Consider the following 144,179-nt stretch of genomic DNA (forward strand, 5'->3'; position numbering starts at 1 on the left):
AGAACTGATCAAAAAATCATGAGCTCAAAAAAAAACATATAATTAAAAATATAGCATTTACTTTGCTGGAGTTTTAAAGACTCTTTTTACCTTTTCTTTCCCTGGGTTTGAGACCGGTCTCCTACTGAGCCTTTAGGCTTCTTTTATTTATATTTCAATGTAAGCCTTGACTGAGATCTGGAAGGATCTAACAGGTTTTAACAGAAACTCTGTGTCTAAGGCATTTTAGCCATCTCATCCAGACAGGTTGGATGTTAAAATTATGAGACCTTATTTTTCATTACTTTTGAGACTGAAGCTACTTTGCTAAGTTACCCTTCAGGGCTGTCGGGAGGGGGAGTCCAGAGAAGGAACCTTTGGGGTCCACCCGAGAGTAGCCCAGGCCGAGAACCCCCCAGTTGTTCCAACCCTTCCTCCACCTCCGCCACAAACACACAACAGAACCAGATACAGACGGGCGCCAATCTCTGATCCACCAATTGAACCCCATCTGCGCCCTTACCGACGGAGACTACCAGGCGTCCCTGGCTCTCCTTCCACCCTTAGGGCGTCCCCCAGGGCTGCAACCTGTGGCCCCCCAGGCACGTCTGCCGGCCACTGTTCGGCCACTCTCACGAGTCACCGAACGGCTGCCTCCGAAACCGAAAGCGCGCTCACAGAACCAGACCAACTAACAAAACACAAGACAAAGACAGACAACTTCGGGGTACCCCTTCTTACCTCCAAGGTCGACTCCGCGGATGAGGGGGGGCCATCTTATCCCGGGCGAGCCCCCAAATGTAAGGCCCCCAAAAAGGAAACCCCAACTCTGTCCCATGGATGGACGGCAACCCCAATCAACCGCAGGAGGCGTCACTTGATGCAAACCGCAAGAGGTGTTTATTCCAGCGCGCTGGGACCCAACTCGAGGAGTCGAGTCCCTAGCAGAAAATCTTGTAGGTTTATAAAGGCAGAAACCACACATCGGGAGGGGTCACACATGAAAGGGAAAAAGGGGGACAAAGCTGCCAGGAAGTTTCAAAGGGGGTCTGGGTTTGCTGACAACATGTTTCACAATGTTTTACAACAGGCTGTAGATTCTGGTCAATAGTTTCTGGTAATCCTACTGTTCGAGCACTATCTGGCTATCAGGCTCAATTTACTCTTTTACTCTCTGTTTGGGAACAGAGAACAGCTTTAAGGGCTTTGTTCCCATTACTGGGAGGGAAACCTTAGGGAGTTGAGATAAAACAGACAGCTTAAAAAAATGTCCATTCTTTCAATACCAAAACCTCAAAGTTACGTATAAAATATGGCACGGTGTTTGCATATAATCTACATAATCCTGTATACTTTAAATCATCTCTAGATTATTTATAATACCTAATACAATGTAAATGTTATGAAAATAATTTTTACATTGTATTGTTTAGGAAACAATGACAAGAAAATATGTATGTATTCAGTACAGATGCATTTTTTTTTCCCAAATATTTTTGATCTGTGGTTGGGTGAACCTGTTGATGTGAGACCTGTAGATAAAGGTGCTGATTGTGGAGAAAGGAATTTCATGCTGTTTCTCTCCTCAAGGAATTTATGATCCAATGGTGAGAGGCAATTCTGATGAGGTGAGTGCCATTGTAGATGTGCAAGCACCATAGCTGTGAGCAAGTTATGGGACTCTATGGGATAACATTCTCAAACATGGTTAGAAGCATCTGAGGTGGGCGTTGGTGTAGAACAGGATTTTGCCATGTAGAAAAAGCTGGTTAAATTTTTTAAAAAATTTTTTATTTGTTATTTTTAGTTATACATGACAGTGGAACATATTTTGATATATCATACATACATGGAGTATAACTTCCCATTTTTGTTTGTACATGATGTCGAGTTATATTGGTTGTGTATTCATAAATGAACATAGGAAAATTATGCCCCATTCATTCTACTGTTTTTCCCATTCCCATCCCCCCTTCTGTCTCTTCATTTCCCCCTGTCCAATCCACTGAGCTTCTATTCTTCCCCACAACCCTCACTTATTGTGAGTTAGCATCCACATATCAGAGAGAACATTCTGCCTTTGGTTTTTTGGGATTGGATTATTTCACTTAGCACAAAAGCCTCCAATTCTATCCATTTACCAGCAAATGCCATAATTTCATTCTTCTTTATGGCTGAGTAATATTCCATTGTGTATATAAACCACATTTTCTTTATCCACTCATTTGTTGAAGGGCACCTAGGTTGGTTCCATAGCTTAGCTATTGTGAACTGAGCTGCTATAAACATTGATGTGGGTGCCTCACTATAGTATGCCGATTTAAAATCCTTTGGGTATATAACAAGGAGTGGGACCACTGGGTCCAATGGTGATTCCATTCCAAGTTTTCTGAGGAATCTCCATACTGCTTTCCTGAGTGGTTGCACCAATTTGCAGTAGATGCTTGAAAATTTCATCTTTCTGCATTTGATTCATATTAAAACAATTGCATTAACACCAAGCAATAATGAAATTAAGCCAAGCATGAAAGAAGTCAGCTTTGGGGAGCAAATGTTTGGGTTTGAATTTAAAAAACGTAACTCTGGAGGTTACTAAACTTGTTCAAGATTTAGTTACTAGGTATATCACTGCCACAGTACTAAGGAATGTGGAAAGCACTTGGTAAGGATGATTTTGCAGACTGATAAAAATTTCCCAAAATTGCCTTTCTCTTCTATCCCTTTTCTTCCTTTGATAGAAAACAAAGGGGAGTCACAGGCCACCTTTCCATTTGGCTCCCTGGAAAATAAAACACTCCTCACACTACAGATTCTCAGGTTAAAGACCTATCTAAATGATCAAAGTATTTTAAAGAATTTTAAAAATAATTTAGTCAATGATGTAGCTATTTTCTGCAGTAATGCAAAATGCCCAGATGGTTATAGAATTGAAATTTGGAATGTTGGGAAAGAGGTAAAAAGCACTGTAACAAAAATCCTCAGATTGAAGCTTTACCTCTAGGAGGAAAATGGTGCTTCTCTGACAATCTGAGAAGCAATTCGGGTCCACTTCTACCTCCAGTTTAATCTGCTTTTCCCCACTAATATCAAGGATGCAGAGAAAACCTAGCTCAGAAGTCACAGGAGACTAGATATCCAAAACTGCAGTCCATCAAAGCACATGATACTATGAAGATGACTGTCTAATTTGGAGCTTAAATGGGGGCACCTGCGAGGTCCCTTGGCACTCTGTACACAACAGTTAGATACTTTACTCCCTCCTAGAGACTCCATGTTGCTGTTTGTTTTTCAAACTTCCCTTAACTTGGATGTCTTGTGTTTTTGTTTTTCAAAGCTCGGTTGTGTGTTCCACATGAGAAGCATCCAAACTTGGCACGTCTTTGTCTCGCTAGGGTGTATTTACTATGTTTTACAGCATGCTTGCTGTGGTGTTACTTTGCTTCATGTGTGGTTGTGGTCGAGCACAGCAAGACTGCCTATTTTATTTTGAGTTTTCTCTGGAACTGTTTTTTGCCTTTTCAGGAGAAATTAACACATAAGCCAGCCAGGCAGATGACTGGTTCCCTAGTGAAAGGAGCTCAGAATCTCCTCTGGGAATGAGCAGAGCAACCTCTGTCTCTCTCAGAATCAATCAGACACTGGCACATAATGTGAATTGTAGTCAACTGTTATCAGACAGGTAAGATGGAAGGACTTTATAATGTAGTGTGAAGTTGCAGTTTTGACCTTCTACCTGGAATCATGGAAATGTCCTGCCATCCACTTAACTATGTGTTTTATCATAAATTAACCTATTGTAGACAGATTCAGAATAACCCTCTCCTAACCCTCACCAGCATTCCCTGAATGAAGGTCCCTCACTGTGTGGCCATTAATGAGCTAGACAGCACCCAAGGATCCTAACTGTACCAAGGGCCAGGTGAGGAATGGGAAAGCAGAAATACTTCTCCCCAGGACCCACCTCTAAGAACTCTATTTCTCATGGATTATGTGGACAGTTTACTGAAATGCCTATTTTCTTTTTCATTGAAATAAGGACTCAGGTGTTTATGAAAAAGAAAATTTTCCAAGGAGAAATTTTAAGATTTTATATGTAAAAAATGATGTAATTTCAGTCTTTTTAGAAACTTATTAATTCTGAGACATGTAAATATTTTCTGGCTATAGGGGAGAGCTCATAGAAACATTTTATGTGATATTTTCTTGTTTATGAATGAGAATCAGATATAGAATAAATCAAACAATAATTAACAAATTGGGAAATTATATTGCCACTCTATCTCAAATTAATGATTTGTTTAAATTGTGGTGTTATCATCTTTAGGAAGTACAGTCATTCCTGGTATTTTTAGGGGATTGATTCCAAATCTGCCCTTGGATACCAAAATCTGCAGATGGCATAATGTTTGCATGTAACCTATGCAATCCTCCTATATACATTAAATCATCTCTATATACTTGTAATATGAAATATATTGTTAATGCAATGTAAATAGTTGTTATGCTATATTTTTAGGGAATAATAACAATGAAAAAGTTTGTTATATGTTTGGTATAGACACAATATTTTTTGCAAATATTTTTGATCTGTCTTCAGTTGGTTGAATCCATTAATGTAGGACCCAGGGCTATAGAGAGCCTACCTGTGTTAGTTTGCTAAGGCTCCCATAACAAAGTGCCACAGATCCAGTGATTTAAACAACAAAAATTCATTTTCTCACAATTCTGGTGAATGAAAGTTTATGATCAAGGTGACAATAGAGTTAGTTTTTTCTGAAGCCTCTTTTGGGCTACATTATTGGTTACTATAGTTTCCCTGTCTTCATATTGTCTTCCTTCTGTCCTTACCTGTGTGCTGATCTCTTCTTATAAGAATACAAATAATACTGGATTAGAGTCCACCATAATGACCTCATTTAAATTAATTCCCTCTTTAAAGATTCTGTCTCCAGATAGAATCCCATTGTGAGGTTACAACTTCACTGTGTATATGTTTTTGGGTACCATCCAGACCCAAACAGGAGGTATTGGTAAACAAAATACATTTTCAATTATATCAACTTATAGAATTGTAGTATATGCTGGGCGATGTGATAATTGTTTTAAGTATATTAATTCATATACAGAGAGTTTGACTTAATGTTTTTAACTTTATGATGGGTAAAAGTGAATCATTTTCAGTGGAAACTGAGCTAGTGATGTCCGATGCAATAATCTCAATGCCAAGTAACAACAGTGAACCATAGCTCCCAGGAAGCCCCCCAGTTCTGAGGGGAAACAACCCCATTCTCATAGCTTAGCACAGAATACCATGTTTGGGAGGTTAGGTGTACTAAATGTGCTTTCAACTTACATATGATATTTTCAGCTTATAGTAGGTTTATTAGGATGTAACTTCATCATAAGTCAAGGAGCATATACAGTTCTTACGATGACCTAAAAAGCTAGATTATTAGAATCTCCATTTATTATTTATTTTTGTGGTACTGGGAATGGAACTCAGGGTGGCATGCATGCTAGGCAAGTGCTCTACGACCAAGCGACATCCCCAGCCCCAGAAATGGTATTAGAAGCATGTGTGAGTCAGTTTTTCATCCCTGTGACAATATACCTGAGAAAAACAAAGGAGGAAAGATTTACTTTGTCAAGTTTTGTTTTGTTTGGGGGATTGAACAACCAAGAGGTGCTTCACAACCATGCTGCATTCCCAGTTCTTTTTATTTTGAGACGGAGTCTTGCTAAGTTGTTGAACATCTCACTGAGCTGCTGGCTAGTTGCAATCCTCCTGCATCAGCCTCCTGAGTCACTGGGATTACAGGGATGTGCTATCTTGACCCAATGGAAAGATTTATTCTGTCTCAGGGCTTCAGATGTTTCAGTCCATGGTCAGCTGACTCCATTGTTTCGGGGCCTGAGGTGAGGCAGATCATTATGGCAAAAGTGCATGTGGAGCAAAGCTGCTCACCTTGAAGCAAACAGGAAGAGAGAGAGAGAGAGAGAGAGAGAGAGAGAGAGAGAGAGAGAGAGAGAGAGAGAGAGAGAGAGAAAGTAAACCCTTCCAATGTACACCCTCAGTAACCTACTTTCTCTAACCAGGCCCCTCCTCTTACATTTCTGCTACTTCCCAATAATGCCAACAGATAATGCATTCATCAGTTGATTAATCCACTGATGAGGTTAGAGTCCTCATGACCCAATCACTTCCCCAAAGCTCCACTTCTGAACATTGGTGCATTGGGGACCAAATCTTGAACACAGGAGCCTTTGGGGGACAGACCATGACAAAGCAGAAAATATAAGAAATGGTCTTAACACAGAATGTCTACTTCATTTTCCTAAGGTTCTTCAGGGATATTTAGTTAGTCTTGTATTGCCCACATTTCTTCATTCAGTTATCTCTCATATTTACTGAGCACCTAACATCTTTCAGGTACTGTAGGATCATCTATTTTCTGTAGAAAGTCTGATTTCCAAGGTAAAATTGTTGTGCTTAAATCCTCAAATCACTTCACTATAATAAACCAGTAAATGAATGCTCAGAGAAAGACACATTTCAATTTCAAGATCACCAGCCTCAAGAACTTTAAGATCTAATCTTCATTGTCCATGGAGATGAGAAATTCTGTTTTGCAGCGTAATCCAGATTACTAGAGAAATGAGTTCCACAGGCAAAGGAAAGTTACTTGCTAGGTTCTGTCTTAATCTCTCAGAATATCCCCCAGGAGCTATCCAGTTCTCTTAATTTTTGTCTCTATAGTCACTAAACAAATCACTCATCATTTTTTTCAAGTAGCCTTTCTAATGGAAAATAAAACTGGCAAACCAGTTGGCATAAGAATTGAGTCTTCTTGGCAGTGGTGCTTCTTACACTGAGCTAATAGCCAGCATTCCAATGTACAAATTCATATTTCTTGAGTGTGATTTGTTAGTCCCAAGATCTGCTCAAACTTAAAAGGAAGTAACTTCATCAGCCTAGAGTTCTTCTGCGGCCAGAAATGAGCCCGTCCAACTTGAAGTGGGCATCCTTTTCATGTCTGTCTTTGGTGCAGAGAGTAGGTGCTAAGTAGTGGATGTGAATGTCCGTCACCAACCTATATCTGGAAGTGGTTGGTATTGCAGGTGTATCTGAGGAAGATCTAGCTAGAGCAGCTCTAGAAACAAACCAGGATGGATGCCATACTCGGAAATCCAGCGCAGGTAAGGAGAGTGTGTGTTGGAGCTACTGAGAGGTATGTGCATGTGGGGAGTGGGCAAGAGGGTGAGGAATGATTGGAAATTTGGGAAAGGGAGTTTCATTCCCAAAAGTCCCAATCCAGGAATTGGTTCAGAAAAGTAGCCCGGGGAAGGGAAAAAAAAAAAAAAAAAAACTTTCTCAAATAATCAAGGGATGGGTGAGAGGCCCTGCAGGCCAGGGTCAATCAAAGGTTTGCTGTTTCCACTCTGTATCACTTTCTACTCTGCACAAGATTCTGTTTTATCTTGAAAATTCTATCATAAATTAAATCCATTCTTATACCTTCTGTAAGTCTGGCTACGAGGTTAAGAAACAGACAATTATTGAGGGCCACTGCTGTGTTCGTAAACTACAGTTTATGTTAATTCTCTTTCATCATTGCTCAGTATTGGCAGAAGTAACCACTCACTAATAACCTCAGAAAGTTCGAAAATGTCTCCATAGCTGCTGAATAACCATAACCAAATCTATTGCCATATCAATCAAGGGACAATCCCAGGATGAATGAAGTTAAAATTCTCTTTCTGATTCTCTCCTTCCTACATTTCATATTTTTGCTTTATTATACCACTGTTGCATGCCAGCATTCTGAACTAGAATGTACCCTGCCATCCACATGCCACATCTTGGTCTACACAGGGCACCTCTCATCCCACTTTCACTGCCACCAAGATGGGGAATGTGCTCTTAATTCACTTGAGCAGTGTTAGTCTTGGCCCTAGTATAAAATTGGATGTTATAGAATGTATACAGTTCTTCCCCTCACCTAACTAAACTTAACTGCATACACCTCAGGTAGAAATACTGCCTATCTTAGTTCCTTCTTAATCTTGGTCTGTCTGAGTTTGCTAAATTAAATTAAGTAGATTTGGATGAGCACTGTTAGAAATTTGGCAACAGTGTCTCTCAAAATTAATTCCAAATATCATTCCCAGGTTTAGATTCCAAAGTCATGCCTCAGGGTCCCCTGTTCTCAGTCACTGTGTCCTCCACTCTGCTCTGCTCACTGCCTCCTTAAGAAGACCTTCTCAATGTGCCCCCAGGTTTTTTTTTTCTTGAGCCATCATTTCGTGGCGGGTCCACCATTTGTGTGGGGCTCTATTGACCTTGGGGTTCTGGTTGTTCAGCTTTAAGCCTTCATCTATGTCTAACTTGTATGATTCCTTTGATACATGTTTACTAGGTTGTGAGATATGAAGGCTCATTTTACCCTCAAAAGAAGCTTAATTCCTCATCTACTCCTTCAAATTAGCATCACGACCAAATCTTATCATTATTTATCTGTCTTAGATGACGACTCCATCTATCCCCATTTTAAATCTCTATAGTTTACTTCCAACTATGAGAAACACAATCTTCATCTTGTCTTTTTGAAAGTATTCATTCTAATCAGTTTTTCTCACTAAATTTCTATTTCCTCTCTAAAAGAGACCCTTAAATATCATTTTCAGAACAGGGAGACTGTCAACACCAGCCAAACTCATGGAAGCAACTCCACTCTTTGTCCCAGGTTTTGCTGGATGACTCATCTCTGGGGAAACTATGAGGTGTCCTTTTCTAGAATTCTATACCTCCACTATTTAATATCAGAAAAACTATTTTACTGTAAACACAACAGATATGGTTTCCATTAAGGGAAGAGTCAGTAACTGACATATCTAAAGTATCAATTACTCCCTAAGATTAATATTGGGAAGAGCCCACAGTCTCGATTTTGAAAGTGACATTGTTGTTCACAAAACACCACTGTGCCTCAGTAAGATATTTTTTAAATATACCATGTTAGCTGTAGCTTAGATAATTTGTACAATTTAAATCATCATACTGTAATTCAGGAAAAGTAGAAAGTTATTTTAGAATAGAATGAATCTGTAGATTAGGTCTCTAGCACATGATGATGATATCATTTGGAAATTAACTCATTAAGTGAAATAGGACTTTTATTCTCCCATAAGCATACTCTGTATTTGTAAGTTTATTTTCTTTTTTATAGAAAATATTTCTATAGTTTCATATGATTTTGTATTTATTTTAATGAAAGAAAATTCTGTATTGACATATTATTTTATTAAGAAAGATTAGGGCGTGCATATTCTGATGGGTCAACATATCCAGCTGGCTAATCAGAAATGATTTTATGTCCATCAGAGTCGGCTGTAACAAGTATTCATGTCAAAGGGCAGCCATGAGCATTATTGCAAGCACACTATTTATCAGAGAAAATGCATAGTATGCAAATGCCTTCTGATGATAAATTACATGAATACTTTTTCTATTTCTCCTTCAAAATCTTATAGTTGCTGGTAATACAAACAGAATAATCCTTATTTCTACTGGAAAAATGATTTCCTATCTTGGTTTAAGATTTGACTTTTCTTCTCAGAGAATAGAATAGTACAAACAAAATCAGTTTTAGCTGAAGATAAAGATACATGATCTGTTGAAGCTCAGACACTATGGAGAGTCTAACTCCACTGTTTCTCCTCCTTTATGTGTGGTCTGAGGTAGAGGTTGCAGTTTTTTTTTTTTTCATATAGTTATTCTAGTTTTTCCAGTTGTCTCAATCTAAATTTTTCTCAAACTAATTTAAAATTTGTTCTTTATAACAAAAAATAAAAAACCTTTTTTTTTTTAATTTAAGTTCTTGATTGTAGAAAATCAACTGATTCTGTATGCATTGTTCTAGTTCCCAACTCTCTAATCCAGCTCATCCATTTGTGGAATATCTACAATAATGATGATGTCACATTATCTTAATTAGTTACCTTTCTGTAAGTTAAGTCTTAAACTATAGAATGTAAGTCCTTCAACTTGTTGTGTGATCATATTGTAAATTTCTGCAAAAATGCCTTAGTCTTTTGATAAAAATTGTGTTTAATCTACAGATTGATTTGGAAAACTGCCATCTTAACATTATATCTGCTGATCCATGAACATTCTATATTTCTTCTTTGTTTGGAACTCTTTTTTAGTTCTTTCAGCAATATTTACAGTTTTCAATGTAGAGGTCTTGAGTGTCTTCATATATTCTGAAACATTTAGTATATGTGTAGTCTCGGTTTAAAAATATTTTTAGTTGCTTTCTGAAAGTACACAAAAATAAAATTAACTCTCTGTTATATTGACCTTATGCCAGTGACCATTATAAATTTGCGTGCTAGTTAGAATAGCTTTAAAATGTAGATTCTGTAAGAATTTCCAAATTAATAGTCATGACATCTGAAGATAAACATGGTTTTACATTTTTCTTTTCAATTTTGTATTATTTTAATTTATTTCCTTGGCACAAGGGTGGGTTTCTCAGTCTTGGCACTAGTGTCATTTTGAACCTGTCCCAAAGTTTGCATAATATTTATTATTATTATTATTATTATTATTATTTTAGTTTTACAGACTGCATTTTGATTCATCATACACAAATGGAATACAATTTTTCGTTTCTAGGGTTGTGCAGAATGTAGATTCATACCATTCGTGTAATCATATATGTACATAGGGTAATGATGCCTGTCTCATTCCACCATCTTTCATACCCCCTTCCTTCCTTCTTATTTTCCTCTAAAGTTCCTCCATTCTTCTCTTACCCCCTACCCCCCACACCCATTATGTATCATCATCCACTCATCAGGGAAAACATTCAGCCTCTGGTTTTTTGGGATTGGCTTATTTCACTTAGCATGATATTCTCCAATTTCATCCATTTATCTTGCAGAACGTTTAACAGTATCCCTAGCTTCTAACCAGCATATGAAAGTAGAATCTACTTCCTCCCAGAATCTTGAAAATCAAAGGTGTGTTCAGGTTGTGCAGTGTGTCTTCCAGGGCAACGCTGTTCTGTGGAGAACAAAAGCCTTGTGAAAATGGACATCCTTTGCCACTAAGTATAATGTAGGGTTTGTTTGCTTTTATTGGACTCGGAAAGTTTAATTCTACCCCTGGTTTGGTGAGGGGGGTGTGTGTGTGTGTGTGTGTGTGTGTGTGTGTGTGTGTGTATTGGATATTTTACAGTGTTTTTATTATGTGTGTAGTAGATCATATGATTTTTCTCCTATATTCTGTTAATAAGGTAAATGGCATTAATTTATTTTTTAATTTTGGCCAACCCTGTATTTTACTTGGTCAGGGTGTATTATGCTTTTTATATTTTGCTCAATTTATGTTGAAACTGTTTTATTTATTTTTACACACACACACACACACACATATATATATATATTTTTTTCTTTTGTGGTGCTGAGGATTTAACCCAGGGACTTGTGCATGTGAGACAAGCATTCTACCAACTAAATTATATCCCCAGTCCACACTAATATTCTTGAGAAGTGTTGGCTATAATTTTCTTCATTTGCAATATTTCTGTGAAGTTTCAATATTAAAGTATGGTAGGAAACAGTCCAACTTTCAATATAAATCTCTATTTTCTGAAAGAATTTGTGTAAAATTGGTATTATTATTTTCTTAAATGTGTAAGAGAATTGAAACATGATTTTTTGTGTATAGGAAGATTTCTTATTATGAGTTCAATTTCTTAAATACATACAAGGTTATTAAGATTTTCTATGTCTACTTTTGTTAATTTTGGTAACTTTTCCTGTGAATTTGTTTATGTCATATAAATGATTCAATTCTTAGACTAGTTCTTGGTTAGATTTGTCTCAATCTAATTTTGGCACATCTTTCATATAAATATATATTTATATATAGTTTCAAAATTTTAAATTTACTGTTAAAATTAACTATACCCAACTAGAATAAGACCCTGGTTCTCTATTCCTTATAAGGTGGTGAGTAAATAAGTGGTTTAAAGAAGGAAAACAAGTAAGTTTAGAAAACTCAGGATTGTATCTGTGGGAATAAGATACATGTCACGCAAGCTCCTAAGTGTGGTTCAAGCCTAAAATCAGTTTCATATGAAGGATTAAGACAGTGTTATGTACTTTCAGAGCACATCAGACAGTAGAAACTAGTGAAGTCTTCAGGAGAGAGAGACATCAGTCAGCTGGACATAAAGAACAGAGGAAAAATAGCATGAGCTTAGGAGACTGAAGAGGAAACATGGAGGAACATGGACATGAACAGGATTTAAGACACAGCAGCATGGCCAGTACGATGGAACCATCGGAGTTTAGGAACAGGAATTGTGGTTACATAAGGGAAGGAGTCTTGGGGAAAGTTTCTAAAGGTCCAGAAATGCCAGAATTAGAAAGTTAAGATTTTCTTCTCTAGGCAAACAGTTTTTAGTCTTTTCAACTGTTCTTCCTTTTTCAACTCCTTACTTTCTTTCCCTTAGTTTTTTCCAAATAATCAGAGCAGAGCCCTTTCTTCAAATTGAATAGTACATGGGTGAGTAGTATTGAAATTGGATGAATTAGAGAGAGATGCTTCATCAAAATGTGCACTGTGGAGAGGAAACCTGAAATCCAGCCACCACGTGATGGCCCCTTATATAGGTTCCTGAGAGGCACCTCTCAGGTTCCTTCCTTAAATCTAGATTTAAGATTGCAATGTTAGGTAAGGGGGAGTCAATCAATTTTTTTTTCTTTCTCTTTTTTAGAGGCGGAATGTCACTGTGTTGCCCAGGTTGGCCAGGAATCCTGGATTTAAGTGACCCTCCTGTCTCAGCCTCCTGTGTGGCTACGACTATAGGCATGTGCCACTGTTCCAGGGCAGTCAATGGATTTTTTAGCTGGGAAGGCAAGCCTTCCCCTAGCTATAAGTTTTGAGAAAGTTATTTAGCATCTCCAGGGCTCATTTTCTCCTAGGTAACATAGAGGTAATAATACCTTCCAGAGAGGTTATAATAGTTAGAAACAAAGTACTGGGCATAGCATCTGGTCTACAGGTGTTCAAATAAATGTAATTGCAAAGTTAGTGATTGTGACCATGATAATGAAAATAGAAGGTGTTACTAGGTACCAAGTTCCAAATTCCTGAATTCATTATGAGACCTATATTTGGATTCTTTGTGGGTTGGATTCTTTGTGGACTCCAAAGTCAGGTTCAGAAGGCCCCTCAGATTCTGAGGCCACTGTGAGGAGTTCACACCTCCCTGACTCTGGCTGGCCCCACGTTCCTAGGCAAAGGTACTCAGAACAGCCCCCGTGCGGTGGCTCTGGTTCCCCTGCATGCCTCCACTCAGAAGAGCCACTCTGATGTGAAGTGTGGACACCTCTGGTCAGAACAAGGCACCCCCTTCTCCCCACATAACTGCAGGACAACCCTAAGTGCTTCCTCCTTCAGAGGGATCCCTGCAGTGGCATTCTCCTGTTTCAGCTCTGGAGCTCGAAGGAGAGCAAGTGATTATGTTGTTTTCCATGGAGACACCCCAGGTGTCGCTTTATGAATAAAATACATCTAAATTGTGTCATTGCTATGGCAAGTTTTCTGTGTATATTCACCCTTTTTGAAAAGACGGATTTATTCACCATTCACTTGTTTATTCACTGATGCAGTATATATGTACACTGTTCAGTGTGTTACAAGCACTGTATTAGGTAGGCACTGGAAATAACTGATGGACCAGCCTGCCACTAAATATTATGTAAGTGGTAGTGATATGTATATATGTATATATTTGTATATATATATGTGTACACACACACATACACTCAAAGGGCATTTAATGTAGGAAGTCAGAGTCAACTGCTAAATGTGTTTGTATCTTTCCAGGCTGACTTATGTGACTCTGCCAACACCATCTGCTCTACAGCAGAAAGACTAGTTAATAGGCAAAGGTGGCTGCCAGTTTAGGTTTCAGCGTACTCTCCTAGTTCCCGCCAGGATGACCTGGCGTGACCACCCTTTCTAGGTAAAGAGGATTCTCTCTCCTTTTGACAATAAATCCTCAACCTGAGGAAAGAGCGGTCACATCAATCCAGCTGACTTTAAATCACAGGAGGGTGGAATTTTTATGACTTAGTACTACCAAGCAAACACCAGTGTGCTGATTGCTCAGAAGGGGTGAATTCAGGTTAGTTTGGTTTGAGATCTGATTGTTTGTAACCTGTGTTTCAATACCACTGATGTGAGGAGGAATGATCCCTTCTGAAATACTGACAAATGTTAATTTTCCCTGATATTTTGAGATGCAATAAAACACGATGGCTAATCCCTAGGACGGGTGTGCTGGCAAGGGTGAAAGTAGGAGTCAGCTGAGAAGAAAGGAGAATCAAATGTACTGAGCACAAGCTTTCCATTCCTACAAAATGAGAACTTGAAATAAAAATTAATTTTTGTTTAGGAAATAATTTTCAAGTCTCCTTACACACTTGATATTGTAGAGTGAGAGTTGTGATTGCCAATCTTGTTTGGGGATTTAGTTTGAAATGAAAGTAGCTGAAGCAGGCAATTTTGGCAAATTGCTTAATAAAGCAGCAAATAGAAGATTATTGTTAAGAAATCTGGAAAGTAAAAAATGCTGAAAAGACTCATTTATCATATTTGTACTCATTTTTAATATTTATAATAAGGTATGTCTTTTTATACCTTCATTGAAAATAATAATTGAAATTATTGGTACATAAAATTTAGTCTACTGTGCTTTGACAATTAACACTGGATGAATAATACTTTATTAGATTAATATTTTAATGTCATTAAATATATTTTAAAGCATTTTAAAATTATTTGTGCTTTATTGTAAAATTAACCCATGTTAATTGCAGAAAACTTGGAAAATAAAGTTAAAAAAGAAAATTAAAAAAGATAATCCTGACAAACTAGAGATAATTACTCTTAAAATATCCCCAAATCATAGCAAATGTTTTATCTATAAAAGCTTCCTTCTCTTTATCTTTAAAATGGAAAATAATAATAGTATCTACTTTATAGAGCTTTATATTTCATATAAACTATTTCTAACAATGTCTTATGTATCATAAGGACATATTTATAATTTTATACTAATTTTAAACAAAACAACATCAACTTATACAAATCACTCTGTAACCTGCTTTTGTTCATTAAACAGTATTATCAAAGATCATTTTCAATGTTAACAAACATAAATCCATAATATAATTTGAGTAACTGTCTAAGTATTCCTCTCCATGATTATACCATATTTGTAAGACAGACTATAGACATGATTTTTAAAATTACATCATATGCATATAATTTATTTAACACTTTATATTGTGAACTTCATGTTTGTTATGACTCAGTTGCCTAAGGAAAATGAGACCATGTTAACAGTAAAAAATTATATTTCTCTGACTGTCTCCAGTTTCTCTTGCTGAACCTTAGACTCTCATTCAAGATTCTTTCTCTCATTTCTTGGAGTTCCTGAAATTCATCTGTTTATTAAATTAACAAATATCTAGCACATACCATGCATCAGGCAGTGGACCGGGGATGCAATAATGAGAAAAAATAGACTTCAGCTGTGTTCTCTTGGCATTTCCAATCTTAAGGGGAAAACCAGACCTTAATCAAATAATCACCAGATAAACACAGACTGTGTTAAGTGTCAGAAAGAAGAAGTTGAGTGCTAGTAGAAAGCTGACCAGGATTTGACCTTTGCTGGGCCTCTGGGACCTCTCTGAGGATGTCTCCTAGATCTGGGGAAGCTTTCAGGAGAAAGAGGGTTGTCCCTTGTGGGAGGGACAGAAAGAACAAAAGCTTCTTGTAGGAGGGAACATTGTGCCTGAGAAGCCAGAGTGTGCACACCTGTGCAGAACAAGTGCAAAGTCAAGCTGGCAGCATACTGTGCGTGTTTTAAAATGTAACTTTATTGTTATTCAGGTGTGGTGAGGTCAGCCAATCAAGAAATAATTGTCAGGACTGGGATTGTAGCACAGTAGCAGAGTGCTTGCCTAGCTTATGTGAGGTCCTGGGTTTGATCCTCAGCACCATGTATAAATAAAATAAATGTTGTCCATCTAAACTACAAAAACAATTTTAAAAAAGAAATAATTGTTCTTGAGAAGGTACTTTGTTATGCTCACCTCCCAAGAGGAGGTGGCATACCGCAGCCATGGGGACCACATGGAGAAGCACCAGTCAGGAGGCAGAGGGATTGAGGGGGGAAATGCAGGCAGACTTTGCTATGATTTCCATGGGACAAAAAGGGGAGAGGCAGAGTAAACTAATTTAGGATTGATTAGTTTGAATAACTTCTCTGGGGCACAAGAGCTGCCCCTGGTTTCCTCGTACCTGGCCCTGGGGTGATTAGGCAGGGGTCCTGAGTGTTAGAGTTCAGTTGAGGAGGTAGTTGGAGTATGGATCCAAAGAGCTGTTTTCATTTAAAAGGCACACTCCCAGGCTGATTGTTTGCTTTTCTAGGAATCAGCTAGCTCTAAGAGGAGCAGTCGGGTGAGCAAGGCCCCAAGATGTCCAAGCACAAAAAACACAGAATAAAAGGACATAATTTAAACAGTGTGCCTGAAGATCATGAAGCAGACCAGAGTGGCAAGGGAAAAAGATGATAAGGAAGAAAATATTTCTCAATGTCATTGAGAAACCATAGGAAGAAAGAATGGCATTTCTGAAGTCTCTGAGATACTTCAGTACAAATAGACCTTTCCAATTTTTGTAGACCCTTTTCCCCTTGGACACAAACATGCAGCTGGGTTGGAGATCAAATCTGGGTGGCAGAAAGATCTACATGCAGAAGAATCCCCTCAACTGAAACACTGATATTGGGCTGGACCTGAACGTAAGTCCCTTCCTGGTAAATTTTTTTTCTTACATTCCTTGGTAAAATAAACTCCAGAGCAGTGGTTTTCAACTGGAAGCAACTTTGCCACCCAAGGGCCATTTGGCAATGTCTGGAGAAATTTTGGATTGTCACAACTTAGTGGAGGGTGCTACTGTCATCTAGTAGGTGGAGACCAGGGATGCTGCTAATTATTCTACAATGCTTAGACTGTCCTGTACAGGGAAACATGAAATCCAGAATGTCATTAGTGCTGAGGTTGGGAAATACTTCTCTAAATACCCATATCCTGGAAATGAAAGGGGCCAAGATTTAAGCCATGACCTTCACAAAAGAATTTTTCAATAATGATGCTATGTGAACATTATTTGTATCCTTTTTTCAGTCTCAAGAAATGTCTTATTTTTCTTCTCCCTACTTTTTCTCTGCATTTCTATTTCTGAGGAAGGAGGACTGGGGAACTTATGTGGAAAGAGTTACTTAGTCTCTTATCTCCCAGTACAATTCCAAAGCCCTTTCTAGCACAGTCTTTTGGGTGTCATATTTATTTCTTAAGTGTTGGGGGCTGTGCCATGTTGATCACATCGGCAGCAAGGAGGTTAATTGACATACGCACACTCAGGTGATTTTATCGTCCACACACACAATGTATGCACATGTGTTCTCGAGCACTAATTGCCTGCTCAGAGCGTCTTGCCTAATCTTTGTGTAAGAGGCGTGGCCCTGCTCTCCACCTCCTGGAGGTGATATAAGCGTAGGCGGAGCGAGACAGAGACACGGACAGCAGCCATTAGCAGAAAAGCAGTAGAAGAAGACACATGCGCGGCAGCAGCTAGAAGAAAGAAGAACATAGCAACTAGTAGGGACACACAGCAGCTAGCAAAAGAAATGGCAAGAAGAAAGAAAAGCGGCAGAAGGCAGATCGCAGAACGGAGAACTGAGATGCATCACTAGGGCACCTTAGGTAGACACACCCTTAGTTCACAGGATGCAGGACGCACCAGGAAGCAGCAGAACTTAAGTGAGGCGTAGCAAGTCTCTCTTCCTCTAAGCAAAGCCTGTCCTTCTCTCAAAGTCTCTCAAGCAAAGTCTCTCTCTCTCTCCTCTCAAAGCAAGTAAGCCTCATTTCCTCTGTCCTCTATGAACAAACAAGAAAGCAGCGCACTAAAGAGAAAGATAGAAGTACCTCAGTTTCCAGTCCACCACCCATAAGACCCGTGCAAGTTGTTGCTGCAAGTGGTGACAAATATCCACAGATTTTGGAACCGCAAAGAGCCAGCGACTTTAAGTCTCATAATTATTACTTTATGAGATCAACTAGTCTTTAATAACTGACTACCATGTGCTCGACATGTGTCTAACCTCTGGAAATCCAGCACAGTGTATGGTACATGTGTGCTCTGTCCCATAGTGTGTACATTAGCCTGTTTACTTCTCTCCTTAGCCCTGTAGTGGAGAGATTAATACCAAACTTACACAGGAGCAAGCAGAGGGTTGGAAGGTTAAGTCATGCCCAGGACATATGGCTAGTATGCAAGTGGACCTGGATTCTAACCCAGGCACATGGTCTAATTCCAGTGCCAGTATCCTTCTTGTGGGACTTCTTAACTCCCTATGGATGGAAGTTAGGAAGCATGACTCTCTGGTCCCCTTAAAAATCTGTGCTTCTATTGACTCTTAATTTGAGAAACTCCATTAAACTTACTCTCAGCATCCTCCCAAATCAGTAGGAAAGTCCAGGTTGAAGGCAAGAAAATGAATCAGGGGGATAATGAGCCCTCATAATGGCTTGACACCTGATACTCCAGAAAAGCCTGGCTTTTGAAAACACTGACTCTATTCATTTGACATCTTTGCTGAGGTGCTATAAACAGCAGAGATCAGTTACAAATATGACATTGTTGGGGGACATTTCTTGATATTGCTCAAGTTCTGTTAAATGTATCCTCATTGAACCTGAGATTATCTGTGAACTTCAAAAAAAATGGAAAGGCTCATCACGAGTAGGCCGATTCCTGTTCTCAAGAGACTTTCCTAACCCTCAGATGCCAGCCCCCTCCTTAACTCCCAGAGGAGCTATTGTACTTTCCACACTGCCAACAGTTTTTTAAAAATGTTTTAGCCTTTTATATTCTTTTAATTATTTTGTTCTGTCATGCTCTTATTCCTTTAGAAAATAAAACATGAGTTATCTAGCTAAATAATCTTTAGTAAATACATAGAAGCCTACCCATGGACTCTGCCCAACAGACCTCACAGAATTTCTAAACAGGATAGTTGCTGATGAGCTTTGCCTGCTGAAACCAGTTTGCAAAGCCTGGAAAAAGTGCCTATTTCTTCAAATGTATACACACCACTACAAAGGCCCAAGGATCATGAATAATCAGGGAAATGTGATGCCATGGGAACAATAAAAACAACAAAAATCACCAGTAACTGATCCTAAAGAAATGGAAATCTACAAACTCTCCGTCCAAGAACTCAAAATAATTATCTTAAAGAAACTCATTATTTATAAGAAAACACAAATGTACAATAAAATAAAACCAGGAAAAATCATGTATTATTTTCCTTGTTTTCTAGTTTGGCAAAGAGATAGAAACTGTTAAAAGGAACCAAACCAAACAGAAATTCTGGAGCTGAAGAACACAAGGACTAAACTAAAAAATTCCCATAGAGAATTTCAACAGCAAATTCAATCAAGCAGGGAAAAAAAAAAAAAAAAAAACTCAGTGAGCTCAAAGACAGGTCATCTGAAATTACCCAGTCTGGGACACAAATAGGAAGGAAAAAAAAAGAATAAAAAAGTGATAAAATGTTATGGGACATCATCATGCATTGTAGTAATTCCAGAAGGAATAGAGAACAAAAAGGAGCTGAAGGCTCTTTGAAGAAATAATGAGAGAAAACGTCCCAAAATTGGAGAGGGAAATTAACATCCAGGTCTAGGATGCCCGAAGAACTCCAGACAGATAACAAGATCTTTACCAAGACACAGTATAACCAAATTCCAAAAGATAAATACCAAAGGAGAATTTTTAAAGCAGGAAGAGAAAAATGACTAGTCATGTTCAAGGGAACATCATAAAACCATCAGCGAATTCCTCAGCATGAATCCTACAGGTTAGGAGAGAATGAGCTGTTTATTGAGAGAAACAAACAAACAAACAAACAAACAAAAAATCCCCTGCCAACCAAGAATACTAAATTTGGAACTTGGGTTGTGGCTGAGTAGTAGAGTGCTCACCTACTGTGCATGAGGCCCTGGTTCAATCTCAGCACCACATAAAAATAAAACAGAGACTGGCCTTATAAGAAATGTTAAAGTACCCAGAAGGTAAAGGTGGCTGCTGCTATTCCAGAATCTTGGTGAGTGCTGCATACACACTCTATATCAAAGCTATCTATAAACTGGGGCCTATCTGGCATGGCAAGAGTGCTTAGAACCCAGACAACCAATTTAGTTGCTAGTACAATGTGAACCCCATTGACCATGAGGAGATACAACACATGGGCACTGTGAGATGCTGATATGAATTTCATATCTACTCCTCCATGCAGAAAAGAGTGATCAAGATCCTCTAGACAGTGCTGGATGCCACTGACCAGATGTGACAGCCAGTAAGCAGCACTATGGGGGTCTGCCTGTCCTTGATAAAACAGAAATTTCTGCTGAATATGATGGGACCCAGGTAAAGATCTGAAGATGCTCCTGTGATGTCCCACCACCTTCAGGGTAACTCAACCATCTTTCTAACAGCAACATCGATTAAGATTAGAGATATGCAGACCTCACTGATGGCCAGCTACTTTTCTATGAGAGTCTCAAGACACTATTTCCAGAGCTCTGCCCTCATAGAATGAAAAAAATAATTCTCCAGATCCAGGAGGGGAAATATGTATTGATTTCAGCCCTTGGCAACAGACTTCTGGGCACTGCCAGGCATCTAGATGGGTTCTATGAAGAAGCTATCATGGGGCTGAATCGGCCAAGCTAGTATTCTCACATCTGTGAATTAGACAAGAACTTGAAGTCCATCAGGTCCATGCAGTTACTGGGAGATGACAACACCCATGTCATCTGTGGCTGCTCGGAGTAAGGTCAAACAAGAAGTGAAGGTGAGTGGGCAGGAAGGAAGGAATGCCTTCCTCATCTATCCATTTCTCTGTACCTCTCCCCTGCACAGGCCACACTGACTACATCTGTAGGCATGTTAAGTTGTATCTGCAGATGGGGACTGATGGTTCATTTTCATTTTAACCATTTAATCTCCTACTCCCATTCTTTTTATAGAATCTAGTTAGAATAGCACCTCTGAGACTGGGGAGTTGGGGAAATGTTGATCCAAGTGTACAGAGTTTGAGGTGTACAGTATGAATAAATTCTATAGATCTAGATACAACACAGCAACTATAGTTAATAATACCATATTGTATACACAGGATTTGCTAAGACAGTGGATGTTAAATAATCTCACCACCAAAGTGGGGGGAGGAACTACGTGAGGTGATATTAATAGGATAATATCACAGTATATACATATATCAAAATATGTATTTTTATATTCACAATTGAATATAAAAATGTTCACCATCATTAGTGATTGGGGAAATGCACATCAAAACTACACTAAGATTTCATCTTACACCGTCAGGATGGCAGTCATCAAGAATATAAACAATAATAAAAGCTGGAAAGGATGTGGAGAAAAAGGAACTCTTTTACACTGTTGCTGGAATTGTAAATTTGTACAACCTTTATGGAAATCCGTATGGAGGTTCTTCAAAAGACTAGGCATAGAGAACCACCATATAACCAGCTATATCACTCCTGGGCATTTATCCTAAAGAATTAAAGTCATCATACAATAGTGATACATGCATGCCCATGTTTATAGCAGCACAATTCACAATAGCCAGACTATGGAACCAGTCTAGGTGTCCATCAATGGATGAATGAATAAAGAAAATGTGGTATATATACAAATGGAGTTTTATTCAGTCATAAAGAAAAGTGAAATTATGTTATTTACAGGAAAATGGATGGAACTTGAGACCATTATGTTAAGTGAAATAAGCCAAACTCAGAAGGTCAAGAGTTATAAACAAAAGAGGAAAAAGGAAAAGAAATGGGGAGATCAGTAGAGGAAAGGGACCAGGGAGTGGGAAGATCGGAGGGAGGGGGAAGTGTTGGGAATGAAATTGGCCAAATTGTATTGTTATGTTTGTGCATGTATGACTATATAACAACAAATCCTATTATTCTGTACAACTATAATGCAGCAAGAAAAGGTAGAAAGAAAAAAATCACAATTGACATCTTAAATATGTACTATTTTTTTTTTTTTTTAGTTACACCCTCAATGAAGCTGGAGGAAAAATCAGACTCCAAAAATGAGATTCACAAAACAAGTTGCTGAACAGTACATAAACAATAATTTCAAATGTGTTATAAAAATACTTTTTATATTCATAAAGTACGCCTGGAATGAAATGCTGGTTAGCATAAGGAAGAAGGGTGAGAGTTCGGAGCGCTGCATGATGTAGGAGACAAACGTTCGCTTTACAGTGGTTTGAAGACCTCGTCTGCTTTCTCGGGTAGAATCCTCCAGGTGACAAGATGCCATTTAGGAGGCTCATGCTTGTATGCAATCTAAGACACTATGATCTTTTATTTGTTAAAGGTTGTACTGGTCACAGACACTCATAATAAAATAAATTATTAGCCCTTCATGAAACTCTCTTACACACCAGCTAGCTACAGTTTTCAGAATCTACCTCCTATGGAAGAATGAAGCACCGCTTCCAGGGAACTCATGTATTTCTCTTGTTAGGTTGATGCTCAACTAGTTGGTACATTTGTGTTGACCCCTGGCCAGGCCGATTTTCCTGTGAACTGTTACAATGCTCTCTGGGCAAAGATGGCTTGTATGGTTGGCATCTTGTTACCACCCAACAAAGATGAGATAAGTTGTTTGGTGACTGGTCACAGTTGAGAACAGAATCAGCACATCTTTATCATGTTGGGCTTGCCAGGCAGAGCCCTTTGGCACAACAAATGTACTGACCGGTGAGAAAGGCTCCAGCTCACACCATTCACTCCACACCCCCAACTACCTCTCTTCTTCTCTTCCGACTGTTTTTTCCATGACCATACTGCAGTCTCTGCTGAAATTTAAGAGACTTAAAATCAAGGACACCTGTTGTATTTGGAAACGACTGTGTTGTCTGTGTTATAGTGTCCATTGAGCCTGACAGCTGCACATACGAAGGCCAGTCAGGGTTCACTTCAATAGAAGTGTCTTTTCTGCTTGGATGAAAAATGCCAACAGAACTATAGATCCTGGGCTGTTGCTGTGGGCTCATGTGTTTTTGCAGAAAGAACATTTTCTTATCTGCTTCTCTAGACACACACACACATAATAGGACTAGCAATTAATGTAAAAAGTCAAAGTGGGAGGTCATAAAAATAGTGTGTTTAAAATGAAAAATTTTATTTTGTCTTAAAACATAGAGGTTTGTTTGTTTTCCGACCATGTAGACCAAAGCTTGATTTGGATGTGAACACACCATTTGGAGTTCTGTTGTTGCCTCTTTTGAATGGATGCCACTTCTAATATATAATTTGCAATTTCCAGGTTTCTTTAAAGTGGAATTAGAACTCCAGGATGGTTATGAAACAAACTGAGAGTAGCTTCCATCTATATTTTTACAATCGTTTCCCAGAAAGAGAGAACTCACCCATATGTAATTCTAGGGTAATGTTTTAGTGACTTGTTTCCTAATACTAATACTCCTTAGTAGTCATAGAAAAAAGAACTCTCTTTTCACTGTATTTCATTGACTTACATAATTTGCAATTAAATACCTATAACCAATATAACAAGGGCAACTGGCATTGACTGGTTTAGGGATAAAGTCCCACACATCCCTAGGTAGTGAGCATTCCACCTGAAGGCAGCTGGAGACAGGTGTCTATGAGAGCAGCACCCAGCAGCTCCTGAGTGTATCTGTTACCATGTCTTATTTAACTCCAAGAGGTGATGGGTATGGGTTGACGCATGGAATGTCTGCTGTTGACTCACTCTTTCAGGGGTTTTCAGTGCATTTTAAACAGCATAACCCTTGATTAATCTTACACTGAAGAATGGGACCTACACCAAAGTGGAGATGTTTTGGAGGAACTGTGTTCATCCCCTCTATGCCCCTGAGGTGACTCTTGAAAAACATCTAGAATTCCAGGATGTAGGGTCATGTAAAGCACTATATACAACCCATGAAGAATCCAGTGCTTTTACATTAAAATGATAAACTGATATCTAAAGAGATTGTGATCAGAACTCAAGTTTTCTGGTTCCTAAGCTTGAACTTCGCTACATTTTCCATCTTTTATTTCCCACATGACTTGTGGCTGCCTCTCACAGGGTCTTGTCATCTGATTAACTCTGGGTGGCAGCCCAGAGGCACTACTAAGGCTCATCTCCTTGACATCAGTCCCAACACCTGGTCTGGAGGTTGGTAAGAAACACAGCAGCACAGCTCAGCATGACCTTCACTCTATCTCACTCAACTTGCTGCCAGCAACCAACCCAGGTGAACCAGGTATGGGTGAGAGGAGCAGGCATGACTTTTTCTTTCTGATCTTTACCAAGACTTACTTTTCAACACTCTGTGGGCCTAAGATGTATTTTCATTGCTAAATTCCTAGTCCCTGATTTTGCTGTCGGATGCTCCCAGGGGAGGTAGTGCCTGAGCCTGGCTTGGTTAGGAAAAGGCGGGTAGCAAGATCAAGGGGTATCGTAGGCACAGGCTTGAGCAAACATGATGTTATAGAAGCAAAAGAAAAGAACGGGCCAGAATCATGAAGGGTCTTCTAGCCAAGCTGAGGAGTTTGGATGCTGTCCTGAAGGCAGTGGAAAGTTATTAAGGGATTGCAAGCAGTGGAATGAAATGACCAGGTTGTGATTTAGATGGGTCACCTTGTCAACGCTAAGAAATGAGTGGGGGGAGGGGATTGAAGGCAAGGAGACCAGATAGGAGGCTGTGAGCATAATTTAGGACCTGAACTAAGGCAGCGACAATTCAGATAGAGGAGAGGAGCTAGATTTCAAAGTATTAAGCATGCTTGTACTTAGAATACTGTCCAGAGCTAACTGACTACAAGATGAAAGTGGCCCAAAAAGCTCAAAAGAGAGTGTAGATTTTACACATGATCAAGCTTCAGATTCAGTTCCCAGGAATATTCCAGAGCTCCTAATTTTCCTATCAGGGCTGCCAGTATTGCTGCATAGGCTGTGTGCTAGAAAATTCCAGGCAATGCTGTGACTATAAATTAGAATGTGTTTGGAGCCTCTCTGAGTTGTACAAGGCTACAACCTTTCTCCCTACATTGGGAAAACAAAAATTCCTGGGGATAGTTTACAGAGCTTCTTCAGAAATGTTATGAGAGTTATATGAGCCCTAGGATCCAGTGTAAGACTGAAGTAGTTCTTGCTCCACACAGGTGCTGAGAGGGATAGGAAAAGAGGGCAGGTGGCAAGGGGTTTAAGGGCAGCTGGGGAAGACCCACAAGGAGGTCATGCATCAAAGCAGACTGAGGAAGAACCTCCATCATTGTGGTATAGCTTGGGAATGCCAGAAATTAGTCTCACCAGGAACACCTCACCAAGGTACCCAGCATAGGGATTCAGGTTACAGACTGAAGAGCAAACTGGAAGAACCTCTAGAGTGGCCAGCCCCCTTAACAATCTGCACCCACAAACCAAGAGCATTTGTCTTCTATTCTCTGTTTGGAAAGGCCGAGATGCATGTTCCTTTACTTCACATTAGCCAGTAAAGATGGCTTGTCTTCTGGAAGTAGACTGTTCACAATTCACAGTGTGTCTTAAATACACAAAGTTAATGAATATGTGACTCAGCCCTTTGCTTTACACAGTAGATTTATTTTTGAGAAGTTGTGCAATACAAACAAACCAAATTTTATTTTTAAATTCTTTTCATCATTATGATATTCTAAAACTGTGCAATAATGGTAGTTTGCAAAAAAAAAAAAAAATTCAATCATTATATGCCTGATGGAATCCAGTATAATGTAGCATTTTAGCACAAAGTGGAAGTCACTAAGAGTACAGTTTCAAGTGAAAATGCAGAGGTAGATCCTAGTATTAGTGCCAAGCACATCTATGTTCCTAGCAGAGAGTAGATACTTGTCTGATGTGCTCCTAACAAATATATGAAGTAGGTGTTGTTATCTTTGTCATATAGAAAAGAACATAGATGCTTAAAAAATTAGTGGACCTAAGTACTCAAGATAACAGAGCTAATAAATAGTGTGACTAGGACATTTATTGAGATGTTTTGATTCTTTCCACCTCATGATAGCTATTTGTAAAAACATTGTTCTGCATAATTCTGACTTAAAAAATTGTTCTTGTGAAGAAGAAAACCATGTCCTAATTTATATTTTGTAAGTAAAAAATAATGTCAGGGGAGATTTTCCTAAAGTAGGAATCTCATTTTACAAATGTGTGAAACACTCGCTTCCGCTTATTTTGAAGATGGAATGATTTAACACATGAAGCATAAATATATAGCTGAGAGTCATAAATAGCAAAAAGTTTGAAAAAAAAGCAAACTCCAAAACCCCCACAAAATTTAGACATTTTATCTTCCTTTTTTGTCCTATTGTTATTGCTTCTCTCATATTTAGCTAGCATTATATAACATCTGTTTTTTTTCTGTTTCCAGACTGAAAATTTCATTCTCTAAAGTTGTTGTTCTAGTTTGTTTGTTTTACATGAAAAACTTATTAAGTAGAAGTTGGCAGAAGCAGAACAAATACCCTAAAAAATAACAAATTTTGCAAATGATAGATAGAGGGAGGCAAGATGCGCTGGGGTTCTGAGCTTTTTCTATGCAAAAACTAAAGCAGACATCCCACAACAGTGGGAGAAAGCTGGATTCAGACCACATACCCAAGTGTCAACTCTGCCCATCTACAGTTGCTTGGATGACCCTGTCTCTCCCACCTGCACGAGGACCTCTTGAGCTAAAGTCAACTCAAATCATCACATCGTCCCATGGTGATCCCCACAGTTTCCACTGGAGATCATGTTCCTTGATTCCCGTCCTAAATCATTGCCTAGCTTTGCACACCTGATGTGCTTTCTCTCCTGATCTTTTTTTAGGAGAGAGAACAGAAGCTCAAGGATAAGGTGCTGGCTACAGAAAAGAGATTTTGTTTCCATCAGAATCAAAGATAAGCATAAATCAAAAGTAAGAATAGTTCCTTTACCACCAGGGTCCTTTCAGAAAATCAAACAGAACACATTGTTCTAATTGTACCAGCAAACACTGCTCAGGAGAAATTGTATAAAGCAATGCACTGTCTTAATCTGATCGACCTGGTCTTTAGTTGGTGAAAGTGTCCCTTGGTGGATGCAGGGCAGCGAATCTCAGCATCCTGGCCTTGGGTGGCATTTTCCAAGAGTTGCAGAGACCTCAGCCTTATCTTTGGTTAAATTTCATTCATTCAATCTGCCCAGAGTCAGAGGTCTTTTTCTTGTAGTTAATGCACCTAAATATCAAATTTTAAAATGAAAAATGAGTTTTCTGATCATTCTAGTTGTTAAAACAAGATCCAATAAGATGTAAATATGTACATGCATGCATGAAATTTTGGTGAAGGTGGCAATGTATTTTCCAACAAGCAAACTGCAAATTCACAATGGTGTTTACTGAAGCACGCTATATTTAGAAAAGTCAAGTCTAATGGAGCTTGGCTTTGAGAGCTGTTTGATCCTCCCTTTCATCACTATGTGGTGGAGAGGACTCTGGCGAGCCCTCCACAGGGAGAAATCACCACCAGGGCTTCCACTGCACGAACCTCCACTCCTGTGACCAAACATAGCCTTGCCACTTCAGGAAGGTTTGCATAAAAGGGATTGATTTTCATTTGATTCTGCAAATGGACTCACTGAACTAGCCTGACAGATAGGAAGAGAAAGAAGAGGAAAATTCTAAAGCCGCCCTGGCCAGCTTCCAGGGGCTTCAGGCGGATGGCACAACTGGATTAATCTGCTTCTTTAAACCTGAAGACACTCTAAAGGTTCAAGGCCAGAAACTCAGGATTTATGTGATAGTTTGAAATTCTGAAACTTTTTCTGGTAAAACAAACAAAACAACAAAGACAACAAAAAATTCCCCAAAGCTATTATACTTGAATTCTTCTGCATTTAAAATTTTTTTAAATTGCAGAAATAGTGGTCCTTTACCTTTATTTAGAAAACATTTTAAAAATTGCAAAAGCACACAACTTTCTCTAAGAAAGAATTCTCTCACATCTGTTGTTGCTGTAGGATTAAAATATTCATGCCACAAAGATATCCTTCTTTGAAATAAAATAAACTGAACTTGATCTAAAATCATTGTTATTTACTTGCTAATTGTTTACCATGGGCTCACATTAATCTGTTTAGTTATGAGGATACATATCAATAACACATATTCAGTGAATTCTGGATCCTCACAATATAGCAGGGGAAACACAAATTTATGACTATATAATGATGTACATCCTCATTTTCAAACAGGCTGTGAGTATTATAAAAGGTACTGGCAAGATGTTGTGAAAATAAGAAGTAGCAACCAATTTGGCCTAGGGTGGGGCAGAAGTTGGTTAAGGCTTCACATGGATATTAACATCTAAGCTGGGCTTTAAAGAGAACTAGTCAATAAAATTTGCAATTCAGACTAGGACTGAGTGGGCCTATGACAGACCAACTGGATTTGCTGATGGATTGGCAATGAAGTGAGAACGAGAGAGGTCAACGTTTATACAAAGGTTTTAGAACTGAGAGTCTGGAAGGATAAGTTGAAACATGTTTGGGGATGAGATAAAGAGTTCAAATTGAGACACCTCAGTAGAGTCAAGAATCTGAGTTTACAAGAGAGGTTAGAATGGAGATATTCATCTGAAATCATGGATATATAAATATTATACTGAGAGTCATGAGATGATGTGAAATCACAATGTGAGTATGTGTATGTGGAGATGAAAAATAGACCACAGTCTGAGGAGAAATGAACACATTCAAGAGGCTGAGAAGGAACAATTAATGAGGCAGGAAGAACACCCACTATAGTTTCCTGGAAGCCAAATGAAGACAGCTATAACCAAAGATGAGAGAATGGTTAGCCCTGTGGAATCCTACTGAAAAGAGCAGAGAACTGACCTTTGTGTTTAACAATGTGCCCCTTGTTGTTAAATCCAAGGGCTCATTTGATAACTCTCACAGGAGCACTGATAACACAGGTGGAGAGATGAGGGTAAAGCTTGATAGGGGTAAATCACAACAGTCCCTGCTGCACAGCCACGTTCCCCACCTAGTCTCTATCTGCCCCTCATCTGGTCCTTCTGGTTACTATCTTGCTGTGTTTTCATTTCTCTCTTCATATCAGTTTGGGACTTGATGCTTGGGACCATCTCTATGATTATAGCTCTGATTCCTTTAAATAATGACACTTTGGGCCAACATGAACTTCAAATCCCTCACACACAAAGTTCTGTCAGTTCTCTCTAATCCTGTCTGTATCTTCATGGTTTGTTTCTACTGGGTTTATCCTGGCTTTAGAGCGGACCAGACACAGGTGTCAAAGAACTTACCATAGATCAGACTGTTTGCACAACTTATCCAGAACACAGACCCTACCCAGTTTCTTTCTTCCCTTTAGCCTGGACTGTTTAATTTTCCCTGAGGCATATTTACCAACCTGGTGGTAACAATGGGGTCTACCCTCCCAAGAGACTGATACCTTTTCTGTATTGAGCTGGCCACAGCACCAGGATTCTCTCAGCGGTCATATGGCCTCCATGAAGAGCTCTATCACCCTAGTAGTCTATCTTCCTCTGAATTCCTTTGAAACTATACACCTCCTGTCTATTCCAAAAATAAAAAATATCATTCCATACAAACACTTCCATTAAGATATTGTTACCAAGAACAGCTCTAATCTTAATCTTTATTTAATTTGCATCACTATATGCCAGATTATATTAAAGCTAGGAACACATGGATGATAGAAGGTCAGGAGGGTCCAAGAAATGTTTGTCATACAAAGGAACATAATACACAGTTTTTCTCAGGAGAGTATGCTGGCCCTTACGTTTGTTATGGCTCCTTTCAATACCAAGATGGAGTTATCTGTACTGACAGCATGATGTTGGTAGATCCTAGGATCCAATTATCCTTGAAAAATAAGGGAACCATAGAAATAAGAAAGTTCGTGAATAATGATTGCTAAAGGATATTATCCAGGAAAAAACTTAAACTAATTTCTCTTTGTTTAAATTCTTTAGTACAAATACTTTATGAAGGCTTCTAGGAAATAACACAATAGTATCTTAGAATGACCATAGAGAAGGTAAAAATATCCTTGTAGTTTTACTTAACTTCCTATCAGTATAACAAAATGCCTGAGGTAATCAACCTATAAAGAGAAAAGAATTATTTCAATTCACAGTTTGAGGTTTCAGTTCATGATTGGTTGGTTCTGATGCTTTGGTTTTATAGTTAACACATCAGGGTGGGGTTGCACGGTAGAGCAAAACTGCTCATCTCATGGCTGGAAGTGAAAAAGACAAAGAAAGGAAAGAAACTGGGTCTCATAATGCCCTTCAAGGGTCCAACCTCAATGACTCAAAGAACTCCTATTAGGCTCTACCTCTTAAAGTTTCCACTACCTCCCTCTAGTGCCAGGCCAGAGACCAAGCCGTTACCACATGGACCTTCAGGGGATACTTTGCATTTATGAATCATGGTGGTCTCAGTTTAGTGCCTTACACTTTCTTCTTGCATATGCATAATTACATCGATAACAATCACTTAAGTTTTGCAACAAACGACATTTTCTAGCTTTACTGTCATTTTCTATAGCCCATACGAAAAACAGATATGCTGCAGGAATTTCTATCATAGAACTATGTACTGTTGAGTCAATTGAGGAACAATTTCAGCAATTTAAGTTTGGTTATTCACGTTCCTACTGATTACTCCTTTTGTGGACAAGGAAGTAGCCAGATATTAAAGAGAGAATGAAAATTATCAACTATTCAACTCTTTACCAAAATGTTCCAATATATCTTTGGCCAAGTATCTAAAAACCTTATGAAATCAGTTAAATCTTCATACAAGAATTAATTTTAAAAGCAACATAGAGTTCACTTTCTTTACAAATGACCGGACTATGTTTTAATCTCATAGTTAAACATGATTTTGATTTTTCTGTTCTCCAAGAAATTTGACAAATGAGAAAAGAAGGCACCCTTATCACCGATAGTGTCAAATATTTGTGACCTCGTCCCTCTCTTGTTCTCAATTTTACCATCTTTAAAGTGAGTGAATTAAACTAAATGTCCTATAGAGTCATTTTTTTTTATTGTAAACAAATGGGATACATGTTGTTTCTCTGTACATGGCATAAAGGCATACCATTTGTGTAATCATAAATTTACACAGAGTAATGTTGTTTGATTCATTCTGTTATTTTTTCCCTTCCCCCCACCCCTCCCACCCCTCTTTACCCTCTATACAGTACTTCCTTCCTCCATACTTGCCCCCCTCCCTAACCCTAACTCTAACCCTAACACTAACCCTTCCCTCCCCCCCGTTATGTGTCATCCTCCACTTATTAGCGATATCATTCGTCCTTTGGCTTTTTGAAATTGGCTTATCTCACTTAGCATGATATTCTCCAATTTCAACCATTTGCCTGCAAATGCCATAATTTTATCATTCTTTAAGGCTGAGTAATATTCCATTGTATATATAGACCACAGTTTCTTTATCCACTCATCAATTGAAGGGCATCTAGGTTGGTTCCACAGTCTGGCTATTGTGAATTGAGCAGCTATGAACATTGATGTGGCTGTATCTCTGTAGTATGCTGATTTTAAGTCCTTTGGGTATAGGCCAAGGAGTGGGATAGCTGGGTCAAATGGAGGGTCCATTCCAAGTTTTCTAAGGAATCTCCACACTGCTTTCCAGAGTGGCTGCACTAATTTGCAGCCCCACCAGCAATGTATGAGTGTACCTTTCTCCCCACATCCTCGCCAACACATGTTGTTGCTCGTATTCTTGATAATCGCCATTCTAATTGGGGTGAGATGGAATCTTAGGGTGGTTTTGATTTGCATTTCTCTTATTACTAGAGATGTTGAACATTTTTCCATATGTTTGTTGATTGCTTGTAGATCTTCTGTGAAGTGTCTATTCATTTCCTTAGCCCATTTGTCGACTGGATTATTTGAATTCTTGGAGTAAAGTTTTTTGAGTTCTTTATAGATTCTGGAGATTAGTGCTCTATCAGAAGTATGATTGGCAAAGATATTCTCCCATTCTGTAGGCTCTTTCTTCGCATTGCTGATAGTTTCCTTTGCTGAGAGAAAGCTTTTTAGTTTGAATCTATCCCAGTGGTTGATTCTAGCTTTTATTTCTTGTGCTATGGGAGTCCTGTTAAGGAAGTCTCATCCTAGACCAACAAGGTGAAGATTTGGACCTACTTTTTCTTCTATAATCTGCAGGGTCTCTGGTCTGATTCCGAGGTCCTTAATCCATTTGGAGTTTAGTTTTGTGCAGGGTGAGAGATATGGATTTAGTTTCATTCTGTTGCATATGGATTTCCAATTCTCCCAGCACCATTTGTTGAAGAGGCTATCTTTTCTCCATTGCATACTTTTGGCACCTTTGTCTAGTATGAGAAAATTGTATTTATTTGGGTTTGTGTCCGTGTCCTCTATTCTGTACCATTGATCTACCTTTCTATTTTGATACCAATACCATGCCGTTTTTGTTACTATTGCTTTGTAGTAGAGTTGAAGATCTGGTATTGCAATACCCCCTGTTTCACTCTTCCTGCTAAGGATTGCTTTAGCTATTCTGGGTTTCTTATTCTTCCAGATGAATTTCATAATTGTTTGCTCTATTTCTGTAAGGTATGTCATTGGGATTTTAATTGGAATTGCATTGAATTTGTATAGCACTTTAGGTAGTATGGCCATTTTGACAATATTAATTCTTCCTATCCAAGAACATGGAAGATCTTTCCATCTTCTAAGGTGTTCTTTAATTTCTTTCTTTAGTGTTGTATAGTTCTCATTGTAGAGGTCTTTCACCTCTTTTGTGAGATTGATTCCCAAGTATTTTATTTTTTTCGAGGCTATTGTGAATGGGATAGTTTTCCTAATTTCTCTTTCTGAAGATTTATCAATTATATATAAAAATGCGTTGGATTTATGGGCATTGATCTTGTAACCTGCTACTTTACTGAATTCACTTATGAGTTCTAAGAGTTTTCTGGTGGAATTTCCAGGTTCCTCTAAATATATAATCATGTCATCAGCGAACAGGGATAGTTTGAGTTCTTCTTTTCCAATTCGTATCCCTTTAATTTCTTTGGTTTGTCTAATTGCTCTGGCTAGAGTCTCAAGAACGATGTTGAATAGAAGTGGTGAAAGAGGGCATCCCTGCCTTGTTCCAGTTTTTAGGGGGAATGCTTTCAGTTTTTCACCATTTAGAATGATATTAGCCATGGGTTTAGCATAAATGGCCTTTACAATGTTAAGGAATGTTCCCACTATCCCTATTTTTTCTAGTGTTTTGAGCATGAAGGGGTGCTGTATTTTATCAAATGCTTTTTCTGCATCTATTGAAATAATCATGTGATTCTTGACTTTAAGTCTATTGATATGGTGAATTACGTTTATTGATTTCCTGATGTTGAACCAACCTTGCATCCCTGGGATGAAACCCACTTGATCATGGTGCACTATCTTTTTAATATGTTTTTGTATGCGATTTGCTAAAATTTTGTTGAGAATTTTTGCGTCAATGTTCATTAAGGATATTGGTCTGAAATTTTCTTTCCTTGATGGGTCTCTGTCTGGTTTAGGTATCAGTGTGATATTGGCTTCATAGAATGAGTTTGGGAGGGTTCCCTCCTCTTCTATTTTATGGAATACTTTGAGAAGTATTGGAATGAGCTCTTCTTTAAAGGCTTTGTAGAACTCGGCTGAGAACCCATCTGGTCCCGGACTTTTCTTTGTTGGTAGGCTTTTGATGACTTCTTCTATTTCAGTACTTGAAATTGGTCTATTTAAATTGTTTACGTCCTCCTCGTTCAGTTTAGGTAATTCATATGTCTCTAGAAACCTGTTGATGTCTTCGAAATTTTCTATTTTGTTGGAGTATAGATTTTCGAAATAGCTTCCAATTATGTTTTGTATTTCAATCCTGTCTGTTGTGATATTTCCTTGTTCATTCCGAATTTTAGTGATTTGGGTTTTCTCTCGTCTTCTCTTTGTTAGTGTGGCTAAAGGTTTATCAATTTTGTTTATTTTTTCGAAGAACCAACTATTTATTTTGTCAATTTTTTGTATTGTTTCTTTTGTTTCAATTTCATTGATTTCAGCTCTGAGTTTAACTATTTCCTGTCTTCTACTACTTTTGGTGCTGTTCTGTTCTTCTTTTTCTAGGGCTTTGAGCTGTAGTGTTAGGTCGTTTATTTGTTGAGTTTTACTTCTTTTATTAAATGCGCTCCATGAAATAAATTTCCCTCTAAGTACTGCTTTCATAGTGTCCCAGAGATTTTGATATGATGTTTCTTTGTTCTCATTTACCTCTAAGAATTTTTTAATTTCCTTCCTAATATCTTCTGTTATCCATTCATCATATAATAGCATATTGTTTAATCTCCAGATGTTGGAATAGTTTCTGTGTTTTACTCTTTCATTTATTTCTAACTTCAATCCATTATGATCTGATGGAATACATGGTAGTGTCTCTATCTTCTTGTATTTGCTAACATTAGCTTTGTGGCATAATATATGGTCTATTTTAGAGAAGGATCCATGTGCTGCTGAGAAGAAAGTGTATTCGCTCTTGGTTGGATGGTATATTCTATAAATGTCCGTTAAGTCTAAATTATTGATTGTGTTATTGAGATCTATGGTTTCTTTGTTCAATTTTTGTCTGGAAGATCTGTCCAGTGGTGAGAGAGGCGTGTTAAAATCACCTAGTATTATTGTGTTATGGTCTATTTGGTTTCTGAAATTGAGAAGGATTTGTTTGACATACATGGATGAGCCACTGTTTGGGGCATAGATGTTTATGATTGTTATATCTTCCTGATTTATGCTTCCCTTAAGCAGTATGAAATGACCTTCTTTATCCCTTCTGACTAACTTTGGCTTGAAGTCCACATTATCTGAAATGAGGATGGATACTCCAGCTTTTTTGCTGAGTCCATGTGCATGGTATGTTTTTCCCCATCCTTTCACCTTTAGTCTATGGGTATCTTTTTCTGTGAGGTGAGTCTCTTGCAGGCAACATATTGTTGGATCTTTCTTTTTAATCCAATCTGCCAGTCTATGTCTTTTGATTGATGAATTCAGGTCATTAACATTCAGGGTTATTATAGAGATATGATTTGGTTTCCCGGTCATTTGGTTCATTTTTTATTTATTTGTTTGACACAACTTGTTTCCTCCTTTATTTGACAATTCCTTTAGGATAATTCCTCCCTTTGCTGATTTGCTTCTTTGTTTTTCATCTCTTCCTCATGGAATATTTTGCTGAGAATGTTCTGTAATGCTGGCTTTCTTTTTGTAAATTCTTTTAGCTTTTGTTTATCATGGAAGGATTTTATTTCATCGTCAAATTTGAAGGTAAGTTTTGCTGGGTATAAGATTCTTGGTTGGCATCCATTTTCTTTCAGGGCTTGAAAAATGTTGTTCCAGGCCCTTCTAGCTTTTAGGGTCTGGATTGAAAAATCCGCTGATATCTGTATTGGTTTCCCCCTGAATGTAATTTGGTTCTTTTCTCTCACAGCCTTTAAAATTCTGTCTTTATTTTGTATGTTAGGTATTTTCATTATAATGTGCCTTGGTGTGGGTCTGTTGTAATTTTGTGTATTTGGAGTCCTATAAGCCTCTTGAACTTGATTTTCCATTTCATTCTTCAGATTTGGGAAATTTTCTGATATTATTTCATTGAATAAATTGTTCATTCCTTTGGCTTGTTTCTCTAGGCCTTCCTCAATCCCAATAATTCTTAAATTTGGCCTTTTCATGATATCCCATAGTTCTTGTAGATTCTGTTCATGATTTCTTACCATCTTCTCTGTTTGTTCAACTTTGTTTTCAAGGTTAAATATTTTGTCTTCAATGTTTGAGGTTCTGTCTTCCAGGTGTTCTATCCTATTGGATATGCTTTCTATGGAGTTCTTAATTTGGTTTATTGTTTCCTTCATGTCAAGGATTTCTGTTTGTTTTTTTTTTCAATATCTCTAACTCTCTATTGAAATGATCTTTTGCTTCCTGTATTTGCTCTTTTAGCTGTCAATTGGTGCGATCATTCAATGCTTGCATTTGCTCTTTCATCTCATCGTTTGCTTCTCTGATCATTTTAATTATGTACATTCTGAACTCCTTTTCTGTCATTTCTTCTGCCATGCTGTCATTGGGTTTTATTGATGTAACATCTAGATTTGTTTGCAGCATTTTCTTTCCTTGTTTTCTCATATTGTTCAGGTATCAGTGGACCGCTGAGATATTGCAGATTTCCTCTATTGACTTACAATGTCCCTGAAGATTTCTATATATATCCCCTCTTAGCCTTCAGTAGGCTGAAGTCTTGTAGGAAGTTGATAATGCGGTGCTCCACAAGGAAGCTGCTTCTCTAGGAGTGGTGGCCTGCTAGTGGGCAGAGGTGCCTCCACTTGTTGACCAATGGTCATCCAAAGGGGACCTAGGCTGCGGGCTGAGGCAAGGCCTGTTTGGGCCTGAGTCTCTGGTTTTACCGTCCTTGTGGGGAAACCTCACCTGGCAGGGAAGACTCACCCGGTGGGGAGGTCTCGCTGGTCAGTTCCCTCCTAGAGGTTCCCCTCAATTTACAGCTACCGCCTGGGCTGGGCTGCCTTCCTCTGCAAAGTTCCCAGGGGCCCGGCCCTACCTCCTGGGCCTGGGAGCCTCACCCTTCGCAGATGAATCTCCTTAGGCTGCCCCTCCTCAGAGAATCTGCCCGCAGGCCTGGAACCTTCGCTCTGCCCTAAGCCTGTCTCTGTGCGGCTCTTCCACCAAGAAGCCTCCTAGATCCTGGGACCCTGCTCTGCACCTAATCACCTGGCTATGCGGCCCCTCCTCTGAGCAGCCACCTGGGGCCCCGTACAATCGCTCTGAGACCCAGAGACCCGCCACACGCCTTTCCTCCAGACAGCCGCCCAGTATTCCGGTGCGGTCACTAGGAGTCTAAGAAACTCACTGCGTGCCTCCACCTCCCACCAACCACCTGTAGCCCTGGGCAATCAATCACTCCGAGTCGAAGTGACCCTCCCCGTTCCTCCTCCTTCTCCAGATAACCCCCTGGGGGTTCAGGAGCGGTCGCTCTGAGTGGCTCTGAATCCACGTGACCCGCTGCATGGGTCCTCTGGGCAGCCGCCCGGAGCTCTGGTGCGGCCACTCAAGAACAAGTGACCCACCAAGCTTCTCCTCCAGGCAGCCCCCCTGTGTTCAGGAGCTGTCACTTTAAGTCCAAACAACTCACCACTCGCCTTCTCCTCTGAGCAGCCGCTTGGAGCGCTAATGCAGTCACTGCGAGTCCAAACGACCCGCTGCACTCCTCCTCCTCCTCCTCCTAGTCCTCCGGGCAGGCCCTGGTGTTCAGAAGTGGTCTGAGTCCAAACAGCTCGCCACGCAGCCCCTCCTCTGGCAATCGCCTGCAGCTCTGGTGCAGTCACTCCGAATCCAAGCGGCCGCGCTCCTCTTCCTCCTCTTCGTCCTCAGGGCAGGCCCCGGTGTTCAGAAGCGTCGTTCTGAGTCCAAACAGCTCGCCACAGAGCTTCTCCTCTGGCAACCGCCTGTAGCTCTGGTGCTGTCACTCCGAATCCACGCGGCCACGTTCCTTCTCCTCCTCCTCAGGGCAGGCCCCGGTGTCCTGAGTCCACACAGCTCTCCTCGCCACTCCTCCCCTGGGCAGCCGCCGGAGCCCCAGTGGTTGCTCCGAGTCCCAGCGCTGTGCCGAGTGGCCTCCTTTTCGGCGCTCCCAGTTGTCCGCGTTCACTGCTCCAGCGGGGGGAGGGGCGTCTTGCCGGCAGCTCTACTTCACAAAGTTTCCTGCATTCCGGGACCACCGTCCCATCCGGACGCCTTCCCAATGGGTGAGAGTCACCCGGCTGCTTTGAGTTGGTCCCAAGTGTCTCAATATCTCCTCTTTTGAATTCTGAGTCCTGGAGCTACATGAAATGCAGCCACCCTCTTGGCCGCCATCTTGAAACCTCTCATCATTGGATCTTTTGCAGAGTCCCAGAAAAGCCTAGAAAACTTTAGCTGCCCACTTCCAATAACAGCAAGGAATAGTGTTTGGAGAAGTCAGGGGAAAGGACTTCTGGAGCTCCTAGAACTGGTTGCCAAACTGTCGGGACTGGATGTCGGGCAGCAGGCGGGCGGAAGATGGTGGCTGCTGCCCAGGACTCTTTTGCTGACTGGACTGCACAAAATCAGTCTGCTTGCTTCCTCTTGGCTTCATCACCACTTCCCCAAAGCCTATATTTTTACAAAGCTTTATGTTTGCAAGCCAACAGCAGAGGCTTCGAAAGAACCAGTGCTCAGAGTCACCCCAAAAGGTGGCTCGCCCACCATGCCCACTCCTCACTATGTTCCCTTCTCTGCCTCTGCCAAGCCAGAGGGAAAAGGCTAGGTCTCTCCCACAGCTTCCTCCAGAGGCTGTTCTCTAGAGTCATTTTTTTTTCTTATGGATTTCAACTCATTCTCCAGCAGGAAAACCACAACCCCATTTCTTTTCCCCACAGTCTACAAAAGATAAAAGTTTTGGCTGAATAATCTTTGTTTCTAAATAAATACCTGGAATTAGAAGTAAACTCTACCGGGTTTCTTATATCTCTTTGGAGTATCTTTGAGCGACTGTTATGAAAATGTTACTAGAAGTTTCCAAAAGGACCTGAACTCATTCCCAGGATGCCCACTGTCACAAGACCAGCATTAGAAGCTGTAACAGGTAACAACAGCAGCACGTTCACTGAGTGCTGGGCGCTGTTTTAAGCCAATCACATTATTACCTCCTTTAATCCTCACCAGACCCCAGTAGCTATCACTTTCCTGTTTTACAGGGTTACTTCATGTCTCATGAAGAAGGTTCTACACTGTCCACACCGGATGCAGGGGAGATCATGCTTAATCTCTCCACAGTGCCATTGCCTGAGCAACCAAGTAATCAGCATGCTCTTCATCATGCCAGTTGCAGTGGGGACTGAAAAAAGCACGACTCTACTAACTGAGAAGACATATCCATTCACAGCAAAAGGTCATGTGTGTATACAAGAGGTATAAACCCTTTGCTCAGGAGCTGGGAAATCCAGTACTTTCCTGCCCTTCACTTCCTCTACACATAACAGATATGCACGGAAACAGGAGTTCACTTCAGCCGTTTTACATAAATTAAATTAGATTGCATACCACAAAATAAGGGATGGAAAATACATTTAATTGATTAAAACACTTGATTACCATACCAAAGTCAACTAGGTAAACAAATCATTTTATAGAGGCAAAGCAGCAAATAACAAACAGGAATTTGGGAAGATCAGGGCTTTGGCTAGGAAATAAAAAACTGTCTGGGTTTGCAGATAATAAGATGGTGGTGCCCAGATACAGGTTTCTTGTGATTGATTAGTTGAATTGATGTCATTGGTATTTATTAAAGAGTTTCCACAGAAACAATGTCTAAGGTGCATGACTAATTCCAATTGGACTTACTTCAAACATAGAACAGGAAGTGAGGCCACACAAGGAAAGTTAGAGGCCAAAATATTTATCTAACCCCTGAAGCTGAGTCATCTTGAGTTCAAGTGCATTTGATTTATGTAAATTCAACCACTGGGGCAAAAGGCGAAAGGGGAAACACAACTTTGTAAATTGTTATTTTGCAAAGTGTTCTTTACTGAATAAATGTGCACTTACGTATTATATATTATACATAATTTTGTGCAGACACATATTACACAGGATTGTATACTCAAAAGCCTGAAATCAGATCTTTGGGAAATTTGAGGGGTTTCCAAAAGCAATTTTGGCCTTTCTATCTTTTTATTTTAAGTTGTGTCTCAGAAGTCGAACCACTGAGCAGCCTGTGACCCCATCATGAATTAAAATGACCCTTTGGAGAGCAAGAAGGCCCAATGGAGGTATGTCTCCTGCTCCCAATACTACTACAAATGTGATTGTTATTAAACTAGGCTCTCTCCCTGTCTGATCCTGATATTCACTAGGAATAGAGAAAGAAGAGAAGGGAGAGCAGTTCAGGGGTGTTTGGATTGGTCTGTTGGGCCTTATACGTGTTGTACTGAGGTTGCTTTAGTCACACTAAGGCAACAGGGAGACAAACAAGTGAGAAGACCTTTCAACTAGGGAAATATATTCCAAAGTGTTATGAGCTGTCATATCAAAGTGTGTTGTGTTGAGTTAGCATGGAGAAAAATGGTTTTCTCATCCATGAGTTTATTTCCCTAACTGCTATAGACATACAGAGATAGTCAGGACAATCCTCTGCACCTATTTCTATTTTTAGAGCCTGTGTGGATGATAAATATACAGAGACCAACTCGTGTCTTATGGAAGGGAGCATATGCTTGCAGGGACTAAAATAGTAGCACATTAAAATCAGGCAGGTGTTTAACTGGGGAATGCAAAAGCACCTTCTCAAAAGAGTCTCTGGAGGTTTTTATTTAAATGTTTTCAGCAAAATAAACTGTTACTAGGAAAACATGTTGTCATAAATATAAGAAGGGGCTGCTGGTCTGAAATGTATCTGGCTGATTTCTCCTTCCTTTATAATCCCACTAAGCCTCAATGCTCAGCAGCAATAGTCAGATCTCCTTGCATCCTTGGTCACCCAGGGCTGCTGGCAGGATAAGGTCAGAGTTCTCAGCTCAAAGTAAACCATCTTTCTTGATTAACAACCCCTAACCTTTTAAAGACTAAAAGGTTCTTTTAGTAAAGCAGGTGCTGGGAGCCTTGTACCTGCTATATGCCCTGATCTACAGACAGTGAAGAATTTTGTTGGAGGCAGTGACTGGTTTAATGAAGGAAAATAGCATACTCTGAAGAGGCCCATTCTGACTCTTTAACTGCTGAGTTGAATTATTTAAAAAAAAAAGTCATTATTTAGGATGTATTAATTCTGAATTTGCACTATTTGATAATGATGTATTTAGCATTTGCTTTATTTTAAACAGCATTTTGCTAAGCGAATTTAGAAGTTAAACAAGATAATGAGGTACTTTTTGCTAACTTCTGAGTTGGCTTCCCTAGCAGCTAAGGACATGCAGCTAAAGACTTCAAATGTGACTACAAACAATGTCTTAATAACACTTATAGATCATAACACTTTGATGCATTATTTATAAATCATTCTTAGTTATTCAGTTAAGAACTCTCCCTAAATAATTTTGCTAGCTTTTCTCTAGTTATCCAAAAGTAACAATTAAGCTATTTAATTATTGACTCAATAATGGAGACAAAAGAGTATTTTCTGAGTTCCTACTGTTCAGTCATTTGAGAGGTAACAAAGATGTATAGTATGCCTACTGTGAGCCAGTAAACAAATGAGGCAAAAAATAAAAGTAAGAAGAAAAAAAACCCTCTGCCTGTGTAAAGCTTATAAAGTCCTAGATATTGGAATGAAAACAATTTACAAGTCAGATATTATCCCTGCTTGCATGGAGTTTAAATTCTGATGTGAAAGATGAGCAATAAACCAGGACCCAAGTTTTTATAAGAAAATTGGTGGACAGTGTAATGCATATGGTGATGGCATGTGACAAGGTCATTCTGAGTCCCACTTAGATACGGTGGAAAGGGCAGATCCCAAGATGAAGTGATGATTAAAACATGAAAGATGAAGAACTGGATATTTAATTAACATAAAGTTATAAGAGCACAGAAAATGTTATGGAACCCTCAACACCAAATTTGTATATGTGGGAAGATAAGGTTGAACAAAGGGATGGTTATACTCTTAAATTCTCATTCAATAGCTCAGAGTCATTTGAATTGTTCAGCAAATATGTTTTTCTCTTAGGATAGAAAAAAAATTATTTTCATGTTCTTATTCTGTATGATAGAAAAGGTCAGATTGTTTTCTCAAAAGTTGCTCTAATTTGCATCTTAGGTCTTGAGTTGGGAGCAGATTTGAAGGTATGATTTGAAGCAAGGGAAGAAACGAGATGTTAAATAATTTATGATTACTGCAAATATTCAAAGGAAATAGAATATTGAATTTTTGGAGGCCCATGTTTGAAATTGCTGATGTTTGAAATCAGAAATTTGGGGAAAAGGAATATTTTTCAAAGTGAATGAAAACAGAAACAAGATTTAAGTCCCAAGTTGTAATATCAAGATAAAAGGGAAAAAGAATCCTTGTTAAGAATCATAGCAATAAGTCATCCACGTGATTCTGTGGTCAGGCAGCTGAGCTGGCTGAGTTGGCTGGTTAATTAAATTCTATTTCACTGCCATCTTAGAAAAATTGACAGTAATTTGCTAAAGCCTAATAAGGCATCTTCTCTTTGCTACCTTCCCAAACTGGGGAGGAACCTTTGGCAAGTCCCCTCGCATCCCTACATCATGCAGGTCACGATAAAAGATAGAGGTCATGGGAAAGATGAACCAAAAGAGTTAGATTATTTTAAGTATGGTGTAGAGAAAGATTTGTTTGCTTATTGATGTTTCACCTCAAGGCTGGTCTGGAAGGGACCATTTTCCTTCATCCAGTAAGATCTGAAACATTGAAACCCCCACAGCTCCCTTAGGAGAAACCAGATGGAAACTATTGCCTGAGATAACAAGTCAGGGCCAGAAGGGAAGAGAGGAGAAGTAGGGATAGGGAAAGAGAGGACAAAATGCCAAAGAGACCATTCAAAAAGCAGAAGGAGAAGGAGGAAGAACAGAGAAAACAGAGCATCCTGGCTCAAGGGGAAACGTCAAAACCTATTTGTGCCATCTCGGTCCTGTTTATGCAGGCTTAAGTGTTAGTAAGGTTTTATTTCTGGTGGTGAACTATTCCTTCCTGTCCTTCCAAGTTTTAAGGGCATAGCTAAGGGGTTGCATCTACAGTGTGCATGGCATGATTCTACAATAACGTGCTTTTTTCTTTGCACAAGAAGATGGTGCTACTTATTTATCCTCATGGTACATGCTGTTTTTCTATTCAAAGGGATAGTCTTATACTAATCCTACCACTCCGTTTCTTTGGACTCCATGGAGACCAGCTGGTGCTGTGTGCAGGCAGCTGGTTGAGGTAGTGGCCAGCAGTGGGCATGGCCCTGTGACCTCCACCTCATAGATTGAATGCTCAATCACCAAATAAGCATGAGCTTGAGTTGCTCAGAGCTGGGTTCCAAACAGGGCTCCACACTTACCATTAATTGTAAAAGTTATATAGGACACATCTTTGATCATCCTTGAGTACTTTATCCACTAAATGGGAAAATGTGCATTTTCATGGTATGATCGAGAGGACCTTTAAGCAGAACACAGAAAGCATGTACCTCAAAAAACAAATAATACTCTTTGTCACTCTCAGCAACAAAAGGTAACATGGTGCCTTTCCTTCAAATGTAATTCCAACCTGGTCTAGAGAGAAACAGCTGTCCACAGGGCATTAAGCAGTGGCCAAAAGAAAAGCCTTCTTCCTCCTGGGGTGGTGGTACATGCCTGTAATACCAGAAACTCTGGAGGCTGAGGCAGGGGATTGGGAGTTCAAGGCCAGTTAGGACAAGGTAAGTGAAACCTGTCTCAACAACAACAACAAAAAGCAACAACAAAAAACAAAAAACAAAAAAAAAAAAAAAGAAGAAGAAGAAGAAGAAGAAGGAAAGAAAAACCTCTTTCACATCAATTTGCATGAATAGCTTTGCAAGTGCTTATGGAAAATCTTTCACAACTTAAGGCCCCGGAGAATCTGAGAATGTCTGTGTTTGGAAAGTCCTTTGTATCCTTCCTGGTTTGCATTTAATCTATCTCTTCATTTCCAGTCTAGTGGTCTACCTTTCATAAACTTCTTTCTTTCCAATGCCATATTTATATATCATATTATGCCACTGTCAGAGACCCTAAATATAACCATATCCTTTTACCAACTGGTAGATGATCTGGCTTTCATTCTTCATTTCTTCAATCATGTTAAATTTTATATACTATGATACATTTCACTAGACTTTCAGAGAGTACTGAGTAACTTTCTCTACAGAGATAAAAATAATGATGCTGAGTCACTTCCTTTGTTGCTCTTTGAATTCCCATATAAAGTTATCAACCAAGTATACCTTGCCTGGCCTAGCAAGTGGGCCCATTTACCCTGGGTTAATGCTGGTATCATTAGTCACTGTTAATTGCTCAAGAATTGAGATCAGGTAGGCAATTACTGAGTTCATCTGTAAAAAAAAAAAAAGTGACTCTAGTCATATTAAGGAATAAAAGGCTCTATGGCTACCAATGGACAGCAAGTTATTTCAACAGAACTGAGAGTATCCATTTTCATGGTAATATAAACTGACCCAGAACTCTGAAAATGCTAGGAGTCAAACAGTTTCAAGTTCTTAATTATTTTACCCTAAATTTGGTCATTGTTTTCCCATTTATGTATTTTTTTTTAATAGGTAGAGTCTGTCCTACTCCCAGTTTTCGAGAAATTGTGGTTTGAAGTAAGGCTGATTTTTTTTGGAAATTGACTTTATTTGAAAAAGCTTTCCCTAAATTTTTTCCTATACTGCCATTCATTGAGATAAAAAGCAGAAAGAGAGCTACACAGATATCTTGGAGGTAAGTTCCTATTTTAAAATGGCCCTGTGTTTGCCTCTTGGGGAGCTTTGGCTAGGACTGTGCTCTCTGAGGGAACAAGACTCTGGAGGGAGATTTTTCAGAACTTGGGGCATTAAAGTTATGATTTAACCTGCACCCAGGACATCTGACCTTGCAATTTTGTAGTTTGCCAACTGCTGGGAAAAATTCTGCTGAAATTTGTTGTGTTGTCATGACAGACAGGGCCATATGGAAAGTCCTGGAAAAATTCCTTCCTAGACTATAATTGTTTTGATGGGCAGAAACTGTGCCTTCCATTCAACTATGGGGTATGTATGCTTCATAGTGTTTGAGGCTATCTTCAGGATCTATCCGCCAAGGCACGATCAACCTCAGAGCAAAAGAAAACACTCTGCTTGCCTGAAGAAGCCAACAATATTTTATTTCAATTTATTTATAGGATCATGTTACTTAATCCCCAAGTACTTAATATGTACACAAGTTGGTTATATGAAAAAAATTCAAACTGTTACATGGTTTATTTATGGTCATGTAGATGAAATTACCAATTGGATAAGTTACTTCTTCTAATTGATTTATCTGGGTGTCCTGTAGAGTATGTGAATGTAGAAATCAGTAAGACCATGTAGCTTAATGGTTAAGATCCAAGCTCTGGAGTCAGATTGCCTGGATCTGAAATCTGCTTCATAATTTGTTAACAATTCTGTGCCTCAGCTTTTCCATCTATAAAATCAAGACAACAATTTTATCTAACTCATTAGGTTCTTATGAGATGCTTTTTATTTAACTAATATACACATCTAAAAGGTGCTTCAAGTAGTTCCTGGCATAGTAAGCACTATGTAAGTAAGTCTTAGTTGTAATTATTATGACTATCATTAAGAAACAGATCATGGTGCCATTTCTTTTTCCTTTTCTTTTCTTCTGTCTTCACCTAGAGTTCTGACTTTATGTCCATAGTATTATTCCTGACATTTCCAGTCTTTCCTTAGGTGGTGATTTTAATGGCAGTGGTATGGGCAGAGGGAGTTGTGGAGAGAACAGCAGGACTGTGTGTCCACATCCCAAGTGTGAGAAGGTGGATGTTTCAGTTGTTCGGGGCTCCTACTTCATACCTACCCACATGCCTATTCAGAGGAAGGAACATTTTTCCATGTGGGGGTGGCATTCATATTGGAAGGGGATGGTTGATGATGTTATTTTTGTTCCCACAAATGTGGATGTTTAAAATAGTGCTTTATTCAATCGGTGTAAGTGACACATAACCTATGTATAGTGATAGAGTTGAGCCTGGCAGGTGATGAGGGACAGATCTCACCAAAATCAAGATGTGGTTATCCACTGATAGTATCCAAGGAATTACTCTGAAGATGGCCAGCACAGACCCCCCATCTTGGGTTGCCTGGCAAACTTGCCTGCACAACTACTGACTTGTTTGAAATGGATGTAGCTCAGAGGCAGTGAACTGGGATTTGGCTTTGTCTCCATGGGGCATGCCAGTGGGTCACATTTCCTCTCTGAACCTCCCTCCAAGCCGCACTGTACTCATGAAGGGTAAGCATATTCCTTGTTCTTTCGTGCTTTTTGACTCAGTGCCCTGCGGGCCTGGAATGCAGCCAGCAAAACAGAATCGTGAGCTTGTAGCCTGGGCTAAATTTAATTGGGGCTTATTGTCTTGCTATGGTTTGACAAGTTTAAGGGACAGTTTTGAGATTGATTAGATATTGTAGGGATTTGCAGTAGTGTCAGTTTTGGCTCTGGGTGCTCCATTTTCATGACTATAATTAAAAATGTATGTAATGTGCTAAATTTCAGGTCTTTGAAAATCACCCTTTTATACTTCATGTCACCACAGTAAGGATTCTAGAAGGGATTCTTCCTATTTGGGAACAATAGGTTATGTTGCATAGAGTGCCACTTTGGGGAAAGAGGGATGAAATATTATTTTCCTGTGAAAAGTTTTATTACCAGAACTCTTCCGATCTGGCTCTCCAAAGAAAGAAAACACAACCATTTTGAAGCAAATATAAAGCTACCATATGTATGAAGGAGATTTTGAAGTATTTCCAGAGTGTCCTCAATTGATTTGAAGTGCAGTGCAAAATCTGAATTGTGTTTAAGAACAAGGGGGGAAATCCATTTAATCAGAGGCTGGGGAGAGAAAGATGGCAAGGAGTAAAGAATAATTGCATACTTGCTAGACATCTCTGTAATAGATTACATAGGACATTTGGCTGATTTGAATTGGAACCTTCATGCCTCCACCCCCAGCCTCTCTTTCCATCTCTCCAGAGCCTCTTCCCTCTACCCTCAAGTGTGGTTTTGATATGACTAGGGAATGGACACTAAAAATATTTCTGGAATGACGTGACCCTCTCTTGCCCCATCCAGGAAAGGGACGAGGCTTCACAAGAAACAGCACATGCTTTGCTTTCATTTCTGGGAGTACAGGGGTCGACCTACAGATGCTGCTTCTTCCGTGGCTGATGGCATTCAGACCCCCAGCTGCCCACGGTGCCAGGCAAATAACTGGACAGGTGAGCTCAGTCACGGGTCACTGGCCGCAGTCTCGGCCAGAGCAGCAGCCCCCCAGCCACAGACCACCTCTGCCTCCCCATCCAGGAGCCTTCCCACCTCCCTCAGGTTTGCCGCAGTCCCGCCACAGGGGCTGAAGACCTCGGAGGTGGTGGCAGCAGTGGCAGTGGTGCCTACAGCCTTGGGAACAGTCCAGGCACGTGGGACCCTGCTTCAGGCAACACTGCGGCCCCTCCAGGACCAGAGAGGGACCCAAGACAGCCCCAGAGGAGCTCACCACTGCCTCTTCCTGTCGCTGAAACCTGGGCAAGGACTCAGAATGGAAGCCGCCACTCCTGAGCCGAACTCGCAGGCCAGACTGGTGGAAGTACAGGACGGAATGAGCAGAACGCAAGACAGCCAGGAGCCCAAGCAGCAGCTGCAGCCACTTCCCAAGCCTTCGGCCTCCTCCCAGCGAGAAGCAAAATATGTGGAGATGTGTGCTTCAGCTGGAATCCAGAGGGAGAGTCCCCGGACAGTGAAACTTACACTGGAACACCGCTCCGGGGATCAGAAAGTCGCTAAGAGCCCAAAGGAGAAAGCCCAGGATGAGCTCAGTAGTCCGGAGTGCAAAACTCCAACCCCCCAGAAGAACCCTGCTTCCTCCAAACGCTCCAGCTCCCAACTCTCTTGCACTGATGAGGGTGGCAACTCCTCCTCCTCCTCCCCTGTGGACAAAGCAGAAGACGATGGCCTTTCCAAAATGGATGAATCTGCCACATCATCCGGGGCTCTGGCCACCTCCTCTTCATCTTTAGGCTTTGAGAGTGAGAGCGAAGTGAGTTGCCAACCCAAGGGAGGGGAAGGAGGGAAAAAAGCAGCAGGAGGAGAAGGGCAGGAAGGGGGAGGGAGGACAGGAGATGGAACAGAGTGCAGGGACATTATTGCCAAATCCCAGAGTAACAGGGACCCCCCCAAAAATGAGGAGGCTCACTATATCACCACCCATGAGATCCAGCTGAGTGAGGTGGAGCAGGACATGGATTTCGATGTGGGGCTGGCCTCCCGCTGGGATTTCGAGGACAACAACGTGATCTACTCGTTCGTGGACTATGCTTCCTTTGGTGGCAGCGACGAGACCCCAGGGGACGTCACCACCCCCACCGAAGAGGACGACGACAACAGCTGCTACCTCAGCACCACTCCCAGCACCAATGCCACCCGGACACCCAGCCCCACCAGCAGCGACCTGGTTCGCCCTAGCGCAGGCAGCAGTGATCGGGACACCAGCAGCACGGAAGTGGGCAGTGGCCCCTCCGACAGTGACCCTATTCCCCCACCCACTGGGCCTGGCACTGCCACTCTGCCTGAGCCCTTGCTGGAGCTCCAGGAGGCAGCTTCAGGGGCAGCCTACACCACCGCCAGCAGCTGTGGGAGTGCAGCAAGCCAGATCCTCCTATCAATCAAACCAACTTCCCGGGCTATAAATGAGCCTAGCAACGTGCGTGCAAAGCAAAACATTATTTATGCTGCCAAGCATGAAGGCGACATGAGCCTCCGCGTCTCTACAGCTGCTGAACACAATTCAAGTTCACTGAAGCAAAACTCGGCTGCAGCCGTGGCTCAGGACCATGCAAAGAAATTCATTGCTGTCCCTGCTCGCCTGCAAACCAGGTGTGGGGCCATCCGGGCAAAGGAGCTGGTGGACTACTCCAGCGGAGCCTCCAGTGCCGTAAGCGAACTGGACGATGCAGACAAAGAGGTGCGTAACCTGACCTCCCGGGCCTTCCGGAGCCTTGCTTACCCCTACTTTGAGGCTCTGAACATCAGCTCCCGTGAATCCTCCACCACACTCTCCGAAGTGGGCTTTGGACGCTGGTCAACCTTCCTGGATCTAAAATGTGGAGGTGTTGGAGCCAGGGTGGAACAGAGCCTTCTCAGGAGCAGCGCGGCCTCTGTGGCTGCAGGTCTGAGGAAGGCCAGTGGGGCCCGGGGTACTGCAGACCAGCTTTACATCCAGTCCAAGAAGTCCCAGACCAAGGCCTTGGAATTTGTGGTCAGCAAAGTCGAGGGGGAAATCAAGCATGTGGAGACACCCTTGTGTTTCCAGAAACAGGTCCAGACGGGCTCCCGCGTCGTCACCCTTCTGGAGCCCCTGAACTTACGTAGTGAGAGCAAGGCCAGCTCGGCCACTGCACCCTGCAAGGCTACCAAGGGCTCCAGCAAGGGTCCTGGGTCTGTGTACACGGATGATGGCTCAGAGACCTCTGAAAGCAGCAAGCCTGGCACCCGCGGTGACGGCCCCCACAAAAAGTCCAAGTTTGCATCCAGTTTGCTCAAAAATGTTATTTCCAAGAAGATGCAGCGGGAGCACGAGTTTAAAATGGAGAGGGGAGAAGTCACTGATACATCTCATCACAACCTCCCCGGCACCTCCAAGGAGGCAGAGGGGTCTTCTGGGGCTGAGAAGCTGAGAGAGAGGGGCTTGCAGCGACAGAATTCCCGCCACTCCGAAGCGGGTTCCGAGTACACCGTGGTCAGCGTGTCCGACGCAGGCGGGGAGGGGTCTAAATCCCCAATTTTCAAAGCCAGTACTCCTCGAGAAGGCAACGCAGGTTCTAGCCGGAATTTCACCGATGGACAAACGGAAGTGTGTGAAATTAAAAAGAGTGCCTCAGAGACTGTAAAAGGCATCTTTCTCCGCAGTCAGAACAGTGCTTTTCGGTCATGGAAGGAGAAAGAGGCCGAGAAGCGGGAAGAGAAAGCCCCCATTGGGAAGTTGAAACTTCCCAAAGGCGGGGACTGGAGGGCTGATCTCGGGGAGATCTCTGCCAGCAAGTCCACCATCATGTCTCGCCTTTTTGTCCCCAACATCCAGCAGATGCCCAAGGACAAGCAACCTGGGAAGCAGGCCACCAAGTACCCTGCTGCCCAGGCCACAACCACCGCAGTGATCAGACCTAAGGCTCCCGAAATCAAGATCCGGCTGGGGAGTGTGCAACAGCCAAGTTCGGACTTCAATATTGCCAAATTGCTCACGCCCAAGCTGGCTGGTGGCAGCGCTTCTAACCTCTTTAAGACCATTGAGGACAACAGCAGGGCACAGCAGAAACTCTTCCGTGGGGACAATCTGGAAAAAGTGCCCCAGTTCCAGGTGAGAGATGTCAGAGACAAGTCCAAAGCTCAAGGGCCCCTCCACCAGGTGAGAGATGTCAGGAAACTAATCAAAGGGTCAGGGGATAGCAGTGACAAAGGCAGTGTTACTCCAGAGCAGGGACTGACAGGGTCCAAGCCCAGGCAGCTGGCTGCTGCAGCTGGTGGATCCAGATCCCTGTCTCCCATGGTGATTACATGCCAGGCTGTAGTGAACCAGAGGGAAGACAGCATGGACCGAGGAGAGCCCAGGGAAGGCTTGGGCAAAGGGAACGGCAGCAGGATTTTGAACTCCTCCTCCCCAGAAGGGACAGTCTTGGTTCACAGAGCATCTGGCAGGCTGCCTGTAGCCACCATCGCCCCCAATAAACCTGAGCAGGGCTCATACCTGCCCGTGCTCAAGATTGTCTCTAAGGCTGCTCAGAAGACCCCAGAGAAACCCAAGGAGGAGGACATTAAGGAGGAAGGTAAAACCCCAAAGCCAGCCCGGAATGCCCTGGAGAAGCTGACTGCTGCAGTGAGATCCATGGAAGAACTGTACAGCTTCAACAGGAATGAGTGGAAACGTAAAAGTGATCCCTTGCCCATGATGACAGACAGCCATGTCCTGTCACTCATTGCTAGTGAGGAGAGGGAAGGGCTAGTGGGTCCTGAGGGGGACCCTGACAAGATGGCCAAACGACTAGGTGAGGTGGAAGAACGGGGCACAGGAAACAAAAGTGGTGTGGTCCTCCGAGGGGCTCCCATGGAACGTCTGCAGCGGAGAAACTCCAACCCCAGCACCGAGAGTGTGTCTGCCCGGGCAGCAGCCTTTGAAAACATGGCCAGGGAAAGGCCCCGATCCCTCTACATCCCCCCAGTCCACAAGGATGTGGAAAGAACCCAACCTCTGCAGCCCCTCCCACCACTCCCCAGCAACCGGAACGTGTTCACAGTGAGTGCCAGCAGCACTCAGAAAACTGGGGGTGTCGCTGGCAAGTTCCCCCAAGGACCTCCTCCAGAGAGCTCTTCAGTGGCCAAGGGCATCAAATCACAGGGACTCCGGTCCCTCAAGATCTCTCCAGCCACCCAGGCACCACCCAGCGAGGTGACCAACAGGAAAAGTGGCATCAATTTGGAGAAGAGCAATAGTGACTGTGAGAATTACCTGACTATCCCCCTTAAGGGAAACTCTGCTGCAGGAGAGATGCCTGGTAGGCCTGGTGCTGCAAGAGAGGGGGCCCCCATCTCCTCAGCTGCCACCCTCTGCAGCTTACCCCCACTGAGTGCCCGCAGTCAGGTCTCCAGTAGCCCCAAGGGCTCTCAGGTCAGTGGAACCAGTCGGCCAGCTTGGCATACCAAACCTGACAACCCCCGGGAGACAGCAGCTGCCCGCTCAGGGCCCCAGAGCCCCGAGCATACCCCTACTGCCATCTACCACCAGCAGCCACTGCCTTTCACCCTACAGGGTGCCCAGCCTCAGGTCCTCTGCTTCTCACCACCAGGCATGCCTGCCCCAGCTCCTGCAGGCCCAGCTGCTGTTCCTGCAGACCCCTTCCAGCAGTCACAGCCTCAGCAGACTCAGCGCAAGATGCTCCTGGATGTGACCACCGGCCAGTACTACCTGGTGGACACACCAGTACAGCCCATGACTCGGAGACTATTTGACCCTGAGACAGGGCAGTATGTGGATGTGCCCATGACCTCCCAGCAGCAGGCTGTGACTCCTATGTCCCTCCCTGTGCCTCCCTTGGCCCTGAGTCCTGGAGCCTATGGACCCACCTATATGATCTACCCTGGGTTTCTGCCCACAATGCTGCCCACCAATGCCCTGCAGCCCACACCAATTGCTCACACTCCGGGGGGTGGCGAGCTCTCAATGACGACAGAGCCCCCCAGCAAAGAGGCAGCTGCAACTTTCACTGAGGCCCCATACTTCATGGCCTCTGGTCAGTCTCCTGCCACCTCTTCCTCCTCAGCCCCAGCAGCCACATCCCAGCTTGTGGGAGCCAAGGGCTTCGCCCAGCTCCATGGCAAACCTGTCATCAGCATCACTTCGCAGCCCCTGGGACCTCGGATCATTGCTCCCCCTTCCTTTGACGGCACCACCATGAGCTTTGTGGTAGAACACAGATGACGAGAAGTCACCAAAAAGCAGAATGGAGCAGCTGCTGGTGAGTGAATTTTACTTTGATAGTCAGGGTTGAGAGAGTAAGAACAGTCCCGTTTCTTGATATTTGAAGTGGGAGATTTACAGCAGAAGAGACTGTCTCTAGAAATGGGCACTATGGAAGAATAAAACTAAATCCCCTGTGATCTCTGAAGGAGCTCATTTGCTCGCCAGATTTCCTTCTCTCCCCACTCCTCTGTCCCCTTTGCCAGCCTTTCCCCTTTAAAAACCTTGCACTTGCCCTAAGAGAAGGTGTTCTGATCATTTGAAAACTGAAAAGCTTTCAAACTAAATTCTTAAGTGAAGTGAAAACAAAATGCTGAAGTGTTTCTTCCCCACCCCCGACCCCACCCCATCAGAGGCAAGGGAACCTTCCATCTGTCCCTTCAGCCTTTGGTAGAACTTGGCAGGAAAAAGAAATGAAAATCTGGTCTGCATATTGCAGAGCAAACCCCACAATTTCTGACAGCACAGTGACAGGCACTAACATTTCAGATTGTTTGACCCCTTTAATCTGTTTGCTCCCCAAGAAGTAAGAGGAGTCCAAGACTGATGCTTTCATGGTAGGGAGGTTTACTAAAATTGACCGAAATGCTTCTCTCCTCTTCTCCCACATTTTCCTCTTGAAATTTCTTATACAAAGGGAATGTATTGCTTTTCAATTTTCAAATGATCAGAATACCTTCTGTTAGGGCAAGTACAAGGTTTTTAATACATCTTACCCCCTGCCCACCCCCCAAAGTTTTGCACTTTGACCTCCAGAGGAGGAGGAGATTCTGCAGCCACTGTTGTTTCTTGGTTGGAGTTGCTGTGTTTAACTCAATCCTATTCTGACTGAATTCACCATGCTCCACGGCTAATCCCCACAGGACACTCATCTAGTCTATGTTTTCTACCTTCAGAAACAAATCAGCTTCACTGCTTACCAACCTCTGCAAAAGAAATCAGAGAAAATAGATTCCTGACACCTAGGTTAATCCATACTCACAGACAGGAATCCCTGCTGTAAATACAGTCCTTGGAACTTGATAGGAGGAATGAGTTTGGCTGGTCTGAACCAGGACACTTCAGGTCAAACACATGAGACAGGGCAAAGACACCTTCAGACAAGAGCATAAAGATGTCAGAATGGTGGGGACAAGCTTGCCCTTCATATTCCTGCACTCCTCAGAAATGGGAAGGGTTGAGATCATAAATCCTCTAGGTAGTAAGATCGCACTGAATGAAAAAAGGAGATGGAAGTAAGAAAAACCCTACTTAGGCTTCTATAGCAGAAATAAGTCATTTTTCTCTTCCCTCATACAACTGTAAAGGAGCAGAGGAACACTGCTGTTTTGTGCAATGAAAGAGACTTGAATTAGAAATTAGGTTCATTGGATTCAAGTCACACAGCTTCTCACCAGTTCTATATGTGATCTGTGGCATGACAGACTCTCTAGCATTGGTGTGTTATCTCTGGTGGGTCTATCTCCCAACATGTATCTGCATGTCAGATTCTAGAGCAGTGTATTGTAAGTTATAAAACCTTTTCCAAATTGAGGGATCATTGCTCTATATTATCACATTAATTTGGACTGTAAGACAATATTAAGCACTGTTCAAAAATTCTTAGGACTTTCTCCAAGAATTCTGGTGAAAGCACAAGTCTCATTTTAGTTGCAGTCTAAAAATAGATGATTTTTATTGTTCCTTTCCAAGTCTTCAACAGGAACTGTGTGATGATCACATATTGCCAGGGGGTGAGGGGGTAAATAATGCATCTTTTGTTTGGTGTACAAAATAAAGAAAAACAATCAATATGCAAGTAGAGGAAACTTAGAATTGAGGATTAGTTTTGCAGAAGGAAAAAAGTAGCCCATAGGCAAAAGCATTCTAATCTCCTGAACAGGTGGTATGTTTACCTAGGGCTATTTTGGACCAGCTAATCCTGCAAGGCATTTGTGAAGCTCTGGAGGTACAGCAGCAAGGGAAAGGGGGACAGAGAGAAAGGAGGGACTGTAATTGGGACACACTCTCATGGCATCCACCTATCTGAAGACTTGGGCCCCTCTTCTGTCTGCTGAGTCTGGAGAGACTAAGCTTGGAGTTTTCCATCAGACTCAGATATAAATCACAGTTTTGCATCTTAGAGACTTGAAAAATTATTTTTGATGAATTTTCCCTTTTTGGAAGCACAACCTTATTGTAGTAAACAGCCTTAAAGATAGACAAAGACTGGCTTCTTGTTTCTTGTTTTAATGATTCATCAAGAAATCAATGTTAGCTTTTTTTGTGTACAGGCAAGAATCAAGTTAATCAAATTCAGTTATGAATTAAAATCTTTCAAAACCCATCCCCCTGAAAGTTCTATACCATTTTTATAAGCCAGAGTTTTTTAAAGTGGGTAGTTCTTTTTTTGGGATGACAAATTTTTTAAAAAAGCATTGTTCAAATATTTCAAAACATCGACTAATGCTTAGGTGGTTGGTCAGTGCGAATAGATTTGGAAGGTGTTTCAGTTCAATATTTCCTTGAAAACCCGACTTGCGGGGATTTTCCTGGGGGCAGGGATTTTCCAAAGGTAGGGTTTTCTGTCCTCCTTTCAACTGGGAAGTTGCATAAGTAATTTGATCCAATCACAATATTTCACAGAGAAGTAAACTGGGACTTCGGGATAATTTTGCTGAAGTCCCCAGAGAGTGAGAGAACCAGGACCTGTGGCACTGGTTCTTTCCTGGGCCACACCACCATCCCTGCAAGGACACTGTTGATGTTCCTTGGTAGGATGCATAGAGTAAAGGAAAGCTGGCAGAGGAGATATAGTGAGCTCTGACCTGCCAGCAAGGACATCTGGGATCTTTTCCCTAGTGACAATTGGCCATTAACCATCTATACTTCCATTTGCCTTTCTGGACATTTGTAAAATGCACATTTGAAGGAAATGCACCAATTTTCTCATTCATTCAATGAACATGAATTCCATGCCTACATTTCATCAGCCACTTGACTTTAAACTCACATGTGACCCGGGACAGTTCCACAAGTCAGGAGCCTACACTCCAGCAGGCGGGAGGAAGACCCCTGCACACAAAACTGCAAACCCCTGTTTAGGAACTGTGGTAACCTTTAAGGTTCCTTCCAGCTCAGAGAATAAGCAGTTCACCATCTATTTTTAGCATTACATTGTAGCAGGGAGCTTTCCTTTTCTCCTCCTGGCGTATATTTGAGCACTACCAGCTGCCCTTTTCCATTGGGAATTTTCCTTTTATGGGTGGATTTTTCTCGCTTCTTTTTGTCCTATGGTCAATACTCCAGTTCTTAAATTTTGTAGGGTTCCAACCCATCTAAAAAGAGAATTAGTAATATGTATTTTATTATTATTTAGTAATGCCATTGTTCACCGTGACAATTGCACAAGGCTGTTCACTATGCAGCCCCGGTGGCTCAGGGGTCACATAGCCACAGAGGCAGCCCATCTGCCACACACCAGTGTGCCAGGCACACCAGTTGCAAACCTCACCAGCCTATTTTTGTGAGGCCTTTTGTGTGTGTTTGTACATTTCTGTTGTCCCTTCACAGGATCTTTGATGGTTTTTGATGGACTACTTTTGTTTTCAGTTTTTGTCATTTGAGGCTCATGGCTGTGTTTTTCCTCCCTTGACATATTCATTCTCATGTTTTCTTCTGTCCACCCACTTGGAAGACATATTTTTGTTTTAAAATTTGAATTGAGACTTGATACTAAATAACATTTACAAGGGCATAAAAATAAAATCAATGTGTAACACAAAAGAAAACTTTGATGCTGTTTGCTGACAGAGTGGGCACCAGCCTAAGTGTATTGCAATTATTTTGTTTCATTTTAATATCTCTCCTTTTTTTCTGCAAGGTTTTGTTTCTTCATTTCTGAGTGGGCTTCACGTTGCTCCTACATTTTTGCTTTGTCTTTTCTCTTTACTTCTCAGAGTTATAACTACCCCATGAATAGCGCTCCATAAATCAGTCACTAAAGTGGAAGAGAAAACTGTATTGGGGAGAGCTGTATTTATGGGGTTCCCAGGGGCTCCAGAGGAGTCCTCAGGTGATCAAATCCAGTCCCTTTGTATTATGATTGCAAGAGGTAATTGGGGCTTAAAGAAGTTAAGTGACTTTTCTTCAGTCACAATGTCCCTTTAAAGCTGAGACTCAAACCCTGAATATTCATACCAGGGCCAATTTTTGGTGACCAACTCATTCTGCTTCTCTTTTTTCCCTAAGGCCTCTTTTCTTTGGTTTCTGCCTCACTATTCCCCATTTTTCCTTGCTATGCATTTGAGAAATTGCTTTCAGATCTTTTCTGTTTATTTGCCATTTCTCCCACTGATTGACTTCAGGGTCTCACCTTGCATCTTCCCTTCTCCTTGCTTCCTGCAGTTTGTTTTTATCACAGACTGGACAGCTTGAAGGGCAGAGCTGGGTGGGCCTTGCCAGTTCCCTCACCTGAGCATCTCCAGGGCTTGGAGCAGCCCTGGTGGGTCATGGGAGGGACAGGAACGTGACTGCCCACTGTGGCCTGGTGGATGGAGGCTGCAAGCTCCATGTTTGGTTTTCACTTAATGCCATAACTGCATTCCTGAAACCATGAATTTATTTCTGTTTTCCCCCTAACTTGGTTGTGGTTTCCTTTCTCGATCATTATATATATATATTTGCTACTTCATTTTATTGTATTCCTAATGTCCTTTTGTCTTTTCTTATCTCCCTTCCAGTTTTACTGGAGGGAAGTGTCCCTCCAGCTTACAATTTTGTGCCTTTCTCCGCAATTCTATTGTCTTTACGTTTTTTTTCCACCCTAAGATTAATAAAAAACCAAAAAGTCTAATAGTTGATCTGTACTGATCATTTATTATATGCCAGGACTGACCATCATGCCTTTGGATTCTTCAAGCAAGTAGGTATGATTTTTAATTCCTCTTTGACAACTGAAAGGTAACTCATCCCAGATCCACAGCTACTGCAGTCCAGACCCTTCCACCTCTGGGCCTCATGCTCTTATTATAGAGGACCTCCTTGCTCACACACTTCTTTTACTCTCTGCCCCCTTTTTCTTTATTGTGAATTGTCTCTCTTCCCTTATCTGTACTTTCCATGTCAGGCCTTTCTTTCTACCTGGTTTCTCTAAAAGTTTTCAGCCATTGCCTTTTGCCCATTGGTCAGTCAGCTTGGGAAAGGATTAGTTATGTGACACATTTACATCCTTGTGGAGGAGAGCGCACAGCTGGTAGTTGACTAGCTGATTTTCCTAACTTCAGTTTCATTCAAAGCAAAATGAAAATCCTATCCAAGAGGAAATAGAATCTCCTAGACATTTCACTGCCTTGGTGTGTGTGTGTGTGTGTGTGTTGGGTTTCAGAGAAGGGGCAGGAAAGGCCTGAGAAGGAAATAAGTTAAAAAATTGATCCCAAATCTGATAATCTCCCACATATGCTAAGTCTCTAGGTGTGTTTTTCTTTAGATTAGAAAATTAGCTGTTCATAGGACATTTTATGCCCCAAAGAGAAATCTGAGCCAGTTTCAGGATGCCCGGAGGCGCTGGCTCCTGTGATGGGGTAATTTTTTGTGTAAGGAGAGGAAGGTGTGGGTGTGCAGGTGAGCGTGGGAAGCCCCTCGATGGCAGTGGTTAAAGCATAGGTGGAGAGAGTTGTGTGGCTGTGACTGAAACACAACCTCAGGTTCCTTGAAGTCAGGCCGTCCTGACTCAAGTGCTGTTACTTATCAGTCGAGGCAAGTGACTTGCTTTCTCTGAGCCTAGTCTCCTCATCTATAAAACAGGAAGACTTTTTTGGTGGGGTGGAGGGTTGATGGTACTAGGAATTGAACCCAGGGGCGCTTAACCACTGAGTCCCGCCTCCAGCTGTTTGTATGAGGCAGAGTCTCGCTAAATTGCTTAGGGCCTCAATCAATTGCCGAGGCTGTTTTTGAATTTGCAATCCTATTGCCTCGGCCTCCTGAGACTCTGGGATTACAGGCACACACCACCACACACAGCTAAAACAGGGGTATTTTTAAAGAACAGTTGTGATGACTGAATTATAAATCCACTACAGAGAACATAGCACAGAGTTCATGGCACGCAGTCAGTGTTCAATCTTCTCTGGAGACTGGCACCTCATAAATATCTCAGGGTCCTCTCACCTTCACAGGGCCCCTCATCAGAGCAAAAATTCAGCCCTTGTCTTTGCAGACACTCAGGGCCATGTCCGGGCCTGTGTCCAGGTTTGCTCTGTATTTCCCCAAACTGGAGGAAATGCCCACAGCCCAACAGTCCCCTTTGGGCTGGCTGATCTTTCAGAACAGGCTAGTTGGCTATGCAGCAGGGTACTCTAGTATCCCCCACAGCCTTCCAGAATGTTATACAACTCTGGGCCGAGCTTGCCAACTGTGTGTGGTGATTTTCCTCTTCTGTCTGGGCACAGGCCTGTGTAGAGCAAGGGAAAATGTGACCCAGCATCCTGCTGAACTCTGTCATGTGTTCTGGTTCTAAAGTTGTAGGGAATCATCCAGCCAAACTCCTTGGTAACACAGTAGTCACCCTTTTATCTCTGCCAACTTCTTTATGGTCCTTTATACCACACACACACACACACACACACATACACACATAAGTTCACGAGGTTATATTGGCAGTTCTTATTATTTTATCCTTAATAACAAGTGAAGCAACTTTATTACTTTCATGAAAATCAAATGAATTTTGATATGAATGATTCATTACTTTCAAACAAAATTTCTCTGAAGTTAATGGAAGCAGAGACAAAATCCTATGAATATCCAAACAGGCAAAATCTACTCCATTGATCCCCGAATATGATCCTAGTAGATTGTATAAACAGATTTCTCCTACATTTCTCATTGTTACTGTTCCAGAGGGTAGACCCCCACCCACTTAGTGTCTTTTGCATACTGCTCAAATCTTTGCAAACCTTGTCTTGGGAGGGCACACAGCCAGAGTTATTGGCAAATCCCTGATCCACACTGAAATTATTCTTCTTAGTTTCTTAGTTTCTTCTCTGTACCTTTCCTTTTTTCTTTGTACCAGAGATTGAACCCAGGGGCACTTAACCACTGAGCCACATCTCCAGCCCTTTTTGTATTTTACTTAAAGACAGGGTCCCACTGAATTGCTCAGGGCCTCAATAAATTGCTGAGGCTGACTTTGATCCTCCTGTCTTAGCCTCCCAAGCCACTGGAATTATAGACATGCACTACCACGTCCAGCTCTCCTCTCCTTTTAATAATATTTTCTTTTCCTCTGACTAATCTATATGTCCTAAGGTTGAAAAATTATCAAATAAGAGATCTCCAAACACACAACAGTTCCTTTCATCCTGAGGATTATTTCTCATAAAATATGAAACAATAAAAGTGAAGTATATGCATATGACCTCTGAAATCATAATTATTCCTATCTTCTTCTTATTTAAACATTTTTTTTTAGTTGTAGATGGACATGATACCTTTATTTTGTTTATTTATTTTCTTATGTGGTACTGAGGATCCAACCCAGTGCCTCACACATGCTAGGTAAGTACTTTACCACTGAGCCACAACCCCAGCCCAAAGTCTTTCTTCTTAAGCACGTATTGAAACAGATCTTTTTCTGGATGACAGGATTAAAATACCCCTTGCCTTGATACTCTGATTGCATATAATTGATTAGATAGTTGTTATTTGATACTACTTGCAGCTTGTTTTCCACATGATAGGATCTTTTTAATCCCTAACAAATATTACCTGTAGTCCACTCTAATTCTATCTTCATAATATTTTGTTCAAACATCAACTCTCATGTATTAAAAAAGTATTCCTTCAGTAAAGTTCTAGTAGATTTACAAAATTATATAGAGATAGAAAGAAAGAGCTGACTTTTAGTAAGTTTTTGACTATACCAGTGCTGTCTTAGAATGGATGTAACTAAGTTATATGTTCTAACCCATTTTTCTTATTTAATGCAAAAGGCACTGTGTGCAATTCCACATAATTTCATTAGTGGTCATTTACTTTACAATAATCCTTAGTATAGAGTTTATTCACTTTATTAAGTTACTGACTCATAGTAAATTTCAAATGTTTCCATTTAGTTTTAAATATCAGTTCTGCCTGCTAATTTTAGAAACATATATTATACTGTTTTATCCTTGATATGAATGATTTCAATGAAACTAAACATTTAATTCTAAAACTATTTTTGAATAGTTGAATGCATTTAGTTTAGTTTTCGAGGAGAAATGTCACTGTGGGTACTTTCTTAAAGTCAGAGTAATGTCTAATAGGTTTTTCTTCCTGCCAAATACATTTTAAAATGTATGCTTCATGGTTATTTATAATGAAACTAGACAAAAAAATCAAATAAAATATTTTGACATTTTTCTTGATTGTTTAAGAGTGAGACGTGTGTTTAGAACTGACAGTCTTTACTTTGACTTTTTTTTTTCTTGTAGGAGCAAGACAGAAATACAGTCTATCAGAGATTTGAAATCTAATAGCACTACGAATCCAGCTGAAAAATTTCCTCCACATGCGTAATTCTTAATTTTTGCTTCTTATAAACCAAGTGTGTAAGTTTTCATATTTTCCTGAACAATTCTCTTAAGGCAGTTTTGTTATTTCAATTTTACTAAGATGATTGAATGGTTGAATTTTTTTCCCCTGTAAAACTATTTCTTTTTATACTTTAATACAAGATATAAGCTTTCTGTTCTCCTTCTTTCCTCTTGCACCTGTGAGTAGGCAAACAATCCCTTAAGTGTTTGGCTGCTTCAATCAAAACCCACAACAGAATGGGACTGCTTCTGTTATAAACCGAGTGAGCAAATCACTAATTTGGATCACAAATCACCTTATAGGTTCTTGGACTATGTCAAATGTAGCTGACAAAGTTGTAGCACATATTTAGATTTAAAATATGATGGGCCTGCCCTTGGAATCATATTTCAGCCAAACCTAGTTATTCTCTTGGTTGTGCTCTGTGTTCTTTTATTGGGTTTGGAATGATTTCAAGTGTAATTGTGGAAAACAATGGTTTTAACTTTTGTGCTTTGTTTTAATTTTTTTCCCCACTGTACAATGCCATGACACTATTTGTTGCCTTAAAATAGAATGGTTTGAAATACTGGAAAATCAGTGACTGCATTTAAAATTAAGTTCTTTGTCTCAGAAAGGTATAAAATATCTATTTCCCTTTCAAAATCCAACCTTTGTTATGAGCGCATAGCATTTTTTTTTTCTTGTGATTCCTTCCATAGTTGTACACTCCACTCCTGTCTATCCCAGACTGGAGTCTGAAGAGTGACCTGTTTGAGGTAGTCCAGCAGAATGTGAACTCTACTTCAGAGGCTCTGCTTCACTCCAGCCCGGCCATCCCAAAAGCAGTAACCTCGAATTACAGTGCTTGCTTGTTATGAGGCAGGTTTTAAGAGATAGTAAAAGTCCAAATCACTGGATCTTTCACTGACATCCGATACTGCCTCAGTTGTAACCCAGTTCTGAGTGAGTGTTCACAGTGAGTCTGAAGGGTTGATTGAACAAATACTTATTTAACTTGTCATAATTAAAAAGGTGTCAACATATACTCAACAGGTGTTACATTGAAATATTTCTTAATTCCTTCCTAAAGGAATATCCCTTTAAAACCTGAACATTCTCCAGACTTTCTTTAAGGAGTCTTCTTTTATTTACTTATTTGTTTAAAGCCAAGGCATTTTGGTAATTTTTAAGAAGCATTATTTTGATATTAATGTTTGTCAATATTTGGTTTCTGCTTAAACTTGCTCTTGAAGCCACAGAATTTTATGCAATTCATGTGACTGGATTTTATATGAATAATCTTGTAATTATGCCTCCATCCAGACTTTTTAAAAAAGCAACAATGAAGGCACTTTCAGGGGATTCCTTAAAGGTACCTCACTCAAAAAAATAAAAAATTCTTGTGTGTAAAGAGAAAGATTCAAGACAGGAAATCTCACCACAATTCAATTACTCATTGGGCCAGTGAGCTGTGAAATGAAGCTTTCATCTCCATGAGACATGAAATATGAAACATAGTCTCTGTATGGAAAAGAAGTCCTTGTACCATACTTGGGAAAACACTTTTCCTTTATTATAGAGGTCTTCTTACCCAGGTACATGAATAGATTCACTCCACAAGTGAATTTTTCACCACTGGGGGAAAAAAAACTTAAAACATCAGTGCTTCCTCATTTTTGAGAGAGGTTGGTTGGAAATAAGGTCACTTTCTATTGAAACAAGAAAGTAGCATTAGTGTCAAAGATTTCAGACTATGAACACTCAAAACAGCACCATAAAATATCAAGTTTTTGATCTTAAGTAGTGAAACTTACATAGGGTTTGGGTGTACAGTATGTATAATGTCCAAACAGGTGACTTTCAAGAAAGCCCAGTGACCACACTGAGCAGTCGCTGATTGCTAGCTCCTCAAAATGGAAGACATATCTTCCCAGGAGAATGTGGTAAAGCTGAGGTTTGAGCTGCCCATAAACTATTCACCAATATTCATCACCAATAGATCTGAGCCTTACATTCTCAGATAAACTAACATAGAAACTGGGAAAGAACTTTTCATTTGTTGGCTCTGAGAGGCTGAGTCCACTGGGAAGTTGCCAAAGAGGTAGTGAATAGCCAAGTGGTTAAAAATGTAACTTGGAAGTAGTGTTCTGAGTTCCATATGGGCTAGTGATAATGTCATCATACCAAACAAACCTGTAGACCATTTACACCCCTAAGTGATAGGGAAAGAACTTTTTCACGGGTGTGATGGAAATTTCCATCCTCATTTTCATTATTTAATCATTTCTTGAGGTTGCATGGACATTTGAATGGAAATGGTTACACCCTTCCTTTTTCAACAAAAGGGGAATAAAACAAAAGTCTACAAAACCCTCTAGCACACAAAATCATTACCCCAACAATGTCTTATAACCACTGAAACCCAATTTATGTTTTATATTCATAAAACCATTAATAAAACATTTCCTAAAGAGAATCTTGAGCTTGAATCTAATAAGTCTGGCTTTTGTGATTTCCACTCAGGATTACATATGTGTCAATTTTCTAGAAAAATCATAGATTACTGTGTGTACAAATCCTGACCCATTTCTTCTTTTTTCTCTATTGGTAAAGGGCCATGTTGAAAAATAGGCCCATTTGGATAGTTTCTGGGAAAATTGAACACATTTGTAATCCATGTGAAAATTATATTCTCCAGAATGTATTTTCCTGAAAACACTCACTGAAATTGCCCAGATATACAGATAAAGACTCAGCATATAGATTGTCTGTATGTTTATCACTGAGTAAATCAGCTAAAACAATTACACTTTGAAAACTTTATAAAAATAATTCTCAAATATTAACATGCATTTCAAATTTGTCCTCATATCACTAGGAAATATCTAGTGATAGAAATTCCCTTTTTCTTAATTTCAGATTTGACTTTATCATCCTTGCTTCTTCACAAGATTTAATGCATTTTGATTGTCTTCATCCTTCATAGAAATGAAAGTCTGTGTTTGCTACAAATTGAATGCTCACGCTACCTGAAATAATATTTTGGATTACAGACTGCAGGACAGTATTGATTCCTAAGTAGGCTGACCCTAACCTCATAATAAGTCTGTGTAAGTGCATGGAAAACACAGTCAATAATAGTCTTTGTATAAAACGATCATACTATATATTTCCTATGTGGTGCTTGAGGAGTTTCATTCTACAGTTTACAAGGTGTAAGTTTGCACCCCAAATTCTCAGGGTATGTTATTTTACCCAAATACTTGAAAGAAAAAGGTGCCCTGTATTTTATCAGTACTGTTGAGGGGGAAAATTATGTGTAAGTTTGTTTGAGAAAATTGCTTATAAAAAAATCAAACCCATAACTATGTTAGGCTTTTACATTATTTCTAAGGAGATATATACATAGATAAGATATATATTTTCAAGAGACTGCTTATGTATTCTTTAACTTCTGGGTCCCAAGTAGACCTCACAGGTGCATAAAATTGTTAATGAAGCATGTAGCATTGCTACGTGGTGTCTTGAGCTTGAATCTAATCAGAATTGCAGACTTTCATCCTCTGGAAAGAGACCATGTCCATCTGTGACATGTATGAGGACAAGGCCAAGGGGAGGATTCTGAAAATTGGACTCTTTTGTATGCCCCGCGTCTCAGAAGGAAACTGAATGTTCACAGCATCATTTATCAGCTGTTAGCATTCAGTGTTTCATGTTGCAGCTAGAGTACATCATTAGATTTATTCCTGTTTAATTCATAATGGTGCAGAATCACACACACACACACAAACACACACATCTAGTTTGATTTTTTTTTAAAGTTTCTGAATTACTTGTTACAGGCTAGTGTTAATGGCATAAAGTCCTTTCCAGGCTTCCTGAATTACCTGCCATACTTGTATGCATTTTCTAATGCACCCCCACCCCCACCTTTGAAGATGTGCATTTCTGTATTTACATATAAATTATATTATTGTATAGTAAAGACAGTGGTGGCCGAAAGGAACGTGAAGACTGTGGAAGATGTGTATGAATAAGGGAGAGTACATTGTGTGATATATAAGGAAGGACATTGGAGAAGACTGAATTATACCTCTGACTGAATAAACCTGGTGGCATATGGAAAGGATGTGAAATTTTAAACTGCAATCAACAGAGAAATCTTGGTGGAAAAGTTCCTACCTGAGGTTTGATGTTATTCAATGACAGAATGCAGCGAGCTTGACTAAAGGGGCTTTGAAACCAACTCTACAGCTCTGAGAATTATCTTTTCAGTGTATTGCATATGGAGAAAATGACTTAGACAAGGATCTTGTGAGACTAGCCTACTTGCCTTTAATTGCTAGCATTTGTAAACGATTGTGCAATTTTGTGTATTGGTTTTTTATTTTGACTGTTTTGAAAAAAAAATGTTTTATTGTTTCTTTTTTTTTTCCAGTAAAAGTGACTGCAAAGAAAGCATGCATCATTTGTTTTATTTTAACTTAAGAAAACAACAACAACAAGTTTTGGACATTTTGAACACTTTCATTTTCTTCTGGTTTCTGACTTAAGTTCTTCATTTAACTGAACACTCAATATTTTACTTAATTTCAACTCATTTTCTATTGCTGTAGTAAGAAATGTCCACAGATTTAGTGACTTAAGAAAACACAAATTTATGATCTTACATCTCTAGAAATTAAAAGTCATGCACAGGTTTTTATCTATTCCCAGAAAATTTCACCTGGACAACCTGAGTCTAAGTAGCATTCTAAGGAGCACCTATCCAGGTATGTGATGCTTTGCTGACACCAAAGAGTTACCTGGACAACAGGTATCCCTGAGGGCCATATAGAGGCCCAGGAAAGTAATAGTTACCCCTCTCAGAACTACACAGCACAGGCACACAATTTGAATACCTCCTACAGTGATGCTCAGTGCTGTGATGTAGCTGTTAAATCATCCAACAGTCAAGTCATGGATTGACACACAAGACACTTGAACCCATACTCCAGAAAGAAGGATATCCAGGATTCCTCATATATGTCCAGAACTTGGGGGACACAGAGCCTAAAAGAAAAATGAGTGCAGTCACAGGCCTTACGTTTTCAAGTTACCTCTGGCTTTCTAGCTTTTACTTTCAGTGCGTTTCAAACTACAGTCTCCATTTCTCTCAGGTGCTCACTGTTCTTGGCGTTGTGTTGCCTCGCTAGCTTTCATTACAGCATACCGATCCCATCCCAAGTATTCCAGACTCAGGGGCTATACATGTGGCAGGATTTTGCTGAAGATTTGGATAAACAGGCTAGGGATTAGCAAGTGGTCCATCACAAGACAGGCAAGCTGCATCATCAAACACTTTCGACTTGAACCACTGACATTCCTATTCTTTAATAATCCCATCCCATCTCTAGTCCAAGGTAATTCTCACTGGTTGTTGAGTTCATTGGTGCACCAACCACTCTCCCTATGGCTGGAGTGCTCTCTCCCCTTTAGCCTCCCACTTACTCTGCTCTCTAAGTTGCTGGCTCCCAACCCTCCAATTTTCTGGTTTTTCTTTGTTTTGTTTTTCGTGTGTGTGGTGCTGGAGATTGAACCTAGGGCCACTCTACCACTGATCTACAACCCCAATTCTTTTTTATTTTGAGACAGGATCTGGCTAAGTTGCTAAGGGTAGTCTGGAACTTGCAATACTCCTGCTTCAGCTGCCTGAGGAGCTGGAATTGCAGGCGTGTGCCATTGTAGGCTCTGGCCATTTATTCTATAAAGTATCTAACCTAATGAAACCCTACTAAGGCAGACCCTTTGGTCTATGCAGAAGGCCTTATCTTCAAAACCAAGCATACTATTGTCTAGTTACATATTGCTGAGCAACAATCTACCCCAAAACTTAGTGGCTTAGAAACAATAAAAATCATTTATTTAACTTATGAATCTGCAGTTTGGCTAGTGCTTAACATGTAAGGTTTCTCTGCTTCACACAGCAGTAGAGAAGGGACTGCAGAATACACTTACATGATGGCTCAATTACATGTTTGAGATTGATGCTGGAAGTCAGCTGGTTGCTCAGCTGGGGTGGAGAGCAAATGGCTCAATTCCTCTTCCTTTGAGTCTCTCGGTGCTTGGGCTTCCTAAAAACATGGTGGCTATGTTCCAAAAGTGTGTATCCCAAGAAGCAGGAAGCAGATGCTGCCAGTTTCTTAAGGCAGTTTCTCACAAACAGCACCACTTTCATCATCTCTATTTAACAAGCAATTGTTGAACTGAGATTCAACAGGAACACCAATCCACTTCTTAATAAGAAGAGTGCCAAAGAATTTGAGGACATATTTTAAAAATATCATACCCATTAAGAGGTATTTTTAGATACATACTCCCCTGCCCCCGCCCCAGTACTTAGGATTGAACCCAGGGCCTTGTACAAGCTAGGCAAGTGCTCTACCACTGACTACATCCCCAGCCCTTTGTATTTTATTTTGAGACAGGATCTTGTTAAATTGTTGAGGCTGAATTCTAATTTGTGATCCTCCTACCTCAGCCTCCCAAGTAGTTGGGATTACAGGCTTGCAACAGCACAACTGGCAAACGGATACTTTTAGAAAGAAATTCTAAAGTTAGTTCTTAGATCAGTGTAGGCTCAGTCAAACATTCTAAGGGGGAAAAAGAAACTAGAACGAGAGTAGTTTGTAAAAGTTTTGGTGGGCTAGGTGCTGTAGCATACCCCTATAATCCCAGCGATTCAGGAGGCTAAGGCAGGAGAATCTCAAGTTTGAGGCCAACCTCAGTAAGTTTGTGAGACTCTCAGAAACTTAGTGAGACCCTGTCTCAAGATAAAAATAAATAAATAAATAAATAAATAAATCAATAAAAGATCTAGGGATATAGTTCAGGGATAAAGTGCCCCTGAGTTTAATCCCTGCCCCCCCCACCACAAAAAGTTTTGGTGGGCATATTTGCATTGTGTGCTTAGGGCAACATATTAGAGTCTTGAGGGCAGAAATCACTTGGATGTGAAGAGGTCACCTTTCTTTGGGATAGAACAAATGCCTACTATATGCCAGGCGCCCTGATTCCTGAAGAGGTTAGGATTTCAGGAAGCCTTTAAATATGGTGAGAATGCTTGATATGATGATGAAGCTGTCTAGTTTAAATCTTGCCAGAGGCATGGAGATTCAAAGAGGAAACTGGCCAACAGCCACAAAGAAGAGATCCATGTCAACCACCCAGCATGGGGCGGGCAGGGGAACACAGAGGGCTAGGTGTGGACAGGACCAGGGAAACCGGGGCGAGGCAAGAGACTGAGAGCAAAGCTGTCTGGCTTTGCAGGGGCAGGTCAGCCACCCCAGGGCATGAAAGGAGGCATGATGGACAAGCAGCGTAATCAAAGCCTTTTAATAAGAATTTATCCAGCAGAAGTAGTGTCAAAAGATAGTCATCGAAAGACATAACAGAAACCAATATTTTTCTTCTACTCCTTGAATGTATAGCCCAGTCAACAATCATCCCTTGAATTCAATCTTCTCTAAAGGTTTGTATGTCTTTAACTCTTGTGCCATGGGATAGAAAGAACAGGTTTTTTAAAGTCAGAGATACCTGGGTTCAAAATTCACTTCAGCCCCTTATTATCAAGTTACTTTGATTTCCTAAACTGATGTTATCATCTCTGTAAAATTAGCATAATCACATATTAGAATATTGTATATACATATGATATTGTATTGCAGAACAATATATTGTAATATATGGTAGATAATATTGTAATGTGATAATTATATTCAGATGATATATATTATTATCCTGTCTGTAGTTGCCTTTTAAGAAATATTAACTACTATAACATACCTCTTTATTTTTACACTTCTGTCTGAAAATTCAAATTCATTGCTATGCAGGTTGCTTAAAAAATACTCAAGCCATTTATTGGGATTTTTTTCCATTAACGAATATAATACAGTGTATGTGGAAAAGATTTTCTTCCACTCTGTAGGCTCTTTTTTCACATTATTGATTGTATCCTTTGCTGAGAAAAAGCTTTTTCGTTTGAATCCATCCCATTTATTGATTCTTGCTTTGATTTCTTGTGCTTTGGGAGTCTTGTTAAGGAAGTCTGATTCTAAGCCAACATGATGAAGATTCGGGCCTACTTTGTCTTCTGTTTGGTGCAGAGTCTCTGGTCTAATTCCTAAGTCCTTGATCCATTTTGAGTTGAGTTTTGTGCAGGGTGAGAGATAGAGGTTTAATATCATTTTACTGTATATGGATTTCCAGTTTTCCCAGAAACATTGGTTGAACAGGCTATCTTTTTTCCATTGAATGTTTTTGGCTCCTTTGTCTAATATGAGGTAACTATTTATGTGGGTTTGTCTCTGTGTCTTCTATTCTGTACCATTGATCTGTCTGTCTATTTTGGTGCCAATACCATGCCATTTTTATTACTATTGCTCTGCAGTATAGATGAATGTCTGATACCTCCTGCTTCACTTTTCCTGCTCAGGATTGTTTTGGCTATTCGAATTCTCTTACTCTTCCAGATGAAGTTCATGATTGCTGTCTCTATTTCTGTGAGGAATGTCATTGGGATTTTAATTGAAATTGCATTGATTTGGTAGAGTGCCTTTGGTAGAATGGTCATTTTGAAAATATTAATTCTACCTATCCAAGAACATGGGAGATCTTTCCATCTTCTAAGGTTTTCTTCAATTTCTTTCTTTAGTGTTCTGTAGTTTTCATTGTAGAGGTCTTTTACCTCTTTTGTTACATTGATTCCCAAGTATTTTATTTTTATTTTTTGAGGCTATTGTGAGTAGAATGGTTTTCCTTATTTCTCTTTCAGAGGATTCATCACTTATGAATAGAAATGCATTTGATTTACACATATTGATTTTATATCCTGCTACTTTGCTGAATTCATTTATTAGTTCTAGAAGTTTTCTAGTGGTGTTTTCTGGTTCCTCTAAATATAGAATCATGTCATTGGCAAATAGTGACAGCTTGAGTTCTTCTTTTCCTATTCATATCCCTTTAATTTCTTTGGTCTGTTTAATTGCTCTGGCTAGTGTTTCAAGGACAATGTTGAATAGAAGTGGTGAAAGAGGACATCCCTGTCTTGTTACAGTTTGAAAATCTTTTCCACACGCACTTCAGCTAGAGCACTAATCTCCAAAATTTATAAAGAACTTACAAATCTTTACACCAAAACTTTAAAGAATCCAATCAATAAATGGGCCAAGGAACTGGACAGACACTTTACAGAAAAAGATATACAGGTGATTAATAAATATAAGAAAAAGTGTTCAACATCTCTAGTAATTAGAGAGATGCAAATTAAAACCACCCTAAGATTTCATCTAACTCCAATTAGAATGGCTATTATCAGGCTGGGGAGATAGCTCAGTTGGTAAAGTGCTTGCCTTACAAGCACAGGACTCTTTGTTCAATCCCCAGCACCGTAAAAAAAAAAAAAAATGGCTATTATCAGGAACACAAATAATAATAGATGTTGGCATGGATGTGGGAAAAAAGGCACACTGTTACATTGCTGGTGGAGTTGCAAATTGGTGCAGCCATTCTGGAAAGCAGTATGGAGATTCCTCAGAAAGCTTGGAATGGACCCACCTTTTGACCCAGTTATCCCACTCCTCAGTTTATACCCAAAGGACTTAAAGTTAGCATACTACAATAACACAGTCACATTGGTGTTTATAGCAGCTCAATTCACAATGATGCCCTTCAACAGATAAATTGTGGTATATATACACAATGGAATACTATTCAGTCATAAAGAAGAATAATTATGGCATTTGCAGATAAATGGATGGAATTGGAGAATATCATGCTAAGTGAAATAAGCCAGTCCCAAAAATTCAAAGGGCAAATATTTTCCCTGATAAGTGAATGATGATATATAATGGAGGTGGGGGGTGGGGGGGTGAGAGAAGAATAGAGGAACTTTAGATTATGTAGAGGGAAATGAGGGGGCGTATGAAAAATGGTGGAATGAGACAGACATCATTAGCCTTTGTACATGTATGTTTACACGAATGGTATGAATCTACATCGTGCACAACCGTAGAAATGAAAAGATGTATCCCATTTGTGTACAATGAATCAAAATGCAGTCTGTAAAAATAAAAAAAAATAATTAAAATAAACCCAAATATAATGCAGATTCATTGAAGAAGCTTTGGAAAATAGTTTAAAAGTTGAGAACTTGAAAAATCAGGCAAAGAATTCTTAAGCACTTAGAGACTCACTATACAAGTTGCCTGTAGAAAATAAATATTTGTAAGTGTATTTCATGCTTTATATACTATTTTGCAATCTACATTTTGCTTCATAATGTTATAAATTTATCTCTTCTACTTTTCCAATATTCTTGGAGGAACAAATATTAATGACTGTATCTTATTTCTTCACATTGCTGCAACATAATAATGTTTAACTAATTTCTTATTTTAAGTATTTGGCTTTTCATAGTTTTGGGCTATAAAATAATGCTGTGATGAAGATCATTAAATTTAAATCTTTGCAAAAGTCTCTGAATATTTCCATGAGATTGAGTTGTCTAGTTAAAATTATTGAATAAAGACCATGAGCACTCTTAAAATTATGGCATGAGGGCTGGGGATGTCGTTCAGTGGTAAGGCACTTGTCTAGCATGTGTGAAGTCCTGAGTTCAATCCCCAGCACTGAAAAAAAAAAAAAAAAATATATATATATATATATATGACACAAGATTCCCAATTCCACTATTTTCAATACACTTAAATTCTCAATTCTTTAGAAATATTTGATTCTAGTGAAGAGTTGTCTTGTGAACATCCCAGTTAGAAAGGTCTGTCTTTGTATTTCCTTTGACATTATCCTGCAAATGGAAGGATAAGAGGCTCCTTATTATTTGCAGAAATACATATGTTACTGCAAAAAGTACAGACCTTACTTTTGGGTCTACCCACCACCATCCTGCAGTTTATAAACATCGGAAAGGCTAATAATCTTATGATTTTAAGTGTCTTCCTTCTTCCCTGGGTCAAATTTCTCTTTAGTAGGGCTCTCAATAAGCAGGGCTCTCAAAGTGTGGTTGCCATGCCAACAGCATGGGCATTACCTGGGAAACTTACCTGTTTTCAGTGCAAATCCTCGGCCCCCTTCAGGCCTGTTTATCAGAAATGGAGGGAGACTGATGAAGAGCAGCAATCATGTGTTAATAAGCCCTCTGGGTGCTTCTTGTGCAAATTTAAGAACTGCTGCTGTGGACCACGGGGCAGTGGCCACCACAGGTTTTATATTTTTCTGGAGGGCAGGAAGAAGGCTTATGTTTTGAGGAGAGAACTCTGCTTTTGACCCATTAAGCTAGTGCAATAGTACCCAATGAAATATTTCCTCTTGAATCTTCTTTTCCACAATTTTCTTTTAATGGAGGCAATAAATGCCTGTCTCTGGATTTTATTTTCTCTTTTTGAGGGGGAGTCTTTTTTTATTTGTTATTTTTAGATACACATGACAGTTGAATGCATTTAGAAACATCATACATACAAGGAGTATGACTTCTTATTCTTCTGGTTGTACATGATGTAGAGTTACAATGGTTGTATAATCATATATGCATTTAGGGTAATAATGTCTGATTCATTCTACTACTATTCCTCCCCCACACCTCCTCCCCTCTTTTCACTCCCCTCTGTCTGATCCAAAGTACCTCTATTCTTCCTTAGCCCACACCCCCTATTGTGGATTAGCATTCACATATCAGAGAAAATATTCGACCTTTGGTTCTTTGGGATTGGTTTATTTTGCTTAGCATGATGTACTCCAGTTCCATCCATTTATCAGTGAATGCCGTAATTTCATTCTTCTTTATGGCCAAGTAATATTCCTTTGTGTATATATACCACAATTTCTTTATCCATTCACCTGTTGAAGAGTACCTAGGTTGGTTACATAGTTTAGCTATTGTGAATTGAGTTGCTACAAACATCGATATGACTATGTCACTGTAATATGCTGATTTTAAGTCCTTTGGGTATAAAACGGGGAGTGAGATAGCTCGGTCAAATGGTGGTTCCATTCTAAGTTTTCTGAGGAATCTCCATACTGCTTTCCAGAGTGGTTTCATCAATTTACAGTCCCACCAGCAATGTACAAGTGTACCTTTTCCCCCATATCCTTGCCAACACTTATAATTGCTTATAGTTTTGATAATTGCCATTCTGATTGCAGTGAGATGAAATCTTTGAGTAGTTCTGATTTGCATTTCTCTAATTGCTAGAGATGTTGAAATTTTTTTCATTTATTTCTGGATCTATTGTGTTTCTTCTTCTGTAAAGAGTCTATTCAGTTCCTCAGTCCATTTATTGACTGGGTTTTTTTGTTTGTTTGGTTTTTTTTGTTTGTTTGTTTGTTTTTGTTTTTTTTTTTTTGTTTTTGTTTTTTTTGCTCTTTCTGGAGATTAATGCTCTATTTGAGGTGCATGTGGTAAAGATTTTCTCCCACTCTGTAGGCTCTCTCTTCATGTTCTTGATTGTTTCCTTTGCTGTGAAGAAGCATTTTAGTTTTCTTCCATCCCATTTGTTGATTCTCGATTTTACTTCTTATGTTTTAGGGATCTTGTTAAGAAAGTCGGTTCCAACCAGCGTGGTGAAGATTTGGGCCTACTTTTTCTTCTATTAGGTACAAGGTCTCTGGTCTAATACCTAAATGCTTGATCCACTTGGAGTTGACTTTTGTGCAGGGTGAGAGATAGAGGTTCAATTTCATTCTGCTTCATATGGATTTCCAGTTTTCCCATCACTATTTGTTGAATAGGCTCTTTTCTCCAATGTAGGTTTTTGGGTTCTTTGTCTAGTATGAAATAATTATTTATGACTCTGTATATGACTCTGTGTCTTCTACTCTGTTCCACTGGTCTTCATGTCTGTTTTTGTGCCAATACCATGTCATTTTTGTTACTATAGCTCTGTAGTATAATTTAAGGTCTGGTGTTTGTGATGCCATTTGCTTCACTTTTCTCCCCGAGGATTGCTTTGGCTGTTCTAGGCCTCTTATTTTTCCAAATGAATTTCATGACCACTTTTTCTACTTCTATGAAGAATGTCATTGGGATCTTTGTAGGGATTACATTAAATTTGTATAATGCTTTTGGTAGTATGGCCATTTTGACAATATTAATTGTTGGAAGCCCTAAATGGATTATGCATTTGTTTGAGCCACTTGCAGAAGAGGGAAGCCGCTCTTCTGGGAACTCCTGGGTGAAATTCCCTGGTTCAAGAAAGACTAGATCATGCTGACTCCCTGTCTTAGCTCACAGACTGAAGATCAAACAGCCTCCCAGAGATGAGCAGAACCTACCAAACATCAAACAACTGTTTACTGCAAGACCCCTGCTACACCGAAAAACAAGCACCAAAATAAGACTCCTACACAGAAACCTTATCCCTGCCTTTGATTTACTTCCCCTTAAATAAAGAATTGGGACCTTTTTCATTCATTCAGTTCCAGTTCCTATCAGGTTGGAAGACCACCAGGTGCCTTGCTTTTAAATCTAATCTTCAACTTTGTCCTTATTTCTTACTGATTATTCAGACGTCTTATTTTCCCAGGTGGCTCACACCTCTTGAGCAGGAACCTGCTTTGCCAGGGTGTTGTTCACCCTGTCAGTTAATTCCACCTATCCAAAAACATGTGAGTTCTTTCCATCTTCTAAGGTCTCCTTCGATTTCTTTCTTTAGTCTTCTCTAGTTTGTGATGCCTTCATTTTGGAATTAGGGTGATTGATACTAGCTTCATCAAATGACTTCAAGGATCCTTCCTTTTCTATTTCATGAAATAATTTGAGGAGTGTTGGTGTTAATTCTTCTTTGAAGTTCTTTCAGAATTCAGTTGAGAATCTGTCTGGTCCTGGACTTTTCTCAACTGGTAGGCTTTTGATGGTGTCTTCTATTTCATTGTTTGAAATTGATCTATTTAAATTGTGTATGTTCTCCTGATTCAGTTTGGGTATATTCTATGTCTCTAAATATCTGTTGATGTCTTCAAGATTTTCTATTTTATTGGACTATAAATTTTCAAAGTAGTTTCTGATAATCTTCTGTATTTTAGTAGTGTCTGTTGTGATATTTCCTTTTACAGCACGAATTTTAGTGATTTGAGTTCTCTCTCTTAATTAGTGTGGCTAAGGGCTTATCAATTTTGTTTATTTTTTCAAAGAACTTTTTGTTTTGTCAGTTTTTACAATTGTTTCTTTGTTTCAGTTTCAGCTCTGATTTTAATATTTCCTGTCTTCTGCTTTTGGTGTTGATTTGTTTTTCTTTTTCTAGGGCTTTGAGATATATTGTTAGGTTATTTATTCATTGATTTTCTATTCTTTTAATGAATGAGCTCAATGCAATGAACTTTCCTCTAAGCACTGTCTTCAAAGTGTCCCAGGGATTTTGATATGTTGTATTGGTGTTCTCATTTACTTCTAAGTATTTTTTAATTTCCTCCCTGATTTCTTCTGCTATCCATGCATTATTCAATAACATATAAATTAGCCTCCAGGTATTAGAGTAGCTTCTGTTTCTTATTTTATCATTGATTTCTAATTTCATTTCATTATGATCTGATAGAATGCAGGGTATTATCTCTATTATTTTTTTGTGTATATTTGCTAAGAGTTGCTTTGTGGCATAAGATATGGTCTATTTTAGAGAAGGATCTGTGTGTTACTGAGAAGAAAGTGTATTTGCCCATTGATGAATGAACTATTGTATATATGTCTGTTAAGTCTAAATTATTTATTATATTATTGAGTTCTATGATTTCTTTGTTCAGTTTTTGTTTGGAGAATCTATCCAGTAGTGAGAGAGGTGTGTTAAAGTCACCCAAGTATTATTGTGTTGTGGTCTATTTGATTCCTGAAATTGAGAAGAGTTTGAAGTACTTAGATGCTCCATTGTTTGGGGCATAAATATTTATGATTGTTACATCTTGTTGATGTATGATTCCCTTAAGCAGTATGAAATGTCCTTCTTTGTCTGTTCTGATTAACTTTGCCTTGAAGCCCACTTTATCTGATATGAGGATAGAAACCCCAGCTTGTTTACACAATCCACGAGAATGATATGTTGTTTCCCATTGTTTCACCTTCACTCTGTTGAGGTCTTTGCTATGATATCATATTGTTTGGAGACAACATATTGTTGGGTCTTGTTTTTTAATCCAATCTGCCCGTCTATGTCTTTTGATTAATGAGTTTAGGCCATTAGCATTCAAGGTTATTATTGAGATATGATTTGTATACCTGGCCAATTTGGTTTATTTTTCATTTTTCATTTGAATTAGTTTCTCCTTTGAATCACTATTCCTTTAGTGTAGTCCTTTCTTTTGCTTGTTTTCACTTTTTTTTTTTTTTTTTTTTTTTTGTCATTTCATCTTCATGGAATATTTTGCTGAGAATGTTCTGTAGTGCAGGCTTTCTAGTTGTGGATTCTTTTAACTTTTTTTTGTTATCATGGAAGGTGTTTATTTCATATTCAAATCTGAAGTTTAATTTTGCTGGGTATAGGATTCTTGGTTAGCATCCATTTTCTTTCAGTTTGGTATATGTTATACCAGGACTTCCTAGTTTTGAGGGTCTGGGATGAGAAATCAGCTGATACCCAAATTGGTTTCCCTCATATATAATCTGATATTTTTCTCTCACGGTCTTTACAATTCTATCCTTATTCTGTATGTTAGAAATTTTAATTTTAATGTGCCTTGCTGTGAGTCTGTTGTAATTTTGTACATTTGGGGTCCTGTAAACTTCTGGTATTTGATTTTCCATTTCATTCTTTAGGTTTAGGAAATTTTCTGATATTATGTCATTGAAAAGATTGTGCATTCCTTTGATTTGTAGCTCCACACCTTCATCTATCCTGATAAATCTTAAATTTGGACTTTTCATGACATTCCATAGTTCTTGGAAATTCTGTTCATGGTTTCTTAATATCTTCTCTCTGTAGTCAACTCTATTTTCAAGATTATATGTTTTGTCTTCATTGCCTGAGGTTCTGTCTTTGAAGTGATCTAGTCTGTTGGTGATGCTTTCTGTTGAATTTTTAATTTGGTTTGTTGATTCCTTCATTTTGAGCATTTCTGCTTGGTTTTTTTCAGAAGTTCTGCCTCTTTATTGAAGTGATCTTTCACTTCATGTATCTTCTCTCTGATTTCATTTTTTATACCATCGTTTACTTTACAGATCAGTTTAACTATGAACATTCTAAACTCCTTCTCTGACATTTCTTTCACTGTCATGTTGATGGATTCTGTTATAGGAGTATCTTGGTTTGTATGAGACAATTTGTTCCCTTGCTTTTTCATGTTGTTTGTGTGTCTACTCATCTAATAGTATGGATCTGAGGCAGTAGAGTTTCTACCCTGTGAACTTATGGTGTTCATGAAGGTTTCCAGTACCTCACTGTTTAGGGGGAGACAAATAATGACAACAACCAATGCAAACAATATACGGCATTAAACCAAATAATTCCTACTATGATGTCTACAATGTTAACTATCACAATACACAGAAATTATATGATCAGTTATTGCCTACAATAAAATCAATAAGTTTATAAAAGGGTTTATAATTTCAAATGGTGAACAGGGAGAGAACAGAAGTGATATAGGATGTAATGATTATGAGGGAGGAGGAGAAAAGATAGAAGGAAAAAAATTAAAGGAAGAGTGAAAGATAACAATAGAGATTGGCTGTTAGAGGAAGAAAAGAGAGACTTGGAAACAGGTAGGAGAAAAAAATATATATGTAAAGTAAAACTTTCGAAAAATAAAAATAAAAGAATACAAAACAAAACTAAAATATCATAATCAAGCATACTAGTTCACAAAAAACTAATCTGTGAAAAATAACTGGTTTTGAAAATGCTAGAATTGGGAAAATAAACAAATATGAAAATGTATAAATGTCCATGTGCCATTAAGGTCACAATTAAAGAGAGAAAAGAATTTTTGAAAAGGTGGGAGGGGAATTTGTTGAAGAGTTAAAGAATTCTTTCCATTGAAGTTCAAAATATTCTCAGCTTCTCTTCTCAGAAGTTTTAGGTGGATTGCTGGAGCATGATGCTCCACCCTGTGGATTGCTGGAGTGAGAGAGGTAATCCCATAGGCGGAGTTCCTGGAAGCAGGGTTTAGGCTTAGGTGGGCTCCAGGCTCTTTGCTGAATGTTAATTGGTCTGAAGAGTTTAAATAAGTGCACCTCCAGAGCCGGCTAATTGCTAGTCCATGCTGGAAGACCATACCCCAGGGATCTCCCCTGGGTTCCAATCACATGGTGGGGGAGCCAGTTTTTAGTCCTCTACATCACTTGTGAACCCCACGTTTCCTGGTCTCAAGTTCAGTCTCCAAATGATCGCTCGTGTCCCACCTTTCTGCATTCCCAGCCAGAAGCAGCCCTCCCAGCAGGTCCTGCAAGCGGTTGGACTGGAGGGGGAGGGGTGGTGCCAGGTAGGTTTGCACAACCAGTTGTCCCCTCTGTAAAACTCTCTGCACATTCAATTTTCTCCTGTTCACTTAAGCACACTATGTTGTGCAGTGTGTGTTTACAAGGCCTGTGTTTCAGGTCAAACTTGGGTTTGCCAGGAATCTGCTCCCTCAGCTGCCGGCTCTTCACCACAGCTGCCAAATGATTTCTTCCTTTGTCCTCCACACACTGCCTGGAGAAATGGAGGCTTATTTCTCTGAACACAGATATTATGCAGTGTGTTTTTCAGGTTTGTTGGACATTGCCTTGATCTCTACATGCTGCATACCCAGACACACCAGACTCCCCAAAAATGTGGGTTCCTTTATTCCCTTATCCCTCCACTATGCTCACACAGGGACTGCTCTGGCTGGTGCTTCTCACCTGGCCATGGCAGCAGCTGTTGGGTTTTTTTCATGCTTATTATATCCAACCTACTGTGTTCTTGGTCTGCTTTGAATGTCCAGTTTTAATTCCAATAGAGTCCTCCCTTTTTTTTTTTTTTTTTTTTTTTTTTAGTTCACCCACCTTGCTGAGAAGCTGCCTGTCTGCTTTCATGGTTTGAAGCCATGGAGCAGCCAAGAAAGTGACCTCCTCTATTCCACCATCTTTCTTGTCGATTTTAGTCACAGCAATACAAAGCTGACTAAAATAGTTCCTTTCTTTGTCAAGTTAATCTCGTCTTTAGTTTTTGACATTTCATTTAGTTTTATTCTTTTGAGGGGAGTGTAAGAGCACTGTGCTATGGAGGCAGGGTACGTGGCTTTGCTATGGAGGTTGTGATATAAGTCTGTCCTCTTCAAATGGCACCTTGGCCATCTTGAAGAGCACTTCCAGTTAAGAATGCCCTGGGAGTAGTTTGGTAGTCATTAAAAACCGATCACCCACTACATGGAGAATACTAAAGACTATATGTATGGTCCTAGCTTGAGAAGGTCATATTTTATTTGGGAAGATAAGATTCTTACATAAGTAAAACAAATACATTAAAAAAAAAAAAACAAAAACAAAAACAAAAAAAAACCTAGAATCCAACAACAGGAGGTAACAGAGAAGGACAGTCATCCAAGTTGGTATGGTTAATTGCCTTGCGGGTATATGTATAAGAATACCTGGGATGCAGGTATCTTTGTGGCTGGCAGCTTCTATACACAGGAAGTGTGATGGGAACTTGAGCTTTAGGCAGAAAGGAGGAAAGATGAGAAAAGAGGAGCTATCAAGAGTAAGGTCTCTTTGGGAGAGATACCCTGCAGGAGCAAGGGGGAATGTTGTTCATGACATCATGCATTCTAGGCTGGAATGAAATGCAGAACCTCACTAACACTTTATGTGTTTTGGTTCTCCATAGACAGAGGGTATAGTCCTTATTTGATTCTTTAAAGTGACTATAGCAATATCTGGCCCTTAAATGTAATATGAAATGTTTGGTAAGAAATAAAGATAGAGGGAGACTTTAGTTGGGCATAAATAATTATAATTTGGAGGACTCGTCTGATCATTCGAGTACTTTGTATTTACCATGCTTCAGATCTCATTAAAGATCTGAACTCTTCTTTTCTTGTTGAGGAATATATAAGAACATCTCTATCTTTTAGCATCTTTGTATATCTCAACAATCTGAATGTTTCCTCTCACACTGACCTCTTACTTCATGACTATGTTAACAAAGTTAATCTTTAAGAAAATGAAGTGGGAGAAATGCATTTTTAAAAAAATGGAAATAGGTACCCTAAAACAGAATGGAGTTGATTCTCTTTCACTTAAAAAAAAAAAAAAAAAAAAAATCAGGTAACTTAAACCTGAAACCTATTCTGGAAAGAGATGTCCACACATTTTACATGTAATCCTAGAAGATTATGGCAGGAATCTTTCTAGTAAAAATAGAAGGGTGAAAATAGTTTATAGGTTTATGTGATGTTCCAAGTCAACTGTGAGTAAATTAAACTTTTATTAATAGGAGAACTACAAAGGATTACTAATGTCATTCTAGAGTAACTATAATCCCCTGATGGTATGTAAATAGCCAATGTACTATCAATGGTGGAATTTTTATGAATCTAAATTTTCATATTCTTTTCAAATCTCATCAAAAAAGTTTTATGATTGTATAGCAGGATCTCTGAGAGTGCAAAGTTTTTAAACTCCCAAGTGGAAGATAAACAGGTCTGACTCCACCCTGGGGTTTCAGATGCCATGGATAGTACAGGAAGCTGATCCACACAGCCAAAGCAAGAGGCCAGTTCTGGGTGAGTAGTAACTGAGGTAATGACAAAGAAAGCATGGGGCCTACTTCAAATATCGCCACTTCCATGATGTTTTCTTTACCTTTCCCCTCTTTGTGCTCTCTTAAGATTTTGAACACATTTGTGGGGTGACATTTATACCACTGTGCCAAAATGGCACAAAACTATTTTTAGTTGTATTGCTTTCCTCATTTCACTGTTTCTTGAGGTAAGGCAAGATATCTTCCTTCTATTTTTTTTTTTTTTAACCTAGTACATTCCTTCATCCTAACGGACCCTCCACGTTGTAGAAGACAAATAATTTAACAAATTAACAAATTGTAGGAAAGGACCCATCACATGCCTGTGCTAGATTTTCTCCCATTTTCCCCTTCCAAACCAGTCTTGCTCTCTCCACAGACTGTGTAGTCTGGATCAATAAGCACTCTTGCCCTCTGGCTATTTCAGTAGGTGCCATCCTCAGGTGATCAGAGGGAAGAAGTTGAAGTCAGGTATTTTGTTTCTTCCCTGGTAGAGATAAGAAAGGCTGCTTGTTCCCCTTAATCCCAAACCACAGCTCCACTCAACCTGTGTTCTCTGGGCACCAACAATTCCTCCCTCTCTTGACTTTTCAGGCTCCTTTGCTGTTCTAAGACTTAAGGTGCTGTATCATCCCCTGTGGTTTCCCTATACCCTGCACATATCGTTATAAAGTTTATTGAGCTTACTCAAATTACCCAGTTTAATTTCATGTAGTAACCTTATTTTTGCATGCACCTTGACATAGAAAAAGAAACGGATAGTGAGGGAGATAGTGATTAAGAACGGCAGAATTTAGACAGTCTTATGCTCAAGTCCTGAGAAAGATAATGATTGGGCTGGAGTCTGGTTTTTCAAAAAAACTATCCACTTCACTTATGACAATGTTTTAATCAGCATTTTTGCTGCTGTGACTAAAAGACCTGACAAGAACAACTTTTGAGCAGGAAAAGTTTATTTGGGGGCTCACAGTTTCAGAGGTCTCAGTTCATAGACTGTAGGCTCATTCCTCAGGGGCTTGAGATGAGGAAGGACATCATGGTGGGGAAGAAGCAATCTCCAATTGCTTACAAGGAGGAAGTAGAAACAAAGTGCAAAGAAACCTCTTTTATCAACTGACCCTTGATAAGAACCCTGCTCGCTACATCTCTGAGAGCACACACATTAACCAAATGCTACTGTGTGCTGAACCCCATGCTTTACAGGCATTTTCTTCATGGATCCTTAGAACAGCATAGTAAAATAGAAATTATCCTACCTCTTCAGCAGTGACAACCTGAGTCACATCACATGCCCCAAATCATTTAACCAGTAGGGAGTGGAGCTGAGATTCCAGGCCAGGTCTCTCTGTCCTGCTCCCTTTTCTTCTCCACTGCCTTATTTAGGCGATGACTATGCTGGTAAGGAGCACTGTTTCAAATTGATGCAACAATCTGAATCTTGAACAGATTCTGAGTGCTGGGATAGGTATTCCCCTAAGTTGATCCTAAAATTCATACAGAAACTCGAAGGGCTTAGAATGGCCAAAACAATCTTTTTAAAATTTGTTTTAATTAATTATATGACAGTAGAATGCATTTGTGCATTTTGATAAATCACACATAAATGGAGTATAATTTCTCATTTTTCTGGTTGTACATGTGCAGATCACATCAGTCATGCAGTCATACATGTACGTGAGGTAATATATCTGTTTCACTCTACTATCCTTCCTACCCCCATACTCCTTCCCCTCCTTTCACTCCCCTCTCTAAAGTAACTCTATTCTTCCTTACCACCTCCCTTATTGTGAATTAGCAGTGGCCATACTACCAAAACAATCTTGAAAAAAAAACAAGATATGTTTGGTTTGCAACTTCCCAGCTGCAATACTAAGTGTGAAACAATAGTCATCAAGACAGTAGAGCAAAAATAACAGAATGAATCAAACAACATTGCCGTATGTAAATTTATGATTACACAAATAGTATGCCTTGATTCCATGTACAAAAGAGAAACAACATGTATCCCACTTGCTTAAAAAAAAAAAAAAAAAAAAAAGACAGTAGTGCAATGGCATGAAGATGGCATGTAGATTAGGGGAATAAAACTGCCTGATCGTGGTCAACCGATTTTCAGCAAGGATCTCAAAACAATTCAAGGGAGAAAGAACAGATTCAAGGTTGCTCCTGGGACAACTAGATATACATAAACAAAGGAATGAATTTGGACCCCCTCCTACATATCGTAAACAAAAAATTAACTTAAATGAATCTGGTACCTAAATTTTAAAACTAAAGCTATAAATTCTTGGAAAGAAACATAGCAGTAAATCTTTGTGATCTTGGATTTGGCAATGACTTTTCTTGGTATGACACCAAAAACACAAACAAAATGAAAGAAACACTGGATTTCATTAAAATTACAAAAGATACTGTCACTAAAATGGAAAGACACATAATGGTAGAAAATATTTGCCAATCATATATATCCTAAGGGATTTTTACCTAAAATATGGGAAGGACATTAGCAACTCATTATAAAAGACAACTAACTCAATTTTAAAAAGGCAAAGAATCCTAATAACTGTTTCTTAAAAGAAGATAAACAAATGGTCAACAAGTACATCAAAAGATGCTCAACATCCTTAGGTGATAAAAAAGTACAAATCAAAACCATAGTGAAATGCCAGTTACTATCCACTAGAGTGTCAGTAATAAAAAAGAAACACACAACGTTGGTGAGAATGTGGGAATATTAGAACCTTTATATGCTGCAGTTCAGTCACTTTAAAAAACAATCTGACAGTGCTCAAAAAGTTAAACACAGAGTTACATTTGATGGGGCAACTCCACTCCTAAGTATATATTGAAAAGAGATGAAAGAATATGCCCACCTCAGAATCTGCACACAAATGTTTATAGAATTATTCTTAATAGTCAAAGCTGGAAACAAACCAGAAGTCCATCACTAATGAGTGGATAAACAAACAGCACATCCCTATAACAGAATAGTGTTCAACCATAACAAAGAATAAAATACAGATACATGCTACGATGTAGAGAAACTTTGAAACATAATGCTAAGTGAAAGAGCTAAAGAGCACAGGTTTCTTATTAAAATGATGAAAATATTCTAAAATTGACTATGGTGATGGCTGTACAACATTTTAAATGTGCTGAAATATTGAATTCTTTAAGAATGAATTTATATAGGATGTGAATTATATCTCCATAAAGCTATGATCAAAAAATGTGCATTCGTTATTGTAAATTCATATTTGCCTCTGGTACCATCACAGAAAGAGACTCAGGAGCCATGGAGTAAAGGCAATGACTCTCAGAACTTTGTAACATAAGGCTTTGTAGCCACAGTCCCGTTTGTCAATTTCATGACCTACCATTTGCATTCTCTTAGAAATAAATCTTTAAAACCAAAAGAAGCCAGCAAATATAGCATAGTGGGTTAAGAAAGCAGATTCTGGGGTGAGACCACTTACATCTGAATTCTTGTTCTACCATATTCTAGGTGACAAAGTGTCTTCTGTGGGGTGAGGTAAATGTCTTCTGTGTCTCAGTTTCTCCATCTGTAATTACTTTGCTCAGTACAGTGGTCACTAGCTACATGAGGATACTGAGCACTTGAAATGTGTTGTCTTGAAATGTGCTGTATATATAAAAAATGTCACATTTTGAAGACCCAATCCTTCCCCCAAAGTAGAATATCCCATTAATGATTTTATATTAATTGCATGTTGATATGATAATACTTTGAATGTATTGAGTTAAATAAAATGCATTATGAAATTCATTTCACCTGTTTCTGTTTACTTTTAAATGTACCTACTAGAAATGTAAAATTATTTGGCTCACATTATATTTTCCTGGATGGTGCTGATCTACAACATGGAAATACTACTACTACCGCTTTTTAAACAAGGTTTCTGTTGAGGGTTAAATGATTTGATATGTGCAAAACACTTAAAAATACCTGGCAAATAATAAGCACTAAGTAAGTGTGAGTTTTAACACTTCTTTGAAGGTGAAGACATGACAGGGAACAACAGCTCATAGAAGAGAAGCGTGGCTACATCCATAGCACTCACAGGAAGGAGCTGACGGGGCAGAGGCCTGGAGACTCACTTTAGAGGACCATGTGGTTTCCAGACAGACATCTGAACAAAAGGCAGAAGCTGTCTGACATTTGTAACTGTGAAGTGGTCAGAGCTGGCTTGGATGTGTCATTTCCAAAAGTGGAATATAGTCCATCCCTTTTAAAATTCTACCTTGTTTATCTAAAAAGGAGTCACTGTTTATCCTAGGCTTATGCTTTCCTTGTTTCGTTGGAGAATGCTAAAGTTGCCAGCATGTCCTGTCTCCAGGGGGTGAGCAGCTCTTTGGTTAAGTCTGCTAGATAAGCAATCGGAGGTGGCAAAGCACAAATGTTCAGGGCACCACGGTCTCAATTCTAGGGAAGTACTTTACATTTCAAACAGGCAACTGTGATTTGTGATCTGTCGGCCCCCTCCATCTTTGGCTCATGCCCTGGGCCAACTTGCCCTGCCGCAGCATCAGTATCTTTATGGATGCTTCCTCTACGGCCAGGGCCACCCCTCACTGCGTTCCTGCCAGCCTCAGTTTCTGACTACTTTCTCCCTTGTTAGTAGCAGAACAATAAGGATGCCCGATTGGAGTTTTCTTTTCTTTTCTTTTGCAGTACTGGGGATTGGAGCTTTCTGAAAAGTGGGTTTACACTTTGTTTTCAGGTTCACATGTCCCAACTGCTACCGTGTTCAGGGGCCTGTTCTCCGAAGGGCTCTGACTAGTGACCTTGGCCGGCCCTATACTGCTGTGGAGGCTTAGCTCTGTGATCTTGGGCTCATGGTGTTGGAAGTAACGAAAGACACAAGGATTTCAATAAGATTTATTGAAATTTATTTATAACATTACACTTCATTGTCAATTTGCAGCTCTTAGCGGGCCTAGCTAAACCTTCATGGTATGTATGTATGTTTAATGGACAAATAAGCACCTGTCATTTCTTTTGGGGTTTATCACAGTAACCCACACATCAATTTTATTAATAATATTTTTAAATGTTTCACATGGCTCTTTTAATTCATACAAATGAAGACACTCTTTATTTGATTTCATACTTTTGAAATCCAAATCCATTTCTTGAAGCTATGTTCTCTCAGACATGATGGTTATCATGCAGATGTCGTCAAACTTACTGGAGCTTTACCACAAAACAAACAAGGCAGAGGTAACCATGATTACTACATGAGGAAGTCCCTATAGAAAACAGTGTGCCACGTGTCTCAAGCAGACATGGTATAGAGTAGTCAAAAATGGAGTTTCTGAAATTAGTTTTTTTAAAAATTCCTATGTGCTAATTCCAGATTTTTTTGATAGGAGGTAGAGATCTGAATGGATTCCCAGTAGCCTCACTACATGACCAGCAGAAAGATAAATGATATTGTTTTAATTCTGTGCACTCTCTACCTTAATGCTTAATAAAAACTAACAATAGCAGAAGATGTACATATTAATTCTAGAAGCTGGATAACAACATTCTTTTAAAGTCTTATCCTCAGGCCTCTTCCTGCAACCTCCCCACCCTCCCCCCCCAAAAAAAAGAGAGAAAAAGAAACTGGTCTGGTTTTTTTCCCTTAGCAGACAATATGCTTCATAGAAAGCAAGACACGCTTAAGGTTCTATCAAAAGCTTCATATCTATTGACAGCAAACTGTCAAAACAAAATTGGATTCTCCTGAGTGTATGTGGTTTTTTTTTTTGTTTGCTTAGTTTTGTTTTTAACACTTGTTTCTTTTAGAGTAGAACTATTTTCTCTGTGGGATTTGAGAGAGATACAAGAAAAGTAAGAAAGTTGTTGAAAGTATCACGTGATGACTCACAGTGAAATTGCAGGTTAGTGTATTGAATAGGCCCAAATTTAATCAATTGAAGTTTTCCATGACTTTTTACAAAAATCTTAAATACAGGTAAATATGTAAACACTGTGCTCTCAGAGAGCAAGTACTTCGGCATGTCACATTGTTTCCCTTTGGAGGAGACAAATTCAAGTGAAATCAGCGGTCACTTTCAAAACCATCCACCTGAAGAAGCGCTCTCTGGTTGCTGGGGGAACACACCTTGCACATCTCAGAGTTCTCTTGGTGGAGTGGGAGTTCACATCCTGCTAGTAGGCTTTCTTTTCTTTTCCGAGAGACATAGCCTCTGCCTGTGGACAGCCTTTCATACTTTGTCTCATATTGCCTGCATAACGACAGTAGCAACAACAAAATCACACACATTTTACTCACCCACACCATCCCAGGTTTCTGAGTGTACACTTGAAGCTTCTGTCCCAAAACAATTTGAGAAATGACCTGAGTACCAAAGACAAATTGTGCTCCACTCCCTCCAACGGGGTGGTTTTCTTCTTCCCATTTTCTTGTATACTACGCATTACAATCCAAATGCCTGGGATGTGGGAGTCCTGCCATATATTTTTCTGGAATGAAGGACTGAATTCCTTTCGTTTCTTTGGGGATGCTGTTAAGCTTCACAGGCTTTCAATGTTCCTCATTCCAGAAGCCCCACCTTGAGGGCACTCCCCTTTGGGGTAAATAGCAAGTCCACCCAGATTTAAGCTGAGAATGCTGACAGGAAACATTCCCAAGGCTCCGACCCAAGTGAAACAAGTAATCAAACCAGGTAACCATGTGGCTGAGTTGGTGGCCACTGCATTTGGCTATTAGAAGGCTGATTTTTTTTTTTTTTTATGCATGTATGGAGGGTTATTCTAGGGGTAAGTTACTATAGGTTAATGATAGCTTAATGTTCTAACTATAAGACACTATCGTTTATCATGAAAATATAACCTATTCATATTTGTACTTATATTAGTGATGCATTTCTTATATGGATCATGAAATGTCAGTAAAATAAGACAGTCAACTCTGGCCTGATTATCAAAAGATGATGTAAATTGTGACTTGCTATTTTAAGTACACAAATTATGTTATGGACAGATAGTTTATGTCAAAGAGACCTCTGTAACTATCACTGAAGAATCAGTGCTACCTAGACTCAAAGCATTCTAACTCCATGGGACAGTACTGCTCCAAATAATGGTTAAAAGGTTCAAGGACACAGTGTTAGTGAGACGCTCCAGAACGAAGAGGATGTTGTGACATTACATGAACAAGTATGTATTTGTTTATTAAGCATTTTAGTAACATCTTTTTAAAAAATCTTAAATACGGGTAAATAAAAATCTGAAATTTTTTGAATTTGTTTTTTAAAAAAATCTGAAATTTTTTAAAAATTTCAAAATCCTAAACACTTAAGCTGGAACTCAAAGTTAAACAAAGTCAAGTTGCTCTTATATGAGACAACTAAGAACTGTGAATTCATTTGATCCTTTAAACCATTGTAAATAGATTGCCAGGTGTTTTGTTTTGAACTTCTGTCCAGAGGGAAATTGTGAAGAATATCAGACAGCAAATGTACATCTGGTATTTGGCTGAAACTATGTGGTGACTTCTACTGTAAGTCAAATCCCTTTGTTATCTTGAAAAGTTATTTGTGGATTAGAATATGATTTAATTCAAAATCAAATGAACTAGTCATTGGAGTTGCTTGGTATCCTAGGAACTGACTTCTTAGTTTTGAAAACACTTTGAAAAGAGAAGATAATTGGTTCAGTAGGAAGCCCCAACTTATGTTATTGGTCTCTGACCATCATTTCCATTTCTCATTCTTTGGTTCCAACTGTTCTTCTAATTCTTTAGAGAAAGTTCATTTTTTGCTTGATTTCTAATGCTTGGTGTTTGTGAGTTTTTTTTTTTTTTTTTTTTTTTGGTTGTTGTTTGTTTGTTTGTTTGTTTTTAATTCTGAAACTGAATGCTTAAAACTGAACACAGTTCCTGGTGAGCACAGATGGTCCTGGAATATTCATGAGCACTCATCTTACCTGAACGGAGCTTCAGCCCTATCCATCTGCATACAAACTAAGAATGGGTACTGAGAAAACTGCACTGTGGAGATGAATTCCAGGCCTGCCTCTGATTCTACCCTGGTTTCCAGGCCAGCTTTTACAAAAGAGGAGTCCACTGTGACGTCACCAGTTATTACTACAGCCACCCTAAAGATTGAGAAAAAATATATGTTCATATCAGAGTTAGTGGAGCTGGATTGAGAGGTCAAATATCACATTGTCTGATTATGACACTAACAACTAGAAGGAAACACTTAGCAATTGAGAGGTGACCTGAATGGGCTTAGGGTCCTGCTGCTAATCAGGGTCTGTTTGTTTGGTGTCAGAGATCAGTCAGGGAAGTTTGCTCTTCTCCTCCTTCCAGTTCTAGACATGGGAACCAAGTGTGTACCAGGTCTGACATTGTTTATCCTCTTAGGAGGTCAAAAACATGTCAGTTATCTTAAAAAGAAGTATAAAGTCTCCACGAAGACAAGTGGTGTTTATAACAATATTCTTGTTAACTATTGCTCTGCTGTCTTCGAGGTAGCTATTTAATTCCATTTCATTACTTCCTCCAAAGAATCTCTAGTGGCCTGAGTCTAGGTTGCCATGATATCTGAGAGTATTCATTACAAAGAACCATTCCTATAGTGGGGCATGCGCAAGGCATCTCCAGGAAGGTAGGTTCAACAATGGTCATCTACAGAGAGAGATAGAGATAGAGAGAGATAGAAAGGGGGGGGTGGAGAGAGAGAGATTGGACTGGCTGGGAAATGTGGCTTGAACAGCAATAAAGAGGATAAAAAAATTTTCCTTAGGAGGTTTACCACCAGGATCACTAAGGAATTATAGACTTTAATCAAACTGTGGGTAATTACTCCCATAATCAAATCAAAGTCCTATGTCTATACTTTTCCTTTTCAAAGAAAAGGGATCATCTTAATTTTTGTTGTACAAACTAAAACCCCTACTGCTGTGATTCCCAGCATAAAAGTAGGTCGGTGGTTGTTTTAATCCCTGAATCCCTTACAGAACCTTCTAATGTCCTCTACTCAGCAAAGGCTTAAGAGATTTTTTAATGAATGAATAAATGAAAAATGGAGAACAGATTAGTTACAATATGGATGCTGGCAATTTCTTAGGGATATTGTGTCCTCTTTAAATATTCAGACTATTTTTGTTGCTGTTGTTGATTTCTCTCTGCAAAGAATCCAATTCAGTTTCATTTGGGGAAATTTCTATCTAGAAAACACTTTGAAAAGAGAAGATAATTGATTCAGTAGGAAGCCCCAACTTATGTTGCTGGTCTCTGACCATCATTTCCATTTCTCATTCTTTGGTTCCTTCTGTTTACAGTATGTGTCGCCCTCACATTAGATGTGCCACCTTGGATTGATCTCAGTTGCTTCATCCATCATTCACAATGAATAAAAGTTTAGTTTTATCATTCTTATCTCACTTCTGCCCCCCTAAATATCCTAAACAGTGAAAATAAATTGAATTTCCTCTTCATTTTCTTTAATTTTTACAACAAACAAAATAATAGTTATTTTGATTATCATTGGCTCAAAGACATTGTTTTACATTCAAAGTAAAATATTTTCATTGAATCTCATGCTAGATTAGAAAAACTAAAGGAGATGAGAAAAAGTATGTTGATTAAAAAATTTAAAAAGTTTAAGAACTCCTAACATTTAAAAATTATATTCTGCATAGAAGAGATTGCCTTTTTATTTTAATCTATTGAAAATAGCAAAAGAGGAAAGGTTTTAAAGTCCAAAAAGTGGTTTAGGCTAAAAAATTTGAAATGAAATTTCCTAGCAGCTTTGTCAATTACTAAAATGGAATAGAAAGAGGAGAGGAGCCCCTTTTCCACGGGGCCCAATGACACTGTCTTTAAAACTTGGATAATTCTCAGTTGAGTTCCATTAAGTACTAATCTACTCCTAAGAAGTTATGGACAGAATGACATCCATGGTCAATTCTAACTCTATAATTTAGTGATTACAAACAGAAAGCATAGATTTTGAAAACTGTAAAGGTTGAACAATTCCCAAAACATAGGTCTGCCATTCTTTGCTTAGAGTATTAAAAATCTTTTGCTTACCGATTTTTCACTCGGGTTTTAGACTCACGATACCACAGACTAAATTCCATTGCACCCGAAATATCAATAGCTAGACCACCCTGGACCTCTATGTTAGCCTTTAGGCCAGATTGCAATTGAAGCTCCTAGAAGAAGAAGAAGAAGGAAAAAAAAAAATATATATATATATATATGTATATGTGTATGTATATGTATACACCCCCCCACACACATACATACACATGTATGTTAATAGTGGTAACAGTAATAAGTACAGTTTAGTCAACTCCCTTTCCCAAAGCACATTCAAGTTCTTGCTCTAGATAATGCCATTTGACTTGTGCTGATGTGAGAGTCTTTCTCTAGGCTTGGAAACATGTTGGTCCTATTCTTGATCACCAAGAGTAGCTACTGATTTACTAAAATAATCAGTCCTTTAAAATACTAGAGAAGGGTATTTTCCTTCCATGGTTGCCTCACTTTGGGAAGGCCAAATGGTTCTCAGTATGTGGTCCTCTGAGAAGCATCATCGGCATCACCTGGGAACTTGTTCAAATGCAGATTCTCAAGTCTCCCATACCTACTGAATGAGGATCTCTGAATTGAGGCCTAGTGATCTAAGTTCTAATGGGGCCTCCTGTGATTCTGACATGCCTAAATTTGAGAAATCAGAAATCCAGCTGTGGCTTTTCCTTTTTTGTGGTGGTGAGGGATGGACAAGATGATCTCTTCAGGTCCTTCAGCACGTCTCTAATTGTATGCTGTGTCAAATATAGACAACTTCATCTTTTTGACAAAAGGTAGGATTAAAAACTCCCAGAGCAATATACAAGTTCCAGGAATTGCCTAGATTAAGCTTGGAAAGGAATGCAAGGCATCTCACTAAGCCTTAATGCCTTGCTTTCTGACATTTGAAATGACATTGAATTAACAGCTAAGTCCAATATGAACTCAATAGCATTCTAATTTCAAGGTTGTCTGAAACTCATTGTTTTGTGTAGTTTGCCTGCATTTAACCTTTAAGTCTTGAATTTTTCATGTACATCAGACAGGTTGATGTTGGCTGAAACTTTTTTCAGCTAGATTGGAATCAGATTGCCTAAGGGAAGTGTTGAAAGTGATAATGATTCTGGGAAAAAAGCTCTGTGTCCTTAATTTTGATATTCCTCCAAAGATTGTAAGTTCCTGGCAACTTGCAGCATGACTCACTTCTTTATGTAACTGCCTTACTCAGCCCAAACAACCCATGCATTTGCCAACTATAAATGCCATGATTTCACTTTCTGGAAAGGATTGTGTTAATCTCCCTGAATTTCAAAAAGTGTGGCTGGAAATCTTAGACAAAGAACTTGGTTGATGATCAGGTGCCCTTGAGAGGGTATGGTAGTAGCATGAAACTGCTCTCATTCCAAAGGGCCCTCCTGGCTGGAGGCATGAGAGTCTCAGTGCCATGCTCAGGACACATCAGACATCCCTACAGATACTTAAAACTCTGTTCAGTCTAGAGTTAAAATGTGGTTGCTATAGGATACAGGGGTTGTGTCATGTACCACAACAAATGAACACATTTTGTCCTGAGAAAACCACAATGTCATGCCCAAATTTTAATCTATGCCAATGAATTACAGGGCCAGGAGATCTGATCTGAATGTGCACTCTAACTGTGGTTATGTCAAGCAAATTGTGCCCTGCCTGAGAAGTGTTTCTTTCTTTATATCTTCTCCTCCTTCCTGATTTGAAAATCATAATCCTGTTAGTCCTTCCAGCCCAGCAGGGACCTGTAAAGTGGATCTTGTCTTTCCCACTGACCATACATTAGGTGGATGTCAAAATGCCTCAAGTGCTATGGAAAAGAATATTTTATGGTTATTAGACAATCCACCTTTATAAGAAGAGAGCATTTATGTTACAATGTGATTTTGAGGAGCACCTTGGATTTCTAAGAAGATTCTTTTTTTTTTTTTTTTTTTTTTCTCATGCAAAGGGACCATGGTAGAAATCTTATGTGATGTCATAAGGGAATTTTCTTGGATCTGCAGTATGTGGTTTAATTCTCTTCAAAAAAGGAAAAGTAGTAAACCCATAGTGCAGTGGTTCTAATTTTTGAGGTGTAAAGTAAGGGAAACTAGTAATTTTGAGGGCCTACTATGTGCCCAAAACTCTACATTTGGTAACTCATTTAATACTCATACCAAGTTTCCATGGTACGTATTATATCTGAAGGCTGAAAGGACAAATCAGGCCCAGCGCCTACACTTGGAGGCAGAATAAATCCCCAGACTGTCTCAAAAGTGGAGATTTTTCTACTATTGTGTGTGGCTATCCCAAACTAATAACTCTTTTTTTCTCCTCATGTGCAAGAAAGTCTGTTCTAAAAATACACTGCCAAAAAGAAAGAACATAGACTTATGTGCTCGTTTGACCCAGAGTATGTTTTGTTTAATGTTTTACCTAGAAACTAGAAGAACAAATTATTAGAACTTTGATTTGTAGTTAATGTGATCAAAGGCTTTTACTTTGAGCCTGAAAGGTGTTTCTTACTGATCAGCCACCGACATTTTGACAACTGATCCCATTGCTTCCATTTATGAAAATATGTTCTTGGCTAAATAAGAGCCCCTTATTAAACTGACTTTATCAGACATCCTTTCCTGAAGAGTAATCCAATTATCCAGAGAGAAAGAGAGAGAGGGAGTGTTCACAGAGTAATTCCATCTGTTCCAGTGGCTGTGACAGGCCACCTACTGCCAACATTTCCTTCAATGTCAGCACTTGACCCAGAGTGGTATGTGCCTACAAAGCGAGGATGACATTACTGGAGTGCTCTGCAGAGCCAGGGGACCACAGACAGCTTATTTGTATAATAACTTCAGATCTGCCAAACACTTCAGCCTGACGCATACAGACATTGGTTATGTTTAATAGCTAGGGGACAGTCTTTCTCATAGTGCCTTGCCGGAGGCACCCAAATTAAGGAATAGAAAAATCACATAAGATAGTCTCAATCAGGCCCTGAAGGCAAGCCTGGGCCACTGGCTGTTTTTGTGAATAAAATTTTCTTGGACCACAGTCCTACTCCTTTGTTAATATATTGCTGATGGCTATTTTCACTCTACAACAGAGTTGAGTAGCTGCAACGGAAACTGGGGAGCCCTTAAGCCTAAAATATTTGCTTTCTGCCCTGTGTTTACAGACCAGTTTGCCGACCCAGATGTAGATTACTTGCATTGAGTTTTACACAATAAATCATTAGGCATTGTTAATGGTGATACCGAACTGTTGTCCGGTCTTAAATTGTGAACTACTTCCTTGACACTCTTAGGCTCCATTTAGAGCTTTCTTCCATTAAAAGTGTGTTGGAATTGCAAATGTAAACTTTTGATGTCATTTGAGACTGCTTTTTATGGGCGATTTGATAAAGAGATATCAGAGACTCTCTTCATTCATGTTAACAGAAACATGGTTTGTTTGGAGTGTTCCCACCCCTGTTACAAACTATATTCACCAGCTTCCCTTGTAGCTAGAGGCAGTCAGGTGATATAGTTTTGTCAATAACATTCTAGACAGGGCTTTGAAAAATGTTCTCCTTTCTGGAATGAGGAGGCCATGCTGCAGATGGGACAGCTGTGTCATAATCACAAGGGGACAGGTCCGAGGTTAGAAACCACATGTAAGGGTGGCTGAGTTGGAGGAAGAGAACTTGGATTCTGATACCATAGGTTTTCCATATTAACCCTGGACCACCTACTTTCAAATATATATTACACTATAAAGGTCAAAATATTTGGTTAAGCCACTCTAAAATGTTTTTTTGTTGTTGTTGTTGTTTTTGTTACATATGGCTATCCTGAACTGATATCAGGAATAATAAAGATAGAGAATTAATATTATTTAGTTTTAATTATTAATGTTTTGGAAGCTTTAATAAAATCTGGTAGCTAAGATTTGTCCAGCTCTTAAAAACTATTATTTCACCACTGGAATCTAACAAATCAGAGTTGTCAAAGAACAACAAAGGTGGTAAAATCTTTGGATCATCTTTTCAAATGCCCCACTTTATTAGTAGGAAGTCATGACTTAAAGCTATTAAGTAACTGCCCAAGAGCATACAGCAAGAAAGTAGAGGAGCCAAAATTCAAACCTAGGCTTTTACCTATGAATTTAGTAAAACACCAAAGCAAACTTCACAAGTAAATTCTACAAGTCTATAAATTTAATGTTCATTCTCTTTATACAGCTTCAGTATAATAAGTATTAATCAGAATGTACCATGATTTCCCTTAAGATTCTTATTTAGCCACCATTCCAGTTTTTCTTTTTGCTTTGCTTAGACAGGAAATAAAATCAAGCCATTAAAGGAAAAATATTAAGCATGAAACATTCAAACTCAGCATTCAGAGTAACCCTCTTCTGTTTCTCTGAAAATCCAATTAAGCAGACCAACTCCCATCTTGGTCACCTCAATCTTACCATAGAGATTTAGGATCAAGGACCATCGAAAAATATTCTAGATTGGCCTTTGAGTGAGTGAAGTACTCCTTCCTACTCTCTAAGAACAAACAGCCCTTCAAAGATTCTATGATCATGAGAATTTTGGGCAAAGAGTCTCCATGAAATATGTGGCTGGCATCAGTGGTTGCTTGTGCAGGGTCAAAATGATGCTCTCTGGGATCTTCATCATTATTGTCATTAAGAACGTTACTGGTAACTTATGAAGCCATGTGGCTCAGCAACTCAGGATAAATACCCACCCTCTCATGCCCAGGTAAGTCCAAAATGGAGGCAATGCCATCCCTGCTCTGCTATATCCTAGGCAGTCTCCATAATCTTGTTTCCGTTAGCATCCATATTTCCCATTTATCTCAAAGTAAAGAAATCCCAGAATCAGCTAACAAGTGCAAAAGAAAATAACATAGGAGAAAAGGCAATAATATCAAGAGGGTCAAACGCTTAGAAGGTGAGCTCCAAGTTGGGCAGAACTTGGTCTTGTATCCTCCAGGCATACAGCACATTCAAAATGCACCTGGCAATTTAAGAGACTGAATAAATACTTGCAGACTTGAATTACCTGAGAATGATCGACTAGAAGAATAAGTCCTTTCACCACGCTGACAGGGTCGCTGGATGCTGACAGCATTTTGGACATCAGATCACTGTATCCATTGAAAAAAGTGACAGGTCTGAGCTGAACATCAAAAAGGATGGCTGACATGCCGGCATAGGAGTCGAGATTCTCCTCCCCCTCATCAGGAGTGGCTGCAATTAAGGCCTCCAGCCCTTGGGCTTCAATGACCACCTAGGGAAAAGTTGATACAACGGTTATGACATACCTGCTCTGTAAGTGATGAGGCTTCTGAACTGCAGCTAAAACTTTTCTGGTGGTCAAAACCTCAAATGCCTGCAGTAGGTAGCCCAAAACACAACTAAAGTCAAACAAAACCTCTGTGCCCAAATATAAGGCAGATTAGTCTCTTCCATGTCATCTTCACAACCATTCTTTAAAATGCAGATGATTTTACCCATATTTTAGGTGAGGGGGAAAAAAAAGGCTCAAGTTCACTCGCTTAGTAAATGGTAGAGGGATACAAACTTCTGCTTTCAGACTGCAAATCCATGAGTTCTCTTTTCTTTATTTTCTTCCTTCCTTTCTCCCTCCCTTCCTCCCTCTCTCTCTTTCTCTCTCTCTCTTTCTTTCTTTCTTTGTACTGTGGATTGAATCAGAGGCATTTTATGACTGAGCCACATCCCCAACCCTTTTTATTTTTTATTTGGAGACAGTGTCTTGCTAAGTTGCTGAGGCTGGCCTCGAACTTCCAATCCTCCTGACTCGTCCTCCCAAGTTGCGAGGATTACAGGCATATATGTGCCACTGAGCCTGGCATGAGCTTTCAATCTTTTTGAGGCCCTTGGTCTTCTCAGGACTGTTACATATAATAATGAATCAGCTATCCTGGAGAGCTCTGAAAGGAGATAGAAGGGTATTGACACAGTTGTCCCAAGGTTGCTGCCATGAGAGGGCCTGAACTTTCCAAGCCATGACTCATACATTTCTATGACAAACTTTTCTCCCTTGCCAAAAATTAAAAACATTTTTAAAAAGACGACAAATACCATAAGAAGGTTCACAACCTGATTTCTACCACACAGGAATTTTACACATTTTCTGTCCTCCCTACCCAGCCCCAAACCACTGGGTGCTTCACATTTCTGAGCACCTATCAGAAAACAGATGGCGAGTCCTCTGGACAGAAGGACATGGTATTCTAACTACAGTACAAGTAAGAAGGGAGGCGATTGAACATTGAAGGGAACTCAACGTTTCTGTGGCCCTGGATCACTTCTAAAGCTTAACTATCTTCAATTAAGAAGGTTATAATTTGATAGTCATAAAAACTAAAAAGAAGGTATATTTCATAATAAGGTAGACTTTGTAGGTCATCACCAAATTTTGGATAAAACTAACAGAATGAAAGCTGCCAACCAGTTGTTGAATGCTTACACTGTATTTTTTTTTTCCTAGCTGTTTTGAAGAAATACAGATGGACTCCAAAGTCAGAGTCATATTCTATTATACAGTTTCCTTTATGTTGAATCAATCTATCTGTAAAGACACTCAAAAAGGCAAATACATTTTAGAATTAAATACTCAGGGGGTCCAAAGAAATATATTTATGAATACAAATAAAATATTATTTTAAAAGTTTAAGTGAAGAATACAGACACAATTTCAATTTTGTGAACATGTATACCTTTGAAAGACAAATGGATCTCTGGAAAGTTGTGCACATCAATTGCTTACATTCCAGGTTCATATTTGGAACTTCCTCTGGGTTTACAAACCTATTTAACCTTTGCAGATGATGGAATCATGGCAACATGTGACAGAGCCATCATTAACTTACACATAGTGCTGCCATCAGGATATTATATTTTACCTTAGGCTAATTTCTTACACAATTTGTTAAGCACAACCCATGGAAGATGAGTTACCTGGCTACCGTGAAGACCAGCCTTCCCAATGTACTGCAAGATGTTCAGGTTACTTCTTCTTAGAATGCCAGAACCCGAGTAAAGAATGTCAAGGCTGTAGGTAGATGCTGCTCGGGGACTACCTAATGACAAAGCAACCATGCAGCTTAGCAACAGCTTCAGCATGCCAACTTGGGGATGGGCATGGAGGAGAACCCCTCTGTGGGTTACATACGTTCTACGTAGCCTGTGTAGGCAGAAGAGGATCCACTCTTGGAGAAACGGTCATAATTATGAGTGGCCATCTCCTTGAGAACGCGACGGACCATTTTGCTGCAACATGTAAGAAGAAAAAGCTGAACGTTCATTGTAATGGCTGTTTCCCAAGTCAAGTCAGGAAAGAAATCAAATCCTCAGAGGAAAAAGAAGGGGGCGGAATTTTCCTCATGCCACTCCAAGACTGAGGGAGGTGCCAGCTGGACATCAGCATCAAGATTAGGGCTTTCCCCTTCATTCCGCAGATATTTGAAATTTAGTTTGGTATCCAAATGACAGCAAGGTAAGGCTTCCCAGCGATGCAGGGCTTCAGCTGACAGTGGACACAGAGTGGAAAGCTTGGGCTGAGTCATCACTGTTCTGTTGTTAACTTGTATAAATGTTTAAGAGAAACTGTATCAAACTAAGGTGGTTGCACACTGTGTCTTCGAACATTTTTCTATTCCATTTAATGTTATCATTGGTTAATAATATAACAGCAAATTTCCAGGATTCTTTGTACCTGTGTAGTTTTCAATTATAGACACAGCTCAATAAAACACAGAAATGAACCATTGTCTCAAAGTCTTCCTCCTTACTCCATGTCTCTGTATTTTCTATGTAATTAGGGTTGAGATTTTTCCATTTTTTACTGTGTAACACTAATAATATCAGTCATAATAAAATTATGACATGGTAAACATCTAAATAATCAGCCAAAGTAAACTGGATCTAGATCTGAGGTAGGAAATTTTTGAGGGGAGGAAATAGCAATTTGATATACTCTCCACCCTCCAATATCACTAGGTTATAAGATTTCAGCAAAGAGAAGCAAAGAAGGGAGGATCATAAAAGATGCCCTTAAAAATTCAAAGGGTATTCACGTGGCTGAATGATTATACATGCTTTGCTTCGCTCCAGAGATAAAAACGAGAGACAATAGGAAGATTTCAGTTCATACAGAGACATGTGGGCAGAGTCTGAAGAATGAAATAGATTTCCTCACAGGTGATGAGCTTCTTGCCACCAGAGAGGAGCAGTTGAAGTCTGGACACAAGGTCCCTACACTGCAAAGTGACACTAAGCAAAGTGGCCTTTACTGTCCCTGCCCACTGTAGGGTTTCTGGTCCTAAGAATCTGACCCACAATGTTTGTGATTGTTTCTTCCCATTTCCTAGGCTGCTCTTCACCCCCATCTTCTTCCCTGTGCTCTGATTGCCTCTTCTTTCCCATTCCTAAATTACTAGACTCACAAGACAAGTCAGCAAACATGCCTGGGACTTCCTCCACAAAGCCTCAAAAAAGCAACAAGGAAGTAGAAGCAGAATCACATCCATTCACCTGGAAATCAATGGCTTCCCATAGACCTGGCTTCCTCCTTCCTCCCCCGCTCACCCACTCCTTTCATTTCTCTTTGTCCTACTCTTCTCTCAGGTCTTCTCACGCCCCCTATTTACTCTTATTCTTATTTACTCTTATTTACTCTTACTTCTTATTTCTCTTTCTTTCAATCTTTTACTTTCTTCTTTTTAAGTTTCTTTTCCTTTGTTTTCCACCCTCCCTCATCTGTCTTCTTTTGCTTTGGGGACCATTGAAGTTTGTTCTTTCTTGGGGGTCCTATTCCGCAGGTACCTCTGGGGAAATGGAAATTCCTTCTCTAGACCTCTGATTCCAGTGAGAAGGAGCTTCGGGGTAGCTACCCTGAAGAGTGGGATTGGTGAATTTAGGAGGAAAGACTTGGGGACCTGAAGGAGGTGAGTCCAACAAGAGTGACTGAAAGCAGCAGAGTCTGCTGTTTCAGACCTTGAATTGACCAAAAATGTAGGCCATGCCTAACATTTTAAACCTTAATGGCAAATTTATAAATGAGGCTTCAAAGATCCCAAACATATGAAAAATTAAGATGAAAGACAAGTTGGTGAGAACTAACATCACTTTGTTGGGCTACATATAAAAGAGTCCTGCAATTAGATTTTAAAACATTACTAACATTTGGCAATATGTACTTATCAGACTGAATAGTACAGCCAGAGTAAGTCAGACTCAGAGCTCCCAATTAGAAACAGCCAATATGAAGCTATTTTAGCTGATTCACTAAACAGTGTTCTCGGGTAAATTTTTCACCTTTTTGTTCCATGCAATTTTTGTTCCATGCAATATAACACCATTTTATTAGCCACATTTGTACCATATCAGTATGTAAATAAACTTAAACAAGCACAGAGACATGCAACGTGTCATACCTTGCAGGCATTTCAAAACGCAGAATGTCTTGAATAATGGAGAGCATGTATTTATTCATTTCTTTGGGAAGTTCCCCAATAGAGAGCAGGATGTTTTTTACCTCCATGTAAGATGGGTTGTTTTTTAAAATGACAGTAGCTGCAGTCGTCCGCACAGTCTTTTCATGGACTTTACGATTCTGGTGGTATATCCTGTTCAAGGTCTTCTTCACCTGCTTGTAAGATATTCAAAATTAGTGCACAACCAGACCTTTAAAATTGATAGTGTAGCAGGGACAGTGAGTAAATATGTGTATTACTACATTTCCCAGGTTCCTTTGTCATTAGGTTAGAGCCATACAACTAGTTCCAGCTAATAGGCCATGACATGACAGAATCAATATGGATCACTTTCAGGTTGAGGCAATGCTTTCCCATCTTTTTCTTCCATGACTCAATGGACTGATGGCCACATGTTCCCTTACCCATATTAGACATATCATGATAAATAAACTTTTGATAAACTGCTGAGATTTTGAGGTTCATTTGTTATGCAGCATAACATGGTTCTACCTAACTAATATATTTTATGGATACTACTGCCACATGGCAATGAGGATTTGGGGAGAAATGGCTATATGAATGGATATTTCTTCACAATGAAACACCTCAGAATCTTTTCTTTTCTTTTTTAAATTACTAGGCCTTATTACTTTTTTTTTTAGAGCAGTGTAATAAGGTTCACAGAAAAATTGAGTAGAAATTAGATAGAGTTTTAATATATCCCCAGTCATATACATGCGCAATCTCCCCCTCTGTTCACATCCTGCACCACAGTTGCTATGATTTGAATGTGGCTTGAATGTGTCCCCCAAAGACTCATGTGCTAGAAGCTTGGACCCCAGTGTGGTGGTGTAGAGGTGGTGGAACCTTTGAGAGGCAGGGCCTCATAGAAGGTAATTAGGCATGGGCTGTTCGACTTCAGGAGGAATTAATGCAGTTTTATAGGACTGGATTAATTCCTTCAATAATAGGTTATTAAAAGGGATCCTGGTACCTCCCTGAATCTTTATCCATATGTGCCACTGGCCACTCTTACATGCACTTCTGCCATTGTGAAGCTATTGGCCATAAGCGTTTATCAGAGCTGAGAAGATGTCAGCACCATGTTCTTGAACCTCCAGAACTGTGAGCAAACTAAATTTCTTTTCTTTATAAAACACTTGACATCAGGTATTTTGGTATAGCAATAGAAAATGGAAAGAGACAACAATGGTACATTTGTTATATTCAGTGAACCCACTTGACACATCGTTATCAACCATAGGGTACATTATGTCCTTTTTTCCTAAAAAATATTAAAATCAATGCAAATGTATCATTATAATTGTATTCTGTGTCAACAACTAATTTTATTGGTCACTAACATTACCTAAGAAGATATAATATGTGAGGCTCTTTACTAGGCATTTATAAATATTTCTTGCAATTATGCTTCTCTCTGTCTTTTCCTATTTCCCTCAAATCTTGGCCTTCCTTCTCAGGAAGTTAAATAACTCACCCAAGGACAAACGACTAGTCAGAATTTACAACCAGGTCATCTTTCTCAAAAGCCTGTACGCCTAATGATTATGCTTTATTGCCAATCACATTTGACACAAAACTGGGGGAAGGGCACTTAGCTACAAACTGGAAATAACATTCTCAGTGTTAGACACCCTATTCAAAGTAAGTTTTTATTAAAGTTAATAAACATCCTCTGCCCTCAAAAATTTTAAGTTAGGTGACTGCCTAAAAATGTAGTTATATGAACAAAAGAGGCCAATCTTAAGCCAGGATATTTTTGTGCTGAAAAATTTAACAGCATCTAAAAACTTATAAGAGGAAGTATATTTCTGAAAATAATTTATTTCTAAAAATAAGAGGGTATGCTTCAGGATATAGGACATTATCTATTCAAAATGTGAGGCTGCTTTAGAATAGCCTTAAATGCAATTTTAGAGTTATTTCTAAGCACAAGAGAGAGACCACTTGGGGAAAAAATAGAGTGACTTGAGAGGAATTTGCTCTTGACTCATGTTCGGATGTGCTTTTCCCCTTCTGCTTATGTTGCAAATATTCTTGGAGGTCTCACCTCATCTGTTATGAAAGGGACATCATATCGCTGGAGAGTGGTAGTAGCGAGGTGGCTGATGGGCCCTTCTCCTGCCTCTGCATACTTCAGAAGGAGTGGGACACCTTCTGGAAGCAGAGCGTTCTTCAGGGCCAGCAGGTACATCATAGTGTCCTCCTTTTTCTCTGGTTTTTCAAGTCCTCCCAGGATTAACTTCTTGGCTTCAACTACGGCCTAAAAAAGTCACATACCTTAAACTTATTCATAACTATACATAAAACAAAACTCAGGCAAGAAAACAACCTACAGTTTTAAAAGGTTTGCACTATTGCCTGGACACACAATAAAAGCAAGTAAGTTGAGCTTGAAAAGGTACTTGTGTTTTTTTTCTTAAATATATATATCAACACGTTCTTAAGAAGCAATGAGCTAATAATGGGCTGATTTAGTTTTAAATGCATTCTGAATTTTTTAAAAAGCCATTTTAAAGAAAGCCATTTTAATTCCCTTGCAATTGATTAAAAATTTTTTCGTTTATTGAATTTCTAAAACAAAAATTAGATGGAGCCTAAATGTCACCACACATGTTTTCTTAAGAAACAGCCTGAGTGAAAGTACTTGCTTGACATATAAGGTCTGGTTCTAAATGTTTTGGAAGTGTTTGTTCTCACTTGCAGACGAAGTTAATTAATACTGCTATACATTTTAAAATATTTTTAAATGCTTTCCATGTGACAAGTCCTTTGCTAGGTACTTTGCAAACATGTTCTGCAATTAGAAAAGGCCTTTTTTCCTGACCTGGAGAAAGGGAAAAAAAAAACTCTGGGGATGAGCTAATAGTTTAATGGAAAGGCAAATTAGAAATAGAAGCATCTGAGTTCTGGTCTTATCCTTGCCACTATGTAAGTTTCTGGGCTTTTGTTTCATCATAAAGATTTCTAAGACCTAATTCACCTAAAGGATTTATGAACTCTGAAATGAAGCTACAGGTACACACACACACACACACACACACACACACACACACACACGGAAGGGGAAGGTTGGACGGAGGAAGAAAATAAAAAATCTCCAAACAGAAGGAGACATACTAAACTTCACACATAATTCAAGAAATGACATTTGTCAACTCTTAGATTTGTAAAATATATAAATAAAGCTTGATAATGTATTTTGTTTGTGAGGCTATGGGGAAATAGGCATTCTTGTGTATTGCTAGTGAAAGCATAATTCATATGGAAGATAAACAGAATTGACAAAAGTTAACAAAACTCCATTTTGATCTACAGCTCTTGACCTGAAGCTACATCCCCAACAATATAAAACAAGGTGTCTAAAATTATCCATTTCAGCATTATGTGTAATTGCAAAAACAGTGGAAGCCATTGCATGATAGTGTGTAGGAGACATTGAATAAACTGTGATTCAATGGCACAATAGGGTAGTAAGCAGTTGTAAAAAGGGACTAGGAAGGCCTCTATTACCAGTATGGAGTGATTTCCATAATACATTGTTAAGTAGAAAAAGTTAAGCTATAGAAGAGGATATATAGAGTGGAAATTTTGTACAAGAAAAAAGCAATAGGAAAGTGTGTGTCCGTGTGAACCTCTGCTTGCTGTTGTGAAAAGAAATGTAAGAAGGAGAAACAAAAATTAATGGTAACGCTTAGCTATGGAAAGTAGATAAGAATAGGTGGAAGGGCTATTCTTTTTGAGGATTTTTTAAAAATAGTTTTGGCTTTTGAATCATGTTAATATTTTATATCCTCAAGAAGTAAAAGTAAGTTAATAAGGATGCAAAATTACTAAAATCCAATTGAAACTTAAATGAACCTAAATGGATATCAAATTGATAACAGAACTAAACAGAAGAGGACAAAAAAGAATTCATCCAAACAACTGTTGTATATAGGATTCAGACTGTATACCTTGGAAAATATCCTAAGGACAAAAAGAACTGTAATGAAGTCTTGAACTGAACTTAGTTTGTTTTTATAGTGACGGGTGTAGCAATTTCAAAACTAGTTTGTGTCACTCTTAGAAATGAGCAGATGAATGAATATACTGATGTTCTCAAAATATCCAGGTTTCTTGCTGGGAAAAAAAAGATAAAATTATAGAATGGAAGGAGAGAAAGAAACTTGTTATGTTCAATTAGAATTAGAAACATAGGTATGAATTCACACTTTAATAAATTACATGTATTTTGTCCACCAGAAGATCCTAGATGCAAGGGCACTCAAGTAATAAGAAGTAAAAATATTTTGGAGTAAAATGTTAGATGTCTACAACTCACTCTCAGATGGTTCAATTAAAATGAAACAGAATGAGCTAATGTTAATATTTCAAGACTTGGAAAATCTAAATGAAGAGTATAATATGTTCATGAAATTGTACTATTCTTAGAAGTTTTCTATAAGTTTGCTCTTTTTAAATGCAAATTTTGGGAGAAAATGAAATTAGGATGCAGGGAGGTCAAAATGTAAACAAACAAAATAAATAGAAAAGACATCATTGACTTTATTGGTCCTGATGGTGAACTTGTCTAGCTGCTATTCAGACTGCTGTTGGGCAAATTTCATGCTAACACACACTGTGAAGCCATAGCACTAGATGGAATAACAGGTACCTTTTGGGTAGCATAAGCATTGCGTTCCCAGAAAGTACCTTAAATTTGTACTTTCATTTTCTTTCATATGTCTTTGATTTGACCAAAGGGTAGATCAGAGCTTCATAGCAGAAAATAGAAAAGAAAATTTGAACATTAACTACAGTCCATTTGGTGGCCAAATCTCATTATCTGAACAGTGCTTAAAATAAAGTAGCTCAAAAACATTAACGAGATTGAATGACAGTGATAGAGGATAGTTTGCAGCTACTTACAGGGTGATTTTAAAAATGTGAAAAGAGCTAAGCTGTCTCATTATCAGAAGAACCTTGATCAGTCACTCAGTTTCCTTTTTATGCCACATGCCTTGGTAATCCCTTTTTCTCCCAGGGTTTCTGACCACCCTCTATTTCTAGCTCTTACTTCTCTCCTGATCTGCAGTTGTGACCAACTGCCTGTTGAACAACTCAACCTGGTGGCCCAAAGGATTTCAAATGTAATATGGTCAAAACAAATTAATAGCTCCACCTTCCTAAATCAGGCTCTGGAACCCTTGATTAAGTGGTAGGCTTTGCCATACCCTGGTATTCTAACCTGGAGCTTTGGAGTCACCTAGATTCTTACCTCTTTCTCATTCCCCGCAGCTCATCAATGACTAAACACTATTGAATCTACTTCCTAAATGGCTCTTGAATCTGTCTCCTCTTACTCCTTTGACCCTATGCTTACAACTATTAATTCTTACCAGAGTTATTCCAAAATGTTTTCAGTCAGATCTCACTGACTAATTCAGCTAATATCCAGTCCATATATCATCTTGCTTCTTCCAAAATAAAATTTTAAAAAGGAGTATATCATTCACCCACCTAAAAACTTCACCAGACCTCCTTGTTGTATACAATGAAGGTGAGACTCCTTAGCTCATTATTAATAAAGATCTATTTACTTTCTTCTGTCCTCCCCATTTCTGGTATCTTCACACTAACCTACCTACAGGCAAGCATACCTATTTTGTGTTCCAGTGCCACAGAATTTCTCACTGTTCCCAAGCATACTGGGCCTACTTTGGACCTTTTCATACAATATTATGCTACTTGTAGAATATCCTTTATTCCATATTATGATTTCTTCACCTAAAACTTTCTTCTAGACTAAGCTCAAATACCGTTTTGGTGAAACTTTCCCTAACACCCTTAAACAGAAAAGGTCACTGTGGCTCTGTATCCCCACTTGTTTGTTTCAGTATTACAGTTGTCCCTCAGTATGCATAGGGATTGATTCCAGGACATCCTGAGGATAACTAAATTTACAAATGCTTGTAAAATGGTATGGTATTTGCATATGACCTGCACACATACTCCTGTGTACTTTTAATCATCTCTAGATTTTTAAAAAATTAATTGGAAGGTTTATTTATTTATTTTTTGTGGTGCTGGGGATAGACCACAGGCATGCTAGGCAAGTGTTCTACCACTGAGCCACGCCCTGGGCCCCTAAAGCATCTCTAGATTACTTGTAATATCTAATATAATGTAAATGTTACATAAATAGTTGCCATACTGTTTGTTTAGAGAATAATGAAAAAGAAATAGTCCACACATGATAATTACAGATGTAATTTTTTTCCAGTATGTTCAATCAATGTTGGTTGAATCCTGGATGGGGAACCTACAGATACAGAAGGTCAACTCAACTGCACTAGCCTGTTTTTAGTTGATAAATAGACAAGGAGTTCTTTGAGAATGGTAGAATGTTTTATATCTCTTTATGTTAAAGGATTAGCATTATACCTAGCATAGAGTAGATGTTCATCAAATACTGCTAACAGGATTTTTATATGTGGATTTTGTCTTTAGCCAAGGTATTTAATACATCAATTGCTGAAGCAAATAAGCTACTCAAGTAATTATGGAAACCGAAAAACATAAGAATTCATAGTTCTCTATACTAAATTTGATTTCTGCCAGAACTGATATTCAAATATTTTCAGTGGCCCTCTTTTTAGTAATCTTTTTCATACTTCGTATACAATCTATTTAGGGGTTGTCTCTCATGAAATGATTTGGTTTCAAAAATATTCTCAATATTGTTCTTAACAGCAAGTGTTTAGTAAGCAAAATAATGCAATTATGCCTTCCTGTGGCAGAACAGGATGCTGGCTATATAATAAATATGGACAGAGAAAATGCTTTATTTGTATTATAGAAAAGTGGGATGTATTTGATTTTAATCCATTTGGAATTTCCATTTTGAGTTATGCTTACACAGTGAGTATTTTTGCTTTTTTATGTAAAAAGATGTGAAAATTAGCTCTTAGGAAAACAAAGAAGCTTTCAGCAAATGAGATTAAAAGCAAAATACAAAGTTCTAGGTGATTAGAAATACTTAAATTTCCACTGACAAAACTTTAAACTATAAACTACATTTATTATAGACAAAGTTCTGTTCTAACAGGAAGCCTTAGAATCTAATATTTTCCTAAGAACTAGAAGAACAACACACCATTCAAAGCTGAGTATAGAACAAAGAAGGCCATTATATATGATAAAGAGGTCAATCATCAAGAAGACATAACAATTGTAAACAGTATGTGCCCAACATGAGAACACTTAAATACATAAAGCAAGCATTAAAGAGAACTGAAGGGAGACATACCACAACACAATAAATGTTGAGGATTTTAATATCCCATTATTGACAATAGACAGATCATACAAACAAAATCAATAAGGAAACACTGGACTTGAACTATACTTTAGATCAAAAGGACCTAATAGACATACATAGAATATTCCATCTAATATTCCCAAAATAGACATTCTTAAGTGTACACAGAAACCTGCCCAGGCTAAATTTTTTTTAAGCTAAATGTTATTTTTTTATTTTAATTTTAATTTTTACAGAATGCATTTTGATTCACTGTGCACAAATGGGGTACAACTTTTCATTTCTATGGTTGTACACGCTGGAGATTCACCATTTGTGTAATCATACATGTATATAGGGTAATGATATTTGTCTCATTCCACCACCTTTCATACCCCACTTTGTTCTCTACACAATCCAACGCTCTTCCATTCTTCTCTTACCCCCTTCCCCCACTAAATCTTAAATCACAAAATAAGTTTTAATAAATTTAAGAAGATTGAAATCATATCAAATATTTTTTCCTTCCACAATGGTATGTAACTAGAAATCAATAAGAGGAGGAATCAAGAAAATTGACAAACACATGGAAATTAGATAATAGGCTTCTGATAATTCTTAAATAAAAGAATATATTAAACTGGAAATGTAAAGATATTCTGAGATGAATGAATATGGAAACACACCATTCTAAAACTTATAGTTTGTAGCAAAAGCATTCATAAAAGGGAAATTTATAGCACTAAATGCCTACATATAAACAGGAGAAAATCTCAAAAAAATATTTTACCCTGTTAGTAAAAGAAAACTAAACAAGCTCAAAATCAGCAGAAAGAAAGAAATAACAAAGATCAGAGGAGAAGTAAGTGGAATAGAAACATACAAAAGAAAATGAAACTAAGGATTTTTTTTAAAAAACAAACACAATTGACAAGCCCTTAGCTAGACTAAGTTAAGAAGATAAAAGACCAAATAGGCAAAATCATAAGTGAAAGAGGAGACATTACAACTTACAGGTAAGAAAGATCATAAGAGACTATTATGAGCAATGTCTACATACACAAACGAATTGAACAATGTAGGAGAAATAGATGAATTCCATAAAACATTTAACTTACCAAGAATGAATTATGAAGAAATCATATATCTGAGCAGAGTGATAATGAGAAAGGAGATTGAATCAGTAATTAAAGTTTTCCATCAAGAAAAAGTCCAGGGTCAGATGGCTTCAAAGCAGAATTCTTCCAACTATTTAAAGAAGAACCAATACTAATCCTTCTCAAACTCTTCCAAAAAATGGAAGAGGAGAGATTACTTCCAAACACATTTTTACAAGGACAGCATTACCATGATACCAGAACCAAACAGATACCACCAGAAAAGAAAAGTCAAGGCTAGTCTCACTGCTGAGCATAGATTTTAAAATCCTCAATAAAATACTAGCCACGGTACTTTAAAAAAAAATCTGTCACCACAACCAAATAGGATTTATTCCTACAATGCAAGGATGGTTCAACATATGCAAATCAATTAACGTGATTCACCATATTAACAGAATGAAGACCAAAAACATAATCATTTCAATGAGAGCAGAAAGAAGCATTTGACAAAATTTAATGTTCCTTATTATAAAAACTTTCAACAAATTAGGTATAGAAGGAATATTCCTCAACACAATAAATCCATATATGACAAAACCATTACTGACATACTCAACAGTAAAAAGTAAAACTACTCCTCTATGATCAGAAACAAGACAATAATACCTGCTAGCACCATTTCTGTTCATCATCATATTTGAAGTCCTATCCAGGACAATTAGTCAATAAAAAGGAATGAAAGACATTTGAATGGGAAAGGAAAGAAGTGAAATCACCTCTGTTTTCTAAATACATGATTTTATATACAGAAAACCCTAACAACTCCATCAAATGGCTGTTAGGATAGATAAATGAATTCAGTAAGTTGCAGGATAAAATATCAACTTAAAAAAATCAATCATATTTCTATAACTGACAACATACTATCTGAAAAAGAAATTTAAAAAGCAATTCTATTTATAATAGAATGAATAAACACTTAGGAGTAAATTTAACCAAGGAAGTGATCTGTATACTGAAAACTATAGAACGCTGATGAAAGAAACTGAAGATGACACAAGATGACAAACTGAAGATGACAAATGAAAAGGCATTTGGAAGAATTAATATTGTTAAAACAACCATGCTACCCAAAGCAATTTAAAGATTCAGTGCAATGCCCATCAATATACCAGTGACATTCTGTTTTTTTGGGGGGAGTGGGGGTACAGGGGGGTACCAGGTATTGAACTCAGGGGCACTTGACCACTGAGCCATATCTCCAGTCCTATTTTGTATTTTATTTAGACAGGGTCTCACTGAGTTGCGTAGCACCTTGCTTTTGCTGAGGTTGGCTTTGAATTCCAGATCTCCTGCCTCAGCCTCCTGAGCCACTGGGATTACAGGAGTGCACCATCACACCCAGCCCAGTGACATTCTTCAGAGAACTTAAAAAAAAAAAAAAAAAACAAAAAACAAAACAAAAAAAAACAATTCTATGACACTTACGGAACTACGAAAGACCCTAAATTGACAAAGCAATCTTGAGCAAAAAGGACAAAGCTGGAGTAATCACGCTATTGGAATTTTAAATATATTACAAAGCCATAGTCATAAAAACAGCATGGTACTGGCATAAATATAAAAGGACCAGTGAAATAAGTTAAAGGGTCCACAAATAAACCCACACAGGGTTAACTGATTTTTACACTGGGGTGCCAAGAACATGTAATGGGGAAAAACCATATTTTCAATAAAAGGTATTGGGAAAACTGGATATCTACATATGAAAGAAAAAAAATGTTGTCTCCCCCTTTACATAAGAATTAACTTAAAATAGATTAAGGATTAAATGAAAGACCTGAAACTGCAATACTACAAAAACAACAACACAGGGGGACACTGATATGGGCAGAGAGTACTTGGATAAGACCCAAAAGTACAAGACAATGAAGGAAAAATAGACAAATGGAACTGCATCAAATCAAAAAATTTATGCACAGAAATGAACAATAGAGTGAAGAGAAAACCAATAGTCATGGAGGAATTATCTGCAAATTGTATACCATGGTTGATATCACCATCCAGGGCAAATATCTAAAATAAACAAAGAACTAAAATTAATAACAGGAAAACAGAGCCCTCTTACAACGGACAAAGGACCTGAACTGACATTTCTCCAAGAACATACATGCAAATGATCAACAGATACATGGAAGACTGTTCAACATCTTTAATTATCAGAGATACCAATTAAAACTACAATTTAAAAAACCCACAATACAATTATCACCTCATCCCTATTATGTTGGCTATTATAAAAAAGTAGAATGATAAAAAGTGTTGGCAAGGATGTAGAGGAAAGGTAACCCTTGTGTAGTTGGTAGTTTTGTAGATTAGTCCACCCATTTTGGAAAATAGTATGGAGATTCCTCAAAACACTAAAAACTGAACTACCTTATGATTCAGCAATCCTACTTCTGGGTATTTATCCAAAGGAAATAAAATCAGTGTGTTGAAGAGCTATCAGCACTTCCATCTTCTTTCCAGTTTTGTTCACAATAGCCAAGAATGAATGGACATTTAAAATGTGGTACACATACATAACAGAATACTAAATCCTTTAAAAAGGAAACATGGACAGACCTGGAGGTCATCATGCTGAGTGAAAAACCAGGCATAGGGAGATAAATACCACATGATTTCCTTTGTACATGGAATCTAAAAAAGTCAAACTTACATAAGTGTGTAGAGTAAGAATGGTGGTTGCCAAAGGCTAGTCAGTAGGATAAGGAAGGGGGAACCAGGAAACCGGAGATAGAGGTCAACCATTCACAGTATCAGACAGGATTCTGGTGATCACAGCATGATAACTAGTTAATAAAATTGTGTCATTACTTCAAAATATCTAGAAGAATGGACTTTAAATGTTCTCACCATGAAGAAACAGTAAGTATTTGAGGTGATGGATATATTAATTTGATCATGCCACAATGTTTAGATGTATCAAAACATCACACTTGATCCCCCCCCATATATATAAATATATACAATTATCATTTGTCATAAAACAAAGACCAAACAAATCTGAGTATTTAATGGACGCTCAATAAACATATGTTGGTAGGAATATTAATGGACTATTCCCTTTCTAGCAAGTAGTTATTGATCTTTATCTAGGCATCAAACACTATTGTAGGCAACTAGTACTGAAGGAAACAAAGATACATTTTTGTATGGAGTATACAGAAATAACAATAAATAATAAACAACGGAATTTCAAGGTATGTTAGATGGCAGTAATTGTATGCAAAAGGGAAAATCAGTAGAGTCAGAGGATAATTAGGAGTGCCATTGGGGGGAGCAAGATGAGGATCAAATGGTGGTTCGGGTGATGGCATGCAGGACACTGATCCGTACTTACTTTGAGTTTGCAGCCATCATTCTGGCACAGCTTCCTGACAAGGGCTCCAATGATGATCATAACAGTTTCTCTGATGTCGTTGCTCGCAAAGGAACCTTTGAACTTACTCTATTAACCAAACAGGGATAAAAAGAGGCCATCGACACTTTAGTATTTCAGAGGGACATTTTTTGTTAAGGATAAAGTAACCAATAACTTGAGGGAAATATCAGCAAACTCAGAATTTTGCTTTTGAAACATTTAGAAATTCACTTTCTAGTTTTGAATGAAGAGTTAAAAGAATGTCCCTTGTCCAGGTATTCCTAACCATGGTCTATGAACTCTCTAAGGGTTTGTGGATTAGGTTTGTCAGGTTAGTCAGTGAACTACAAAAATGTCTTTAAAATTTAAATATGAATGAAGGTGGTCTTTATTGTTTTTACCAGATTCTCAAGTAGGAGTGTTTTCCAAAAAGATTATGAACTTATCATCCACCAGGTAATAAGTGGGTAAGTGTAATTTAAAAAAAAAAAGAATCTTGGACTCAAGAGAAGTCAGTTTTGTATGGAATATAAAATTTTAAATTGTGAAATAATTATATCTTTTCAATGTATCTATATAAATGCCATGAGGATTTCTAACTCAAAAAAAAAATTTAATTGCTTATTAAAGCCTAACCTAGATTTCTCCCCTCCAAAATATTGTCCTATCCCACATATGAGAAGTGAACACAATTTTTAAGTTTCCACAATGTATAGTTTATGCTAATTAGTGAGACCGTAAAGGCACTAAGTGAAATAATTTCTGTGCAGTGAATGATCTGTGAATAGAAATAGTCCAGAGAAATCTGAATGTGAATATTTAGAAGATATTCACAGTTTGCAGTCTTCATTCTGATCTGAACAACTTTTAATTGCCACTTATATTCTTGGGGGTTTCTGGGTTTGTTTGCTTTTGCTTTTAGCTGCTGAGAGTCTTTATTTTCCCTAAGTCTGCTTGACTTACAATGAGTGTTCTCAGGAGTTCTTCATCTGGATGGGTGGCAAATCCACAGGCGTAGAGAAACCTCTCCTGGAGGACAATGCTACTGTCACTTTTGAAATCCAAAAAGTCCAAAATGGCTTCTAATGAGGCTGGAGTCTGAGCAGAGGTGACAGCATCCACCAACTGAGGTCTATGAAAAAGGCATTGTCATGCATATCAGTGCTTCAGGTGCTTAAGGAATTATTAAAAAACCTCTGCCACTCACAGACATTTCACTGATTTGACTTTCTTGAAGAAGTGAATTCTTTTTATTTGAACAACAAAAAAAATAAGATTTTCTCAAAAAGATCCCCTTCCCATTTTATTTAAATCTCTCCCTTAACTCTTCTTTTTCTTATTTAAACAATATACATAGAATATACAAGCTAATTTTACTATATTAACCTAACCCAAGAATAATTTGAAGATTCGTAAATTTAAATTAATAAATAGCATTATAAATTAGGCTCAAATTCTTCTCTATACCAGTTATATAAAAGCTGTGGCCCATCAAATTGATAATTTTTCTATTTTTTAGTATCCTCAAGGGAAGTAAATAACAAATCTGATCAAGAATAAACAGTCTTTGCAGATCAAAAAACAAAATTCTCTTCTTGAGAAATTGAGTCCTTTGAATCCTGACAGCTGCTGTTGCTGGTGTGTGTGTGTGTGTGCGCGCGCGCAGGCAACCTGGCCAATTTCCACTTTTGATTATGTTAATGGGTAGGTTTCACTGTTTGTCAAATACTAAGTGAGCCATGTTCTACATAATTAATTTGGATAATTGACATTATACAGATGAATTTGTATTTATAAATTGTGTACTATGTATAAAATTTACTTACAAACAAAACATATTTGAGAATTAAGTCAATTTTCTTTCTCACACGTGAGAATGAATCACTTTCACCAAATTCTACAAAATGTGTGAATTTCTTTTCACTAGATTCTTTTGGTTACTTAACAATAGTTCTCAATTTTCTGCATAAAATGAGACATCAGTTGGATCGTTAATGAAATCACATTTTCAAGGGAAAAGTCATAACTTTCTAGTTTGTTTCAGTCAACTCCGAAATCTTCTCAAACATAAATTAATAGCTTGCAAACACGGTTGCAAAAAACAGAGAGGCAGCCACGTGCCGGGTTGTCATGATGAAGCCCTGCCCTCACCTCTCTATGTGCTAATCTAGCACTAACTTCAACTCATAAGTACAAAAATATGTGCATCCTGAGTCACTGTTGTGAAAATTTGTTCTTGGATTTTTGGTCAAGTGACCATTAAGTTACTGCAGTGGTATAATGTAGAACAATGGAATAATTGATTTGGAAGTGGGACAATGATTTAGAAGGAGTCTTTCTTGCTTAATAAAAAAATGACAACCAGCAATGGTTTCCTGACAGATGACCCCACACAAAGTTTGGGGAACTTACAGTACTTCTTTCTTTTCGGTCTTCAGAATTTGGAGGATGTCTTCTCTCTTTGCAGTCCTGAGGTGCTGAACAAAGGCCAGGAAGCTTTTGACAGCCTCGGCATTGGAGAGGTTGTCAGGTTCCAGGTGTTTCCTGATGGACTGCCAGTGTTCTGAGAGCTGCAAACACAGTCACAGGCTCATGTCCTGCCCGCAATTCTGATAACCCACATTTACAAAGGCCATTCTCCCCAGAAATAAAATTTACTTGTATCTGACAAGCAGAAGATGCTTTTGTATCTTTGCTCAGTATGTTTTCGTCTCCCTGCCCAGATCAGACCACTCGTGAAGCCCAGGGGCAAATGGAGAGGCATGCTAATCCTCAGGCCATTCTTCTGTAGGAGGACCATTTTTGTCTGTTAGTTATAAATTTGAAGGACTTTGGGAAATAAATAACTTGTGTCTGGGCATATGATCACCCCATGGCTACACCAAGGGAATTACACCAAACACCAGATTTTGACTACCCTAGTGAAACTGTCTAGAATTTTAATTAATGGCAGGATATTTTGGAGGGAAAAAAAACAGAACTGTTGAAGTATTTTAACAGGTTTCTAATTTACCTGCACCTCACTGGAAGTCACTTTTTATAATAGTTTGAGCTCCCTACTCTTTTTATAGTATTGTTTGTCTGAAATTTAATGTTTTACTATTACTGAGGTCTGAACTGTTCATTACTTATATCTATGTTTAGTAGCATACTATTTACATTAAAGCAATTCTCTCACATACACACTGCAATTATTCTACTTTTGTTCTGAAAAATAATTCTAATTGTTGACATATTTAAAAATAGTAAATAATTCTAATTGATGACATACCATGGCTTGGAAACAAACTAAAGAACTTATTTTCATACTTGACTACTTTTCACCTAGTTGTACAGAATATGTTAAATTCCATCAGTGACCTCTAACTTTTTAACTCTGTGGTAATCACCATGCTTCTGGTTTTTAAATTATTTATCCCTTCTTCTAAGCAACAGACACTTATTTTTCTCTTTTGCAAATCTCTTTTAGCTATCTCATCTGAAGAGGATACTTCAATGCAAAATTCCAGCTATATTTAGCATATTTCCTAGGTTGTTTCTAAAGGCAAAGAGAATTTCTATGTGAATTTAGACTTTTTTTCTTTAAAAAGTTACAGTAGTAACTTTATACTGAGGTTGGAAAAGCAAATTCTTCAATAACATAAACCCTTTCTGCAATGAATAATCTTAGATGGCTCATAATGTTTAATAACTATGGGGGATAAGAGGTCACAACATAAGTAAATATGATTCCTTTCATTAATCATTTCCCTAAATAATTTCTATTTCATAAGATACTGGAAAATTAAATGGCTTATGGAAGAAAAACAAATACAATAAGAAATAAAGTCTGAAAATTATAATTTCATGCTTTGAAATGTTTCAATTTTCCTCTAAGTCGATTTAGTAAATTTTATAAATTAATCAGGTATTAGCATGTTGTACTTTAAACAAATTGTGGTATTAGTTCCTGATGACTTCATTTTTCTGAACACCAGTAATGTTTGAGGAAAGAGCACTTTACAGTAGCTACATATAGAACCTGGAGCCAAGGTTTGCTCCAGAAAAGTGGTTAGATATTAGGAAACACTGGACCTTAAAGTCATTTCTGTGACCATACAGCACAACTGATTCATGTGATCAATGAAATTTCTCTTCATTATATTGAAAATCTTACAAGATAGTCTATAGTTTGCCTTTAAGAAGGAATATCCCCTTTCTGGCTGTACTTGTAGGAGACATTGAAATATGGTAGGAGCTTATACTCTAATTCAGGCGGAGAATTTGGAATCCTCTTTAATTCCCAACAACAATACTTAGAACATTGGGGTTAATAAAGTACCTGTGAACAAACCCATATACAATTCTGCCCTTACTAAATTCAGACCCTTGTCCATGTTCTTGATAAAATTTATTTCCCCCAGCTTCATTAAGTCTTCCCTCACCCCAACCTAAATCTCAGGTTTGATTTTCAAAAGGTTGTCCTTAAGTCATAGCATGTTTTATTAAAGATAAACAAGTAGTAATTATTTCTTCATTATTGTTATTATTTGCATCATCTCAGGATTATATCAGTTAGGCTACTATCATCCTAACTTGGTGGTGGCTGGTAGTTCTTTAGAAAATTCATAAAATTAGTTGATGCTTCCAATGGAGACAAAAGAAAAATAGAATTTTAAGCCGCTATTAGCCCCAATTTATTCATACTTACAGAAGGGCATCCTTTGCACTTGCTCTGGAAGACCTGCCCCACAATGGGTATGGCTGTGTACTTTGAATCAACTGCTTTAATTACAGTTGCAACCTGCTTTCCAGGTATCAGTCTTGGGCCTGCTTCAGTCGTCTTTAGCTCTAATTTCTGCCTGCATAACACCAAAAAGAAATAGCACATTATAAGCATTCTTTTGAGTGAACAATATATTAATTATCATTCTTTTGAAAACCAAGAAAAACAGGTTATTTGGGTTATAAAAGTTCAAACTTGGGTATTTCCAGGGCTAACTGAAACCTCCAGATAATTATGAAGTCTTCATAGAGCAATGATTTTATTCAATAACTTAGAGGTTTAAGTCTCAACTTTTAAAATATTATGACAAGAAAATAGAAGAGAGAAAATTCACCTGGATGCTGAACCAAATATGAGATGTCAGCCCTTTAGAATTTAGCCCAGCTTTCTGAAAGTGATATTTGAATACAACCACATGTCACTTATTAACAAAGACAGTTAGGAAAGTTATTTTCCAAAAATGGACTTGACAATATTTTCATCTACTATTGTCTTCCAGGACCTAGTCAAAAGAAAGGAACTAGAGAGAAGGAGAAGAGGGAAAGGAGAAATACTGGGGAATGATACTAGCCAAATTCTACTGTTATATTGTGTGCATGTACAAATATGTAACAATAAATGCCACCATTATGTACAACTAATGCACCAACAAAAATTTGTGGGAAAAAAAAAAGTCTGGTCACCTGAATGGGCCATGCCAAGAGAGAAAGAGAGATTCGTAAGGAGCCAAAGCTGTTTGAGTATTCTTAGCTCAAGCACCAGACACATGAGGGAACGACCTTAGAATAATTCTAGCTCTAGCCTGTCACTGTCACTGTCACTGTTTAGCAGACACTAGGCAAGGCATGTTCAGCCAAGCCAAGGTAAGTCCAAAATTATGAGAGAATAATACAGCGAACGATGCTTTCTATTCCATTGAATTTGTAGCTTGTTGTAAGGAAACAGAAACCAGATAGACCTGATAAGCAATTAAAAACATTTATTTTACATGAGAATATATAAAAACAATAAAGAGCATGAAGTACAATGCAAAATTCTACTCCATATGAGACTTGAATAAAATTTCAAGGTTTAATGGTTTGAGACACTTCTATGATTTTGTATTCATCTAATTCATAATTCTGATGTTAGGACCAGTTCAAAGGAAATTTTTGAGAAGCAATGGCATAATATATAATTTACTTAATGTCGAAAATGTCCTTTTTGAATTAAAATATTAAAACAAACTCTTACATTTGAAATTTCAGTTCTTAATCTTGTTAGAACCATTCTGATCAGAGAAATGGTCTTAAATTGATACAACAGGCTTAAACACTTAAATGTTATAAATCTCATAAATTGTGTCACATTTCTTTACTATGGAACTTTTAATGTTTCTTAACAATGACTTTTAAAACTCTCAAGGATGCTGGGGGGTGTAGCTCAGTAGCAGACTGCTTGCCTAACATGTACAAGACCCTAACATGTACAAGCCTGGTACCACAAAAAAAAAAAAAAAAAAAAAAAAATTGACCAGGAAAATCTCCCAAGGTGATAAGATGCAAATGCCACCATTTTTTTATCCTTAACATTAAAAAACACTCAAACAAATTAGAAAATACACTTATAGTTTGTCTTTTTGAATTTTAAATTCAAATCCATAAATGATTTTTAATGAAATTCTATTAAAATGGTATTTACTTTGTGCCATGTTTATTATTATGGATGATGTGAAAAATAAAGGTGATCAAGGTGTAATCTCTGTTTTCCAGAAACTCACAGTCAAAATGAAGAAGCAGCACACACACACACACACACACACACACACATTTATAAACCAAGTATAATAATATGTCAAAGAATAGTAAGGAAAATCAAAATTTCAGCATTATCTTACTTTGACACTATTTTTCCTGTGATGGTTGGGAGGAAATTCACCGCAAAAGCATGTGTCTCTTCTGCAAGCACTGCTACAACAAAACTGTCTTCTATCTTATAGGTAGTGACAGATGTGGCTTTGGAACTGACACCCAACACCTAAATAAATAAAAAGATAGATAAATATCTATTTTTATTAAAAAAAAAGTCAATTAGCTTTTTTATTCTTTGAATTAAACCAAATACAAAACTATCCTACAATCTTCAAAAGAGCTACCCTTTTATTCTTTTCCCCATCACCCACATCCACAACCTATTTAACTAAGTCTATTTATTTGACATGTGTGAAACTATGACTTAAACTAAAAAATATAAATGTTTACAAGTTATATTTCGACCTTATTTTTCTATTATTTAAAATTAATCTCTACAACATGTAATTATTTGACTGCCTCAAAGAAAGTGATACAGATCTTACCTGATTTTGGGTTGTAAATCCAGACCTCTCAATTTTGCATGAATCCAAGGCCTTAATTTTTACCACTTTATCTTGATGAGCCTGGTAGGTCACTTTACAATTTCCAGAGACATCTTCCTAAAAAGAAAAGCAAAAATATAATGTTTGAGATTTGGCAGGGATCTTTTAATTCTAGTGGGAAGTGGCCTGAAAATTGAGGTCCTTAATACCTCACAATAAACAGCTTTTTATTTCAGGATGACAAAAAAAAATAGAGAATTTAGTCCCCTATAGTCTGTTCATCTTTCTCACCTTCTTTGGCTGAAGATTATAGTACCCTTTTGATTGATCCAGAAATAACACAGCATTTTCTATTTCTCTCTATGCCCAACAAAAATGGCCTGGCAAATAAAACTCTAGTAAATAGATAATTATGTGGCACAGAGAGTTGATTTTTAAAACTACATCTAGACCGTGTGTGTGTTGTGTGTGTGTGTGTGTGTGTGTGTGTGTGTTACTTTGACTAGCCTTTTACTATATTTAAAACCCCATGGGATTAATTAGACTCATTGTTAGTCCATCACCAATTTGAATTTAGGCAAATGTTTCCCAATATAGACTCAGTCTAGCTTCTCTGAGCTTTCCCCTGGGCTCTGCCAGCCCCGTCTGCCTCTACTCTAGCAAACTAGCCAGGTTTCTCTTAGCCCAGGCCTGCCATCAGATTTTCTCTTCCATTCGTGGGCTAGTTGAATTCAAACTAAGAAAGTTGGAGTCCAGCTTTGACTACAGGTGTGATACTAGTGGATCTGCTTAACTTCTACAATTGACCTCAGTTTCTTCATTTGCAAAATGAGGGAAGTTTGTACCAATTAATGGTTCCCCACACTGACAGTTAATCCTAATTATCTGAGGAGATTGTTAAAACACAGATGTTCAGGTCCTCCCTAATCTACTGATCACAATCTCTGGGCTAATCCTCATAGGATAGTGGTACACAGTGATGATGTCTGGAAACCACTGGAATGATCCCCAATGTTTTCTGTATTTCTAACAATTATTCTAAGTTCTCTTACTTATTAGAAGTGGTTCTAAATCCCTTTATCTTGTATTTAAGTAAAAAAGCATTGGGGTAAATGACAACTGTTTCATATGTAAATGAGATTTGAGTAACCAACTCATCTTTTCTGAACGATACCATAATAGTAACTCATCTACTGAATTTCTACAAGAAGAACTACTTATAAACAGTTTTGGCAACCCTATTGACAAACAAGATGCAGACTCCTTGGTAATGTTAGTAAGTACCTCATCGGTGGTTCCAGAGCTTAATTGCATCTGAAATAGGCTAGCCAAGCCTCTCTTGAGATTTGCTATGGCCACTGGCTCATTTGGATATGAGAAGAACTCCTTGACCTATGAGGGAAAAAAAGAAAGAAAAGAACATATATGAAGCAAAAATGCATCATTTATCAGATTTAGTTAAATAAGTGAGTAGAAAGGTGAGATTCTCACCTCCATTAATTCTGGGAGAAAGCAATCTGTTACTTCAAAGCAGTGATTTCTGTGTGTGTGTGTGTGTGTGTGGTGTGTGTGTGTGTGACAAGAAGCTATTTAGATTTCTATGAAGATAGATCACTAAGATGTGAAATTTAGAGGACTGATAGTGAAGGTTCTAACATGATGGGCATTGCATAGGAGAGGAAAGAGCACTGATCCAGGCTGGGATTTCTGTCAAAACAAGAATTGTTGAAGAAAGAAAAATTAGGAACAGTCCCTCTGAACTTATCACCATGTTCTTTACCTGAAACCCTGTCAAAATGAAAACTAACCAAGTTTTACAATAACGGCAAATAAAAAGGTTCTTAGAAAAGAATGGCAATTGTTACCCTTGAGACTTCTGAGGTGGCACAGCCTCTGAAGGTCATGACAAGGACCCAGGCATGGCCAAGATGCTCATGGATAAAATTCCAGAGGAGCAAGGTTTTTCCAGGGCATTCATGTTGACCTTGGGTACAAGGAGATACAGAAAGTTGGAAGATTTGAGACAGAGTTGCTTACAGGCTGCTCCAGGTACTGCTCTGATGTTCCTTTAAGAAGACAGGGAAAAGAGGAGGAATGAGGTGACTGTGATTTGGTAGCAACAATATGTAACTTCCCTTTGTTTTACCCTTGACATTTATAGCTACAGTGTCTTTTATTATTTGGATAAGTTAGCCAACGTTTAAGAAAAAGGGTAAATATACAAAGAGAATATTCTGGCAAGTAGCCTGTTGATTTTTATCCTGTATTGACTCCAAATACATCACGAGGTTTAGAAATAGAGGCTAGATATGTCTTCCCTGTAAAGATTCCCAAAGTCTGTGTTAATTGTAGCAGAGAATTTCTACCAGAAATATCTGGAATGCCTTCCTATTCATCTTTAAAAACAACCATGACTTTTCAAGTAAAATAGAAAGTTCAGTAATTACGCAACGAATTCAAATATAACTGAATGATTCAGTCTACAAAAAACCTGTCATGCATTAAAAGAAGAGAATATTTGCTAAATTATCCAAACAAGTGCCTCAACCCTTTATTTTTATTTCCTACATATACTCTCCCTAGTGACATATTTACTAGATACTTTATCTGACAATCAATTTTAGTCATTACACTGGACAAACCTATAAATGTTGGAATACTGTTGTTTGTCCCAGTGAAAAAGGAACTGGAATAATGACCTCAGTGTCTGAAAATCCATGGTGTCATGTTCTCAAACAAATCACTGGCAATTTCTCAAATCCAAGCTGAGTTTCTGATGTTCTATATTGTAAATGGGGTCTTCTTTCCTTTAGCCGTGACAGTATTATTTCCTTTGCAAATACCTTGGGGTATGATATCTCCAGATAACAAGCCTATGTTTAATGGGATTATTTGAGCCCAGGAGAGTAAGTGCTCCCTCAGTGGTGGTGTGATATTCTGGTGATATTCTGGTCTGAGACTTAAATACTTTAGAAAGCAAGAGGATCCATTAAGTGGGAAAAATACCTATCATTATCACTTCAGTTTCCTTCCAAGTTGCAAAATGTGCCTACTTTTAGATCTATTTAAATTTCACCTAAAATTTTATAGGAAACCCACTTCTTTAATTTTTTGCTATGCAGAAGATCTCTTCTCTTACTGGCTTGCTTTTATGAATCAATCTTTGATCTTGATCTCTAGATACCAAGAAAATTATCTTAGAGCATTAGTTTTTCCTCTGAAGTCTGAAGAATGTAAACTATGAGACACAAAGAAAAAAAATCAATTTTTTCAATTAGTTTTATTGTTTTCCTAGAAATAGGGAAGGGGACAAGTGTTTTTTTTGTTTTTGTTTTTGTTTTATTTTATTCTTTTTTTTTTTTTTTTTTTGTATGACTACTGTCTCTGGGGGCTTAAATTCTGATTCTTTAGAGCAGAACAGTGAAATTCAAAGTGAAGATAATACTTGTAACCCTATTTGCCAAGAGTCAAAATTATTTTAGAAAATAATAATACACCAGAACTTTTCAGTTCAATCCATGTGGTTGCCACAGCCACAATAATGAATAAATTCATTATTTCACAACAGGAACTAAGTTTTATTATACCCAGGCCATAAAGCTGATTACGTCCTTCAGTACTGAGACAGTTCTGAACATCCAAGAACACAAGGTTCTTATCTGAATCCATAGTCTCCAGACTTTCCAGAGCACGACAGCAGGCACAACCAGGTTATAAACTAAGCCTTTAACCCAAGGAAACCAAATCTAGGAGACTGGGAAGGTTGTCAGTCTCCTAGTTGACTGGTCAAATTTGGGCAGCCATCTTCCTAACATTTCCTAACATAGCTAGGAAATGGCACATTGGAAAGCAAACAAATGAAGATACATGGAGAATATGAAAGCTTTCAAGGTGTCCCAGTTCCTTCGAAGGTTCAGTGTGTGTCCAGGAGTGAGGCTGCCAGATTCATAGAGCAAATTACTGTCTGGAAACAATGCAAAATAAGAGGCCAACTCAGCAGCCATGTGGTTAATTTAATCAATACAGCTAAAACCAGGAGTGGAAACTTGATAATTGTCTGGTTAATTAGATTAGCATTTCAGACTAAAAAAAAAAATAGAATTTATGCTGTAACTTGAGGCTCCTTTCTCTTGTCAATGTTAATCAGTTCAACCACATAACTGTCACATTTCCAACTCAGTTTATGATTTGTAGACAAAACTAGAGTCGTGCCCAAACACTTCCGTAGGAAAAATGAGGAGCAATGGAAAAAGGAAAATGTGCAGTGAACATGCATCTGGGTATTTTGATGCGTTTTCTTTTATAATGTAAATACAGGGGAGAGGAGAAGGGAGGACCTCTCTAGAAGGACAAAAATATATGCTGATGCGCATCCTTGAAATCACAGAAATTTCCAGTAAAACTTAATTTCAGTAAAAAAAAAAAAAAAAATGCTCTTTAAGAAAAATGTACCTCAGCAATTTACCCTGTCTTTGCATAATTTCTCTCAGAGTAGGTTTAAATCCCAAAGTAATGATCTTTCTAACATTGATGTAGCTCAAAATTCCACTTTGGCTTTTTAGTCTCCAGGGTCAAGTATTTTCCAACAAGTACTTTATTGTCTAATTGAGAGATATGACGATGTACTTTAACCTGTGGCTACAGTAAATCGTGACAAATCAAAGCTCCTCTAGAACAGGCACACTGGCATCACTGAAATAATGACGTGGCTGCTCCAATCCAGCCTTTGAACAGAAAGGGCAGTGAGTTATTTTGTGCATGTAGCAAAAGACTTTGTACTCAACTGCAAGTGAAGGAGCTATAAAATCACTGGGTGTCATTAAGGTTATAAATGCAATTAATATTTTACAGATTCAAATGTCTTGCTACATTGGAAGCCCAGAAGAAAATAAGAGGATTTCATATTATTAACCAAGTTGAGACATATGCAGACCAAGTAAATGAAAACATACAGTAAAGAATGAAATAATGAATACTACACCCCAACCAAAGAGACAGTTTTACAAATGCTTTCCAGCTGTAAGATAGTAGAACCAAGAAGTTTGAGCACAGATTCTGTTCCAAGTTCCTGCTCACCAGGGAGTGTGGCCTTAGCTGAGGTTCTTAATTTCTCTTAACTTAGGTCTATCTATCACAGGATGATAAAGCAGCACCTGCTTTCTGAGACTGTCACCAAGATAAGAGACTATACAGGTGATGTCTTCACTCAGTGCCTGGCACACAGGAAGTGCCCAGTGAGGTTTTGCTACTATTATGGAAACAATAAGGAAAATCATTCTCAAGTCTGATTTTTTTAGTCCCAAATAATCTTATTTATCCATCCCTTTATTTTACATTTATTGAGTTCCCACTATGAACAAGGTGTTGAAAATAAAGAGATATAGACATATTTTCTCCCCACAAGAAACTTAACTCTGAATATAGACAGCAGATAAATAGAGAAGATTGCAATACACTTTGATAAAGACTTTGCCAGAAATAAACTTAGGAACTCTGGGGCTGTGGAGTATTGGGGAAGGCTTTATGGAATACCACGCCAGTCAGTACAAGGAATGGTTCTGAGTACTTGGTGAAGAGAGGGAGTGGGAGGATATAAAGTGGAGGAGGGGGATGGAATACAAAGAGGGATGGGAATTCCCTCCACCCTAAGTCACAAGCTAGCAATGAACACAAATGATCAAAAGAAAAGGGATAAGGGCCACCAGTGAGCTACGTGTGCCAAGAGTGTTCTAAAGAGGGATGATTATTTCCAACTGGCTGGAAGGGTATGAACTGTACAAAGTAACAGGCCTGTGAGCAAAACCCACACACAGAAAGTATCTCGACAATTGGAGAAGAAAGAGAAAGCATTCCTGAAGATGAGGATTTATATTTGGTCATGGAAGAGGTGAATATATATTCCTTCTTGTGAGTCTTTTCAGTACTTTACAAGTACAAATGTGTATCCTGATTAACAATAGAGATGTCTGAAATTTCTATTTTAAAATATTAGTTTTCATCTTTAATTTGAATATGAAAAGTTTAATTTTAGAGATATGCAGAATTATAATTGTAATGTTCCTGTTCTGTTTTTCTACTTTGGTGCCTAAAATTGAGTTCTCATCTTCACTGATGTATTTTTGTATATGCCAATGACATATCTGTAACTTCCATATACCTACACATATAATGAGGTGGTGCATGCCTATAGTCCTAACGACTGGGAGGCTGAGGCAGGAGGATCAAAAGTTTGAGGCCAGCCTCAGCAACTTAGTGAGACTCTATATCAGAAATAAAAAAATAAATAAATAAAGGACTGGGGATATAGCTCAGTGGCAAAGTGCCTGAGGTTCAATCCCTAGTACCCATGAAAAATTGCCTCTTCATTTCAAATATATTAAGACCATTTAAAATAGACAAATTTCAAACTATAAGTAATGACCTGTAACAGAATTTTTTGAGCAGTTTTTCAAATAAATATTATAAAATTCATTCATTATTTTTACCATTAAATGATTTTTCAAGTCTTGGCTTTTAAAGAATCTCTAAGTACTTTTTAAAAAATCAGCTCTACTTAGACATTCCAGGCTTTTTAAAAGCTTTGACTTTCTACTTTGCCTAGATATTGATACCCTCAAAACAATTTAATATCACTTATCTAAGATATATCATTTCATTCTAATTTGTCTACTTCCTTGAATTCATCTAATCATGCTGTGATGACCTGCTGTGTTATACCATCTCTGCAACTTTCTGATTTAATAAGGAATGTACTTTTTAATAGTGCTTCTCATCAAAAATAAATACTTTATTCTACTATAAAGATGAGTAGAAAACAAATTGACTAAAAGTATAAGAGAATTCAGGGCATCTATTTACTTTGGAAACATTTCATTTGCAATTTTTGAAATTTGTTCTTGAAATAATTCCATTTACCACAAAAGTAGTGACAACATGATTCCCTCAAAATAATATCTAATGAAGGGAAGAAAAACAGCAAGTTGGAGAAGAAAGATGTAGAACCTACAAAATGCCTTTACCTTTCCACGGATTAGATGAAGGAGCACAGGTCTTTGCAGAGCTTCCAAGTTTGCCTTTCCTATGATTTTGGGTGGATTTTTTCCTTTGAAGATGCTCTTCTCTCCTCTCTGCTGATTGACATTTTCAACCTTTACATCCGTTACCTAGAGTCATATATGAAAGCCTGTTAGAAAAACTTCGATGTCTGTCTCTTGGAAAATAAAATGACCAAGTAATAGACCAAAAAAGTTGTCATTTTTCAATCCATGATTCATAGGACCTTGCCACTTTCACTTTAAAAGAACGGAGGAGGTATTTGAAAATTAGATTTTTAAAATTAGGCAAAATATCAACACTTAAAAATCCTGTGATGTCAGACTGTAACTGTGATGTGGCTATGGCTTTTCCATGCCACTCTTACTCTTGTCACTTGTTTGAGCCATTGCTATTTGCCTGATCACATCACTTTCTGTATATTTGTCTAAAAGGACTCCTTCCCCATTGGACCATATCTGTATATAAAATTATAGGTAAACAGTCTGAACAAGGATAATATATATTTTTTTTTTTTTCAGAATAGCTTATTGTTCTCTTGAGAAATGGCTCAGAAAAATGGGTGATGACGCTTTGATCCAACTTGAAAAATACAACAACTATCAGAGACAGCCAAGCAAAGATCACTTGGAAAATGGGTTGCAGTGAACTTTTATAAAGGACATCAGAAACCACTTGTTTCAAGTACTTGGTTCTGTGTACCTAATATGCAGAAAAATTACTGACTATATTAAAGAAATCTATTGCCTTTAGGTTTTGGAAAAGCAAGTATATAGTCATCAAATAATAAAATTGTAAAAGGTTCTACGGACCATCTAATTGAACTTCATTCTCAACATGTGAATCTAAACCATCATAATTGACCAAATACTGCCATGCGAGGGAGGTCTTTGTTCCTTTGGAGAAAATACAAAATAGGTGTACTCCCTCACTGGTGATTCCTCCCGTTAAATCAAGAATCTCAGACACCTCTAATTTATCTTGCCTTTCACTTAGTCTCAATTGTTTTTCAAATGATATGGAATGTAGATCCCTCACTCCAAGAACATTTTGAATGGATTCTAGTTTAATGCCCTTATTAACATACAGAATTGAACATCACACTTCAGTTGCCCACCAGCATATACTGCCTGTTTCAACATCTTGGAAAAATAAAATCACTTTTGATCAGTAAAAACTTCAAAACTGAATCTAGCACCGATTTAGAGAAAGGTAGCAAATGAAATAGTTATATAACCAAGAGCACAGCACAAGTACTGTCAAATGGTATATTTCTCAAAGACGTTGCTGAGAACTAATCCGTGTGTGTGTGTGTGTGTGTGTGTGTGTTGTTGTTGTTTTCAGCAGAAAATGCTCACTGTGATTTGGATTAGTTGGTCATCATCACCATCAGGGTTCCTCCACAGTAAGACAACATCCACACTGGAAGAGACTCGGTAGCCCACACTGTCTTGGAGTTTTCCTTTGCCCCCATCAAGGAACACTTCAGTGGAGTATGTGAGCTTGTACAGCCGGTCATTATTTAATGAAAGACCAGTTGTGTGACCTGCATAAAGAGAGTGACACAAGTCAAGTTTTAATTGTAAGACAGCCATTAGGCCAGAGAATGTACTGACTTAACACCAGTACATTCCTCTACTTCACTGGTGCTCACTGAGAGCTTAGTAAGTACCTGCTAAAGCAAATATGGTCCTGCTTCTCTACCTGTAAGAGATCAGTGGTTGAAAAACATAAATTTTAAGACAATCAACTAACAAACTAATTCCCATTTCAGAAAACCAGTTTGTACCTCTTGTCAGTTATCAGGTTATCCAAATATTGCCCTGGTTGAACGAAAGAACACTTTTTCAAGAAAATGTCATTGTATCATTTCTTATTATGTAAACATGAGTTCAATTAACTAATTGGAGTTGCTTTATAAATTTATTAAAAACCATATATAATTAACAAGAACCATTTTGTAATTTCCATATTTTTAATACTAACAGTTGAATGACAAAGTAGTTATAGTAGTTCTATAAGGGCATTTCTTTAATTTGGATATTTTTGATATTTAAGAAATAAGCCCCCAGTATAATTTACTCTATTAACTTATTAGTAAGCTTTTAGTGCAAAGGTACATTTTAAGACTATACCTAAAAAAATTTAAATTAGCTTTGCTGAAATAAAGGGATTTTTACTAAATAAAGTCCTAGCATAGGCTTAAATTTGATCAGGGACAATTTATTTATTTACTTATATGCATTCGGTTTTTCAGTACTGGGGACTGAACCTAGGACCTCATGTATACTAGGAAGCCCTTTACCACTGAACTACATCTCTAACTCCACCAGGTGCTGTTTAATATCAAATAGTGCACATATACATCAGTATTGTGGGTCAAGAAACTGACATATGAACTGTTTCCAATTCAGTTTAACTTATCTCCAAGAAATGTAAAGAAGGATCAATATGTATGTCTTCCTCAGAAATGACTTGAAGTTTATGGTCATATAAAATTTTGGAGGGTATATTTTCTATGAATGGCTCTCAAGAGATTATCGAGAAAATTTCAGTATGCTTCCCTTTAGGACTAATGATGTTACACTGCCAAGTTAACTACAGCAGGCAACCATTATTTTTCTTCCTGAAGAACTATATGTACGGAGAGAGGGGCAGGGAAGAGAATGGAGTGGCTAGATCAAAAGCGAGGTAGTTGAAAAAGGAAGTAAAATTACTTTCAAAAACCAAAAAATTAAGAAAACCTCTAAAAAGCCTTTACCATCTATACAGTAATAAACTATTCCTCCAGTTCCAATACCTGCTAAAGCACCTATTGCCTGGAGGGCATTTTTATGAATGAACATGAAAATCTATTGTGTTAAGCACTAGTATTACTCATTTTACAGATGTGGAAACTGAGCAAAACAGAGATTATACAATTTACCCAAAGTTCCCCCAGTAATTAGTTGTGGAGACATGATTCAAACCTTAGTCATCTGGTTGCAGAGACCATGCTCTTGCTTATACTGTATATTGTGGAAACTTTAGATTGAATTATTTGCCATTTCTAGGGAGTGAGATAGAAATTCATTCATTCATTGAACAAGGATGTACTGAGTTCCTGCTGGATGGTAGGCAATTATCTGGACTCTGGGGCTATACAAAACTACAAGGAGACAAAATTCTACCATCATGGAGTTTTCATTTAAATGACAGGGAGATGAGCAGTAAAACAAAAATAAGTACACAAGCAAATTATATACTATGTTAGAAATGCTAATGAAGAAAACTGAAGCAGGGAAGGGAATGGGGATGCTGAGGGAAAGACCTCTGTAGGAAGGTAAAGGCCTTAGGCTAGCCACGTAGTCATCTATGGGGAGAATATGCCCTGCACTACTCCCACTATTACTCCCTAGTCCCTCCACAGAAGTAGCAAGTGCAAAGGCCTGTTGCAGGATTCATGCAGGTGTGATGCAGGACCAGCCTAGAGGCCAAAGGGGCTGGAATTGAGCAAATGAAAAGCACAGCAGAAAGAGATGAGCCAAACAGTGGAGACTTGGGGGAACATCTGCATTGACTTGGAGTTTGACTCCGAGTGAGATGGAAAGCTTGCAGAGAGTTTTAGGTGGTGACCTGGTTTTAGGTTTTAGGTACTTCATGATCTGATGAAGTTTCAAAGAAAGAGGACAAGAATTTAACAGGACTCAAGAGGTGGGTAAAGGAGATGTGAGAGTAAGTATCTAAGTGTGCACACACAAAACCAAACTGTCCAAACATCAAGTTAAGGACCTGAGGTCTGACACACAGAAGGCAGAGAGAGTCAAGAGGGAGATGAAGTCTGTGATCCCTCCAACCTCCCATCTCTGCCTCTTCTGCATTTTAACTGGGGATTCTGCAGGAGATTCAAACACTAGCTTTGTGTCCAGGAAAGATATTTTGGCTGGGGAAGCTTCTTCTTCTTTTTCTTTCTTTTCTTTTTTTAATGATGCCTAACAAATTCCACATAGGACATAAAGGAAATAAATAGATGTTTTCTTATCTAATCTTCATAGCAGTTCTAAAAGGTAAGCATTATGTGAGAGCTGACAGAAACCAATTCCAAGTGTGACCCAATAAAGCAAACATAATGCAGAATTTGATATTCAGATTCAACTGAAATCCAAGTTTGAGGCCTACATGAAGGTGCCTTCTGATTAAAATAACTATGAAAAAAATTAGAGGATGCTAGTCTGTCTTAAATTTCAAAGCATGAGACTCAAACCCTGTATACCAGGGCCAATTTTGGTGACCAACTCATTCTGCTTCTCTTTTTTCCCTAAGGCCTCTTTTCTTTGGTTTCTGCCTCACTATTCCCCATTTTTCCTTGCTATGCATTTGAGAAATTGCTTTCAGATCTTTTCTGTTTATTTGCCATTTCTCCCACTGATTGACTTCAGGGTCTCACCTTGCATCTTCCCTTCTCCTTGCTTCCTGCAGTTTGTTTTTATCACAGACTGGACAGCTTGAAGGGCAGAGCTGGGTGGGCCTGCCAGTTCCCTCACCTGAGCATCTCCAGGGCTTGGAGCAGCCCTGGTGGGTCATGGGAGGGACAGGAACGTGACTGCCCACTGTGGCCTGGTGGATGGAGGCTGCAAGCTCCATGTTTGGTTTTCACTTAATGCCATAACTGCATTCCTGAAACCATGAATTTATTTCTGTTTTCCCCCTAACTTGGTTGTGGTTTCCTTTCTCGATCATTATATATATATATTTGCTACTTCATTTTATTGTATTCCTATGTCCTTTTGTCTTTTCTTATCTCCCTTCCAGTTTTACTGGAGGAAGTGTCCCTCCAGCTTACAATTTTGTGCCTTTCTCCGCAATTCTATTGTCTTTACGTTTTTTTTCCACCCTAAGATTAATAAAAAACCAAAAAGTCTAATAGTTGATCTGTACTGATCATTTATTATATGCCAGGACTGACCATCATGCCTTTGGATTCTTCAAGCAAGTAGGTATGATTTTTAATTCCTCTTTGACAACTGAAAGGTAACTCATCCCAGATCCACAGCTACTGCAGTCCAGACCCTTCCACCTCTGGGCCTCATGCTTCTTATTATAGAGGACCTCCTTGCTCACACACTTCTTTTACTCTCTGCCCCCTTTTTCTTATTGTGAATTGTCTCTCTTCCCTTTATCTGTACTTTCCATGTCAGGCCTTTCTTTCTACCTGGTTTCTCTAAAAGTTTTCAGCCATTGCCTTTTGCCCATTGGTCAGTCAGCTTGGGAAAGGATTAGTTATGTGACACATTACATCCTTGTGGAGGAGAGCGCACAGCTGGTAGTTGACTAGCTGATTTTCCTAACTTCAGTTTCATTCAAAGCAAAATGAAAATCCTATCCAAGAGGAAATAGAATCTCCTAGACATTTCACTGCCTTGGTGTGTGTGTGTGTGTGTGTGTTGGGTTTCAGAGAAGGGGCAGGAAAGGCCTGAGAAGGAAAATAAGTTAAAAAATTGATCCCAAATCTGATAATCTCCCACATATGCTAAGTCTCTAGGTGTGTTTTTCTTTAGATTAGAAAATTAGCTGTTCATAGGACATTTTATGCCCCAAAGAGAAATCTGAGCCAGTTTCAGGATGCCCGGAGGCGCTGGCTCCTGTGATGGGGTAATTTTTTGTGTAAGGAGAGGAAGGTGTGGGTGTGCAGGTGAGCGTGGGAAGCCCCTCGATGGCAGTGGTTAAAGCATAGGTGGAGAGAGTTGTGTGGCTGTGACTGAAACACAATCTCAGGTTCCTTGAAGTCAGGCCGTCCTGACTCAAGTGCTGTTACTTATCAGTCGAGGCAAGTGACTTGCTTTCTCTGAGCCTAGTCTCCTCATCTATAAAACAGGAAGACTTTTTTGGTGGGGTGGAGGGTTGATGGTACTAGGAATTGAACCCAGGGGCGCTTAACCACTGAGTCCCGCCTCCCAGCTGTTTGTATGAGGCAGAGTCTCGCTAAATTGCTTAGGGCCTCAATCAATTGCCGAGGCTGTTTTTGAATTTGCAATCCTATTGCCTCGGCCTCCTGAGACTCTGGGATTACAGGCACACACCACCACACACAGCTAAAACAGGGGTATTTTTAAAGAACAGTTGTGATGACTGAATTATAAATCCACTACAGAGAACATAGCACAGAGTTCATGGCACGCAGTCAGTGTTCAATCTTCTCTGGAGACTGGCACCTCATAAATATCTCAGGGTCCTCTCACCTTCACAGGGCCCCTCATCAGAGCAAAATTCAGCCCTTGTCTTTGCAGACACTCAGGGCCATGTCCGGGCCTGTGTCCAGGTTTGCTCTGTATTTCCCCAAACTGGAGGAAATGCCCACAGCCCAACAGTCCCCTTTGGGCTGGCTGATCTTTCAGAACAGGCTAGTTGGCTATGCAGCAGGGTACTCTAGTATCCCCCACAGCCTTCCAGAATGTTATACAACTCTGGGCCGAGCTTGCCAACTGTGTGTGGTGATTTTCCTCTTCTGTCTGGGCACAGGCCTGTGTAGAGCAAGGGAAAATGTGACCCAGCATCCTGCTGAACTCTGTCATGTGTTCTGGTTCTAAAGTTGTAGGGAATCATCCAGCCAAACTCCTTGGTAACACAGTAGTCACCCTTTTATCTCTGCCAACTTCTTTATGGTCCTTTATACCACACACACACACACACACACACATACACACATAAGTTCACGAGGTTATATTGGCAGTTCTTATTATTTTATCCTTAATAACAAGTGAAGCAACTTTATTACTTTCATGAAAATCAAATGAATTTTGATATGAATGATTCATTACTTTCAAACAAAATTTCTCTGAAGTTAATGGAAGCAGAGACAAAATCCTATGAATATCCAAACAGGCAAAATCTACTCCATTGATCCCCGAATATGATCCTAGTAGATTGTATAAACAGATTTCTCCTACATTTCTCATTGTTACTGTTCCAGAGGGTAGACCCCCACCCACTTAGTGTCTTTTGCATACTGCTCAAATCTTTGCAAACCTTGTCTTGGGAGGGCACACAGCCAGAGTTATTGGCAAATCCCTGATCCACACTGAAATTATTCTTCTTAGTTTCTTAGTTTCTTCTCTGTACCTTTCCTTTTTTCTTTGTACCAGAGATTGAACCCAGGGGCACTTAACCACTGAGCCACATCTCCAGCCCTTTTTGTATTTTACTTAAAGACAGGGTCCCACTGAATTGCTCAGGGCCTCAATAAATTGCTGAGGCTGACTTTGATCCTCCTGTCTTAGCCTCCCAAGCCACTGGAATTATAGACATGCACTACCACGTCCAGCTCTCCTCTCCTTTTAATAATATTTTCTTTTCCTCTGACTAATCTATATGTCCTAAGGTTGAAAAATTATCAAATAAGAGATCTCCAAACACACAACAGTTCCTTTCATCCTGAGGATTATTCTCATAAATATGAAACAATAAAAGTGAAGTATATGCATATGACCTCTGAAATCATAATTATTCCTATCTTCTTCTTATTTAAACATTTTTTTTAGTTGTAGATGGACATGATACCTTTATTTTGTTTATTTATTTTCTTATGTGGTACTGAGGATCCAACCCAGTGCCTCACACATGCTAGGTAAGTACTTTACCACTGAGCCACAACCCCAGCCCAAAGTCTTTCTTCTTAAGCACGTATTGAAACAGATCTTTTTCTGGATGACAGGATTAAAATACCCCTTGCCTTGATACTCTGATTGCATATAATTGATTAGATAGTTGTTATTTGATACTACTTGCAGCTTGTTTTCCACATGATAGGATCTTTTTAATCCCTAACAAATATTACCTGTAGTCCACTCTAATTCTATCTTCATAATATTTTGTTCAAACATCAACTCTCATGTATTAAAAAAGTATTCCTTCAGTAAAGTTCTAGTAGATTTACAAAATTATATAGAGATAGAAAGAAAGAGCTGACTTTTAGTAAGTTTTTGACTATACCAGTGCTGTCTTAGAATGGATGTAACTAAGTTATATGTTCTAACCCATTTTTCTTATTTAATGCAAAAGGCACTGTGTGCAATTCCACATAATTTCATTAGTGGTCATTTACTTTACAATAATCCTTAGTATAGAGTTTATTCACTTTATTAAGTTACTGACTCATAGTAAATTTCAAATGTTTCCATTTAGTTTTAAATATCAGTTCTGCCTGCTAATTTTAGAAACATATATTATACTGTTTTATCCTTGATATGAATGATTTCAATGAAACTAAACATTTAATTCTAAAACTATTTTTGAATAGTTGAATGCATTTAGTTTAGTTTTCGAGGAGAAATGTCACTGTGGGTACTTTCTTAAAGTCAGAGTAATGTCTAATAGGTTTTTCTTCCTGCCAAATAACATTTTAAAATGTATGCTTCATGGTTATTTATAATGAAACTAGACAAAAAAATCAAATAAAATATTTGACATTTTTCTTGATTGTTTAAGAGTGAGACGTGTGTTTAGAACTGACAGTCTTTACTTTGACTTTTTTTTTTCTTGTAGGAGCAAGACAGAAATACAGTCTATCAGAGATTTGAAATCTAATAGCACTACGAATCCAGCTGAAAAATTTCCTCCACATGCGTAATTCTTAATTTTTGCTTCTTATAAACCAAGTGTGTAAGTTTTCATATTTTCCTGAACAATTCTCTTAAGGCAGTTTTGTTATTTCAATTTTACTAAGATGATTGAATGGTTGAATTTTTTTCCCCTGTAAAACTATTTCTTTTTATACTTTAATACAAGATATAAGCTTTCTGTTCTCCTTCTTTCCTCTTGCACCTGTGAGTAGGCAAACAATCCCTTAAGTGTTTGGCTGCTTCAATCAAAACCCACAACAGAATGGGACTGCTTCTGTTATAAACCGAGTGAGCAAATCACTAATTTGGATCACAAATCACCTTATAGGTTCTTGGACTATGTCAAATGTAGCTGACAAAGTTGTAGCACATATTTAGATTTAAAATATGATGGGCCTGCCCTTGGAATCATATTTCAGCCAAACCTAGTTATTCTCTTGGTTGTGCTCTGTGTTCTTTTATTGGGTTTGGAATGATTTCAAGTGTAATTGTGGAAAACAATGGTTTTAACTTTTGTGCTTTGTTTTAATTTTTTTCCCCACTGTACAATGCCATGACACTATTTGTTGCCTTAAAATAGAATGGTTTGAAATACTGGAAAATCAGTGACTGCATTTAAAATTAAGTTCTTTGTCTCAGAAAGGTATAAAATATCTATTTCCCTTTCAAAATCCAACCTTTGTTATGAGCGCATAGCATTTTTTTTTCTTGTGATTCCTTCCATAGTTGTACACTCCACTCCTGTCTATCCCAGACTGGAGTCTGAAGAGTGACCTGTTTGAGGTAGTCCAGCAGAATGTGAACTCTACTTCAGAGGCTCTGCTTCACTCCAGCCCGGCCATCCCAAAAGCAGTAACCTCGAATTACAGTGCTTGCTTGTTATGAGGCAGGTTTTAAGAGATAGTAAAAGTCCAAATCACTGGATCTTTCACTGACATCCGATACTGCCTCAGTTGTAACCCAGTTCTGAGTGAGTGTTCACAGTGAGTCTGAAGGGTTGATTGAACAAATACTTATTTAACTTGTCATAATTAAAAAGGTGTCAACATATACTCAACAGGTGTTACATTGAAATATTTCTTAATTCCTTCCTAAAGGAATATCCCTTTAAAACCTGAACATTCTCCAGACTTTCTTTAAGGAGTCTTCTTTTATTTACTTATTTGTTTAAAGCCAAGGCATTTTGGTAATTTTTAAGAAGCATTATTTTGATATTAATGTTTGTCAATATTTGGTTTCTGCTTAAACTTGCTCTTGAAGCCACAGAATTTTATGCAATTCATGTGACTGGATTTTATATGAATAATCTTGTAATTATGCCTCCATCCAGACTTTTTAAAAAAGCAACAATGAAGGCACTTTCAGGGGATTCCTTAAAGGTACCTCACTCAAAAAAATAAAAAATTCTTGTGTGTAAAGAGAAAGATTCAAGACAGGAAATCTCACCACAATTCAATTACTCATTGGGCCAGTGAGCTGTGAAATGAAGCTTTCATCTCCATGAGACATGAAATATGAAACATAGTCTCTGTATGGAAAAGAAGTCCTTGTACCATACTTGGGAAAACACTTTTCCTTTATTATAGAGGTCTTCTTACCCAGGTACATGAATAGATTCACTCCACAAGTGAATTTTTCACCACTGGGGGAAAAAAAAACTTAAAACATCAGTGCTTCCTCATTTTTGAGAGAGGTTGGTTGGAAATAAGGTCACTTTCTATTGAAACAAGAAAGTAGCATTAGTGTCAAAGATTTCAGACTATGAACACTCAAAACAGCACCATAAAATATCAAGTTTTTGATCTTAAGTAGTGAAACTTACATAGGGTTTGGGTGTACAGTATGTATAATGTCCAAACAGGTGACTTTCAAGAAAGCCCAGTGACCACACTGAGCAGTCGCTGATTGCTAGCTCCTCAAAATGGAAGACATATCTTCCCAGGAGAATGTGGTAAAGCTGAGGTTTGAGCTGCCCATAAACTATTCACCAATATTCATCACCAATAGATCTGAGCCTTACATTCTCAGATAAACTAACATAGAAACTGGGAAAGAACTTTTCATTTGTTGGCTCTGAGAGGCTGAGTCCACTGGGAAGTTGCCAAAGAGGTAGTGAATAGCCAAGTGGTTAAAATGTAACTTGGAAGTAGTGTTCTGAGTTCCATATGGGCTAGTGATAATGTCATCATACCAAACAAACCTGTAGACCATTTACACCCCTAAGTGATAGGGAAAGAACTTTTTCACGGGTGTGATGGAAATTTCCATCCTCATTTTCATTATTTAATCATTTCTTGAGGTTGCATGGACATTTGAATGGAAATGGTTACACCCTTCCTTTTTCAACAAAAGGGGAATAAAACAAAAGTCTACAAAACCCTCTAGCACACAAAATCATTACCCCAACAATGTCTTATAACCACTGAAACCCAATTTATGTTTTATATTCATAAAACCATTAATAAAACATTTCCTAAAGAGAATCTTGAGCTTGAATCTAATAAGTCTGGCTTTTGTGATTTCCACTCAGGATTACATATGTGTCAATTTTCTAGAAAAATCATAGATTACTGTGTGTACAAATCCTGACCCATTTCTTCTTTTTTCTCTATTGGTAAAGGGCCATGTTGAAAAATAGGCCCATTTGGATAGTTTCTGGGAAAATTGAACACATTTGTAATCCATGTGAAAATTATATTCTCCAGAATGTATTTTCCTGAAAACACTCACTGAAATTGCCCAGATATACAGATAAAGACTCAGCATATAGATTGTCTGTATGTTTATCACTGAGTAAATCAGCTAAAACAATTACACTTTGAAAACTTTATAAAAATAATTCTCAAATATTAACATGCATTTCAAATTTGTCCTCATATCACTAGGAAATATCTAGTGATAGAAATTCCCTTTTTCTTAATTTCAGATTTGACTTTATCATCCTTGCTTCTTCACAAGATTTAATGCATTTTGATTGTCTTCATCCTTCATAGAAATGAAAGTCTGTGTTTGCTACAAATTGAATGCTCACGCTACCTGAAATAATATTTTGGATTACAGACTGCAGGACAGTATTGATTCCTCAGTAGGCTGACCCTAACCTCATAATAAGTCTGTGTAAGTGCATGGAAAACACAGTCAATAATAGTCTTTGTATAAAACGATCATACTATATATTTCCTATGTGGTGCTTGAGGAGTTCATTCTACAGTTTACAAGGTGTAAGTTTGCACCCCAAATTCTCAGGGTATGTTATTTTACCCAAATACTTGAAAGAAAAAGGTGCCCTGTATTTTATCAGTACTGTTGAGGGGGAAAATTATGTGTAAGTTTGTTTGAGAAAATTGCTTATAAAAAAATCAAACCCATAACTATGTTAGGCTTTTACATTATTTCTAAGGAGATATATACATAGATAAGATATATATTTTCAAGAGACTGCTTATGTATTCTTTAACTTCTGGGTCCCAAGTAGACCTCACAGGTGCATAAAATTGTTAATGAAGCATGTAGCATTGCTACGTGGTGTCTTGAGCTTGAATCTAATCAGAATTGCAGACTTTCATCCTCTGGAAAGAGACCATGTCCATCTGTGACATGTATGAGGACAAGGCCAAGGGGAGGATTCTGAAAATTGGACTCTTTTGTATGCCCCGCGTCTCAGAAGGAAACTGAATGTTCACAGCATCATTTATCAGCTGTTAGCATTCAGTGTTTCATGTTGCAGCTAGAGTACATCATTAGATTTATTCCTGTTTAATTCATAATGGTGCAGAATCACACACACACACACAAACACACACATCTAGTTTGATTTTTTTTTAAAGTTTCTGAATTACTTGTTACAGGCTAGTGTTAATGGCATAAAGTCCTTTCCAGGCTTCCTGAATTACCTGCCATACTTGTATGCATTTTCTAATGCACCCCCACCCCCACCTTTGAAGATGTGCATTTCTGTATTTACATATAAATTATATTATTGTATAGTAAAGACAGTGGTGGCCGAAAGGAACGTGAAGACTGTGGAAGATGTGTATGAATAAGGGAGAGTACATTGTGTGATATATAAGGAAGGACATTGGAGAAGACTGAATTATACCTCTGACTGAATAAACCTGGTGGCATATGGAAAGGATGTGAAATTTTAAACTGCAATCAACAGAGAAATCTTGGTGGAAAAGTTCCTACCTGAGGTTTGATGTTATTCAATGACAGAATGCAGCGAGCTTGACTAAAGGGGCTTTGAAACCAACTCTACAGCTCTGAGAATTATCTTTTCAGTGTATTGCATATGGAGAAAATGACTTAGACAAGGATCTTGTGAGACTAGCCTACTTGCCTTTAATTGCTAGCATTTGTAAACGATTGTGCAATTTTGTGTATTGGTTTTTTATTTTGACTGTTTTGAAAAAAAAATGTTTTATTGTTTCTTTTTTTTTTCCAGTAAAAGTGACTGCAAAGAAAGCATGCATCATTTGTTTTATTTTAACTTAAGAAAACAACAACAACAAGTTTTGGACATTTTGAACACTTTCATTTTCTTCTGGTTTCTGACTTAAGTTCTTCATTTAACTGAACACTCAATATTTTACTTAATTTCAACTCATTTTCTATTGCTGTAGTAAGAAATGTCCACAGATTTAGTGACTTAAGAAAACACAAATTTATGATCTTACATCTCTAGAAATTAAAAGTCATGCACAGGTTTTTATCTATTCCCAGAAAATTTCACCTGGACAACCTGAGTCTAAGTAGCATTCTAAGGAGCACCTATCCAGGTATGTGATGCTTTGCTGACACCAAAGAGTTACCTGGACAACAGGTATCCCTGAGGGCCATATAGAGGCCCAGGAAAGTAATAGTTACCCCTCTCAGAACTACACAGCACAGGCACACAATTTGAATACCTCCTACAGTGATGCTCAGTGCTGTGATGTAGCTGTTAAATCATCCAACAGTCAAGTCATGGATTGACACACAAGACACTTGAACCCATACTCCAGAAAGAAGGATATCCAGGATTCCTCATATATGTCCAGAACTTGGGGGACACAGAGCCTAAAAGAAAAATGAGTGCAGTCACAGGCCTTACGTTTTCAAGTTACCTCTGGCTTTCTAGCTTTTACTTTCAGTGCGTTTCAAACTACAGTCTCCATTTCTCTCAGGTGCTCACTGTTCTTGGCGTTGTGTTGCCTCGCTAGCTTTCATTACAGCATACCGATCCCATCCCAAGTATTCCAGACTCAGGGGCTATACATGTGGCAGGATTTTGCTGAAGATTTGGATAAACAGGCTAGGGATTAGCAAGTGGTCCATCACAAGACAGGCAAGCTGCATCATCAAACACTTTCGACTTGAACCACTGACATTCCTATTCTTTAATAATCCCATCCCATCTCTAGTCCAAGGTAATTCTCACTGGTTGTTGAGTTCATTGGTGCACCAACCACTCTCCCTATGGCTGGAGTGCTCTCTCCCCTTTAGCCTCCCACTTACTCTGCTCTCTAAGTTGCTGGCTCCCAACCCTCCAATTTTCTGGTTTTTCTTTGTTTTGTTTTTCGTGTGTGTGGTGCTGGAGATTGAACCTAGGGCCACTCTACCACTGATCTACAACCCCAATTCTTTTTTATTTTGAGACAGGATCTGGCTAAGTTGCTAAGGGTAGTCTGGAACTTGCAATACTCCTGCTTCAGCTGCCTGAGGAGCTGGAATTGCAGGCGTGTGCCATTGTAGGCTCTGGCCATTTATTCTATAAAGTATCTAACCTAATGAAACCCTACTAAGGCAGACCCTTTGGTCTATGCAGAAGGCCTTATCTTCAAAACCAAGCATACTATTGTCTAGTTACATATTGCTGAGCAACAATCTACCCCAAAACTTAGTGGCTTAGAAACAATAAAAATCATTTATTTAACTTATGAATCTGCAGTTTGGCTAGTGCTTAACATGTAAGGTTTCTCTGCTTCACACAGCAGTAGAGAAGGGACTGCAGAATACACTTACATGATGGCTCAATTACATGTTTGAGATTGATGCTGGAAGTCAGCTGGTTGCTCAGCTGGGGTGGAGAGCAAATGGCTCAATTCCTCTTCCTTTGAGTCTCTCGGTGCTTGGGCTTCCTAAAAACATGGTGGCTATGTTCCAAAAGTGTGTATCCCAAGAAGCAGGAAGCAGATGCTGCCAGTTTCTTAAGGCAGTTTCTCACAAACAGCACCACTTTCATCATCTCTATTTAACAAGCAATTGTTGAACTGAGATTCAACAGGAACACCAATCCACTTCTTAATAAGAAGAGTGCCAAAGAATTTGAGGACATATTTTAAAAATATCATACCCATTAAGAGGTATTTTTAGATACATACTCCCCCGCCCCCGCCCCAGTACTTAGGATTGAACCCAGGGCCTTGTACAAGCTAGGCAAGTGCTCTACCACTGACTACATCCCCAGCCCTTTGTATTTTATTTTGAGACAGGATCTTGTTAAATTGTTGAGGCTGAATTCTAATTTGTGATCCTCCTACCTCAGCCTCCCAAGTAGTTGGGATTACAGGCTTGCAACAGCACAACTGGCAAACGGATACTTTTAGAAAGAAATTCTAAAGTTAGTTCTTAGATCAGTGTAGGCTCAGTCAAACATTCTAAGGGGGGAAAAAGAAACTAGAACGAGAGTAGTTTGTAAAAGTTTTGGTGGGCTAGGTGCTGTAGCATACCCCTATAATCCCAGCGATTCAGGAGGCTAAGGCAGGAGAATCTCAAGTTTGAGACCAACCTCAGTAAGTTTGTGAGACTCTCAGAAACTTAGTGAGACCCTGTCTCAAGATAAAATAAATAAATAAATAAATAAATAAATCAATAAAAGATCTAGGGATATAGTTCAGGGATAAAGTGCCCCTGAGTTTAATCCCTGCCCCCCCCACCACAAAAAGTTTTGGTGGGCATATTTGCATTGTGTGCTTAGGGCAACATATTAGAGTCTTGAGGGCAGAAATCACTTGGATGTGAAGAGGTCACCTTTCTTTGGGATAGAACAAATGCCTACTATATGCCAGGCGCCCTGATTCCTGAAGAGGTTAGGATTTCAGGAAGCCTTTAAATATGGTGAGAATGCTTGATATGATGATGAAGCTGTCTAGTTTAAATCTTGCCAGAGGCATGGAGATTCAAAGAGGAAACTGGCCAACAGCCACAAAGAAGAGATCCATGTCAACCACCCAGCATGGGGCGGGCAGGGGAACACAGAGGGCTAGGTGTGGACAGGACCAGGGAAACCGGGGCGAGGCAAGAGACTGAGAGCAAAGCTGTCTGGCTTTGCAGGGGCAGGTCAGCCACCCCAGGGCATGAAAGGAGGCATGATGGACAAGCAGCGTAATCAAAGCCTTTTAATAAGAATTTATCCAGCAGAAGTAGTGTCAAAAGATAGTCATCGAAAGACATAACAGAAACCAATATTTTTCTTCTACTCCTTGAATGTATAGCCCAGTCAACAATCATCCCTTGAATTCAATCTTCTCTAAAGGTTTGTATGTCTTTAACTCTTGTGCCATGGGATAGAAAGAACAGGTTTTTTAAAGTCAGAGATACCTGGGTTCAAAATTCACTTCAGCCCCTTATTATCAAGTTACTTTGATTTCCTAAACTGATGTTATCATCTCTGTAAAATTAGCATAATCACATATTAGAATATTGTATATACATATGATATTGTATTGCAGAACAATATATTGTAATATATGGTAGATAATATTGTAATGTGATAATTATATTCAGATGATATATATTATTATCCTGTCTGTAGTTGCCTTTTAAGAAATATTAACTACTATAACATACCTCTTTATTTTTACACTTCTGTCTGAAAATTCAAATTCATTGCTATGCAGGTTGCTTAAAAATACTCAAGCCATTTATTGGGATTTTTTTCCATTAACGAATATAATACAGTGTATGTGGAAAAGATTTTCTTCCACTCTGTAGGCTCTTTTTTCACATTATTGATTGTATCCTTTGCTGAGAAAAAGCTTTTTCGTTTGAATCCATCCCATTTATTGATTCTTGCTTTGATTTCTTGTGCTTTGGGAGTCTTGTTAAGGAAGTCTGATTCTAAGCCAACATGATGAAGATTCGGGCCTACTTTGTCTTCTGTTTGGTGCAGAGTCTCTGGTCTAATTCCTAAGTCCTTGATCCATTTTGAGTTGAGTTTTGTGCAGGGTGAGAGATAGAGGTTTAATATCATTTTACTGTATATGGATTTCCAGTTTTCCCAGAAACATTGGTTGAACAGGCTATCTTTTTTCCATTGAATGTTTTTGGCTCCTTTGTCTAATATGAGGTAACTATTTATGTGGGTTTGTCTCTGTGTCTTCTATTCTGTACCATTGATCTGTCTGTCTATTTTGGTGCCAATACCATGCCATTTTTATTACTATTGCTCTGCAGTATAGATGAATGTCTGATACCTCCTGCTTCACTTTTCCTGCTCAGGATTGTTTTGGCTATTCGAATTCTCTTACTCTTCCAGATGAAGTTCATGATTGCTGTCTCTATTTCTGTGAGGAATGTCATTGGGATTTTAATTGAAATTGCATTGATTTGGTAGAGTGCCTTTGGTAGAATGGTCATTTTGAAAATATTAATTCTACCTATCCAAGAACATGGGAGATCTTTCCATCTTCTAAGGTTTTCTTCAATTTCTTTCTTTAGTGTTCTGTAGTTTTCATTGTAGAGGTCTTTTACCTCTTTTGTTACATTGATTCCCAAGTATTTTATTTTTATTTTTTGAGGCTATTGTGAGTAGAATGGTTTTCCTTATTTCTCTTTCAGAGGATTCATCACTTATGAATAGAAATGCATTTGATTTACACATATTGATTTTATATCCTGCTACTTTGCTGAATTCATTTATTAGTTCTAGAAGTTTTCTAGTGGTGTTTTCTGGTTCCTCTAAATATAGAATCATGTCATTGGCAAATAGTGACAGCTTGAGTTCTTCTTTTCCTATTCATATCCCTTTAATTTCTTTGGTCTGTTTAATTGCTCTGGCTAGTGTTTCAAGGACAATGTTGAATAGAAGTGGTGAAAGAGGACATCCCTGTCTTGTTACAGTTTGAAAATCTTTTCCACACGCACTTCAGCTAGAGCACTAATCTCCAAAATTTATAAAGAACTTACAAATCTTTACACCAAAA

At 38.5% G+C, this 144,179-nt stretch overlaps 2 protein-coding genes and 1 long non-coding RNA gene across 6 annotated transcripts; 1 reads left to right on the plus strand and 2 right to left on the minus strand.

The window, feature by feature from the left end:
- Window positions 1-6,975: 6,975 nt before the first annotated feature.
- On the plus strand, window positions 6,976-65,564 carry LOC306669693 (uncharacterized protein C4orf54). Of its 3 annotated transcripts, XR_013766203.1 has the most exons (4): window positions 46,044-46,311; window positions 47,149-52,577; window positions 61,033-61,149; window positions 64,037-65,564. XR_013766203.1 is itself a non-coding variant. In XM_079153814.1 (3 exons), the coding sequence occupies exons 1-2, from the start codon at window positions 7,151-7,153 to the stop codon at window positions 52,538-52,540; spliced, it is 5,418 nt and encodes a 1,805-aa protein (XP_079009940.1). In that variant the 5' UTR covers window positions 6,976-7,150; the 3' UTR covers window positions 52,541-52,577; window positions 61,033-65,564. The 3 variants fall into 3 exon arrangements, 2 of the variants coding, with proteins under 2 accessions (XP_079009940.1, XP_079009939.1); XM_079153814.1 differs by lacking the exon at window positions 46,044-46,311 and adding an exon at window positions 6,976-7,176 and having other exon boundaries at window positions 61,033-65,564; XM_079153813.1 differs by having other exon boundaries at window positions 61,033-65,564.
- LOC306669719 lies at window positions 45,276-48,639 on the minus strand. 2 transcript variants are annotated; one of them, XR_013766209.1, is made up of 4 exons: window positions 48,521-48,639; window positions 47,821-47,999; window positions 47,570-47,650; window positions 45,276-45,480 (listed from the first exon to the last, which is right to left on the minus strand). It is a non-coding gene; the product is annotated as an uncharacterized lncRNA (long non-coding RNA). The 2 variants fall into 2 exon arrangements; XR_013766210.1 differs by lacking the exon at window positions 45,276-45,480 and adding an exon at window positions 46,177-46,908.
- A 20,568-nt stretch (window positions 65,565-86,132) lies between the features above and the next one.
- MTTP (microsomal triglyceride transfer protein) lies at window positions 86,133-128,007 on the minus strand. Its single transcript, XM_079153893.1, is given in 18 exon segments — window positions 86,133-86,990; window positions 86,993-87,114; window positions 88,817-88,987; window positions 90,930-91,054; window positions 95,977-96,204; window positions 97,899-98,020; window positions 98,113-98,210; window positions 100,376-100,587; window positions 102,489-102,701; window positions 112,224-112,331; window positions 113,208-113,376; window positions 114,657-114,814; window positions 116,935-117,085; window positions 118,886-119,025; window positions 119,345-119,461; window positions 120,629-120,736; window positions 126,364-126,507; window positions 127,756-128,007. Coding segments are annotated over 18 exon segments (2,673 nt in total). The 5' UTR covers window positions 127,993-128,007; the 3' UTR covers window positions 86,133-86,940.
- Window positions 128,008-144,179: the final 16,172 nt, after the last annotated feature.

The sequence above is a fragment of the Sciurus vulgaris genome (assembly GCF_902686455.1).
Source record: "Sciurus vulgaris genome assembly, chromosome: 9".
NCBI classification, from domain to species: Eukaryota; Metazoa; Chordata; class Mammalia; order Rodentia; family Sciuridae; genus Sciurus; species Sciurus vulgaris.

Coding starts and splice junctions, on each gene's coding strand:
- LOC306669693 (XM_079153813.1), top strand. CDS start 46,244: ATGGGGCATGCCAGTGGGTCACATTTCCTCTCTGAACCTCCCTCCAAG. Junction 46,312..47,148: donor CCGCACTGTACTCATGAAGG/GTAAGCATATTC, acceptor TGCCCCATCCAG/GAAAGGGACGAGGCTTCACA.